This window comes from Peromyscus eremicus, chromosome 2, assembly GCF_949786415.1.
Source record: "Peromyscus eremicus chromosome 2, PerEre_H2_v1, whole genome shotgun sequence".
In the NCBI taxonomy this organism is placed as follows: Eukaryota; Metazoa; Chordata; class Mammalia; order Rodentia; family Cricetidae; genus Peromyscus; species Peromyscus eremicus.
Window position 1 is genome coordinate 86,204,278 of NC_081417.1, and position 144,179 is coordinate 86,348,456.

The 144,179-nt window shown below is 38.5% G+C and overlaps 1 long non-coding RNA gene across 2 annotated transcripts; it reads right to left on the reverse strand.

The window, feature by feature from the left end:
* Window positions 1–5,022: 5,022 nt before the first annotated feature.
* On the reverse strand, window positions 5,023–117,554 carry LOC131903721 (uncharacterized). 2 transcript variants are annotated; one of them, XR_009377572.1, is made up of 4 exons: window positions 117,098–117,551; window positions 111,076–111,142; window positions 20,098–20,196; window positions 5,023–5,206 (listed from the first exon to the last, which is right to left on the reverse strand). It is a non-coding gene; the product is annotated as an uncharacterized LOC131903721 (long non-coding RNA). The 2 variants fall into 2 exon arrangements; XR_009377573.1 differs by lacking the exon at window positions 5,023–5,206 and adding an exon at window positions 14,018–14,231 and having other exon boundaries at window positions 117,098–117,554.
* Window positions 117,555–144,179: the final 26,625 nt, after the last annotated feature.

Genomic DNA, 144,179 nt, shown 5'->3' on the forward strand with positions numbered 1-144,179 from the left:
TACTGATCCTACCTCAAGTAGAAGGTGAACTTTCTGTCTGACCATCTTCATGCTGAGACTTTCAGTTTCACTCCTGTCAGATTTGATCTGAATCTTCATTTCTTCCTTCCTAGGTCTTCAGCTTAGTCATCTTCATCTTAAAACTGAACCATCAGCTCTTCTGAGTAACCAGCTTGCCTGCTGTTGCTATTAACCCATGTCAGCTTCTGAAACCCCTTATAATGTATCTCTTTCTACGAATATAATTCTCGCTTTTATTTTCCTGGAGAAGCCTCCTAAACCACACCTCTAGTGAGTTGTGCTTGTCTGTGGCCTAACCTTGGTAGCATGAGGTTATGGGCAGGCCTGCAACCTCCTCCAGCTTTTATTCCTCTCATTGGGCAGTTCTTCCCATTCCTGGCACAGGTGCATGCTTGCCCAGTACAAAACAGGCCAGCTTCTATAGCCAGTCACCACCATCTCCAAGTTGGCAACAGTGAAAAATAGCAGTTTCCAGTTTAGCCTCTTGATTTGTAACTTATACTCAAAGCTTTTTGTCTAATTTGGCTTCCCTTATCTCATCTCCATCTTCCCTTTTGACTTCCCATCCCCAACTTCCATTAGCTGACACTGAAGCCAGAGCCTCACATGAACTGTTTAATCAGCTTCCAAAATTCCACAAGATCTAGTTCTTATAAGAAAAAGCCTGGTTCTACGATCAAGCCTTGAATGGATGTACCTTCCAATGTGTTCCCAACGACATAAACCGATACTTTGAATCCTGCATAGAAATGGGCTTGCATCTTTTGATTCCCTTACTTTTCTTGTATCATTTTACATAGCTCTTCCTCCTATACTAGTCTTCACTAAAAATGGGCTATAATTTTCTGTTTCTTTAATGTATATGCTCAATGGCACTCTTGCTTCCACATAAGTTTCTCTTTCTACCTGAAATATATATATTTTTGTAGATTTCTGTAGCTTTTATTTCTCAGAGTTGATATGACTTCCCAGAAAGCCTCTAAAGAATCTATATTATTAAGCAAGTATCTCTCATTTTACACCCAGAGCACCTAGTAGCATATGCCCTTATCACTGCTTATGTAAATATTCACTAATTTATTGTATCTGTCTTCCTAAGCAGGCAAGTCTAAATTTCCCTCTCAGTTTCCAGTGTCAAATGATCAGCTAGGAATGGACAATGGCCTTCCCAATATCCAGCTCCTTCTTTTGATGAATGAATAATATACATTGCTTGACTTTTTATAGTGAGTCCTATATGTATTTCCATCTTAGTCATAGGCATGCCATGGACTCACAGATTATATATTTATTTGTTGTTGTTTTGTCAATTTAACACAAGCTATAGTCATCTGGGCAGAAAGAACTTCAGTTGAGAAAATGCCTCCATCAAATTAGCCTGTAAACAAATCTGTGAGTGTTTTTTCTTTTTCTTTCTTTCTTTTTTTTTTTTTTTTTTTTTTTTTTGACAAATGACTGATGTGCAATGGCCCAGCCCACTGTTTATGGTGTTGCCCCTAGGCAGGTGGTCCTTGGTTGTATAAAAAGAACAAGCTAAGTGAGTCATGGAAAGTAAGCCTAGAAGCATGGTTCCAGACTCTGCTCCTGCTTGAGTTTCTGCCTTGAATGACGATAATGATGGATTATGATCATAAAGTCGTTTTCAGTTATAGTATCTGCCACAGCAACCGAAAACAAACTAAGAAAATGTGTACCCACTGATGATCCAATCGTACTCCAATGGATAATTCTAGACCCATGATCATGTGGACAGCCCTGACAAAAGTCAATCAGTCACAGAACAAGATGAAAAGACATGGACATGGGAAAGTGTTTTGTATGGAGGAGTGGGGGCTCATTGAAGTGAGACAGAGCTAAGAAAGAATGGAGATAAAAGTAATCAAAGTCTGAGAGTGTCAATGAATTCATTTCATTTAAAAATTAAATTATAGATTAAAATAAATTATGTAATAAAATTAAATAAACTTTTTTTTAAGATTCCCAAACTGATGATAATTTAGAAAGTTCTTCAAGCCTTAAAATGATAAAGAATGTATATAATTGGTCATAAAACACCATCACATAAAAGGAGAAAAAATAAGAAAGCATCTTTCTAAGACCTGGGACAGACAAAGCTGCCTGCTTTTATGACTTCTATTCAATGCCATGTAAGAAGTGCCAGCCAGAAGAATCAAATAAAAATAATATGAAATGAAATAGCATCAAAATTGGAAAAAGGAAATCAAATTGTGACTGTTTACAGGCTGCATGATGTTATGTAGAAAAACCCCCAAAGATTCTCCAAAAGAGAAATTTTAGAATTAATTTAATAAGATTGCAAGACATAAAATTAATGTGAAAAATCAGCACCATTGCCATACGCCAAGAGTGAGCTATCTGGAACAGAAATCATAAAAGGAATCCTATTTTAAAAAACTGATAAAACATACATATGAATAAACTTAACTAAGGAAAAGAAAAATCAATGTAATGAAAATTATAAACTATTTATAAAGGAAATAAAGATATTAAAAACTGTAGAAAGATATCTTGTGCTCATAGTACCTAAATTAATTTATGTATTCAGTTCAGTTTCTGTAAAAATAGCAATGACATTTCCACAGAACTAGAAAAAATAATCCTAAATTTTGTAAAGAATAATAATAATGAAAGTCCATTCACAGCCAAAACAGTCTTGAAAAATAAAGGAATAATGCAAGAAGGAATTACATACACTACACATTTAAATCATATTTGCCATTGCTATAACACTATACATGATTAAAAGAAACTTATCAGACAGAGGGTTTATTTTGGCACAAAGTCTCTGAGGTTTCAGTTTACCATGTTAGGGGGGATGAAGTAAACCATAGCAGGCAGTCCAGGAGTACAGAAGGGAATGCCTGCACTAGATGGTTTTCTTCTCTCTCCCAACTTATTTCCTCTGAGCTCCCAGCATTTAAAATGGTGACAACCATGCTCTGTTCAGGTCTGTCTCACTTAGTGAATCCTCTCTGGAAATCCCTTTATGAAACAGCCTTGCAGACACACCCAGAGGTATGCACTCATCTCCTAGTTGCTTCTCAATCTAACAGAGTTGCCAGTCAAGATTCACTATGATACTTCCAGACTTCAATACAATGTCATACTAATCAAAATAGATTGGTCTCATCATGTAAACAGACACAAAGAGCAATAGAAATAGAATAGAGCCACATATAAGCTTGGATATATGAATGCAAATAGTCTTCCAGAAAGGTTCTGCAAAGATGCACTGAAGAAATGGTATTTATTTTAATAAATGGTTCTGGGAAGATGGACTATCCACATGCACTGGAGAAATCAAAGTCACATTGAGATGTCATCTCATTTCAGTAAGAATTGTGATTCTCAAAAAGACAGGAAGGGCTGGCACAGATGTAGAGAAAGGGAAATCCCTACACACTGTTGGTGGGAATGTAAGTTAGCACAGCCAGTGTGAACAACAGTTTGGGGATTCCCCAAAAGTTTTAAATTAGAGGTGATATATGATCTACCAATCCAACGTCTGAGTATATATTGACGTAAACAAAATCAATATGTCAAAAAGTCATTTGTATTCTCAGGATCATTGTGTACTATTGATAATAGTCAAGAAATGGAAACAAGTCCATTACTTGTCATTTAGCGAAAAATAAAATGTTACATATACACAGTAGAATACTATTTAGTCATAATAATGAAATCCTGTCATTTGTGACAACACAGACAGTATTGGAAATCATTGTGCTAATTGAGACTATTCAGGTTAACCAGATAAGTTACACATGACCTCAGACTCTTGTGTCATAGACATGGAGGGTATCATGGTTACCCAAATCCAGAGAGAGCAGAGGAAAGGGGGCATATAGGGAAACACTGATCGGAGCACTAAGTTACAAATAGATAAGAGTAAAGTCTGGGGTGCTCTCCAGGAAAAGGATTAGTATAGACAGTAAATTTGTACAGTACAACTCTAAAGGAAAGGAAATACAATTTTGACTATTTCTGCCATGAAGAAAGGATGTATGTTTGAGAATAGATATGCTTAACCTGGTAACACAATGTCTCACATGTGAACACTCCACACTGATAATTTGTGAAGTTAATATTGGTTTGCTGTCTGTGGCCATCAGGACGAAGCTAGGGGCCTCATGTTTCAGAACATGGACTCTACTATAACTGAATTTTTAAAACTTTTATTTTGAAGAAACTGGTGCGAGATTACTATATCTGGCTTTGAACTTAATCTCTAAGCTAGGCAGGCCTTCAGTTTGTGACTCACCTGTCTGTCTCCATGGATGCTAGACCTAGCCTGACTTGTTTTATATGTATCAGTAAAAAACAAATTTATATATGAGACAATTTGAGGGAAGATGTTTATTTCCAATAGTAAAAAAAAATATTTGAAAAATAAACAAAAACAACAAAGTATATCATAGATCACTTCATACAATGAAATAAACAATGAAAAGAGGTCATAAACACTCAAAACAGTTGGGCATATATGACAGTTTAGGCAGACAAACATATTTAGAATTATGCCAGCAAACAAAATGTGGGGCTGAAGAAATGCCATGGTGGGTTAAAGAATTTGCTTCACAAACATGGACCAAAGTTTAAAACCTCAGAATCAATGAAACAGTTGAGCGTGGTCACATGTGCTTGTAACCTTGGCTCCAAGAATAGAGAAAAGAGGATCCCAGGAGCTTTCTGTCTTGGCAGCCTACCCAAAAATAAGAGCTTTAAATTCTGTGAGTCCATTGCAATGGCATAAGGCAGAGAGTGATACAAAAAGAAAACAACAACAAAAAAAACCTCTAGTCTCTCTTTCTCTACACACCATACACACACACACACACACACACACACACACACACACACACACACATGCACACATGCACACACATATGCGTATACACACATACTTTTAAAAATATTAAAATTTAAATTTAGAAAAGTAAAATGTGAAAGACACCCTACACCACCCAATATGAGTCACCGTGGATTTTGCACTGGCCTCAACATCTAATATCATGCACAGTTGTCTAGTTCACAGATGGATAGGAGCAGAAAGGACAGCTCTTCTGTTATTAATAATCTTTGGCATTTCCACATACATGTATAATGCTTATGAATGAAGTCTACATCATAATCATGCAATTGTTGTAGAGTCAGATTTGTTGACCTGTGCAAAAAAAAAATTGAAATTCTGTAAGTCTTTATAATGATACACCCAGTATTAAGTAGAATGTAAACATTAAATGCATCACATAGCAAATTCTAAGGAAAAAAAATATTATCCTGACATTTAAAATGTTAGGGGGAAACTGCAAAAAGACAAATCTAAAAATAAAATTTGACATATGCAAAAGCATATTAGGGAGAAGTTTCAGACAATTGTACAGAGGTCTGTGAGAGCTGGCCAAATTTATAATCACTAACTACATTTTTAAGTTTTGCTTTGTGATGAATAACTGATACATTTTTTGTCTTTTTATTTCATGACAAGGTGTTCCTCAGAACACACTAGTTTTCTTCCTGGCCTGTGTATAGACAGCAAACTCGGTAAAGTCAATCTTAGCGATACATCAAGAACATGGTGCACTTGTGTCCTCCCATTCTGACTCAAACACGATTCTTTCAGAAGCAGTTGGCAACTTTCCTGCCTTCTTCAAGGCAATGTCTTTTAGTTCATTAAAAAGCTTCTGGAATTTCATCAGCTGAAAATAATACTCTTGAAGAAAATTGACACATTTTTAGCTGAACTCTACATCATTGCTGTATGGTGTGCATCCCACCTCCATGGAATTTGCCTTTCTACACACATTTTATTGCATGGGAATTGCACCTCTCATGGTTTCACCATTCAGGATTTTAATATGTAAATTTTAAGGATATTTATCTTTTTGGATTTCAACATTTCTGACAATGCCATTCAGGACTGTGTCTTTAAAGATTATGATTGGCACCAGGCGGTGGCACACACCTTTAATCCCAGCACTGAGGAGGCAGAGCCAGGCAGATCTCTGTGAGTTTGAGGCCAGCCTGGTCTACAGAGTGAGATTCAGGACAGGCACCAAAACTACACAGAGAAACCCTGTCTTGAAAAACAAAAAAAAGAAAAAAATGATTATGATTGGCATTAAAATCACCTAACCTGGTCTTTCAGTGAGTCAAACTGGTGTGTGTGTATGTGTGTGTGTGTGTGTGTGTGTGTGTGTGTGTGTGTGTGTGTGTGACAGAGAGAGAGAGAGAGAGAGAGAGAGAGAGAGAGAGAGAGAGAGAGAGTTTGTGCGTGTATATATGTACACATACAATATATGCATATTTATTGCTGGGAAACTATTTTGACAATGTGCTCAATCTAAATTCACAATATTTTCACCAACTTTCCGAAGTGTTTCCTACCTCTGCAGCTTTGAATAGTAGGTTTATGCTGACTTTCACAGGAATTGTCCATTTTCCCAACAGTTCAAAATGTATTTTAGTGAGCAAAATGTATATTGTATGAGCGAGGCACCTCTACCAATCACGTTGGTAGTCCATGGTTATTTGTAACAGTTACACCTGTCCCAATTCACTCGTTAATTGTGGTTTTTAAGAGAATATCTGAATTTCACTGTTTTGAATTATTTTGAATTTAAGAATGCTACTGGGTGAGGGGGTAATAGATGATGGTTTTTGCACTTTTCCATTATTTAAAGAAGAAAAGGTAATATAACCTTTTAAACATGTTTTCCATTTCCTGTGTTCCTCTCACCTTGATTTCTCACACTTAAATTTCAAGGGATTTCTTTATTAAAAAAAAAAAAAAGGAAAGAAAGAAAAGAAAAGAAAAGCAATTGGTTTCTAGATGTTAACCATTAGGGAGCTTGAAAAACCTTCCAGATGGGAAATATATATTTGAAAAATCTCATCTCAGTAAAAAATAAATCCCCCCCAAATAGAGGCATGTAATGAAACACCTAATTCAGTCCAACTATAGTGGTCATACTGCTGCAATATTATAATACCAGATGACTCTTTTAGTACCAAGGACAGCAGCTGGCCTTCCATCAGGAATGTTTAAAAATGAATGCAATGCTCTTGCTTTCCAATAGACATTTGGCTAGTATTTGAGGTCATTGAATAGCACAGTTCTCATATTTCTGCTAGGCAATTAGTGATTTTTTTAAATAAGTTTCAACAAATGTGTTTTTTAATCAGGGTTATTCTCCAGAAATCTGTGGTGTTACATGGTATCATAGAAGTTGAAGAGGCTATCAAAAGTTATCCAGTTGCAACGTCAAAAATTAGTTTCTTCTTCAATTCTTATGAACTCTCTGAAACTTTGAAACTGTGGTTATGCCCTTGATCATGGAAATTTTTCCTTTATTCATCAGTAATATACCAATGCTAATCTACCATCCCTTCCCAATGCCTTCCTCATTACCTTTGCTTCCCCTTTATATGTTTTAGCTTCTAACTGCTATTTGTCTTCACCCAAATATATTATGCTGTGGGATGGTCTGTATGGCAAATGTGTTGCTGATTAGTCAATAAATAAAACACTGATTGGCCATTGGCTAGGCAGGAAGTGTAGGCGAGACAAGGAGGAGAATAAAGCTGGGAAGTGGAAGGCTGAATCAGAGAGACACTGGCAGCCGCCACGATGACAAACAGCATGTGAAGATGCCGGTAAGCCACAAGCCATGTGGCAAGGTATAGATTTATAGAAATGGATTAATTTAAGCTGTAAGAACAGTTAGCAAGAAGTCTGCCACCACGGCCATACAGTTTGTAACCAATATAAGTCTCTGTGTTTACTTGGTCGGGTTTGAGTGGCTGTGGGACTGGCAGGTGAGAGATTTGTCCTGATTGTGGGCCAGGCAGGAAAACTCTAGCTACAATATTATTTCCAGTGTTTTCCTCCTTTAATTCAGCACACTGTTCTTCATAATTGCCTTTCATTTCCATAGTTTCCGTTACCATTTTCTGCGATATTTATAAAAGCAAAACCAACCGAACAAAACAAAACAGAACAACAACAACCAAAAAAAAAAAAAACTCTCTCCTTTCCTGCCTTTGACCATTGTCTCATTCCCCTTAAATATCTGAGTACTTTTAACTGATGGGGCTGATATCAGAAACATTAGTTCTAAATCTTGTGCATCTTTAGAGTTTTTCACCTTTGTCTCTGTCTCTCTCTTCTCCCCCCTCTCAGTGTGTGTGTGTGTGTGTGTGTGTGTGTGTGTGTGTGTGTGCATGTGTGTTGTTCCTCAAAAAAAAAAAAAACACCACATATTGGTGGCTAAAAACTATCAGCTATTCTTTGCTTGTTTCTCTCATCACTAGAAAGATGTCAAGATCTCACCATGTAACTCTGTGACCAGTCCACTCATGCAAAGCTAAACAATTCATTATTTTGATGATCTTTTGTTGATTTCTAATGGTTGCATCTGTCTCCAAAGTGGAAACTATCTCTTATTTCACAAAGGAAGTTTCACAGGCCCATTTCCAAACTTTTACACTATTTCAAGGTTCAGTTCATTTTTCTTTTGGTCTATTTTCTGAAAATAAGCCAATTTAGTAGAAGGGATTTGGCCTAAGAAACCCTACCAATGTGAGTTTTAACACTGGTTTTATAACACTGTGTATATCTTCTGTTATCTTCAAAATTGTCCTATATTTAAAGGTGGTGAGTGAGAATAAAAGATTCATTTTAATAACAAAAAGTGGACAATTACAATTACCTAAACTGCACAGAGTAAAACTTCAAAAAAAATAGTTTTGTACTTTTCCCCATTCTAACATATATCTCTCCAGTTTTTTCATTCTAATCCATATTTAACAGTAATGCCTAATTGATCTTTCCGTAGTGTTCTTTAAAATGTTCTATTAAGGTCCCATTGACTACAGCATAAAGTTCAAATTCCTTAGCTGAACATTCAATCTTCTCATTTAAATTGCCTCAATCTATATTTTCAATCTAATTCCACATTCTATTTCATTGAAACTACAATGAACACTACCCTAATCTTTACATTTCCTTATAAAAGATCCTGCTAATGCTGTTTTAGTTTGTTTAATTTTGTAGGACCAAGGATGAACCTCCCATTTCCAAATTCATTCTTTTAAGTCCTACTTCCAACATATCTCCTTCACTATGATATACCCTGCATGTACATATATGCACCATATACATGTCTGGTTTCCCTGGAAGTCAGAAGAGGAGTGTTGGATCTCTGTAACTGGAGTCAAAGATGGTTGTGAGCCACCATATGGATGCTGGAAACTGAGTCTGGGTCCTCTGCAAAAAGAGCCAGTGCTCTTAACTACTGAGACATTTCTTTAGCCCAAATATTTCTTTTTATTTAAAATTTGCATAGTGATTCAAATACATGATTCAGATGACATTGATCATGTTTTACTTTGTTGACTGCATATTTATATTGTTTATTTGATATCTGCTACTGCATTTCACAGTTGCTAAAGGTAGGAAGTACATGGTAATTATCTGCATCACCCAAAGTTTCTAACAATATGCTTTTTGCATTGTAAATATTCAATAAATATTTGGTATAACATGATTATTCTGTTTATTATCTTCACACTTGTTCCTGAAATCTCATTAGTGAAAAACCTTTGCAATCAGAAAAGGATGCCAACAATAAAACATTTTGTGCTATGTGCCAGCTCTCTTCTAAGGACTTATAGCAGTTGTAAGGAAATCTAATAACTTGGGTGTAGACCTTTCGTCTGCAGCCAGCCTCATGTTAGGATGGTTTCAACTGTGACTGGTTATATTTTATACTTAGAACCTTCCCAAAAGCACTTTAGCTTTCTAGCTAATTAACTCATAGTTAAATAGATGTGTTTCTTATCTTTGTGGTCAAATATAAGCCCCCATGAACAATGCAGAAATATGATAAAAAAGAAGCACATTTGTTTTTTTTTATACATAGAATACAACCTATGTAACTGATGAATTAGTTAGGTTGCACAGGCAGTCTTATTATTACTTTTATTTTTCAAATGAACAACAGAATCAGGAAGCACAGTAAATGAAATACCAAGGTTAAAACTTTCATCCCAACCATCCTATTAACTTTTCCTCCTCCACAAATATCCACTTGTAATGTAAGTGACAAGAGTAATGGGGGTGGAAGGGTGAGGGAATCAAAATTGGAAAAGCAAATTTTTTTTGAGGCAGGGTTTCTCTGTGTAGCCTTGGCTGTCCTGGAACTCACTCTGTAGACCAGGCTGGTCTCAAACTCACAAAGATCTGCCTGCCGTGTGCTGAAATTAAAGGTGTGTACTACCACCACCTGGCAGGAAGAATAAATTTAATTTATAAAATACTGTTAAAAGGATCTCTCTTGAGGCAAACTTTAACTTAGATAGACAAACTAGATGATAGATACATTAATTAGTTTGATTTAGTCGTTAGACACCCTTTATATGAATTATCACATATTGTACCACACAACATGTGCAATTTTAATTTACCAGTTATAAACCATATTAATTTCATTTTTTAAATAAAGAGAAACCAGAACAAAGAATAATCCTCCACTAAATAATGCTCTGTCACAAATATTGAAGGCTCTTGAACTACTCTTTCTATACTGCGTGTAAATACAGCTTTTCTATGGGTTGATTAAGTTGGCATCCATCTGCAAATTTTAGACTCCTCATCTCTTGCATTTTATTCATGCCGATGTGTTCTCCTTTGCAATCAACACCAATTAAATGCTGATTCTTAAAAAGGGAAGCATAAACAGAGCTCTAATGCATAAATTGGTAATAGTCCATCCATTCTGTGTACATATGGCCTGTAGTGGAAAACTAGTTCTTGGAACATGGTAATTAAACAAATTTACTTGTCTAGAAAATATTTCAACTTGGGTTGACTTGAGTCACAATATTTGGAAAGCACTTTGAAAAAAAAGTGTTATATTCAAGTGAAACTCTACAGACCTGGCACCAAAACAACACAGGGGTGAATAATAATCAAAGGGTGTGTACATTGTACACCTAGTTCAAACTTCAAGGTACTGTAATACAAATTTGTTTCATTATAGTAATTACTCCAGTCCCTCTATTTAGGCTAAATGATGTGGTTAACTGTGGCAGAATCCTCTTCCTAAGCTCAGATTTTACACTCTCATCTTGGTGAAATCAACTATTTGCTTTGTAATTACGGAAACATTTGGAAATAAACATTAATTTTCTATTCATTATTGGTGGATTTGAGCACCCCAGAGAGGGAATATGTGTGAAACTGATGAACAACTTTGTGGCTGTTAGGAAGGTAAAAATATTTTGATAACATTTTTGCTTTGCAAATGAGAAATATAGGAAAGGAGAAAAATCTATTTTGTCAGGGAATACTGTCTTTAAAAGTTTTTGTAGATGCACCACCTCAAAAATCTATCATGTGTTCTGTAGTCTGGTCCTATGTGGCTTATTCCCAACCTACCAATAAATTAGTTCAATAGTCCAGATATTTGACAGGAATGTTCTTTTTAAATAATACAATTTTTCTTCCATAGCATAGATACAAGAATGATTAGGGAAAAGAGAAAATGAGAAGGATGGGTATATGAGAAGTCCTTCCAGACTCATTGCTAGCAAAATACCCAGAACCCCTTTGCTTCACCTCTTCTCCCCTCTTCCAGAAACTCAAGTTGTTTTTTCTTCTAATTTGACAAATCTGAACTCATTATTGACCAAGATTTTTCTAAACCAGTCAGTATATCAGGAACTGTACCATGCTTAGGAGTAGACACTCAACACACAAAATTCAGATTTACTTTCAATTTTCTTCAGACTGTGCCAGGTTTGTCCAAAATTAAAAGCAAACTAGCTACCATTGGGAAATAAAAGCTCCTGGTTACAGAAAATAGCAAAGCATGATGTGTGACTCTCAATTATTTTCAGAGACTGGACACACAATACATAAAGGAATATGAGGAAGAGAGACAGAGACAGACAGAGAGGGAGAGAGAGAGAATGAGAAAATCCAAGAGTAGTGAGAAGCATAGTAATTGGGCCTCAGTTCTGCCATGGTGCTGAATGTGAAGTTGTGACAGGTCCACAGATAAAGAAATAAAAATGAGCAGCATGGATTTGCATAGCCAAGTATTCTTGAGTGGGAGGCTCTGTTTCTCCACTTGTAAGTTCTGTGGCCATTAGCTGAGTCCTTAACCTCTTTGAGACTCAGTGTCTTCATCTACAATATGGAGATTTAAAGATGTCAACACTGGATGACCATCACAGCAACTCAATGCAAGCACACCTGTAATGACTAAACAACTAACTCTAGTAATTAGTTTTCTTCAAAGTACAATTTTTCTCATTCATATGCACAAAAAGCCAGCAATCTTTTACCTGTTGTAAACAATGATTATAAGGGTACCTAAAGTGAATGTACATAGATTATTTTTAGGGATTTTTTTTAAAAAGAAATAAGGGTGAATCTCTATTATCATGTCTGGGCTATTATGTGTCCTTTCTTTTGTCAGCTCCTATAGCATCAGTGCACCATCGAGGTGGTTGCCAAAACTGTTTGGCATTGAGTTAAATTCACACTTGTCCTCAGGGCATATCATGTAATCCATTTTCTCAAGATAAGTACAAGATATCAGCTTGGAGGGCAAGGGTCAGGGGAAAGAGAGCTTAGGGGAGCGAGAGGTCCCAGCTGGATCAGGAACAGAGTGGGAGAACAAGGAAAAAGATACCATGATAAATGAAGACACCATGGGAATAGGAAGAAGCAGAGTGCTAGAGAGGTCCCCAGAAATCCACAAAGATACCTCCACAATAGACTACTGGCAATGGTTGAGAGAAAGCCCAAGCTGAGCTACTCTGAAGATAGGATGGCTGAACACCCTAACTGTCATGATAGAACTCTCATCCAGTGACTGATGGAAGCAGATGCAGAGAGCCACAGGCAAGCCCCAGGTGCAGCTTCAGGAGTCTAATCAGCAAGAGAGAGGAGGGATTGTATGAGCAAGAGGTATTGAGACTGTGATAGGAAAAAGCACAGGGACAAATAGCCAAACTAGTGGAAACACATGAACTATGAACCAATAACTGAGGAGCCCCCATGGAACTGGATCAGACCCTCTGGATAAGTGAGACAGTTGATTAGCTTGAACTATTTAGGAGGCTTCCAGGCAGTGGGACTGGGACCTGTCCTTAGTGTGTGAGCAGGCTTTTTGGAACCTAGGGCCTATGCTGAGACATTTTGCTCAGCCTTGGTGTAGGAAGGAGGGGACTGGACCTGCCTCAACTGAATCTACCAGGCCGAGCTGAATCCCCAGGGGAGACCTTGCCTTGGAGGAGGTGGGAAAGGGGGGTGGGTTTAGGGGGAATGCTAGGGGATGGGAAGAGGGAGGACAGGGAAATCCATGGCTGATATGTAAAATTAAATTAATTATAAAATAAAATTTAAAAAATTCAACATTCAATGAAAAAAAGATATCAGCTTGTTGACTTGTAATTTTTTTTTATTTAATTTTTGCATAAAAGTGGAATGCAGTCTTTACAAGTAATAGAGGGTTTAGGTTATAGAATGACAAGTGAGCTAGCTTTTCCTGTGCTGGCCATATGCAATTACGTCCCATAAAACATCTCTGCTTAATATATACCTCTGGCTACAGACACGTCTAAGTTATGATTCAGTCTATTTGTAGATTGGTTGAAATACCCTTCTATACAATTAGGCAGCAGTGGGGTTCACCAGGTAAATTGATTTGAAAGCCTGACTATGTGCTGCAGCTATACCCCCAACAGTGTCAAAAATCCAATCATTAAAATTAATTCCTTTGGGCTTTGACAGATTTTCAGTCACAGAAGCAATAAAATTCAGGAGCTCAGAGTTCCTTAGAGATCATTTAGTTCAGCTTCTTTATTTTATAGCTGAGCAAACTGAGGCTCCAAAAGGAGGTAACCTCTTCCATCCAAGGTCAAATGCTAAATTAAGAACAGAGCCCAGCCTAAGCGTCCAGTCTCTTTGCATTCTGTCTGGAGAGCATCCTCCTGACCGAACAATTTTCCTTATGCTCATAAGTCCCCAGAGGAGAGGGAAGCCTATGTCTTCTTTTATTCCAGGGAAAGTCAGAACTTCAGCTTATTCGTCGACTATTTTTGGTGCTCTGACTCTCCTCAGGACCAAGCAGAGTTGCTGATGCTTTATGTTTCTCTACAGGAGAAAGCTTGACTTGCTGAAACAGAATTTTTAAAAAAATCACAAATGTAACAGCTTTTATAAAGGAGACTATCTGGCAGAAAATTCATTCCTCTGATGGGGAAACAGGATTAGACAGGAGATGAGGCAAAGGCATGAATCAGCATTGACTGTCTTTAAACTGAGAAGTGGAGGGTTTACACTCTGAAGAAAGAAGGGGCAGGCTACACTGCTGCCAAATGTAAAAATGCGTTTCCTGTGACTGCAGAAACCTAATCTTGTCTGCACATCTAAGATGAAATGGAGAAATATAGAAGTTGTCAGTCACTGAGTGTGGAGAAGGGGTTTTTATCACATGATGATAGCTTAGATTAGCTGAGCACCTACTTTGAGCTTGGAACTCTCTATGTAGGATCTTTGATTCTTGCAAAAACTCTATGAGATCTTACATGAAAACTCATTTTACAGAAGAGAAAAGTAAGCCTAAGAAACACAAATCACAAAGCTAAAGATGCTATGAGACGCTCTAAAATCATGGTCAGACTGGTTTCCAGGCCCCAGTCATTTGAACAGCTCCTAAATCAACAGGAATGTCTGGTGTTTTAACTCTAAATCTTATTTAAAACAAAACAAAACAAGCCTGTGATTGTTGGCTGTGCATCAGAGCTTCTGTGTCTCTGTTTCTTCATCTTTTTTATTGGTATTATAAAAATAAAACAAGACCATGAGTGTGAAATTATTTCTAGGCAGATGGATATAGCACAAATATGGTCTTTATTAACCATTACACTCATTTACAACATTTTTGGAAATATGTCTCTACAGAAAGATTTTTGACATATAGAAAATTGTTTGTGTGTTTGCATTTTGAAGATAAATCAGACAATCATTTAAAGGGTTTCTATGATGATCATTAAGTACCATGAGTAATGGCTTCTGTAGGAAGAGAAGAGGCATTTATGCACTTAATAAGTAAATTAAAAGCATTTAAGTCACTGAAGATTGTCTAATTTATAGCAAACTATAGATTTGTTAGTGGAAATTTTTGCTTCATTTGATTATACAGACTTATCAAAAAGATTAAAAAGAAATGGGTGTACCAGAGAAAGACCTGCATACCTGGGGTGGCGATAGCCTTGGCTCTGCTCTCAGTCAAGTGAGAGACTTAAAGCCAATTGTTTACCTCTCCAAACTTTGGTCATTTCATCTTTCATTGGGTAAAATCCTGACTCAGGTCTACCCAAGTCAAACATCAACAAAATGTACCTGTTTGTTCTGCTGTTTTCTATTTAGTCCAGAGGGCAGCAAGAGAGCAGTGCCATTCTTTTAACAAACATCTGTTTGTCATCTCTACAAGAAAAGGCACTGCACCAGGCTCTGAAGGGGTCCCAAAGATAAAGGAGACAACGTTTGGTTGTGCTGATTGCCGGTACAGAGGAAATGTAAAACCCCACAAGAGAGCCATTGACTTAGAGAAGTTTCCCGTCCATGGTCATTTTCAGTGAAAATATAAAAGAATCTCAATTCATCTTCTCCCTTATTATTTTCTTTATTTCCAAAGAATTGAAAGGCAGGAACCAGAAGCAATGTTTCCAAGGGCGAGTTGTTAGGCAAGGAAGAAAGAAACATCACTGGCCGGTTCTAATCTGCAGAGAGCATCTCTGTCTTCCCAGCAGGAAAATCTGGAAGCAGGCAAGCTAACAGAGCACAGCTGGACCCCTGCTTTAAAAGCATTGCTGAACTCTTCTGTCAAGATGGACAAGGACAAGCCTGGACTCAATATTTAAGACTTGGTCTTAAAACAAGTCTTGCTCCTCTTCTTTCCTATTTTTCCTCCTCTATTTATTGGTTCTTTTCTTGTTTTCTTTCATTTTCTGCTTTGCCTCCTTACTGTCTTCCTTACTGCTGATCTTTCCTACCTCTTCCTGATTCCTATTTTCCCATCTCTTCTTTTGCTGTCACAGCTGCTGCCTTCACCGTTTTCTCTCTCCTCGTTTCCATTTTTTTCACTTACCCTGAACGTTCATCTACCTCTGTCTTAGTTAGGGTTTTATGGTTGTGAAGAGACGCCAAGATTTTGGCAACTCTTACAAAGGAAAATGTTAATTGGGGCTGGCATACAGGTTCACAGTTTCAATCCATTATTGTCATGGTGGGTGGTATACAGGGAGACATGGTGCTGGAGAAGGAGCTGAGAGTTGTACATCTTGATCCACAGGAAGCAGGGAGAGACTGTCACACTGGGTGTGTCTTGAGCATATAGGAGACCTCAAAATACATCTCCACAGTGACACACTTCCTCCAACAAGGCCACATCTACTCCAACAAGCCCACATTGCCTAATAGTGCCACTCCCTATGGACCAAGCATTCAAACACATGAGCCCACGAGGGAGTGGGGGGCATTCCTATTCAAACCACCATATCATCCTTGTCTATTTCTCACATCTCAGCCCTTCATTCTGTACTATCTGCCTCTGTGGTGGTTTAAAGGAAAATGACCCCCATAGGGAGTTGCACTATTAGGAGATGTGGCATTGTTAAAGTAGATATGGCTTTGTTGGAAGAATTGTGTCACTGGAGAAGGGCTTTGGGTTTTCAGAAGCCCAAGCCAGGCCCAATGGCACTCTTTCTGCCTTCTGCCTGCAGATCCAGATGTAGAACTCTCAGATCCTTCTCCAGCACTATGTCTGCCTGAATGTCACCATGCTTCCTGCCACAATGATAACGGACTACCTCTGAACCTGTAAGCCGTTGAAATGTTTTCTTTTGTAAAAGTTACCTTTGTCATGATATGTCTTCACAGAAAGAGAACCCTAATTTAGACAGTCACTTAAATATGATTGCTGCCATACATTATATTGCTGCATGTGTCCAATCCATGCTTGATCGTAGATTCTTAGCATTGATAAAAATTAGTACATTAACGTGTAAATTTGTTAAAATTCCCTTTATTACTGATATGTTAACTAGCATACTTGAACACCCTGAGATATAGATTTGCTGTCTAAACCTCCACAAAGCCAACATAACTCTACTCTCTTTTCTTACAAAGAGCCCCTCCTACTCTTGGTGTGTGTATAATAGTTTATAAAGGCAAACACTGCTATAAAATTTGCCCTTGCTGTTCTCATAAAGCAGGGGTGTTTCAAAACCAGAAAGCTTTAACCTGATTCACAATTACTACTCTAATTGTGTCAAACAACAGGAAGATATATGTGCAAGTTTGTTATTTCCTTTGAGGAACGTGAAGTTTGAGGTATTTTCTCTCCAGAATTTGCCTGGAGAAAAAGAAAAGCAACATTCTGAAGATCATATGTTACACCTTCCTCTCATTGGTAGACTCTGAGTTAAATCTTGACACAATACAAAAGCTTCACAACATTGTGCAGTCTTCTCAATTATCTCATGAGAATTCAATAATGAAATAATAAAATCATGCTTGTTCCACTTTACAGGAGAGAAAACTGGGCTTTAAGGGGTTAGGAATGGGCAAAAGTTCAAATAAGAAATGGCAGAACAAAGAGATGAGCACTCACCTAGCAATTTTCTGATTGACCCCTGGCCTTCCATTAAAATGAAAAATAAAGTGTGTATGAAGTGGCTGAGCTCGCAGGATATTTCCCTAAAAGACTTGGTTTATAAATGGCCTTACATGATGCCTGAGGGTGGGAGGGGTATGGTGTGCTCTCTGGTATGAAAGTGGGTAAGGCATGGGATTTGGAACTGAACATCTGAATTCCAGTGCAGACTCAACCATCGTACCACCCTGGGACCCAGAGCAAGTCCATTCTCTGATCATCACTTGCTCAATAGGCATACCATGTCACTACACAGTATTTTGCTATGCTTTCTTACTTGAATTCCTCTGGGGTCATCTAGTTCCACAATCTTTCCAGTACTCACTCCTGCTAGTTTACAAAGACACTCCACTACAAATATATAGCAGGTATTCCCCTAGTGAGCTAGTGACAGAATCAAGATGGAAATTCAGGTCTCCTGACACATAGTTCACAGACCATCCTTCATTCTTCCCTGTGATAATCTAATGGGTAGCATTTGTGCAGTCCACCAGAGCTAATAATCATAGCCAACACTGAGGCTCACATGCTCTCAGCCATATTTCATATTCTGTAATTTCCCATAGTCACCTCTAAGCTTTTTTTCTATCTGCAAATGACCCTCACTAACCTTTATTGTACCTATATCTATTCTCAGTCAAGAGATACTTGTGAACTTCCCTATAAATCCCCATAACATTTTGTTTGTTTGGTTAAATAGTCTCTCTGTCACCCCTTAATAACTTGCACACAAGCATATTTTTGTCCTCCCTGCATTTGAAAAATAAGTGCTTCTGACCATTCTCTTTCTTTAGTATTTCAACTCCCTAAGGGAAGACACTGTGTTGCACATCTTTGTTTGTGTAGTTATAATAGTGTGGGATAAACAACATAAATGATGGAGGCTCATTATATATAAACAAATTGAATGCTTCTGTCTCTGATGTTGCTATTGTGTGAACTAGGCCAGTTTTCAAGTTGCCTCTTTTTCTTTTCTTTTTTTTTTTTGTCTATAAAGTAAAGATAATGAGGTTGATCATTTCTTGTTGTGGTGAAGGCCAAAGAAAATACGTACAGTAGTAAACATAGCTAACCAATAAGTTCTACCAATAAGCCAGATAATCTTTTTTTGTTTGTTTGTTTTTGTTTTTGTTTTTTGAGACAGGGTTTCTCTGTGTAGTTTTGGTGCCTGACATGGATCTCACTCTGTAGACCAGGCTGGTCTCGAACTCAAAGAGATCTGCCTGGCTCTGCCTCCAGATAATCTTTTATGTGTCTTCCAAGTATTTATTCACTTAATTATCTTAGGCACATTAAATTAAATGTTGTTATCACAATTGTGTAAGAAAGGACATTGAGGTCCAGAAAAATTAAGAGTTTAGGACATGATTATAAGAACAGTGAATGTTGTGATACACAAAGCCTCTATGATGCCCTTGCTTAAGACCAGTAACCCAAGTCTGTGCTCCTCTATATGTAGCACTTACCAAAGTGCTTGGCACATAAAAAGTACTAAATATAAGAATTGGTTTCATCCATTATGATCTTGATGAATAAAGTTAGACTTTGCTTTCTTCTTCCAGACTGAGAGAATACCTTAAAAACATGGTCACCTTCTGTGCAGCCCAGGTTCCCTGAATATAGTGCCTATGGAAACATCTACATGAATAAATCAGGGCAGCAAGGAAGGTAAGCAAGAGAAGAGGAAAAGAAAATCTAAGGTGCTTTAGCATTCATCAAAACTTCCCTCTAATATAGCTCAATACTCAGTCATTGGATTGTGAACCCACCAGAGGCCCTGGAAACAGAGCCTAGGCCCACAGAAGATGAGCCACAGCAGCAATAGAAAAGGAGAAGTCAAAGGTAGAACCATAGGCTCAGCATTCGGTAAACCAAGTCTAGTCAATAAGGTATTGCAATTGAATCTAATACCCTATGGATCCCATGTCTGAAGATCTATACCACTTGCTGACTGTTCTTCTTCAGTGTATCCTCAAAGTACTATTTCCAAGTACTCTTAGTCCCCCATTGTCAACATAGAATGAAGAGAACTTACTCCACAATAGCATGGAGCATTAGCTGCTAACACATGACTTGTAATTGCTATAGGTCCTTGCCTTTGTCCCCACAGAACCCACCAAAGGACTCAGACATACAAAACCTGAATGCTTGATGCATCTGAAGAATTCCTCCTTGGAAAGAGCAATATCCAACAAAATTGATCTGAAGATTCAAACCAATTTTTAAATGGCATCTTGTATTTCCGAAATACATTACAAAGCCAAGACAGGCTTTCAATTCCTCATCTTCCTATCTCTAATTCCAAAATGTTAGGAGTACATACCTGTGCTACTATACCCAGATCTCATGATTTCTTGTTTTCATTGTGGGTAGGAGTAAAGGAGATGCTGAGGAATTGAGCAACTGGAATCTAGGCCTGCAACTATAAAAAAAAAAAAAAAGCCTATCATTTATTGAATTATGTACACTAAGAACACTGCTAAGTATTTTACAATCCATTATCTAATTTTATAATCAAAATAATGCTGCAAAGAGATTACTTTCCCCATCCTGTAAATGAGAAAATTGAGGCTTAGAGGGGTAAAGGAATTTACTGTGTAGGTCAAATAGAGACGACCAATGAGTCCTGGTGTTAACTGTCCTACAAAGCTCCTCTGCCTCAAAGACTCTGAAAGTGTAGGTTTTCTGGATGGAGGGAGATAATTGCATGGCTCTTCTCTAGCCCGAGTGGTCCCTGGCCTTATTTAAGTCTAATGTCTGGGATCCAGAGAGCTGAAAGTCATACAGTAGACTAGAGCCACCTCTGATACCCAGTCCTTTTCTCCCCTCCATCCACCTATCCACCAACCCAGCCACTCACTCTCAGAATACTATTTTGATTTCTTGAGATTGAAGAGAAAGTAGAAAGAGATTGAAAACAAGCTACGGTCATTTCTAATTTATCACTTTTGTCTGAGAATTTTTACTTACGATTGAAATAGCATTTTCTTTCCTACAACTCAAATTACAAAGCAAAGCACAGGAATGGGAGAAAAAAAATCTATTAAAACAAGATCCTTGCTACTTTATGGTAATTAAAAGCAATAAATATTCTTGCCCACAGTGTTAAAAATCTTAAATAGCCCATGGGTCAATACTGTTTCTCTGGTTAGGATGGTAATAAATCTTTATTCCTTTTGAGTCAAAATAAGAAGGGGTTTTATTCATGAGTTCTATGACCTGATAGTGCAAAATTTTCCAAACAAGCATCATTGGAATGAAGTTTCACCACCAAGTATGTTATTATGCCTTCTTCTAACCCACTTCCTCTACCTAGAGAATGTATGTCCTTGTGTGGTCATTTTATAAGCACTCTAGTACTTTCCTCCTGCATCATGGTAGCAACATTCATCTTGCTCACATCACTATGACCTGATAACATTCACTATTCTGCTAGGAATTTAAAAAGTTTCATTTTGGGTTTTTCAAATTCATCTTTCTCAAATGCTATTGTGACATCAACTTTATTGTGGCCCATTAAGATATTTTGTTTGTTTGGTTGGTTGCTTACTTGCATGCTTTGATTCAGTTTGGTTTCATTTCTTTAATATTCTGGATAGCAACATTTAGTTTCTTTCATGTTCAACTTATATAATGAAAGTATTTCTTTTGACTATCAGTTTGTGAGGATTAGACTTTGATTAATTGACCTCATATTGCTTACATACTGGTGACTTGGAGCATATCCTGGTAGGTCTTTCCCTTTTCCATATAAGACCCATGGCTACATCCAAATGCACAAAGGTTGGCTGTGCCTTACATCTTAAATTTTCTATCACCTCTCAAGAACACCATGCTGAGATCAAGCCTTCATCAAATGACCCTTGGGAGACACTCAAGATTAAACCAGAGCCAGTTTTCCCAATTTAAGATCTTTGTTTTTAGTTGCAATGAGCACTTCTCACTTAGGCCCCTGTGGTAGTTTGAATACAATTGGTCCCATAATCTCATAGGGAGTGGCACTATTAGGAGTTGTGGCTTTGTTGGAATGGGTATGGCATTGTTGGAGGAGGTGTGTCACTGTGGGGGTGGGTTTTGAGGTTTCATGTATTCAGGATAACACCCAGTGTCTCAACTTCCTGTTTCTTGCAAGATGTAGGACTCTCAGCTCCTTCTCCTGCACCATGTCTGCCTGCATGCTGCCATGCTCTCTGCCATGATAATAATGGACTGAACCTCTGAAATTGTAAGTGAGCCACCACAACTAAATGTTTTCCTTTATAAGAGTTGCAGTGGTCATGGTGTTTCTTCACAGCAAAAGAAACCCTGACTAAGACAGCACCCCTGCAAATGGATACAGAGAGTCAGACTTTTATCTAAACGGAGGGTGGAAGAGTGATGTGCTGAGTCTCTCTGGGGTTCCCTCAAGGAAGCTATGTGACCTTGAGGAAATCATTTATTCTCTAGGCCTCAGTTTTATTAAGCACAGAAGAGTTGGATTTGAGGCATTATAAGGCTCTTCCATATGCATTACTTTATCATCCTATGAATTATGTGCTCTTTGTCCCAACTCCTGTTTAGGAGTCAGTCCTGGGAGGTGGGGTGAAAGCAAAGATGTAGTAAAAGTAGAAGCTTCCCTCAAGTTAAGTTACTCTGGTAAGTCCACCCTCCTCCTTTTGGCAAGGAGCACACTGTCTCATAGAACTGATTTTGTATATAGAGCTTATGTTAAGTTCAAGTTGCCTCAAAAATGCCATTTTGTTGGGGTGACTCAGGGGTGACTTTAACATTTAGCTGGCACAGCATAATGTGCATCAGGCTAGCTTAGAGATAAGTGCATGAATGTTCATAAGACATATACAAAATCAGCAGCATTCTAAAAGTTTCTGGCCCAATTTATGCCTAAGCAACAATGCCCATTTTATTTTCTATGGAGAAAAGAAAAACACCTCAGAGAATAGGTTTGCTGAATAAGATAGACCCTTTTCATGCCTATTTATTGCATCACAGGTTGGCTGTAGGATGCGTTATGCTAAAGAGGACTCAGGGTAAAGAGTAGGAAATGTCAAGAGTAAATGCATGTCTGTGAATAACACTATGGAAAAACTTGTTCACTAAAATGAAGACTATATAGCAAGCCTCCTTGTTTGTATGTAACTATTTTCCTAACCAACGATTCAGCACCACACTTGTAAATCTGAGCCACTTAGCATTATTTTCTTTGAAAAACTTAGGCTGGTTGAGAAGAGGGAGGGAGGATATTGCGTTTGGAATCTGGGGAACAATGAGGAGCCTTAACAATGGATAAAAGGCCAACCTGTAACTTAAAAGCAACTCAAATTCCCTGAGCTGGCTTCCAAAGAAGGGCTAAGCCTGGGCCTGATAACTCGGTGTCAGTAGCAAATAGCCACAGTAGATCATAGATCTTGTGGCCAAGAATGGGTCTCAATATGTATAAATAAACCCTGGCTAGAGATCTAACTCCAGAAGCAAAACAAGCATCCTGTTTATGCAAGGATAAAAGATGCTAGTGACAGATTAAAAAAAAAGTGAACACAATTACTACAGCCCTAGTTGACCTGTTTTGAGTTCTGTGATTTCATACAGAGAAGATCTCTCAATGCAACATCTGATGATCTGACTTAATTATGAAGACATTCTACCTTACTCTAAAATCCAAGAGTAGCATGCATGATATGTCTTTTAAAGGGTTTTTCATAGTTTCTATTGGGGTAGGAAGATTAAAAACCTGTATTAAAAGGGACAAGCAAGGTACATAAAGATTACTGATATACAATTATACAATCAATTAATATGGACATCATTGAGACACCTGACTCCAGCACTGGAGCAGTAGCACAGTGGGTACAATGTTTATTAAACAAGCATAAGCACTTGAGTTTGAATCTCCCTCACATACATAAAAGGAGGGTATGGTGGCACATATTTGTAGCCCCAATGCCAGGGGCTGAGACAGGTCAATTATGAGGCCTCACTGGCCAGCTAGTTGAGTTGAAATGGTATGTCCTAGATTCAGTGAAATAAATAATCTTGTCTCAAAAAATTAGAAGACAGGACTGAAGAAAACATTCTGATATCAACCTCTGACCTTCACACACGAAAGAGTGAGACCCATGGGTAAGAGCACTTGCATACACATGCACAGATGTGTATACAACCATCCTCCACACACACAAAAAGAAAACACCTGACCTAATCCTATAATCTGTTTATTCACTATTATTTTCTATGTCCTAAATTGTAAATGTGGTATATTTGGAGTGGCATTCTGCCTCTGGACTTGGAGAATGACAACAGAGATGCTAAGTTTGGAAAGTGAAGATGAGCAGGCACCAAGGAAAATGAGCCAGAATGATTCCAGATTCTGACACTAAGAGAAGCTAGGGTCTGTAGCTAGAGTTTTCCTGCCTGGCCCACAGTCAGGACAAATCTCTCTCACACGCCAGTCCCAAAGCTGCTCAGACCCAACCAAGTAAACACAGAGGCTTATATTGCTTACAAACTGTATGGCCGTACCAGGCTTCTTGCTAACTGTTCTTGTATCTTAAATTAATCCATTTCTATAAATCTATACCTTGTCACATGGCTCGTGGCTTACCGGCATCTTCACATGCTGTTTGTGACAGTGGCGGCTGGCAGTGTCTCTGACTCAGCCTTCCACTTCCCAGAATTCTTCTCCTCTTCGTCCTGCCTATACTTCCTCCTGCCTGACTACTGGCCAATCAGTGTTTTATTTACTAACCAATCAGAGCAACACATTTGCCATAGAGAACATCCCACAGCAAGGGTCCTTGCTCTTTTTCGGTGCAAGCCATAAATTCCTAGCTCCTGTAGGATAGAACAAAATTCCTTTGATCTTTCTTTTATTCTGTAAATTCTATCTGCATTTTGGCTTTAGTAAATGTCTTGCTCAGGAGTCAAGGTGTAACAGATGCAGTTGGTGATCTACTCTTCTTCTGGCTGTATCATGTCAGTGCACACTGTGTAGCTGTAAATGCTGACACCATTGTCTGATTGTGGAGGGTTTTCTCTGGGCACAGATGATCACCACACTGAAACATTTATATTGATGTTGCTCATTGTCTTTGTATGGGGCAGGGCATAAATTCCCTGTACTTTGGATGAAACCCAGTGTGGTAGTCATCTGTACCCAGAGAAAAGTCTCAGCAGGTGCTTTTTCTCACCCACCCCACACTGCCCTCCTGTTATTTCCTGAACTTGATTCCTTGCCTCCAGTCTGCATGATGGTTAGTGTTGTCGGTTTGATAGAATCTAGAATCATCTGGAAGATGTGCCTCCAGGTATGTCTATAAGTGGATCATATTGATCACATCAATTTATATGGGAAGACCTGCCCATTGTGAGGATGCCATTACCTGGATAGAATCCTATACTTTAAAATGGAAAAAGGGAGCTGAGTCACAGAATGTATTCATTGTTCTCTCTTTCCTATTCCTAGATGTAATATGACTAGCTAATTCAAGCTCTTGCTGCCTTTGCATTCATGACATGATGAACTACATCTTGAACAGTGACCTAGAATAAATGTTTTCTTCATTAAGTCACTTTTATCAGGATATGTTTATCACAGCAATAGTAAAAGAAACCAAAACAATCTCTTTCTGGAAAAAGCTAAATTCAGGGCACCTAGAAAGTCTGTGTGTCCTTGACTATACGGGAGACAAAGTTAACATTCCAGGTGACACTGAATTCTCAAGGATGCACCATTGATGTACTTCCAAACTGGGCAGATAATTAGAGCCAACAGAAAATTTTTAATTAAATACATATATTCTTAGCCTGCACATCAGGTAAATATTTCAATAAAATATGTCTTGGGCCTGAAAATAACATTTGAAGAGTTATCCAGGTGGTTCTAATGCTCAACTCTCTTGTGCAATATTTTAGATAAAAACCAACCAACAAACAAAAAAACCTTGCAGTGGATGGTTCCACAAGTCAAGAAATACAATCTTTAGAAAAGGTAAAAAATAAGGAAATGGATGCCCTACTGCTCCTAACAAATAATGCAGCCTTATTGATATTTCCACTGTATGTCAATGCGATCCCTTTTGGACTCCTACTCTTCAGAATTATAGCATAAACTTGGATTGTTTTTATTCACTAAATGCAAAGTAATTGGTTAGCAGAAGCATGGAGCTAATACAGAAGGGAAGTGGTCACACCTTTATATACACATGAATCACCAGGTGACCTTCTAGAAATGTGGCAACTGTCTCTCAAAAATAAAAATTGCAATTTAAAAATTAGGAATAAAGGTCAAATCCCTTAAAAATCACCAATCAAAAAACACAGATGAGATGAAACAGATAATTTTAAAACTCCTGTAACAATTAAATAAATCTAATTTATACTTAAAAGTATCGATAAAGAAATATCCACTCCTAGAGAGTTTCCTCTAGGACTCTTTTGAACCTTAAATGCAAGCTGAGTACTTACTTTATTCAACTCTTTACAGAAAATAGAAGGGAGAGATACCTCACAAGTATAAAGTTACTCTAATAATAAAAAAACTCAAACAAAGAACAAATAAAAAATAAAACTTTTCTTAAACTTAAATTTTTAAATCCACAGAAAAATGCTAGCAAGATAAATTTAGAAATATACTAAATGAGCTAGGTTTTGTGGCACACACCTGCCCTTAGGAGGCAGAGGCAGGTGGATTTCTGTGAGTCTGAGGCCAGCTAGATAGACATAGTGAGTTCCACGACAACTAGGATTGTATAGAGAGACCCTGCCTCAAAAAATAAATATATATGTACATCCGGAATGCAAAATGAGTCTCAAAGCATAACCAAGTGGGATTTGTTACAGATAAGTAGTGTTGGCTCAACATTTAAAAAAAAATTAAACCATATAATTCATCATGTCAATTGGGTTAAAGAAGAAATGTCATATGATCACAAGAATTTCTGCCTAAAAAGAATTCAATAACATAAAAAATACATCATTCATTCCAGAAAAAAAAAGACACTCAGAAAATTATCCTAATTTTATGAGTAATGTCTGCAAACCCCTGAAGATAACACCATAATCACTGGTAAAATGTTAGATATTTTCTAGCTATGATTAGTACAAGGAATGTCCATTGTCATCACCTCAATACAAAATAATACTAAAGTTCTAACCATCACAACAAGGCAAGAAAAGAATGAAAAGCATACAATTTGAAAAGGACTAAATAAAAGCCTTGCTTTGTGCAAATTACGCAGTTTCCTCCATAAAAAAATAAATTTGCAATAACCAGAACTAGTAACATCAACATAAAAAACCCTTCATATTTCTGTATGTTAAACAGTGAATGTGGAGGTACAAATTAAAAGTGCAATCCTATTTCCAGAGAAGATGAAATAACCAGTTATAAATCTAATAAAAAAGTGTGTACATTATTTGTTTCTTAAAAATCACAAAATGCTGCTGCATGAAATCAAAGGCTTCGCTGGTGAACATCATTACTCAGCTGAGGCAGGAGACTGCAAGGTAGAGGCCAACCTAAATAACATTAATAATATGCTTGTATTGTTTACCTTTCTATTTCTGTGATAAAACACCAAGGCAACTTATAGAAGAAAAGACTTATTTGAGCTCATGGTTTCAGAATGCTATGAGTTCACCATGGAGACACAACAGTAAGCAGCAAGCATGTCAGCAGAGGCAGGAAGCTGCGAGTTGAACTACATCAAGCCTGAATCCAAGAATATAGACTAGAAATATCGCAAGTCTTTAAACTCCCAATGTCTACCCCTAGTGTTATACTTCCTTCAGCAAGGCCAAACCTCCTAAGCCTACTCAAACAAGGCCACCAAGTGAGAACCAAGAATTCAAATTCTCAAGACTATGATAGGCAGTTATCATTCACATCACCATAATATCCTGTCAAGTAAGAATGAGACGTGGGGAAAGAAATCAAAGGCCTAAAAGACAAATTAAACATACAATATTCCTTGATGACAAAACTCAGCATAATAAAAATGTCAATTTCCCTAAATTGATGTGTAAGCTCCAGGTGATTGCTACAGAGGTCATTACAAAGAGTTCTGCAGGTATAAGCAAGTTTATCCTAAAATTTGTGTGGAAATTTCCATCATCTATAGTTACTAAAATACTCTTGACAAAGAATAAACAAGAAACACTACTTTATCCAGTATTAAGGATTACTAAGTCATGATCACTGAGACAGAGAGTTTAATATAGAACAGAGAACTTGCAAACAAACCCCCAATTAATTTTTGACCAGTACAAGAAACAATATAATGGAAGGTAGAAGTGTGTGTCAACAAGTAATGTTAAAAATTAATATTAGAGCAATATGATATCCACAGGAAAAAAATAAGCCCCAGCTTAAAATTCACGTATTACATAAAAATTAAGTCAAGTAGATCATATAATTAAATAAAACATAAAAATACAAAGCTGACATCAATAATGAGAAAATCATTGGAGTTTAAGACTTCACAAGTCAATTTTATATTAGACCAAAAAAAAGGGGAAATAGATATATCAGATCAAATCAAAATTGAAGCCTTTATGGTGAAAGATACCACAAAATTAAAGAAACGTTGAACTAGGTAGACTAGGAAAAATTATTTATAAGTTATGTCTCTAGTAAATGCCTAGAACATATAAGGAACTCTGAAAATATAAGAAAACAAAATATGCATGTAGCAATGGGCAAAGATCATGAAGATGTGACTGGAGGGGACACATGCTCAGTAAGTATGTGAAAAGACATGGCATAATTATTAAGGGGTTGTAAATTAATCTCACAATGAGCTATCCCTACATATTTACTAGAATTACACAATAAAATAAAGCAGTGTGGTATAGTAGCACATGCCTTTCATACCAGCTCATGAGAGGCAGACACAAGACAATGCAGCATTAAGAACACCCTGGACTATATAATGAGCTCAAGGTTAGTCTTCCTTCTACTGTGAGACTTTGTATAGAAACAAATACAAACAAATACAACCTAGTGTCAGCACCAAGTGCTATAAAGATACAGAAAATCTATAACACTAGTCCCTTGCAAGCCACAATAAAAATTGTATAGCTAAAGTAAAAATGAGTATTTTAACTTACTTTAAAGGTGTGTGTGTGTGTGTGTGTGTGTGTGTGTGTGTGTGTGTGCAAGCGTGTTAGTCCAGGTGCCCACAGTGACCAGAAGAGTTCATCAGATAAGCTATAGTTACAAGTGATGGTGAACCATCTTACATGGGTACTGAGAACTGAACCCTGGTATTGTGCAAGAACAGTTCATGTGCTCTTAAATTCTGTAATTTATAAAATTAATCATGCACTTATTAGACAATCTAAAAATTGAATGTTTATCCCATAAAAACTAAAATATATTTACATAAAACCCTGTATATGAATGTTATAACAATTTTAATCACATTAGTATAAACCCTGGAACAATCCAAATGTCCTTTATTTACTGAGTAGTTGAACTGTGCAATAGTCATACCACAGAATACTATTCAGTAATGAAAAAGAATAAAACAGTGACTCACATAGCCATTTAAATGTATCTCAATAGAATTAAGATTTTTTTTTATACAAATGCTTTCAAAAGTATATACTGTATAATTCCCCTGATATGTCACAAATGTGGGGAAAAATCCATTACAGGCATAGAGAAGAGGATAGTGATCATCACAGTTTAGGGAGGAAGGGTAAAATGGAGAGTAGATGGAAAGAGAAATGGAGGGACTGTAAATGGAAAGGGTGGAGGGAGGATGTCATAGAAGATTTATCTGTGAGCCATGACAGGTTCCACTGAGGATGGCAGATTTGGCCTTTGGAGAAAAAAAATTCTGAGAGTCATGTGGTACCATGAGCCATACAAGTGAAGGAAGATCTGACCAGTTCTGTAACCGTGAGGTCTGGAGCAGGTGTTTTAGATGGAAAGAGAACTCCAGTTCCATCTCCCATGATACAGATAAATAACAGCACTGTTTCCCAAACAGCAGTAATCCCTCCACTATCATCAAGATATTTGTCCTGTCTCTACTCCACTTACACTATTATATATTCAGTCTTTGTTTAAATTGACTCAGGTCTAACATAACAAATATTTGCATAAAATAAGAATTCTGTCTGCATTCTCTCTAAGTCCATCTGGTGCCCTGTCAGCAGTACACATCATACACTTGGTGAAAAAGAAAGGAAAAGGGCATCCTGAACAGAGAGTGAGGTCTGAGCAAAGCATAAAAAGCCTGATGCCTTCAGGGTTAGGAGTGGACATATCTGAGCATTCCGGAGAAAGGAGGGGCAGAAGACGCCAGGAGTAAGGAGGTGGAGAAGAAAGGGTAGGGGCCAGTTGTGAAGGAGCAAATTCAGATCATGAAAGACCATCCACTCTTTGTGCTGTCTTTCTGCCAGGCAGGGCTGAGCAAGGGTTTTGCAGACAGCCTGTTCTTATTGTATCCCTCAGCTGCGAGGGTGTGAGCAGCCATGTGTGGCTGTGTTAACACTACATGACTAAAACCAATCCCCCAGTCCCTTTCCGCTGCACACCATGCAGCCTCGATGCTTCCAAGTGCTGATTTGCATCTAGGCAGGTTGTGTAAACAATGCTATTCAGGGAATATAAATAACCACAGCCTGGATTGTGGTTCAATAGTCTGGTCTGGGGAAATCAGAATTTCCACTTATCTCCCTATGGCAAGGTGGAGCCAGCCTCTTAACAGCTCACAGGGCTTTAGGTTCTTAGAGGCTCCCTCCCAAGATGCTGTGCAGATTCACAGTACTGGATGGCTTTCTCCTGCCCAGCTTCTCCTCCTCTTGCAGCCACAGATGCTAACTTACTGAGTTATCAGACAGAATCCAGTTCTGCTTTTAGTCCACCTGGGAGTGTAGGACAGGTAGAACAAAAGAGCTCCCGTGAGAAAGATTTCACATCCACACAGGGACCTTCTCAAGGTCAGAAACTCTAGCTGATTCCTTCCTGAGGCCCCAAATGGACTGATTTAGTCTCCAGTGCATTTGGAAGAGAATATTGGTATTGCTCAGTTGGAGATAATTCCAGATTCCTGCAGTGTGACCTTGGGTAAAGGACTTAAACTTTTGGAGCAGTTATTTAATTTTAGTCTAATAAAAGTGGAGCTAATAATTATGCCAGATTGTTAGCATTACCACGAGAAGAAAATTTAATGACATATGCCAAGGGCCTAGCTGGTTTCTTGGGTAATCTGAGTGGTAAATGCTGACTAAAGTATGGCTATTGTTAGAATTGTTCTGGTAATAGTGGTGGTATAATGTACCATATAGTTAGTGAGCTGAGGTGACTCCCTATGTATCCTAATTACGTTTCTGTTTCTGTGACAAATACTCTGACAAAGAAGAAACTAATGGAAGGAAAATTGTATTTGGCTTATAACTGCAGGTTACACTCCATCATTTCCATATTTGTGTGCATGTCTGTGTGTATGTATGTCATGTGAGTACATGTATCCTGGGATGCCAGGAAAGGGAGATGGATCCTCTTGAATTGGAGATGAGTGGACCCACATGGGTGTTGCGAACCAAACTCAAATGCTATGGAAGAACAACAACAAAAAAAAACCTCTTAACCATAAGCCATATCCCCAGTCCTCTATTATTTCAGAAAAATCAAGGCAGGGACTCAAGTATCTAGTCAGAGGACATCCACAGTCAAGAGCAAAATGAAATAAAACACATGCTTGCTTCTTCATTCCAATTGTTACACAGTTCATAGCCCAGCCTATATAATGGTGCCACCCATATTCAAGGTCAGTCTTCTCCTCAATCAAAGCAATCAAGACAATGGTTCACAAATACACACACAAGCTAACCTGATCTGGACAGTTCCTCACTCAAGATCACTTGCTGGTCAAGAACTTATGGCAAGTTGACATTTAAAAATAACCACCATACTATTCCTCTATAGATCTATAAGTCAGTTTAAGAAGAGATGAAGCAGGGAGGTCACCAGAGAGTTGAAAGGTTTCAACATAGGACTAGATACCCGGAGCCTGGATTAAGAAGGCAAAGACTGAACCCTAATATAATCATGTGAAATCCTTATGATTTCTGACAAGTTCTGTAAAGTGTAGACTGTTAACCTATGAAGTGGGAATGTCATGATTTACTTCCCAAAGTTTATCAGAGACATGTTAGGTATACTTTTGGGGGTGGGATTTATTTCTTCTAAGACTTAATGAGAGTAGGCTTTGGGAGCATCTCAAGGATTTGAATTTGGCTTTCCCAGGAGAACTTGTAGACATTCAGTATTGTCATTGGAGGTTTTAGAGTACCCTCCTAGAAAAACTCTGGGTCTAGTCTCAATCAACCTCACTCTTCTCTCTCACCGCACATAGATCACATGAGCCCACTTCCTGATCTCTGAACACATTCTACCTCTGGTCCTACTCCATACGCTTCTTCCCTGTCTGGATGCTTTTTCCTAGATCACAGCAGGGTCAACTTCTTTGTACCATGCAGAACTTGCCCAAGTTATTTCTTCAAACATCCTTTGCTGACTCCAAATCAATGACCCCTCCACTTCCTGCTCACTGTGTACTTTCATGTTCTGCTTAACATTTGGTGCCTGAATCTAGAAGGTCTGTTTATTTTTTGATTGTTCCCAATGAAAGTAATGATTCACAAAAGCAGAAACTTGGTCTGATTGTTCATTGCTGTATCTTAGGGCCTGGAATGTAGCAGGTAACTGCAAGCTAAATGTTTAGGATGTGAGTTGTGCAGGAGAAGGTACAGAAGGAAAGCCATCAGCCTTTCTGTGGAGACACTTGCAGTCTAGAGAAAAACCTAAGATTTACTATAGTATCTTAGCCACTATGCCATGCAAGGAAAGAGATAAATGTGCATTTATCAAGATATGTTGTCAAGTAGAACTACTGCAGAAATGCAGTTTTACTGGATGTGGAGGAGAGGTTGAACAGGAAGTTAGAATAAGGCCTTTCTGTTATCAGTGGTGCTGCTCACAGGACATTGTTTAGCAGGGAATAGAGAGAGGATGAGAGAGGAAGTGAATGAGGAAAAAAACTTTGAGAATCACATATACAACTATGTCTCAAGTCACTTCTACTTTAATGCCCTAACTCCTTAAGCATATTTACCATGGCAGCTGCCGTGCTATGAACATTTATACTCATTATCTCATTTAATCCCCATCAACATCCTTAGATACAAATATTATTTTTATTGTTGTTATTATTATGTCCAGTTAAATAAATGAATAAACAAGTCCCTAACTTGTAAAAGTCTTTATAATTCCTTGAGTCTGATCTAATCCTTGTAGCTAGAGTTTTCCTGCCTGGCCCACAGTCAGGGCAAATCTCTCTCACCTGCCAGTCCCACAGCTGCTCAGACCTGACCAAGTAAACACAGAGACTTATATTGGTTACAAACTGTATGGCCATGGCAGGCTTCTTGCTAACTGTTCTTACTGCTTAAATTGATCCATTTCCATTAATCTACACCTTGCCACATGGCTCGTGGCTTACCGGCATCTTCACATGCTGTTTGTCATCTTGGTGGCTGGCAGTGTCTCTCTGACTCAGCCTTCCACTTCCCAGCTTTATTTTCCTCCTCGTCTCGCCTACACTTCCTGCCTAGCCAATGGCCAATCAGTGTTTTATTTATTGACTAATTAGCAACACATTTGCCATACAGAACATCCCACAGCACTTCCCCCCTTTTTTTTTTCAAAAAGGAAGGTTTTAACCTTAACAAAGTAAAATTACATGTAATTTGGGAATTTGGGCGTAGCTTCTCTTACTACTTCCTGCTGGAGGGGGGCGCTGTATCTTATGGGGACACAAAGAAAATTTTAGGATTATGGAATAGTCCATGAGGCTGTATTGTCTGAGCCAGTTGCCTTCAAACGGTTCTGGATGTTGGATCATCATGGCCATCGGAGACCTTTCAGGGGTTCTTGGCTGGTCAAACCTGATGTATCTTAATCTGGAACAAATCCATAGCCTCTTGCTTTCTGTGGAAACAAAAGCAGAGACTCTTTTCCAAAGCAACATATCCTTATATTCAAATTTTGAAGTCAAGGTATCTTTAAAACATACATATTGGTTTAACTCAGCTTCCTTTACAATCAAATATCTCTCTGCAGTTAAGAATCCCAAAGACAACACAATCCAGATTCTCTGTGTAATATTCATCTTTATGTGGCTTATTTTATATATTAATTTTACTGTCTCTTTAAAGACTTTATTTTTTAAAACTATGTATTTGTTTATATAACTGTATATATCACCTTTTTTGTCTCTTTTAAGCCTATGTATCTTTTACATACATTGCAAACTATTACATCTGAATCTGTCTTATTGTGATCACCTTTTTTGTCTCTTTCAAGCCTACGTATATTTTACGCACATTGTAAACTATTATGTCTGAATCTGTCTTATTGTGAATCTATTGCTTTAAACTGCAGCAGCTGTGGCTGCTGGCTCTGCCCACCTCAGTTTCCCAACATGGCTACATTTACCGCCAGCTCTGGGAGCTATCGTGGGTCTATGCTTTTATCCAAGCAGCGTGTAGCCCAGAAACCTCTTTTTTTTTTTTTTTTGTTTTGTACTAGCAAAGTCTAAATCCACCATGCATTAAGATGTGCCACTTGCAGAGGCCTCATTCCCGCCACAGGGCATATGCTAGGAACCCACCAGTAGCTTAAACCGGCAGCTGCCACTCATTTGAGAGAGACAATTAGGAACTATTTTTAGCTCTGTTTTAGAATCTTTTTTCTCAGTTTTTAGGTGGAAACTCTTGCCACCACATTGGATGCCATTTGTAGCTAGAGTTTTCCTGCCTGGCCCACAGTCAGGGCAAATCTCTCTCACCTGCCAGTCCCACAACTGTTCAGACCTGACCAAGTAAACACAGAGACTTATATTGGTTACAAACTGTATGGCCGTGGCAGGCTTCTTGCTAACTGTTCTTACTGCTTAAATTGATCCATTTCCATTAATCTACACCTTGCCACGTGGCTCGTGGCTTACCGGCATCTTCACATGCTGTTTGTCATCTTGGTGGCTGGCAGTGTCTCTCTGACTCAGCCTTCCACTTCCCAGCTTTATTCTCCTCCTCGTCTCACCTACACTTCCTGCCTAGCCAATGGCCAATCAGTGTTTTATTTATTGACTAATTAGCAACACATTTGCCATACAGAACATCCCACAGCAAATCCTCCTGAGCTCTGTTTAAATAACTTGGTAGTTCTGTATACCTTCTCAAGTATGTGTCCCAAATTTAAATACATATTTTCACACACACACACACACACACACACACACACACACACACACACATACACACACGCCCCAAAATAAATACATCAAAATGTATTTTAATAGAAATTAGTGGGAGGAGGACTTAGCATTATTACTGCAAGAATTCATATTCAAAGGCCAATTAAAATAACTCCTTCACTGAATTTCTTACTATGCTGAAAGCTTGTCCATTTGACAAAATTAGCCTTTGTTTCAGCCATGTTATGTAGATTCTACAATATATTATATTTCTTTTTTCCCCTCAGCAATCAGAGGACTCAGAATAGAATCAAATGCATGATGCTACTAATACCTATTAATTTATTCTTGTCAAGTAGCAACAAGACCAACTATATAAAGGTACAGATGCAGAAATACCATAGACAATTTGTGTGCTGGCTGAGTGGTTCAACTCAGAGGAACAAGTAACATATTTTCTTCACTTTAATTTTTTAATTCATCTTACTTTAATTTAATTTGTTGTTACTTGACATTATTTTTACATAAAGCTGTTTGGAAAGGTTGGTAGAATACAAGCCTTAAGTCAATAAAGCCACAATGTTATATAAGGAAGACATAAGGGATACAATCAGTGTGCCCTAACCTGTCTAAGTGTGACAGTAGCACAATATTACATCAAATGCATCAAATTTCCTTTTTAACATCAAGCATTTTTTTCATCAGAAAATCACATGAACTCACACTTCTTCAGAGATTAAGCCAATTTATGTTTCTCAGTAGAGTGTTAATAAATGGTGTCCAATCATTACAATTGTATTCACTGGTTTGGGGAAATAACTCAATTGGTAAACTGATTTCTGTAAAACCATGGAAACATGAGTTCAGTTCCCAGAACCACATCAAAAACAGTGACCACAATGAAAATAATCCAGGTGTGGTAGCACACACTTGTAATTATAGCACTGGGTATAGCAGAGGTAGGTCCATCTCTGGGGCTAGCTTGGCAACCAGCCTGGCTTACTTGGAGAGTCTGGGCCAATAAGAAACCATCTTTCAACAGACAAGGTAGCTGACTGTAGTTGGAAGTTTTCCTGTGTCCGCAGCCTCTCAGACCCAAATAAACACACAGAGGCTTATATTAATTATAACTGCTTGGGCCATTAGCTCAGGCTTAATACTGACTAGCACTTACACTTAAATTAGTCCATAATTCTTATCTGTGTTTAGCCACATGGCTTGGTACCTTTTCTCAGTTCTGCCTTGTCATCTTGCTTCCTCTGTGTCTGACTGGTGGCTCCTGATTCAGCCTACCTCTTCTCAGAATTCTAGTTGTCTACTTATCCCACCTATACTTCCTGCCTGGCTACTGGCCAATCAGTATTTTACTTATCAACCAATCAGAGCAACACACATTCACAGCATACAGAATGACATTCCACAGCACTTCCCCTTTTCTGTCTAATCAAAAAAAAAAAGGTTTTAACTTTAACACATGTATATGTATATGTATAATTTTACATATAATAGAACATTTATAAAGCAAGAATTACAGTTACAATATCCAGTCTATTTGTATTTGGCAAAACTAAAGAAAACATTCTATCTATTTTATACTTATATTTGAGTCTAAAGTTTTGTATCTAATTTATCTTTTATCATAACCAAGGAAAATTATAACCATTTAATCTTCAACTATATTAAAGAACCCAGAAGGATATATAATAATACCTAAGTAAACAGGAAGAGCATTGTAAGCAACTTCTAAAAATCTAGAATGACAGACACAGTTGGCTACCTGGACAGTTACCCAAAGTTCTTCTACAATGTTGGGGCATCCATTCTTCAGCCTACAGGCCTAGAGTCTCTCAGTCACTTTTCTCTGTGTCCTGTAGAATGTCTGGCAGTTTCTTCTGCAAAGCAGGAACCTGAAGGAACATCTTGCCTTGCAAAGTTCAGTGGTCACCTTCCTATGGATCCTGCAGGTCCAGTCAATATAACATTTTGTCAAGTAGTCCAGGCAAGAACAGTTTCTTGTCCAAATGGCTATTTTTGCCAAGAAGAAGATAAACTCCATATGGAGTGTCTTCAACATCCATCTTTCTCTTTGAAGTAAATCAGTGCTGCCAGGAGCAGATGTGTCTCACTGTCCAGAAAGTCCAAGTTTTTCAAACATTATAAATGCCATATTCTGTAGGTCTTTGAAGTGTTTGAAGATTACATACCTAACTGAAATATATCTATGTATACCTAGAAAACTTAACATGACTATAAGTTTGATTATCATAGATGACTAATTATTAATCTGTATTACTCAACTATACACTACAATTTCAAATGAGTTGCACAAACAAAATACTTTAAACAAGAGTAGAAATATACATACAGTATAACAAAATTAACTTTACATTTGTATCAATAAAGTAAAATCCATAGCATTGTAAAGTATTTCAAACAAGTTGTTGCTCTTTAAAAGTAGATTCAATAATCTACCCTTTCATCCTATCATATCTATACTATCCCCTTTTATTCTTTAGAAAAAGATTGCCTTTATAATCAACCCTCTTTAAATAAAAATAACCATTTATAAACGATATTTTGGGAATTTGGGCATAGCTTCTCATACTACTTCCTTCTAGTTGTGGGCACTGGTAATCTTATGAGGATCATAAGAAAATTAACAATTATGGTCAAGTCCTGATTGGAGTAGTCTGTGATGCTGCGTTGTCTGAGCCAGTTTCCTTGAAGCTCATTTTGGATGTTGGATTATCTGGAAAACTCTCAGGGGGTCTTCCTTGATCAAACCATATTAGCCTAGAAGCAATCCATAGGTTCTCATCTTCTGCGGAAACAAAAGCAGAACCTCTTTTCCAAAGCAACATATCCTTATACACAGATTTTGAAATCAAGATATCATATATATATATATATATATATATATATATATAGAGAGAGAGAGAGAGAGAGAGAGAGAGAGAGAGAGAGAGAGAGAGAGAGAGAGAGAGAGAGAGAGAGAGAGAGAGAGAGAGAGAGATTTAACTCAGCAGCTTTTACAATCAAATGTTTCTCAGCAGTTAAAAATCCCAAAGACTCTCTGTGTGATATCCATTATAATTTGGCTTATTTTCATATTACCTTTACTCTCCTTTCCATCTTCACCACCATGATATGCCTTAAGCTCCACAAACCATGGCTGCAGCATTCTGTCTCTGCAGAGCACAGCTCCCATCCTCCAAGTGCTCCTTTCTATCCCTGTGATTTCTCATGTGCCATTTCTTTGCTTTAACAGCCCCATTGGTTCTGTTTTGCCAAGATCAAAGACAATAGCTTTTAAGTTAGCATTCAAAACCCTATACATTGGGAAAGTCTCTAGGGTGTTTATATATGTCATCTTGCCTCATATCTGGCACATTATTGAGTCCAAAACCTATGGTTAGACAAATTAAATCCTAGCAAAGAAGGCACTACTATTATTATGTTGAATCAACATGGTAGCTAACCAATTCCTAATGGTATAATGATAGCCATAGATTAAGGCATAGTTCAACCCTTATGGAAGAAACTTCTGTTTAAAGTAGATGATGATCATCACAGAGACCTACAACTTCTCAAGCTTCAGAGAATTAAAAACATGTAGAATTCTCAGCCCCATATGGAACCTATATACCACACACTTCAAAGACTCTGAGATTCTTGCAGAAGAGGGAATAGAAGAAAAAAGGGAGAGTACAAAGTAGTGAATAACAAGGAAACCATCAATTCTGGACACAGCAGGGCAGTGCACATATGAATCCACATTAAGTGTGGAAGCATGCACAGACCTCCTAAAGCCCAAGCCAGACCAAATCCCAGTTTGGAAAGTGGAGTCAAGCATGAAATTCCATCTCTAGCTAAGGAATTAATTACAGATTCTAGTTGCTGGGATCAAGTGTTTGTTTTCTCTAAAAGTGTAGTCCCTGATACGTCAACCATGCATCAAAGACAAGTCAGACATCCAAGAATATTTGAACATCATAAATTAGCTTTGAATTGGAAAAAAGGTTACACTTGGTATGGTGGGAAGGGAAGGATATGGATGTGGGATGAGTTGGAGCAGGAATATGATTATGAATAAAATACATTACATGAAGTGTTCAAAGAAATAAAATAAATAAATAAAAACAAAAACCTTACATTCTAAGTCCTACCAAGTACAACCTGTACGGCCTACCTCATCCTGGGATTTGCTAGGGGACCAGTTTGTCAGGCTGCAGTCACAGAATCTTCAGGAACCCTTTTAGGATGGCTACAGATTGCACACCCAGACACGGGATTAGGGAATGGACCAAAATACAGAATGGAGCAGTTTCACTCTCCCTTGTAGAAGTTGACTTGCTCAATCTCATCTTAGCCACTGAAATCTCCCCTCAACGAAGTAGAAATAACATAGGACCTACCTCACAGGTTATCACTGTGAGTAACAATTTATAAAATACATAAGCATACTCAGTTCAGTGCCCAGCATGTGGTTAGTGCCCAGTTCATATCTACTATGATATTCTTCTTTGTAAGCACTTGACCCAGATTTTCTTGGATTGTCTAACCCTGGTAAACTGTGCTGGACTCTGTGTAAATCTAGAAAGCTTCTAGGCTTCTTTGAGTCCTAGATGTTAATTCAAGGCAAGCTCAAGTGCAGCCTGAGTCCCATAATCCAGATTCATGCCATAATTCTCCCATTAAGGACCTAACATTCTGATATACTGGGAAACATGAGAGTGAAACCTGAGGAAGGGAAGAACTGCTCTAAAACACAGAGCCACTTTGATGATATTTTATTTGTGCTGAAATGTGATTTTATTTGTATGTTAATAAATAAAAGTGCCTGGAGGTCAGAGCTAATAGCAAGCCATAGTGGAAGTCTGGCAGTGGTAGCACACACCCTTAATCCTGATCACATGACAGGCAGAACTCTGTGTGTTCAAGAATACAGCCAGCATGGAGACATATGCCTTTAATCTCAATACCAACCATAGAGACCTGGAGGTCTATATAGACAGGCAGTGATGAGGAGGTCATGAAGTTGGGTTTACAACCAATGAGAAGGTAGAACAGAAAGTCAATAAAAAGACAGACACACAGGAAGTAGGTCGCTTTCTCAGGGGAAGGATGGCAGCAGCAAAGAGTGATAAGAAGGAGGCAGTTTTAGTCTCAGCTCTTAGCTACTGCTCTGACCTCTTGGGCTTTTAACTCTGCATTTGACTCTGTGTTTCTTATTTAATATGACCATTACATCTACAAGCCACCACCCAGCATGAAGGTGGGTCACTAATTACAAGATTAAATATGATGTTAAGAGTGTAGGTTCATTTGCTGCCTCTGTCTGCCTCAATGATTGTGTCAGCCTTTTATATGCTGCTATGCTGTGCCTTCATCCTTAAACGTATTTGAGCACCATCTTTTATCAGGTAGAGTCAGAGATAGATTCCATTATAATTCAGGATGTGCTAATGACTCACACACACTTTATTCTATACTAGTAACCTTTATGTTGGATTCCCAAGTCACTTTAGACACCTTGCTTAACTTCATTCATCAATTTTAAAAATGAAGATTTAAGCATAGGCACTGAAAGAGACTTGGGACTCAACTTCAGCAGAAAAGAAAACAGACCAGTTAGTAACCTCATGTGAGTTCTAAAATATTGTTAAAAGAGGCAGGGAAAAGGCAAACCAAATAAAACCCAACAGGAAAAATCATGGTATATGTAATGGATAAGAACATCAAAGTGCCATATGAAAAATAAAAAATGTAATGGGTATCATGTAAATATCAGAGGCATCAGAAAGTCTTTAAACTGAGAACTACAAGGTAGAATAAGCCATATGCAAAGAGAGAAGTAAAAATTCCTTTTTTTAAATTAATTAAATTATTTATTTATTTGTTTGTTTGTTTGTTTTTGTTTTTTTTCGAGACAGAGTTTCTCTGTGTAGCTTTGCGCCTTTCCTGGAACTCACTTGGTAGCCCAGGCAGGCCTCGAACTCAAAGAGATCCGCCTGGCTCTGCCTCCCAAGTGCTGGGATTAAAGGCGTGTGCCACCACCGCCCAGCAAATTACTTATTTTATATTCTGACTAGTTTCCCCTCCCTTGTAGCTAGAAGTTTTCCTGTGTCCCACAGCCACTCTGTCCCAAATAAACACAAAGAGGAATATATTAATTACAAATGGTTTGGTCTATGACTCAGATTTATTGCTAACTAGCTCTTTGATCTTAAATTAACCCATTCCTATTAATCTATGTATCATCACGTGTCTCATGGCTTTACCTGTGTTCCATTACATCTTGCTCCCCCTGTGGCCCAAAGCTTCTGAGTGATTATTTTTAAAAGCAGCTACAGGACTTTGGGACCAGGGTGGGACAGAGGAAAGTTTCTGGCTACAATGGCTTTCCAATATGGGGCCAGAATTTCAGCATAAAACCTGACAAAAGCTTAAAAAGGGAGTCTAGACCCACAAAAATATGACTCAAGTGCAGCTTCTTGGTAGTCACATTTTTCCAGATTTGCTAATGGCTAACAGATGCATGGCTCCTTTAAGAAACAGCTTCTTGGTTTGTGCTGATGGCACAGATGGCTCTTTCGAGAGGTCCTGCTACTGAGCATTTGAATGGGGAGCTGCTTTGGTCCTAGTCACAGTGCAGTTTGAAGCAATGGTTAGAAAATAATTACAGATACATAATAAAATAGAACCAGATTGGAAAAAAAAAAACCTCTAAACAGGTTACTATGTGTTTAAAAATATAGGTAAGCTTGAGAGAGAAAAGAAAAAGGGTAGAGAAAGTCCTTAAAAAAAAAAAAAGAAATAGAGTTACAACAACAACAACAAAAAGCTACGTAAAGATACAAAATACACAGAGAGTCTAAATACAGTATACTATTATTGTGTTGTCTTTGGGATTTTTAACTGCCAAGAGATATTTGATTGTACAGGCTACTAAGTTAAACTGACAAATATATCTTAAAGGTATCTTGACTTCAAAATTTGGATCTAAGGATATGCTGCTTTTGAAAAGAAGTTCTGCTTTTGTTTCCACAGAAGATGAGAACCTATGGATTGCTTCCAGGTTAATATAGTTTGATCAACCAAGACACCTTGAAAGGTCTCCAATGACACCCATGGCCCAGATGATCCAAAATCCAGAACAGTTTCAAGGCAACTGGCTGAGACAATGCAGCTTCACAGACTACTACAGCCAAGACTTAACCATAATTCTAAATTTTCTCAGGATCCCCATAAGATTTCCAGTACCTCCAATCACCAGGAAGTAGTATGAAAAACTATGCCCAAATTCCCAAAATATTATTTATGAATGTTTGTTTTTATTTAAAAGGGGGTATAATATAGAAATTATGAAAAAATGTAGATTATTAAATCTATTTTAATGAAAAAAACAACTGTTAATCTCAAAATACTTTACATTGATATGGAATTTCATTTATTGATACAAATTTAAGGTCAGTTTTGTTATACTGTATGTATATGTTTAGTCTTGTTTAAGGTATTATGTTTATGCAACTCATTTAAAATTATAATATATCATTAAGGAATACAAAGTAATTATTAGTCATCTATGATAATTAAACTTACACTCATACCATTTTTGTTTTCTAGATTTGCAAAGATGTATTTCAATTAGGTAAGTAATCTTCAAACACTTCAAAGACCTGCAGAATATGGCATTTAAAATGTTTGAAAAATTTAGACTTTTCTGGACAGTGAGATATGTCTGCTCCTGGCAGCACCAATTAATTAAAAGAAGATGATAGGCATTGAAGAAACTTCATGTGAAGTTTGTTTTCTTTATGGCAAAAAGTAGGCATATGGGCAAAGAAAGTGTCCTTGCCTTGACTGTTGACAGTATGCTGTACAAATTGGACAAGCAGGACACACACACAAAAAAATGACTGCAGAACTTTGCCAAGACAAGATGGGATAGTACTTCAAAAATACTGTTTCACAGGAAAGTCTGTCAGATATGCTAAGGCTGTAGGCCAAAGATGGATGCCCCAACATTGCAGAGAAACTTTCAGTGACTATCCAGGTAGTATGATGTCCCTGTCATTAGGTAACATTTCACCCTTTTGGGGTCTTCAATGGAGTTGAAGACTAAATATTTATAATTATGGTTTTCCTTAGTTATAATAGAAAATAAATTAGATATAAAACTCACCAAGATAAAATAGATAATTAAGTATTTTCTCTAATTATGTCAAATGCAAATGAGTTGGATATTGTTACTATAATTATTAATTAATAACTGGTTTTGTTGTATAGAGTTTTACTATAGTATGGTGAAAACCTTTTCTAGTTAGACAAAAAGGGAAATGCTGTGGGATAATGCTCTTATACACTATAAAGATTTGTCACTCAAATTGTTTTAATAAAACACTGATTGGTCAGCAGCCAGGCAGGAAGTATAGATGGGGTGACAAGACTAGGCGAATTCTGGGAAGAGGAAGGGTGGAGTCAGAAGTTGCCAGCCAGATGCAGAGGAAGCAAGATGAGGATACCACACTGAGAAAAGGTACCAAGCCATGTGGCTAAACATAGATAAAAATTATGGGTTAATTTAAGTGTAAGATCTAATTAGTGTAAGCTCTAAGCCTGAGCTACTGGCTAAGCATTTATAAAAAAAATATTAAGCATCCAAGCCAATTATATGGGAAGTGGAAGCTGGGTATTTGGGGAAAGGCAGGTGGACAGAAATTTCACCTACACTCCCTTCTCTCCTCTCATTCTCTCTCCCACCTCCCATCTACCCCCCCCACATCAATCCACTCCTCCTCCATTTCTGTTAGAAAGGGGCAGGCCTCCCTTTGATATAAAGAAAACATATCCATTTGTGGTAGGACTAAGTAGCTCCCCTCCTTGTATTAAGACTGGGCAAGGTGAACCAGTATGAGGAATAGTTCCTAAAAGCCCACAAAAGTGTTAGAGATAGCCCCTGCTCCCACTGTTAGAGGAGTCCTGTAATTAGATCAAGCTATACAATGTCACATAGGCTGTCTCATGCAGGCTCTCTGGTTGTTGGTTGAGACTCTGGGAGCTTCTATGAGTCCAGGTTAGTTGATTCTGTTGGTTATCTTGTGATGTCTTTGACCCCTCTGACTCCTTCTTCCCTCTCTTCAGCAGGATTCCCCAAGCTCACCTTAATGTTTGGCTTTGGGTCTCTGCATCGGTTTCCATTAGTTACTGAATGAAGCACCTGAGACCCAAGCCACAAAGAGTGAACCCACCCCTGACACTGCCTGGAGTACTAGGTCTCAGAGATTGGATGGCCCAGAGACCCAGGATAGAACCAAGCATGACTGGAGGGAAAAAATGTCTAATGATATTCTGCTATACTCATAGATTGGTGCCTACCCCAGTTGTCATCAGAGAAGTAAGAATTCTAAGAAGAGGGAGTAATACATGCAAAGGCCCTGGGGTGGAAATCAGAGATGACCATTGCAGCTAGAAATTGGTAAGTAGAGGTTAGAAGGGCAGAAGATGAGAACCAAAGGGAAGGCAGGAACAGATCTGTCTACCTTTAAACCACAATTTCAATGTCACTCCCATGAGGCATTCCTAGGTCAACACTTCAAAAGAATTTATTGTCCCACTTTTATAGTTCATATCTCTGTTTTATTTGTTTAATAGAGTGCATGGCCACTGTTGCATATTCCTCTCTCCCTATTACTAGAGAACATGCAACTTTTTAACCTTTACTATGAATTCCAAAAACCCTGTAGACACCTCACTTAGCTTCATCCATTCACTTTATAAATGGTGACTTCACTCTCCAACACAAGGATGTTGAGGCTTCCAGGTTACGGGACATGATAAGGATGTTATCTTTAATGATTCTGGTTTAGACATCCAAGAAACGATAGAAAATTAACCCCATCTCTTCTTCCTCCATTCCCTCTCCACATGCTAAGGAGCTAAAAGGCTGGCAAGGCAGTGTCAATTGTGTTTATTTTTTGAGATAAAAGGCCACAGAGCAAACTACTTAGAACACAGAGAGGAATTTTGAAAAATAGAAACATTTTTTTCTCACAAAAAAAGTGAAACAGATCTTTGACATTCTCATTGGGTGCAACATGACCCATGTTTCCTTATCAGTGTCTATCACTATTTCTTCTATTTCCTTTCCAGCTGTGTTAGATAATTAATTTCTTATTACTGTTTCTTAATCTGAACAACTACTAATAGATACCGCATCACAAATAACTTGATTCAAAGATAGTCATTTTATGAGAGGGAATTACTGAGGGCTTCAAAGTCTAATAAATAATTAATGACCACAGGGCATTTTGAAGCTTGCAATTTAAACACAAAATATAATACAAGAGATATACAAATCACCATGGACTATCAAGTCTGGATGTTTTACTACAAAGTAATTTTAAGAAATACTGAAGTCACTTTCCTCAGTCACTTGCCCTGGATAGTGGTTAGCTCATGTGTGCTTAACATACAGCAATATTAAAAGTCCCTCCAGCTAGCCACAAGCTTTCCCAAAATACAACTAATGATTATATGCCAGTCTACAGGGAAGATAAAACTTAATTCTGAAAGGTCAAATGTCAGAATATAAGATGAGGCAATATTCCCTCCTCCATTTTATTTATGATATTTTAGTATCACATTTTATAGAAGTGGGTACTCCATATTAACAAGTGATCTATAGGTAAAACTGGGAAAGTTCTGAGTCAAATGAAAAACATGACTACTTTCTTTCATCTTTTAGGAATATTTCATATTTAATTATATACCACTAATAACATAGATTTGGACACATTGTATAATGTTGCCCAAATATATTTGAACCACAGATTATTTTCTCATGTATATCTGTCACAATTGCTTATAATAATGACTAGGAAATTCATAAAGTTTTGTTCTTAAAATAACCACAAAAATTGAAAACATCACAGGCTCTAGAATGATGAGGCTTGGGTGAAATACCATCTGAATCATTAAAAATGATGTCCTTAATCATGTACCTTAACCTTGAAGCCTCAAAATCCTTGTGTTTCAAAGAGAGTGAAATCATCAGTTGCTATTTTACTGGCTTACTGGGATGATTAAATATGTTAATAGATACTGAGGCCTTTTAAGAAGTGTGAGCACCATATAATTTTTGTTTTTATTGTTAATAAAGTTCTCTATAAAGACCAAGCATGCAGGGAAGGACACAAGCAAGCCTGTCTGAGCAGTAAGAGTTAAGGCAGAAAGCAAATGATGGACAAGCAAGAGTTAGGACAATCAGCACTGAACATATGCAGTACAAATTTTCATACCACAGATATTGTCACTGGAGCCACTGTGGGGCCATTACTCTGAAGACCAGTGGGAATCACCAGCTGAGTTCTTTCCAAAAAACATTAACTACTTGTTTAACAATTTTGGTTTTAATAGGAACTGAAGTTTTTCCCAACAAGGAACTTTCACAGCTTATGTAGAATGTCAAGTCTATCTATAATAACACAAGGCCTGCCCTGTCTGGTTGAATCTGTTTTTGTTTTCCAGACCAAGTGTTTGAATCTCCAGTCAAATTTACCGGTGTATATGCTTTCCTTGAAGTCCCTGATGTGTGTGCAGCCCATATCCTATGAATAACACAATTACCAGTACACTATATTTAGCATGTTAAGATCTTCCAAGCATATAAAGGAGAGCTGGGATGTAGCCCAGCAGCAAAACATTTCTGTTGCATATGTGAGCCTCTCTGGGTTCAGTCTTCAACTCTGACAGAAAAGCAGGGAGAGGAAGAGAGGAGAAGAAGAGAAAGAAATAATGAAGGAAGGAAGATATAAAGTGAGGATGGAGAGAGGAATAATGGAAAGAAGGGGAAATAAAAAGCAGGAAGGAAGAAAGGAAGGAAGGAAGGAAGAATGTTCTCTTTCACTTTGGTACATACACAGAAATAAGACTTCTAGGTCACAAGGAAATCTCTTTCTTAACTTTTAAAGAACTTCCCATATATGTTCAGCCTTATGGAAAGCATTTTTGGGTGGATACAACAGTTCCAGTTCCTTCACACAGTGTAGTTATTCCCCATTTCTCCACATCCCCACAAACACCTATCTTCTACCTTGGGTCTTTTTTATCATCTCCATTCTAACCGGTATGAGGTAATGTCTAATTGTGGTTTTAATTTGCATTTCTTTGATAATTAGTTACTTTGAGCATTTTTCATTATGCACTTGGCATTTGCATGGCTTTTTTGAGAAATGTTTAATTGAGTCCTTTGCCCATTTTTAAAATGAGATTATTTTCTAGCTATTGAGTTTCTTTAGTTCTTTACATATTTTGGATGTTCATTTCTTGTCAGACATAGAGTTTAAAATATCTTTATCATTTTGTAACTTTGTCTGCTCACTTCTGACCATTTCTTTTTCTGTGAATGTGGATGCATTTTAATGTCATCCCATTTGTCTATGTTTGCCTTGTTGCCTGTGCTTTTGGGGGCATGTCTAAAAAAAATCATCACCCAAACCAATATCATGGAGACTTTCTCTTATGTTTGATTCTAAAACTTTCATAATTTTAGGTCTTGCATTTGTCTTCAGTCCATTTCAATTTATTTTTATGTGGTATGAGACATGGGTGTAATTTCATCATTAAGCATATCGATAACCAGTTATCATTGCACTGTTTATTGAAGATACCGTCCTTTCCTAATGTATGTTACTGATAGCTTTGTTAAAAATCCATTAACTGTGAATGTGGGGATTTATTTCTAGCTAATCTGTCATCTTTGACTTGCAAGGTTTTGTTGTTGTTGCTTCTGCTGTTGTTGTTTGAAGATCAATACATGCTGCTATGATTACTATAGCTTTGTAGCATATTTTGAAGGCAGGTTTAGGATTCAGTACATCTTTGTTCTCTTCGTCTAAGACTTCTTTGATTATTGATGGTCTACTAATTTTTATGTTTTGTTTGATCACTTTGCACTTATTTGCCCTTTATGAAAATGATCTAAATAAGAGACTTATTATATTTTGCTAAAATGTAATTCATGAAATCATTTTTAACAAATTCTATGTGAACACTCCACACCCATGAAATGAGAAGTGTCTGAACCAACATTAGAATTTAAAATGCCTGGATCCCAATCCAAAATTCTTTGTTTTCTGTCATGGAAAGCAAAAGCTACTGTTAAGAAAAGAGATAAGAAGTCTATTTGGGAAAAGAAAGAGGGACAGCCAGAGGGAAGAGTGGGGACAGGCGATCAATATGGGGGCATGGCCAAATTAAGTTATATGCATATATAAAATTTTCTTCCTTGAACACCTTCTTTGAAATAAAGACTTGGATTCAAATCCAAATCATACATTCATTGTGCAACCTTATGCAATTTATTCATCACCCTTATCCTCAATTTTATAATCTCTGTCATAAATATAATAATGCCTCATAATTCGTCCAGAACGGTGAGAGATGTTTTTTTCCAAAAAGAGAGGACAGAATAAGTGTACTGACTACTTTACTAATACAATTGTTATTTTAAGGCAAAGGGGCACTTTTCAAAGACTTCATCAAATGTGTTCATTGTACATGATATCATGTAAAGTACAAACATTTTCATACAATTCTATTTTAAAATTTTCTCTATTTTAATTTCTGCTAGGGTAATATTGACAGGTTTAATATCAATCAGTTTTAAGTATTTGGTGATATCACTGAACTAAAACTGAAAACTCATTGATTTGGTGAGTTGTGTACCTATTTGCTACATTGTATGCTATGTCATCTCAACTCTTCCAAAAACTAAACACAACCTGGAAACAATAAAGCAGGAGCAATAAGAAAGGGGGACAGAGGGTTCCCTCCAAAGAACAATTGTCCTCTAACTTCTGTTGTTCTAAAAGCAACAGATTTTTATACCACTGTATAAGGTAAGTATTGTGTGAGCATCTATCACAGTGCCAGGACTATAATATGTTCCCCAAGTTCACCTCTCTCTCCATCGTCTTAACTTTTCCAAATCATTCCATTGACACTTCAGTGGGGGATAACATTTCTTTTTTCTCAATTAAGAAATGTTTTATTCATTTTACATACTAATCACAGGAGGGAAGAGGGGGATAACATTTCTTAACAACAATTATTCACAACTCCAAACCATACCCTGTTTTCCCTTATGAGAGCAGATAAATGATTCTCTCTGTGTAGTAATTGTTACAATGCAAACTGCAATCTTCATATATTAGACACTTCCCCTTATTGTTCTGCTGACAACATGGGAACGTTTTCCAGAAGACTGACTAATGCAACTCCATGCTATATGGAAACACTTCTGCAGTTTTCTCATTTCCCTTATGAGGCTCTTACTCCGCTTTGGCTTCCCACCCCCTTTAAAAAGAAACTCCAAGGGGCCTGCTCTTAATGGAATCCCTGCAGAGGAGCTGTTGTGTGAGAGGTTCATCCAAGCACTTCACAAATAACACAAAATTGAGTGAACAGCACAGCTTTTCCAGGTCGTTAAACATTGCTTAACTATTTTTCAAATGTTTTGGCATCAATAAAAATTCTCAAATGTTTTGGGGGCCAAGCACTGGTTCCATTAATATTTTACACCCTGAATGTTTTAAAGGATCATTTATTCTGAAGTCATCTGTCGACTTTTCTCTAAGAGCTTTTGAATATCCCACCAGCTGCCCCAGATGTCTGTGCAAATTTCTGACTAACTCTTTCCATTCCCACCTATCTCATGACTTCAGTCACTGTGCATGATCTCAGGAGCTGGGGTTCCAGATATAGGAATAGAAAGTGACCACTCCAGCAGAAGTAGGCCTTGGCCAGTCTTTAGAAAACAAAACAGAACTTCTCTAACATTATAAGAGCACATGTCTGATTGGTTGACTTGAAGCCCTTTGGGTTCACAAAGGTGGGTCACATGGTAGACATATATATACATTTAGGGTTTTGACAGTCCAGAACGGTGAGAGATGTTTTTTTCCAAAAAGAGAGGACAGAATAAGTGTACTGACTACTTTACTAATACAATTGTTATTTTAAGGCAAAGGGGCACTTTTCAAAGACTTCATCAAATGTGTTCATTGTACATGATATCATGTAAAGTACAAACATTTTCATACAATTCTATTTTAAAATTTTCTCTATTTTAATTTCTGCTAGGGTAATATTGACAGGTTTAATATCAATCAGTTTTAAGTATTTGGTGATATCACTGAACTAAAACTGAAAACTCATTGATTTGGTGAGTTGTGTACCTATTTGCTACATTGTATGCTATGTCATCTCAACTCTTCCAAAAACTAAACACAACCTGGAAACAATAAAGCAGGAGCAATAAGAAAGGGGGACAGAGGGTTCCCTCCAAAGAACAATTGTCCTCTAACTTCTGTTGTTCTAAAAGCAACAGATTTTTATACCACTGTATTTACCTTGTTTAGATAATAAAATAAAGTATAATAAGATAAAATAGAAGCTGACACATACGTCTGAGACTGGTGTAGCTGGATCTTGAGGTAGATTGATTCCCATTTTCCTGAGGAATCACCACACTGATTTCCACAGCGGCTGTACAAATTTCCGCTCCCACCAACAATGGATGAGTGAGTGTTCCCCTTACTACACATTCTTGCCAACATGAACTGTCACTTGTTTTATTGATCTTAACCATTCTGACAGGTGTAAGATAAAATCTTAAAGTAGTTGTTTTGATTTGCATTTTAATGATGGTTAAGGATGAAGAACATTTCAAGTATTTCTCAGCCATTTGAATTTCCTCCATGGGGAAATCTCTGGGCCTACAACCCATTTTTAATTGGGTTGTTTTGTTGATGTCTAATTTTTTGAGGTTTTTATATATATATATATATATATATTAGATATTAGCCCTCTGTTGTGTAACTGGTAAAAAAAAAAAAAAAGAAACAAAAAACAAAGAAACAAAGAAACAAAAAAAAAAACACCAACTCTTCCCATTCTATAGGCTGTGGCTTTGGACGAATGACTGTGCCCTTTGTCATGCAGAAGATTTTCAGTTTTATGTGGTCCTATTTATTAATTGTTTATCTTAGTGCCTGTGCTAACAAGGTTCTGTTCAGAAAGTCTTTTTTCTGTGCCACTGAGTTCAAGGCTATTTCCCACCTTCTTTTCTGTCAGCTTCAGTGTATCTGGCTTTATGTTGAGGTCTTTGATCCATTCGGACTTAAGTTTTCTGCATGATAATTAAGTATAGATCTATTTTGATTCTTCTACTTGCAGCCATCCAGTTTGACCAGAATCACTTCTTGTAGATGCTGTGTCTTTTTTTCCAGCTGTAGCTCTGACTTTTCTATCAAAAGTCAGGTGTCCTCTCTGCAGCCTTGAGGCAGGGGGAGGGTCTTGGACTTGCCTTTACTGGATGTGCCTCCCCATGGGAGGCCTTGCCTTCTTGTGAGGAGGACTGAGGGGTGAGTTGGGAGTGGGAGATGGGAGACTGGGGAGGGTCCAAGAGGAAGGGAGAGGGAGATCTTTTATTGGTGTATACAATGAATGGAAAATTTTTCTTAATTAAAAAAAATATATAAAAAGAAAAAAAAATCAAGTGTCCATGCTTGGATTTATATCTAAGTCTTCAGTTCAAGCCCATTGATCAACATGTCTGGTTTTATGTCAATAACATGCTTGTTTATATTACTATAACTCTGTAGTACAACTTGAAATCTATGGTGGTGATACCTCCAGGAGTTCTTTTATTATTCAGGACTCTTTTAGCTAGCTTGGGTTTTTTGTTTGTTTGTTTGTTTCCATATGAAGCTGAAAATTGTCCTTTCAGGATGTGTGAAGAATTGTGTTGGAATTTTTATGGTAAGTGCATTGAATCTGTAGATTACTTTTGGCAGCATGGCCATTTTTGCTACATTAATTCTACAAAATCCATGAGCATGGGAGATCTTACCATCTTCTGATATCTTCAATTTTTTCTTCAATGTCTTAAAGTTTTATTATATAAGTCTTCCACTTGCTCAGTTAGAGTTGCCCTAAGATATTTTATATTATTTGAGGCAATTGTGAAAGGTATTCTTTCCTTGATTTCTTTCTCAGTCAGTTTGTCATTTGTATACAGGAGGGCTACTGATCTGGGGGAGTTAATCTTGCATTCTTGCACTCAGCTACTTTTCTGAAAGTGTTTATCTGTTGTAGGCGTTTCATGTTAGAATTTTTTTTTTTTTCGAGACAGGGTTTCTCTGTGTAGTTTTAGTGCCTGTTCTGGAGCTTGCTCTGTAGATCAGCCTGGCCTTAAACTCACAGAGATCCTCCTAGATCTGCCTCCCAAGTGCTGGGATTAAAGGCGTGTGCTACCACTGCCTAGCCTCATGTTGGAATTTTCAAGGTCACTTATGCATACTATTGCAGCATCTGTAAATACAAATGCTATAATGTCTACCTTTCCAATTTATATTCCCTTGATATCCTCCAGTTGTCTTATTTGCTCTAGCTAAGACTTCAAATGCTACACTACATATGTACACAGAGAGTGGACCGAGTTCTATCTTGTTCCTGATTTTAGTGGAATTGCTTTGAGTTTCTCTCCAATTAAATTGATGCTGACTATGTGCTTGTTGTCAACTGCCCTTGTCATGTTTACTTTTGTCCATTGTATCCCTAATCTCCTCAGGACTTTTGTGACGAGAGGGTGTTGCTTTTTGAGCAAAGGTCTTTTCTGCAACTAATGAGATGATCATGTGGGTTTTGTCTTTCACATTATTTATATGGTGGATTGCTTTTATCAATTTGTGTGTGTTGAACAATTCCTGCATCTCTGGGATAAAGCCTGCTTGATCATGGTTGATAAACTTTTTGATGTATTTTTAGATTCAGTTAGCAAGTATTTTATTGAGAATTTTTTGCATCTTTGTTCATAACGAAAATTGGTCTGTAAATGTTTCTTTGTTGGGTCTTTATGTGGTTTAGGTATCAGAGTAACTGTGGACTCATAAACTAAATTTGACTGTATACCTTCTGTTGGTATTTTGCAGAATAATTTGAGGAGTATTGGAGTTTAATTTCCTTTGAATATCAGGTAGAATTATGCCCTGATAGAATTATGCCCACATAATATATGCGTATGAGACTTTTAATTACTGTTTCTGTTTCAATAGGGGTTATAGGTCTGATTGTATTGATTTGCTGATTATGATTTAACTGGTAAATGGTATCTATCAAGAAAATTATCCTTTTTTTTTTAGATTTTCTAACTTGATGGAGTAAAGTTTCTTAAAATTTGTCCTTATGATTCTCTGGATTTCCTTGATATCTATCTGTTGTTAAGTCCCCCTTAAATTTCTAATTTTGTTAATTTGAATATTCTGTCTCCATCTTTTAGTTAATTTGAATAAGGGTTTGCCAATCTTATTGTTTTTCTCAAAGAAGTAACTCCCAACTCTTTTTGTTTCATTGATTCTTTGTATTGTTTTGTTGTTGTTGTTGTTGTTTCTATTTTATTGATCTAAGTGTGAGTCTGATGATATCTTGCCATCTAATCCTTTTATGTGTGATTTATTCTGTTCATTCTAGAGTTTTCAGGCATGCTACTAAGTTATTAGTATTAGATGTCTCCTTTTTTTTTTTTAATTTAGGCACTTAGTGCTATGAACTTGGCTCTTAAAATAGCTTTCATTGTTACCTGGAGTTTGGGTATGTTATGTATTCATTTTCATTTAGTTCTAAAAATTTTTTTATTTCTTTCTTAATTTCTGTCTTGATATATTTTTCATTCAGTAGGGAGTTGTTCAGTTGCTATAAGTTTGTAAGCTTTCTGTTCTTTCTGTTGTTGATGATATCCAGCTTTAGTCTGTGGTAGTCAGATAGGATACAGGGTGTTATTTCAATTTTCTTTATCTGTTGAGACTCGTTTTGTGTCTGAGTATATGGTCAGTTTTGGAGAAAGTTACATGAGGTGCTGAGAAAACAATATATTCTTTTATTCTTGGATGAAATGTTCTGTAAAAAACTTTTAGGTTCATTTGATTTATAACATCTAGTAGCTCTAGCATTTATGTTTGGTTTTTGCTGGATGACCTGTTTTGGGCAAGACTAGAGTGTTGAAGTCTTCTACTATTGGTGTGTGGGTGTCAATATGTGATTAAAGCTGTAGTAGTGTATTTTTGATGTTTTGTTTGTTTGTTTGTTGTTGTTTTGTTTTTATGATCTTTAGTGTTCTGTGTTTGGTCCATAGATGTTAAGAATGTCCTCTTGGTGAATTTTTCTTTTGAATAGTATATAGTGTCCATCCCTATCTCTTCTGATTAGTTTTGGTTTGAAGTCTATTTTGTTAGATATTAAAATTACTACACAAGTTTTCTTCTTGGGTCCATTTGCTTGGAATACCTTTTCTCATCTTTTAACTATGAGGTGGTATCCATCTCTGATGTTCAGGTGTGTTTCTTAGATGCAGCAGATCATGCTTTCACATTCACTCCGTTAATCTTTGTATTTTTATTAAGGACTAGCAACCATTGGTGTTGAGAGGTCCAAATGAGAAATGTTTACTGATTTCTGGGTTTTTTTGTTGTGGTGTGTGTGTGTGGGGGGGGGGAATGTGCTTTTTATCACCCTTTTGATTATTTTAACTATTGGTTGTTCAAAAGGGTTGTGCTTAAATTCAATACATTGATGAATTTCTCAGTTTATCCTTCTGCTACTTATAGCTAGTTTCATTCCACTGTAGTCAAAAGAGATAGAGATACTTGGTAGAACTAGGATCTTAGATTTATTGAAGTTTGCTTTGATAAGGTATATTCTATTCTAAAGGACGTGTGCATTTGAAAGTATATATGTTCCATTGCTATTGGGTGAAATATTTTAGGTGTGAAGTCTGTGGTGATGCTCAAAGCTATGGTTTCTTTTTTGTTTTGTCCTCTGTGTGTCCTATTAATGACCAAAAATAAAGCATTGATATATCATCCTATTATAAATGGCCTTCAATTCCCCTCTTCACTTTCACCAATGGTTGCCTTATATTTTTATGTTCTCTGATGTTGGTTATATTTATGTGTCATTTGTCTGTTGTTCTGATGAATGATAACTTATATTATTATATAACAGCCTTGACTCTTGTGGATTTAAATTCTTGTGAGATTAAGAAAAACTATCCTTTAACAACTCAAAGCTTCATGTAATCCCCATGCCAACTTCAAAAGGCATATATATATAACACAAACAAAAGGATGAAAATGGAATAGGCAAAAATACATCAAGGCTTAGCCAATGAAATACAAAAAGAAAATACAAAGAGAAAATGAGAAATAAAACTTTAAAAGATGAGATAATCAATGATGTGCCAATAGTAAGTGCTTCCCATTTATGTTTATTTTAAGTGCAAATTAAGATCTCCAATTAATAAATATAAAGCAGCTAGATGGGGAAATATGTGAGTGTACATTGTCCACAAATTATGTACTGAAACTTAAAATACAGGTTTCACAGGAAAGTGTAAGAAAAGTTCCACCAGGCAAAAGAGCAGGAGTGGCTGTATCTACATCAAACAAAACAGACTTTAAATCAAAACTGTCATAGCCTTCTGCTGATGTCTTCCTTGCCAGGCTCTTTGTATGACATGATACATAGGCTAGCTTGGTTCCTTAAGTGGACAGATACCTGGGAAAAATTTTATGTGATTTACTCAGCTCAACATGGCTGTGACAGGACTCTTTCTGCTCAACCAGGCATGTATCCCAAAGCAGACCTGTTTGGCACAAACACAGGAAAAACAGGCTACCAGAAGATCAAGGATAAACTAGGATGTTAGGATGCAAGGAGACTCAAAGATACCAGGATGTGGAGCCTAAGTACCACATGTGGACTTTGACTAATGAACAAGGTCATGGATGGGCTGATGTAATATTCTGTTTGTATTCTTTCACAATAAAATAAAGGCTGAGGTTGAAAGATTTTTGTCTTAGGCCACATCGAAATGTCTAAAGACTCATAATATCAAACTAGCAGCATCAAAGTGTTCAATTTCTGTTTTTCAGCATTCCTTTCTTCTTGTATGTGGGATTTTATAATCCTCAACAGCTCTAACTCCTCCATCAGTCCCCTTTTCATACTCCCACAATTTGCCAGAACCATCCCACACTCTGGCACTTAGGAACATAGCCTGGACTTTCTGTACAGCTGACATCTTTAGCTCTTTCTAGAATATTCTGTAAATATCTCCCCCTTGCCTCTATCCTCCTCATTACAAGTGTTTGTTTGTTATCTGCTTCCAGGTATCCTTAAGAATTCAGAGAGACAGTATATCCACTGAATTTTGGTATGAGATTAATCAGTGCAGTCTAAGCACATAGCAGGAAGCTACCTGGAAATAAGGTAAAATGAAATTTGAATGAATCACAAGATTCCCCTCTGGGTAAAGAAATCTCTGCTATTGGAATACCTGCCTGGATGTCTCTTAAGTGCAATAGTCATTTTTGCACAAGAAGTCATAGAAACTCTTAACATGTATTCCATCAGGAGAACACAAGCTGTGTGTGAGTGTATGAAGAGAGTTTATTTCCACAACAAGCAGAGCATCAGAATATCTTCAGCACCATTGCATCAGCTGCTTCAGCTGCAATGTAAAGGAAGAGCAAGCAGAGATATGAGTAAAAAAGAAACAGAATCAGAGCTCAAGAGAATGAAAGCCCTTGGGATAAACAAGATGGTAGAAGGGAGGACAAGGCTATAGGGCTCCCTATACTTTCACATCTGAAAATGCCCAGGAGGTTACTAAGGAGAGGAAAGAAAAAAGAAGAAGGGGAGGGAAAGGAGGAAAGGGGAGGAGCTGGGGGAGAGAGGCGGCAGCTTGCACTCATAAATCTATATCTTGGAGAACATGTGTTCATAATTGATGTGTGTAAATTTGTTAAAAGGCCAATGGAACATTTTCTTCCTTTGGAGTGATGGTCCAAAGAGGAAGACAAGAAGTGATGCTGGCACAGCCTGGCATCATGCATGCAGGGAGGAAGGCAAGGAGACACAGAGCTGATGAAGTGGGCTTCTGCTCAGACTGCCCTTAGACAAACTTGAGTACAATTTGCAGCTGTGGTAGTTAAAAGGCAATACTAATCTTTCACTGCCTTAGCATGTCTCACTCTGCAAAAGATGAAATGACTTCTTCATAGGACCAGGATGAAATGATATTTTGCAGAACGTGAAAAGTCAGAAAATAAACTCTCAATAAAAATAAAGCAAATCTTAGGAAAACTTGGTGAATATATCAGATCCTTCTGCTGAGATGCACAGGGAAATAGTTAACAATTCCCATTTTTATAGCTGTCTGGGTTGTAAAAGCTCCTCACTAGCTACTGTTCACAGCATCCTTGTGATAGTAGACCACATGGCTCATTTTATTGGTGTGATTGTGAGCAAAAGTTGAAGAGCTAGACTTTTATTTGAGCAAAGGCCTGCACCTAAGACCTGTTTTCTATGGGACTATAAGCATATCCTTATTTGCTTTAGTGAGGGCATTAGCAGAACTAATACCTGTATGCTAAGAATAGAGTATAGAACACAATAATCACTCAATAATATGAACTATCAGTATCTTTCTCATTTTATGGAACAACACAACATGGAGTCCCAGAAATACAAAAGCCTTGTGCAACCAAGGCTTCTATTAAAAAAAAAAAAAAAAGACATCTAGGCTACAATATGACACTAGATTCCAAACCCAAAGGCCAGTATTTCACAAGAGTTTCTCTGGGCTGCCTACTGATTTGCTTGTCTATGGGATGTGATTCACCCTCAGGACCCCTACCTGCATCAAGGTCAATAAGTAAGTATGAGGTAGATAAGTAGAAAAAAATCCTCTGAGTTATTGCAAAAGTATATTATTCGAGGAACCACAGGCATGAAGAACAGATGGTGAATGAGACATTCACATTCACTCTTTTCTCTGTTAGAACAACTTTCTTCAATTTCTCATCATTGGCTTTTAGATGCTGAGACAGGATGTCTAGCAAAGCAGCAACAATGGAGGTTATACGTATGTGCCTGTATATGTGTGCTCATACATACAGACAGCCTTTCTCTCTCTCTCTCTCTCTCTCTCTCTCTCTCTCTCTCTCTCACACACACACACACACACACACACACACACACACACACAGAGGCAGAGAGACTGTGAGACAGAGAATTCATCACTGGAAAGCCCCCCAAAACAGCAGGGCAGGTTGACAGACTCACAACCTAAAAAGAATAGATGTCATTTTTTAATAAGAATTTTTCCTTGGAAAATCTTTTAGTGTTAAAACCTTCTATTGATTGAAGACAATTTGTCGACACTATTCAAGGGTAGCTGTTTTTAACTTAAAGTCCATTGGTTGTAGATTTTAACCACATCTACAAAATATCTTTGTAGTAGCAACTATGTTAGTGTTCGATTAAATACCCGGGTACTACATACTCCAGATAAGCTATGTAGTACAACCCATATATAAGCCATCACAAATGTCAGCTCGAATGCATACTCCTCAAAGTGCTGATGCCTCAAGGCTTGCTATTGTACTTTGCTGGTATCCTGTGGCTTGTCTTCAACCACATAGAAATCCATCATAATAAAATAGTTTGAACAATTGTTTGCTTAATATGTGAACATTATGCTGTCCATGGTTATTTCTGTCTTCAGGATCCATGAATCTTTGAACAGTGTTTGGTTCTTAACTCTAATTCTCATTCCATGAAATATGTGGAAATTTTCCTGGATGTTCTCTAGAAGAGGTGAAAGCAACTTAGGATAGAGCGCATAGGTATTTCTCATTCTAAATCCTCCTATCTTTACAAAAAAAAGGGGGGGAATTTTGTTGTTTTTGTTTGTTTGTTTGTTTTTAAAATGCTTATCACTTTGAAAATTTTTGGTAAACTACAGAGAGGAAGATCTTGTTTCATTCTTAGAAAAAAAAAGTGGGGGCATGGACATTTATTTTCTATTCCACATGCACGGCAAGCCTGGCCTTTGAGGAATTATCAGAGCATGGTAGAGGAAAAGTGTCAAAGTCTGGAAAGAAATGTTCAGATCAGTTTTCAGCCTCATTCTTTTCCTCTGCACTTGGATGGCTCCTCTTCAGGTATTTATTGCCTGATTGTTCCCTTTGTGCCTGGGACATTTTTAGATTCCCCATTCAGAACAAGTTATCAATGTCAACAGCGGAGGAGAAGTCAGGCTTTACTGCAAAGCGAGTGGCTTTTACCTTGGCTTCCAGTGGGCAATGGCAGAGCTGTGCTGGGTCCTTAGCGTTCATCTGATGCATTTCCATGATACTGGAACAGAATTCACCTAGCCAGGTGCAAGTTGCCCAATAGGAGCAAGGGGGAGTTAGGGAGTCAAAATCTAGTAAGCTTGAAACAACATATATTGAAGTTTTAATCAACTTTGTTAACTTGCCAGTAGATTTGGGGGATGATAGGGGTGGAGGACTGTCAATATTTGAAAAAACAAATCCTTAGTAGGTGGGAAGATGGGAATTCAGACTTGAATATCAACTGGCACCAAAATGTCTGAGGAAGAAATCAATTGTACTTTATAAAAGACATGTTAATTTGGGGTTTCCTTGACAATCTACATGTTAGAAAATGAACAAAAGAAAGCAGAGAAATGAGCTGTGTGTGTGTGTGTGTGTGTGAGAGAGAGAGAGAGAGAGAGAGAGAGAGAGAGAGAGAGAGAGAGAGAGAAAGAGAGAGAGAGAAAGAGCTGAGAGTAAGCATTGGCTTTCATCATAACCACACTTTCTTCATGTTTAATTATTGCAAAATTATCTAGACTAAGAACTCGTTGTGATTACTATAAAAATCACCAAAGAACAGGCTGAATTTATGTCAGAATCATATGACACCAAAAGAAGTCAGTTTTCCATAATACAGGAGGAGCTCTGAGGCCTGTGTACTACAGGTGTAGTTGCCCCAGTCATATGCATGACTTTGACAGAATACAGATAGAGATATGACTGCGCCATTAGCTGGAGGCACATCGAGGTGGTAATCTAGGCTCGCTGGCTACCAATCTGTCATAAAGATAATTGAGAGTAGGGTATATGGGTGGCACAATGGCTACTGTGCTTGCTCTGTAAATATAAACGTCCAAGTTTTAGCCCCAGCACCAATGTAAAAAGCTGGACACAGGGATACGCACTTGTAAATCCAGCCCTGGGGAAAGAAGATAGGAAGATCCCTGGGGCTAGTTGCCAGTTTGTCTATCCTAATTGAGGAGGTCCAGGCCAATGAGAAACTTGTCTCAAAGGAGGTGAGAGGGTTATCCTTCAGCCTCCATATGCATATACATGCACAAAGACACACACACTTTTTTTTAGATTTATTTATTTTGTGTATAAATGTTTGCTTGCACATATGTCTGCGCACCACTTACATGTCTGGTGTGCACAGAGGTAAGAAGGGCATTGGGTCCCCTAGAACTGGTACCATACCGATGTTAGGAACTGAACCCTAGTCCTTTGCAAGAGCAACAGTCTCCTTCAACACTGAGCCATCTCTCCAGTCTCCACGTGTAATTGTTTAAAATTATCTTGGTAGTTTTCACCTAATTTATTTTTTCATCTCCAGTTCCTATTTGAGAACAGTGCACAATAGAAACATTGTCTAGCACCACATGGCTAGTACATACAGGATGCAAATGCATGTTTTGTGTGCTGACATGTACAAAACTTAATCATTAGTGTCATGCCTCTGTCTGCCTACATGTTTATTGCCCCAAATTGATCATTCTGTTTTATGCTCTTTTCTAACATTAAACTCTACCCTTGGTTTTCCTTTTCCCCTGACTTAGCAGCTATCTCCCTTACAAACAGGCATCAGTTATCTCTTCCTGCTGCTGGTTGCTCCACAGACTATTACACTTTCATATCGCACATCTCCTACACTCACTTGTAATATGCATCCAGTTTATGAGCAGCTAGACCAATGATTTGTATTTTAAAAAATATTTGCATTAAGTATTTTAAAATGCCAACCAAAGGAAAATAAATTAGCAACTAAAAACACCTTGGGTGACAGGTCAATAGTTCTGAAAGATACAAGACAGAGCTATTTGAAGATTTTATTCAAAACTCATCCAACCATTCACTCACTGATTTATTCATTCAGCAAACCTTTATTGAGCTTCTGTTACAATGGGAGGATGTGGATGAGATGCAAGAATGATAAGGACAACCAGTTTTGTCTGAAGACGGTTTACAAACATGTATAAAATGGAATAAATATTATCCAGGGCACTATAAGGAAACTGAATACATCAAAAGTGAATTCCCAGTCAACAAAGCATTCAAGGAGACAGAATGACCCTCTTGTAAAGGACAGTACGGATATAACTCAAACTCAGAAGTCTGTCTAGAACAGATTAACTTTAGGTCCTCCAGAAGTGTTGAACATTTATACAAATAAATGCTATAACAGAGTATAACAAATGCCCAAGGACATAGATCATGGAAGGAACAATTCCAATCTGTGGAAACAGGGAAGGTTCACAGGGTGTGCAGGCACTAAACAAAGGGTTGGATCATTTGAAAACAATATTCAGAGTTTACAGGGCCCAAGATATTTAACCTTTCTGAAAGCCAGTCTCCTAATCTCCAAGACAAGGTTAATTATGCTTGCCCTGCCCAATCTCCCTGATGCTCTGAAGATCAAAAGAGATGTTTAAAGTACTTTGTAAACTAAAAAAAAATTATGCAAATACAATGTTAGTTAGAAAATCTATTGTTATTCTCCTTGGCTGCATCCCAGAACTTGAAGATAAGATCCTACTGCTGAAGACATCATATGCTTTGGTCACCAAACTGGGAGAATCAAGCTGATACTGATCTGGAAGCCTTCTTCCTTTGAGCTAACTCTCATAATATCAGAAGATGCTTTGCAAGCAGCTAAAGGAGAAAAGAACCCATGGCTGGAGATGAAATAGATCATAGAGGAGAACCTACTACTGTCATTTTTCTAAATTAATACAGCCTCTGGCTGTATTCTAAATACTTAACCTTCTCCCCATAGATAACTGTAGCTCTCAGTTCTCATCGAAGAAGCTTCTTTTTCCGTGAAAATGAGACACAATTTGTCAAAAGCGAAGACTGAATGACTCTGGTATACCCAGTCCCCATGTTACATACACTACATAAACCCCACAAGGACCATTAAAGAAGAGACAAAGACATTTTAAGAGTCAGATGACTTGGACAACAGATTCAAGATTCTATCATATACGCACAATAGTGAGGCTCCACCTTGAGAATATAAACAATATATTTACCTAAGCAAGACCTGTATAAGACCATACTAGTCACCATGTCAATGTGGGTAAGGGAAATTCAACAATTCTTCATCCCAAGATAATGAACTACAGTCAGTTAATGGTTAGTGAGGAAGGCAGAATCAGTTTTCTACAGAGACAAAACCCTGATACATTTATACATTCTAATGGTCAACTCTGAACACATATAGATCATGAAATCTAGAGGGGATAAAGATTGTTGACACAGGAGGAAATGGAGGGTGAAAGAGAAGGTTGGAAATAATGTAATTATAGTGTACACATGTATAAAATTCTTAGAAATAATCAGAATATCTGTGCAAAGGGACCAAACTTAATGGTTAAGTTTCAGACAGACTTGAAGGGGCAGGATGCATCATTGAGTTGAGAAAGCCCCTTCAAATGGCAAACTGCATTACAAAATGATGGTTATAAAACACCTGTTTTGAGTTCACTGAAATTTTGGTCTAGGGAGTCTAGGAATGGTATAACTTCCCTGGCTTTGGGCAAAACCATTGTATTTCCTGCTTCAGTATCCTGCCATAAAGCAATGACAAAAAATTAGTCAATGGAAAGATTCTTCCATCCCTTTGAATTTCTGTATTATCCAAGATAAACTTTCTGGGGGAGGGGGAAGGGTGTGACAAATAAATGTATTTTGGCATAAACAAAGATGTCATAAGGATAAGTAAACCCAGTATCTCAAGTATCAAGGACACCCACCTGCCATTTCTAAGTTCAGTTCAGACAGACTTCATAGTGCACTTATGTTGGGCCAGACCCAGTGGTAGGCAGCGTGTGGATACACGCAGATCAATATGACACTGTTCTGCCCTCAAGGAACCCACATATTTATGAACATTTTGAAAGTGATAAATAGAATAGACTAAATTAAATGGATCATGAATCAAGATAATGGCATCATCCTGCAGCAGATGCGATCCGATGGTTGACCTCTGTTAACACATCCTGCTGTTCTGTGCTTATATTTTCTCATCACTGAAAGAAACTCCATGAAATATCATCTTAAAACTTCTTGGAAATGTTTGTCTTCTAACAGACTCACATTGAAAATCTTAGCAAAAAATAAATTTTAAAACAGTATTCAACCTTGTAGATAATTTATGCACTAATTATACAACACTTTTATTCATCTTACACAGTAAAAAAACTAAATACTTGAATTAATTAAACTTTTTCATCTCAAATCAAGTAATTCTTTCTTCTTTCTCAACCTTGTTTTGGTTCAGGATAATTGTTTTTCTGGGACTATAGAATGAAGAGATCGAGTGATTTGTAATTAATGAGCTTCTGGTGTGTTTTTAATTTTATTTACAAATAAATAAAAACATACCATGGTTATTGTAGTACTCAAGTGTGTTCCATATAAGATGCCTAGCAAACGTTTTTTCTCTTATTTTCTCCCAATTTCTCTCTCTCCCCTCCTTCCTCCTCTTCCTCCTGGGTATTCTCTCCCTTTCTGTACACACACACACACACAAACACACACACACACACACACACACACGTGCACACGTGTGCATGCACGCACGCACACACAAGACTGAAAGGCTCTATCTAGAGGAAAGATATTTGTACTAAACTGATAATTAAATCTTAGGCCAGTTCAGACTGGGATTTTTGTGATCTTGGAATAGGGAGGTTAACTGTCATCAGAAATCTGCCTGCAGACTTTCTGTTCACTTTCCATCCATTATCCACAATGCCCATTTCCAAATTTTAATAGACTCTACTATAACTATGTTCATCATGGGAAGTTTACAGTATGCTAGCTTTCATGTCTGTATCATGACTGGCACCAGCCAATTAAAGATCATGTTTTCCCTTCCTGTGATTAGTTAGTTAACCAGTTGGCATGTGGTTCAGCATTGGTCATTGACATTAGAAAAGGAGGGTTTGCTCTGGGGCTTCTAGACAAGGACATATTTCTCTAAGTTGGATTTAATTGAATGTGGTACCTTTATGTATTTTGATATCTGATATCTGGAAGTAGAAGCTGAAATATCCATAGGGTATTTTATGAATATCCTGAGCATAAGACCAATAGTTTCAGAGAAAAGTAGGCTAGGAGCTCCTGTAAAACAAACTTGTAGTCACTTGAACACTGGACTTCTCAAGAGGTAAATGGTATATTTGTTCTCAAGCCACATTTTTTTCTATTCATTGCAGCTAAAACTTTTGTGACCAATATACCCATCATAAGCAGCACGGCACTATAACTTTGAATTTTGACCATCTAACTATAGGAGCAGAAGCAGAAGCATTGCACTAGTTCCACAGCAAAGCCCACACATGGAAATTGTGAGATGTTGGTGTCCTACTTGAGGTAGTGTTAACAAGAACCATTGCATAAATTAACATTTTAAAAGGACTGTGCCCCAAAAAGTGATTACTTCTGCATTTTATATCAAAAGGGTATACCATGAATTCATGTCCCATTGTTTTCCTGACCCCAAAGCCACACTGCTTCTGAGTGCTTGTCAAGCGCAATGTAAACAGCTCAGTACTCAAGAGTCAGGAGGATAAAGTTTAAATCCCAGCTCTGCTACTTGATAGCTATATAGTTATGTGACTTTATACATTTTGTTTTACCCTCTAAGCTTTTTTTTCAAATGCCTGGTACAAATGATAATAATCTTTTCCCACCCCATCTTTTGGGGAGAAAATAAGGTCAAATTAGAAAATATTTAAAAGCACAAATTGTTATTGTTATTTGTATAAAATATTGCTATACTAAAAGCATTCAGGTTAAAATTGTGAAATCCTACCACTCTGGTGGGATAGACTACAAACAGCAACCATAGAGTGAAAACTATGATAATGATAGTCACTAGGTCATGTTCACTTACACACACCAGTATCCTTTATGGCTACAAAATCCACTCACTCTTCTGTCCCAGAGAGTCATTATGCATTAATAGAATCAGTCTGTAGGTTGAAATCTCTTAATAATAGCTAGGCTAAACTCGTATTTTCTTCACTCTTATCCATCCTCTTTTCTTAATTTTTATGTTGTAACATTGCCAACAAGAATAAAAACCTACATTTATTAGACTCTCTTGCAGCTAGACTCAATGAACTATATCATCCAATTCTGGTCAATATGTTGCAAGAGACTGCTATGTGGAATCTCAAGAAAGGCTTCAGGGAACAACTGACTCACCCTTCATGGTACTTTTTCATCCCTTCTGCCTTTCACCCCTTTCACCAATTATATTATAAAGGTAACAGGTGAATAACGAGATACTATATTTAACCATAAAGTGGCCTGGGGTTGAACTTATACAATAGGACAATATACACTAGTATTCATATCAAAACGTTCAACACAAGAGACTGTTGTTCTGCAAGAATCCAAAAATATTTGAGCTAAGTTCTGTATTATTTCTCATACCACATGACATGTAGATTTAGCAATCTCAGACTCTAATAATAAAATATAAATAGAAAAAGAGAAAAATAGATAACTAATCCATTTGCTTATTTACATGTATATAGATATATTTAAGTGTGTAATTATAGATGTATATAACACAAGTGTAAATATAAAACCATGTCACAGTTTCCTCACTGCATAGCTTGTCATGTCAGTCACTTTGTATTGATTATCTACAGCTCTCAAAAAAAAAAAAAGTATTTTCTTGATGACCTCATTTTGCCATGGTGACACAGAGACTTAGTGAATTAAAGTAAATCACTCACTGTGGAATACATAACAATGGGTAGATCAAGGATTCCAAGAAGTCTGTCTTGAGCCAACAGCTATGGCCTTTCCATGACATGGTGGAAACCAAATTAGTTGCAATCATAGTAGGCTAGCTAACAAAACATCTCAGTAAACTCTGGAAAAATACATTACACATTGAGATGCTGGGTGCAACTGGATGATGGAGAGTTACTTTGTGTACTTGATGATTATCCAAACAAGAAATTTGAGGAACAAGAAATGCATGAGTCATGACTCTTAGAACTGATGGTTCAGAATCTCCAATGTCTGTTGTTTCAGTAGTAATGTTTTAAACAGATTGAGGATAACAACAAAACTAAGTCCCACAGTGTTGGTCAACTTCAGTCCCTGTAACTTTATCATAATTGTATGCTTTAGTCTCTATTCTTCAAGATCATATCCTGATAGTAATACCTACCAACTTCTCCTTTCATCAAATTGACTTTATAAAATGTTAAGTGATTGTTTTTGCTTATTACTTTTCTTTGAATTTCTTATCTACATTCTAAAATAACTTCATAAAAACTATGAGGGAATTATGATTAATTCTTAGGACTGGTCACTCTGATCTTTGGAGCAATGTTAAACCATAACAAAAGCTAACATTCATTCTGACTAACTCTGGTCTTGGCGTTTTGCAAGGGTTGTCTAATTTATTCTTCAATAAAGACCACTTAATAAAGGATAACATCATTGCTGATTGGAAATGAGGGAAAACAAGTAATAGAAGGAGAAGGAGAAAATGATAGATTGGGTATGTATACAGAAACAGTGATGCTTGGGAGAAATCTTGAAAACAGAGAAAGTATGATTGAAAGACAGTTGATGGCTGTACAAGCTACCCTCAAATTTTTGGCTTAATACAATTATATAAATGTATTGCCTTCTTCTCTCATTGTTCACTGATGCTCTTCTATCTCCAAACATCAACTCCTTCTTATCTACAAAAGCCATTTTTATGCTTATGAACTATACTTTCTTATTAACTTTTTAATTTTTGTGTGCATACATGTTTATGTGTGTGTGCAAATGTGTTTGTATGCATACCCAAGGCACACAAGCAGAGGTCAGAGAACTTTTTCAGGAGTTAATTCTCACCTTCCACCTTCTTTGAGGCAGGGTCTATGTTGTTGTTTCTGCTACTGCTCTGTGTACTTCAGGCTAGCTTGCCAGAAGCTTCTGGGTGATTCTCTTGTCTCTTCCTCCCATCTCACTATAGTATGATTGACATTACAAATGCATTGGCTATTTATGTGAGTTACAGGGGTCACTCTCAGGTGATCAAGGTTACAAAACAAGTATTTTGATCCTCTGAGTCATTTCCCCAATCTCCTTATGATATTTTTCCAGATAATATTCCAAATTCCTCTAACAAAGCCTTACATCACTTTGTCTCTTTAACCTTCTGTTCATACTCATTTTAATTCATTTTTAAGCCTACATAGTTCAGAAATTCTTCTCTGAAAGCAATACATCAGTGGAAGGTAACACACTGAAACGAAAGCTATTGCACAATTTTTCTGAGTCATCAAAAATACATAAAATCCAAATAGCTCACAACTACTTTCTACAGTATTTTTATTATTTTGTTTATCCTACAGTCCAAAGGTGTGAGTTACTAGACTTATAAAATTTAATGAACCATTTGAAACAGAGCAGTTGCTTCAAAATATTGCTAATTCTCTATTTTAATCAGACAGACCCCAGTATCCCATTTATAGATAGATGCAGAGTTGTGGGTATAAATGATCTCTTTTCTTTCTATGAGACCTCAACTCATTTTTAAATACTGTTTTGTGTAGTGACCGATAAATTAATTGAACAACTGGTTAGAGTCCTTGACAGATTAGCCTAAAGAAAAGCATGAATGACTTAAATGCTACTTTCAGAAACCCCATTGTTAAAATCCTGCCTCTTCTCTTGTTTCTCCAACATCAATGAATAGTATCTTTCGATTTTTATCTGGTTGTCAAGCCAGAAAACAGAGTAGTATTTAATTCATCAGTCTTGCACATCTCTCATATTTAATTAATCATCAAGTTAACACAGCTTCCAATTTGATTCAACTTCCTTTTAAAAACCTCACAAAGCTAAACAATGTTCTTATTCTCACTATTATTACCCTAGTCAAGTATTGAATCACTTCTTCAAAGATTCAAGAAAGATCTTATTTGGGCTCCTTGAATTTTGCTTTTCATAACCTACTCTCTACTCTGCAGCCATACATAGATCTAGCCAATTTATATTAAAAGTCTCATTCTCATAATAGACCTGTTAAAAATGCTCCAGGGCCCCACCATTGGAACCTCTTGCACACCAAGGAGAAGCATGCAATTCTGTTTCCTGCTGTGTGCTTATAGTTCTTCCATGTCCTTCCTACAAAACTCTCCTTGAGCTATACAGAACTGACCTAAGCCCACAGGAATGAGAGGCACAAAATGCCAGGTGTCAAGAGGGAGGACCACTGATAAGAAAATAAAAAAGATAAAAAGCTGGCATCGGGAGAGGTCTTCATGAGCTGATGATTCATGACAGCAAGTTTATTAAGAAGTACAACATCTTACATACTGTTTACTAGGGAAAGATGAGACAGAGTTAGCATAAAGCTATGACACAATGGGACAAAGTTAGCAAAGGCTAATCAAGCAATTTTATACAAAGGGATTAGAGGCTATCTCAAGTGTGTGACAGACTGAGCACCAAGTAGCCTTGAGACTGTTAACTACAGCTCTTCAAGGGGAAAAGTCAGGTTCCCAGGAACTGAGATGCTGACTCCTTTAAGGCCCTGGCCCCAGTCTCAAACTCTACCTTGTTAAGTCTGCCTCTGGGAAAGAACACAGAACTAGTGTTCCCCTTTTTCTTTTCATCAGGACCTCTAAGAAACCTTTGAATAAGCCTGGCTCCCAACACAGAATACCTTTTATTTCCCCAAATGCAGCTTTTATCTCTCATGTTCAGTTTTTTTTTTTTTCACCTAGTTTCTTATGCCTTAACTTACTTTTTTTTTCTTACTAACTCCTATTTATTCTTCAGCTCTCTGTTTAATTCTCCTTCTCTGATTTCAAGACTCCAGCATTTCTAGCCTGTATTCTAACATTTTTCTTTTTAGTTCAGCAACTGTCAGATCACTTAAACTTTGTATTACTTCCTGACATGATGTTATTTCACCAAAGATATTTGGGAGATGGCCTTAATTATTTAAAAACAGAAACAAACTCTGTGGAATGAAGGAGACATAGCCAATAAGAAGACCTTGCCTGTCCTTAGAATCTATGTGTTGTATTAATGGATGAGTTCTTCAAGGTAAAGAATGGCCAAAGGTAAAGTTAGAAACAAAACAAAAATAGAAGAAAACTGTGGAATCTAGTGGCAGATGACTGAGCTACAAGCAGGCAGTTTGGGCTTAGAGTCTCTAGCAAAAAGTTGTTACAGTTCTAAGCCACTGTAGCCAGGAAGGTAGATACATAGCATTGTAATTCTTTTTCAATTTTTCACTCATTTCTTCATTTATTTATTTGTTCCTCATTCAGTTTAAAAAAGAAAACACTAAAATTCAGAAATTCAAAAAGAATCACCCTATAGACATGCATACAAAACCACTTCCTATCTCAGTCTGGGAGAGTCAGAAATGCCTGCTTTAGATGAAGGATCTTGCATCCAATACTCAAGGCCATCCATAGCCCAAGCCTATCCTGTTTTCAGGATGGGCTTCTTTAATGCACCACATTCTTGGAGGATGCCTAGATCTTCTGGATAGTGGGTTCTGTAGAGATAAATGTACCTTTGTGGAATGGATTGGTCTGTTGATTCCCCAACATCTGTAGGATAAATGTTACCAGATAAAGGAACCAATATCAGATTCTAAAATATCAGGTTCAACTACCAGCTCATGAGTCACTTTGAGTGGGTTACTTAAATTCTCTAGACTTCAAATTTTATCATTTAAAAAGCAATATAGTCACATATAAGCAATAAATTTTAGAGATAGAAGAGTATATTCAGATCATTTTATCCAACACTTGCTAGATTATGTTCTATGAAACACCTAAAGTCTCTCTATGGGTACTTCCCCAAAACAGATTCATAAAGCAACGTATTTTTCTTAGGAATAACTTAAAGTGTAATAGCCTTTTTTTTTTTTTACTTCAGTTCTTTTCAGAGTCCTTGATATGCTGAGGTGTGTGTGTATTCTTAAAAGCCAGCATGTTCCACGTCTTTAACTAGAGATACATAGTCATGGTTAGAACTTCTGTCAAGAAGTGTATTGTGGGACTAGGGATGGGTAAAACACATCAGAGCTGGTCAAATAGATTCCTCTGAGGACCAGAGTAAAAGATTTACTCAATCTCACTGGGTTCTGCAACACTAAGTCAGAACAAGTCTTCTAACATTCTTGGTCTACTGTCAGTACATTCTTCATTTATTTATGAAGAACTCTCCTTCTCAAGGCCATTTACTATTAGAAAGTCTCTTGAGATGTGAGAGTGACGTCTCAAGTATAAGGTATCCATAGTGAATCTTTAAAGAGTTCCTAATAAACATTTTCTAAAATGGAACATTGACAAAACCTGAAATATAGTCAGTACTTAGTGCCTGGTAGTCATGGGCATCTGCCTAATTAGTTGGCATGTACATAACTGAGGGTGGTTTATCTTTTTTTACTATTATCAAGAAATTACTTATTAATTTTACATACCAATCACAGATTTCCCTCTTCCCTCCTCTTGCCCCTCTAGTTTCTTCCCCCAACCCATCCCCCATTCCCTCCTACAAGAAGGTAAGGCCTCCCATGAGGAGTCAGCAGATACCGGTACATTCAGTTGAGGCAGGTCCAAGCCCCTCACTTTGCCTCAAGGCAGTGCGAGGTGTCCCACCATAGGTAGTAGGCTCCAAAAAGCCAGCTCATATACCAGGGATGGATCCTGATCCTTCTGCCAGGGGGCCCCTTAAGCAGATCAAGCTGTATAACTGTCTCATTTATGCAGAGGGTCTAGCCCAGTTCCGTGGAGGCTCCACAGGTGTTGGTCTAAATTTTATGAGTACTAGTTTGGTTTGGTTGTCTCTGTAGGTTTCCCCATCATGATCTTGATGCCCCTTGCTCATAGAATCCCCCTTTTCTCTCTTCCACTGGACTCCTGGAGCTTAGCCCGGTGTTTGGCTGTCGATCTCTGCATCTGCTTCCATCAGTTAATGGAAAAAAGGCTCTATGATGACAGTTAGGATATTTACCAATCTCATTACTGGGGTAAGCCATTTCAGGCACCTTCTCCACTATTGCTAGTAGTCTAAGCTGGAGTTTATCTTTACCAATAGAAACTGTGTAAGCACAAATGGACATATTTCAGGAGACAGACCTGCTTTTAGTCTGTTTTATAATCCCAGTTGACTTAACTTGGGCTCCAGACTATTTGTTGGATTTTTTTTTCACTTGTCATTTGCTAGTCAATGCTTACACTTGACTCCCTCTACTCCTGCCAAAACAAAACAAACAAAACAAAACCTGAATAATAATCCAAAACACTTGATAAACAACCTACATTAGTGCTAAATCCTTGCTGTGAACTACTAGTTGATAATGGAAGTAAAAGTGAGGTGCAGCCCCTGGTAGACCAAGTATCTCACTCTAAACCAACACATCTGAAAGCCTGGGGAAAAAAGAAGGCCCACAAATTAAAAAGCAACATTTGAAAACTAATCAGATGTTCTGTCAATTTACTGACTACTCCTGTGGTGCTATCCAACTTTATTAGAGTTTTATTCTGTGTTCTATTTTAAAATGATGTTTACATTAATTTGCAGTGCCAGCATAAAACTCTATTAAAAAAGTAAGAACTTTTATCATTTTATTATTTTTCCTGGTTACTGTCTCTGGGTTTTCAACACACTAATAGGGATGTTTTTGTTTCATTTCATGCCTAGGACAAAAAACTGTAAAGCCTCTTCAAGGCTAGTTCCTGCTGGGTTATTAAACACAGTAGGGACCCTGACGTGAAGGTATGTGCTGTAATTGGCTGTGAGGGCCAGGAAGTTGAACTTTCTCATTCTTCTTCAATCTCTTTATCTTGGGTGTCTTACAAGTATAAAATCATTCTTTAGTTAGGCTCTGACTTCAAAAGGGTAATAAGAACTCAACTAGAAATGCTAGGTCATCCCTGCCTCCCAACTTTGATGACCTAATGTTCCATCTTCCCAGAACTGCAGCTCTCTTCATCTCTTACCTGGAAGTGTCTCTGTCTCTCAGAACCATCTGACCATCCAGAGATGGGTCCCGGTCAATGTGAAGTAGATAACAAGTGATTCATTAGACTTTCTTCATTTTACATGTAAAGGAAACCAAGGCAAGGTGAGAGGATGGGGTGCAGGGTGGGATTTGGAGGAGGAGGAGAGACTGAGACTCAAGATCACAGACTAGGAATATTGCTGAATCAGAGCTGAATTTCAAGTCTTCCAGCTCTGAACATAATGTTGATTTTTTCCCACTATGTAAATTAGGTAATACTTCTTACCAGTTCTACCTACTGACTCATGCTTACAGTGATCAACTCTTTGAACTCTTTCTGGTACTCTTAGAATTTTTTAAAATTTCTAATTAACACAAACAATGGATTACATATGGCCTTCATGCTTACTTCTCTGTGTGAGTTTCAAGGCAGCTGCATGATTTATATGTTCACCATGTTTTAGAATGATCCTCATTCTGTAAATAAATTAGCCAGTTCTTTATATCAGTCTCCTAACCCCAGCTATCCCTTAGAAGTCCATCCTATTGAGTCAGCCTTGTCCTTCATCCCGAATAGCTATATGCTAAAAGGTGACAATTTAAGACAGTATCTCCCATAAACCCTTAAGCCTATATAAACATTCTTCATCAGATGGTATAATTATCTATTTATCCCCTTAATATATCTTGTTCATCCACTGTATGGATAATAGTATACAATACACAATGGATACCAAAATGAACAACACAGGTACTAGCCTTGGGTAGCCGATGACCTCATGAGAAAACCCAGTCTTTCAGCATGTAATGAGAACCACATGATAAATGACACTAGATGAATGGCAGAAACAGGATAGCCCAAGCCTACTAAAGAAAACAGAAACATACTTCCTATGGAAGGTGACACATTTCGTGGAGATTAAGACAGAGAAAAACCTCACGAAAAAACCCAGCTTGGCAATCTGCTTACAAAATGATTGGAAAATCTGACCCCATCTTGCAAATGAAGCGCTTAGAAATCAAGAAGTCCATGAAACTTGGACAAGGCCACCTCACTGGTGGTGAACTTTCTTCTGAAGTTACCAGGTGATCTTACTTCTCAATTGAAAAGCAGCACCCTCCAAGTGTGCCAAAAAGTTAAAAAAAAAAATCAGTCAAATATCCTCTAGGACCTAAAATTTATTGAGATCATAAGTAACCCTTGCTCAGTAAAAGAACCTACCTCCCAACTCAGCTGCATTCCCATCAGCAAGCAGAAATTGTTGCAATCCAATGCATTTATATGTTTTGGTTTTCTTAATTTATTTCAGGCACCTCATTTTCCTGGAACAAGTGCTGTTATTTATGACATAGTGGCAAACACTTTACATTTATAGAGGTTATGAATTTTAGTAATGGTTTTGGTGGCAATTTAATCTGTCCTAACTATGAGGCATTTTACAATGACAATTAAATTATTATTAAAAAATAAACCTCAAATGACATCCTTATCACTTATCAACATATCAAAAGTTTCACTGAGTTGCATTCTGGGTGGATCATAAATATCCCGATGTAGTCTTAGCGAGCTCATGCAATAAACTTGAGTGAACTTAATTAACTTCTACATTATATTTAAAAGAAAACTCCTCACACATTTTGATGTCGGGGAATGAAACATTATTTGAAAAGTGGGTTTATTACATTCCATGGTGCACACTGATATTTAATATTTAAAGACTCTTAAATTTGATGTACTGTGCTGATAGCTAAAGGGTTTAGTCATGCAGTGTGGGAGGGTAGAATGGTGAAATTCTCTCTCCAGCTCTTTGAGGAGGTTTTGATTTTACTGGTCATGCCCCCCATACTCTGATCTATTAAAATCTATGCTCGTGGAAGTGTCAAGGATGTTAATGTATACTTTATCAAATTAATTTTAATGTAGGCTTGCTGAATGGCTAATTCCCAAGCTGTATTCTAAATTGTTACAAAACAACTCTACTCCAAATTAGCCAGAGTACTGCATCTATATCAGCAGATAGCATGTCAGCAAAGTATCATTTGATACAAATTAAAAATGAGGGTCGCTTTTTTTTCTTCATAGAGAATCTAATAAAGAAAAGGGGAAAGTCAGTATTAATCCACTTCATGGTCCAAATTTATGGGGCACTGGCTAAAATAAAATTACTTTTTCTAGATCTGCATTTTGGTAATCAGCTCAGACAGTAATATGAGTTTCAATTTCAAAACTAAGATTTGATATCTGATTTAAATATTGTTTATCTTTTAATCCCAAACGCTGCAGACTTGTGTCAATTGGCAAATAATGATAGCAGATTATCTCTTTACAGATAAAGGTAAAGGCAAGTAAAGATAGAAGCACTTAAAAAAATAATAATGGAAAGTACCCATCCAGTAGTAAATGGTAGAGTTTGCCTTACTCAGTCAATTTAGCTAATCTACCATACCTGCCCCCGCCTCACTCACCTTTCCCCACACACGGTAGACAGCTGGATCTTCTACTCTTTCAGTGGACAGTGGACACATTTGAGAAAAGCATTACTTATTTTGCTGGATGGCTTCCTCAAAGTTTCCTTCAATAACTCTGAAAATGTCCTTTATCCAGTTTCTTGAGTAAATTATTTCTGTTTGTGTGTGCTTACATTTCAGCATATTTTGTATGCATAAACTAATGCAGATATTTTTATATTGATAATTTTATAACAATGCCTAAGTTACAAAGTTTTGTTTCAAGCACTAATTCTTTTGCTTGCAAATATCTTCTTTCAGCAATAACCCAACAAATACGAATCATACTTTCCTACTTTGTTAAACAAGAGCATTGAACTGGATGATGTATAGAGTTTCTAGTTCAAGTTTTAATGGGGGGTGGCTAGAGGTTTCTAAGTCCCACCCTTATTTGCTTGCAAAAATAATGTCAGCCGGGCGGTGGTGGCGCACGCCTTTAATCCCAGCACTCGGGAGGCAGAGCCAGGCGGATCTCTGTGAGTTCAAGGCCAGCCTGGGCTACCAAGTGAGTTCCAGGAAAGGCGCAAAGCTACACAGAGAAACCCTGTCTCGAAAAACCAAAAAAAAAAAATAAAAAAAAAAAAAAAAAAAAAAAAATAATGTCAAAACTATCACATAACAGATACTGTTAGCCTAATTCTGGTGATGAGAAAAATAGTCAAAACTGCTTTTTTTTTTTATCAACATTGTATACCAGGATTCCCATCCTTAGTATTGAGTACTGTTATAAAAGAGGTGGTAGTTGGTCTTTAACCCTTTCTTACCTTTTTTGTTTTGGTTGGGAGGGGTTTTTTGTTGTTTGTTTGTTTGTTTGTTTGTTTTCTGAGACTGGGTTTCTCTGTGTAACAACAGCCCTGGCTGTCCTGGAACTCAAACTGTAGACCAAGTTGGCCTTAAACTCACAAAGATCTGCTTGCCTCTGCCTCCTGAGTGCTGGGATTAAGAGCATGTGCCCAGCATATCTTAGCAATTTTTAATGTCTGTAGCTCTTTATCTAGGTGTGGAACCTTGTAAAATTCAATAGTGAGTGGTCAGTCCTAGAAATATATATGCAGGCAACACTGAACACACTCAGCAGGTTATATTTACATATTTACATTCCAGTATGATACATTTCCCAACAAGTGTTTCCTGTCTCTTTTACAAAATTAAAAGGCCGCTCTGGCTCTGTTTGGCCAGTAAGGGATGGTTCTAAACAGAGAATGGAAGGACTCCTGGCAGATGTGAGCTCCCATGAGACTCAAAAGACAAGCTTCTGGTTCTCTCTCTCTTTCCCCTGCATGTGTTTCCATTTCTAGATCTGAAACACACTTTTCAGGACCACGATATGTTCTTGTAGTTTTAAGAACCAGATACATTCCCTTAATTATACCAATTCTTAGAAATTCTATTCTGAGGCCCATAACTGCCCGATTCTGCATGAAGAATCACATTTACATTTAAATGCAACCAGACTCTGAAAAGAAAAAAAGACTAGATAAAGGAAATCTAAAGTTTTTAACCAGAAAGTGCTTAGGATGGAAATTCAGCTTCTGGCTAATTTATCTCTAACCAGGAATCCCATGACAAACAACTAGAGAGCATGTCCATTAGTCCCATTATGAATATAGTCATCACTCTGAACACCTTCGAGAGGTACTGAGACTTGAAATGTGAAAGAGAGAGAGAGAGAGAGAGAGAGAGAGAGAGAGAGAGAGAGAGAACAAAGAAATGAGCATAATGTTCTGTGCTGCTTTGCCCCTCCTTACAGGCATCTGATGACTTAAAGGGTGTCTGTGTGCTGAAAGTCTACTCATAAAGTGGTGGCTTAGAGAACAGGACTGAAGAGAGGAATCTTATAGGAATGAAGTAATTAAAGTTAGAGGTCAAATTCAGCAAGAAGGAGGGCATTTCTCTTGGGGTTGTTGAAAGACTTCATTCTAAAAATACGGATGAGCAAAAATATAAGAAGTATTCAAAAGTACTAACAACCAGTTTCAAATTAGCTCAGTATTATTTGATTTTTAATACCCACTCCTAATCCATTAAAGGAAGATGCTTTTTTCTACAGGGTTAGTATATACAATAAATGGATAGTTTCAGCAAAGAAATGAACACCAGAAAAGGTAATAAAATAGAACTCCTGTAATGTAAATATGTCATTATTAAAACTAGAATACATTAGATGTGATGATATTAGAGAGAGCACAGGAAAAATTTTAAAATTGGGAAGGTGGGATAGAAGAAAACAGCTAACCTAAACCACAAAGAGATAAAATACTACAAGACATGAAAAAAGTAAGACTCAATGAGAAATTGTGAAAGGCATTTAAAAAAGAAACTTTATATATACTTCTGGAAAGAAAGAAAAGAATAGAAAATATCCAGAAATAATATTTGAAGAAATAATTCTAAAGAACTTTATGATGAATGATATCAAGTCACAAAGTTGAGAATCACTGCAAAGGCCATCAGCATAGACACAAGAAAACCATTCTTACATAAGAAACGCAAGGGAGTCTTGAAGTGTTCTTCATTTACTTTTAAAAGGCCTCTATCATCTTCTTAAAATCATTTTCTTCTGCTTCTTCTACATTGGGAAATGTAGAAGTCATTTTCTTCTGCTTCTTCTTCACCTTGGGAAAGGAAAACAGGAAATCCTCATGAGTAAACTGGGGATGAGGGAGGGCAATAGAGGGGAGGGGAGGGAGGATGAGAACATGAGGGAATAGGATTGTTGAGCTGGTGGAAGGATGGAGTGGAAGAGCAATGAAAGAGATATCTTTATAGAGGGAGATAATATAAGGTAAGGGAGAAACCTGGAGCAAGGGAAATTTCCACGATCCCACAAGGACAACCCCAGACTACACTATTAGCAGTAGTTGGTAAGGGTGCCTGAACTGGCCTTCCCTGGTAATCAGATTGGTGAATACCCTAACTGTCATCATAGAGCCTTCATCCAGTAACTGATGGAAGCAGATGCAGAGATCCATAACCATGCACCAGGCTGAGCTCCAGGAGTCCAGTCAAAGAGGTGGAAGAGGGATTGTGTGAACAAGGGAGGTCAAGATCATGATGAGAAAATCTACAGAGACAACTGAACCAAGCTCAAAGGAACTCAAGAACTTTAGACCAACAGCTGTGGAATATGCATGGGACCAGACTAGACCCTCTGCATACGGGAGACAGTTGTGTACCTGGGTCTGTTTGAGGGCCCTCTGGTAGTGATCAGGATCTATTCCTGGTGCATGAGCTGGCTTTCTGAATCACATTACCTATGGTCGGATAACTTGTTCACCCTTGATGCATCAGGGAGGGGCTTGGTCCTGCCTCAACTGAATGTACCAGGCTTAGCTCTCCTCACATGGGAGAACTTACCCTGTTGAAGGAGGGGATGAGGGATAGGGAGGGACTTAAGGGGGAGAGAACGGAGGAATGAGAGGGGATCTGTGGCTGGTATGTAAAATGAATTTTAAAAAAGAAGAAAGAAACACAAGGAAAAACAAGAAAACGAAAGTAACTGGAGAGGAAAATGAGTTTTATCTTCAAAGGCAAGATAGTAGGCATTATAGATCACATTTACCAGACATCACCAAGGCTAAAAGAAAATTAGGTAATACTTTCACAGTCTGAAAGGAAATAACTGTCAACAGATTGTGTATCTGCTGGAAAATGAAAGCAAAATAAAGACAATTCCAGATAAACAAAACTAAGAAAATTCATGAACAATAGATCTTCATGACAGAAAACACCAATGCCTATCAAGTCAAATACATGTAAACAGAGAGATAGTAAACTGATATATTGATTGTATGAAATATGAGTAGCAGTTATATGAATGTCTCATCAGATTCAATATTTATAAAATTAGAAGACACACAAAAATAATATAAAGGAATGAACACATTAAACAAAACTAAAGTGGTCAAAGACTCTTGTGTTCTCTAGCATTGAGAAAATACCTATCCGTATTCATCTTTAAGACAAAAATAATACTTGTTCTAATATATTAACACAAAAATGTATGATAGAAATAATATAGAACTATCAGGAAAGCAAAATAACATAATGATGGGGAGACTTTGCTCTTTCATCAAGAAATAGTACCCACTTCAGAATTTTGCTTAACTTTCTCCCAGCTTCAGAATGCAGATGATTTGAAATGAGTCACACTTGATGTCCTAGCTTATTTGGCCCTGTGATAACCCAATAGCAATTTGCAGAATATTCATAATAAGAGAATATAGCAGAGTTGGAAATAAAGAGCTGGATATTGGAACTCACTTGAGACATTAGCCCCATGAATTATTTCAGATATTTTTTTGAGCCATGCGCCCTGTGCCTATACATTGATCTTGGGAAACACTTAACTGACATTCTTCAAGAGGTTTTAGAAGTATTAAAGGGGACAAGAGAGGTGGAACTCTCTTTGTAAGGTACTGTATAAATTGATATATCCCAATGAATCTATCTTCCCTTCTAATAGACTATATTTACATATGTTACAGAAAATAAATTCAGTGGCATGTTTTTTGTATTGATTAAGGTAGGTTAGGAAAAAAATAAGTGATCAACCCTCCAATCAAGTGGTCTTCCATTTCAAATGCTTGTATCTTTTTCTGCCATAATTTATAGAGGTAGGCTGAAGAGGTGTCATAGTGGGGAGATTTATACCTGACTCTTGAACAGTCTCCCTTCCCCAGGAATGGCCCCCTCTTCAATACAATAACTTCACGATCCAGGAAGAGGAAGCTGAATATTACCAACCATAACTTATTAGTAAAATCCTTATCCCAAGTCCCTAAGTTAACTCTAAATGATACAAATATATTCTCCTTTCATGTCTAAGAAGGATTGAGTGAGCATCAAGCCTGTCCTTGCCAAACCACTGAAGACCCAGTTGTATACACTGTGGTGATATTAGCAGAAGTAGTGACCCTCCTGTTATGCCTTTGTCTATAAAAAGGAGGTATTCTTTTTTTACTAATTACTTAGAAATTATTATACACAATTTAACAACATAGCATTCCAATAAATCACTAACCAATAATCTTTTCTCAATGAATACTGTTTTGACAAAACATGTTACTATGAATTGCTTACAAATACGAGATGCCAATAAACAAATGAGATAGAAGTAAAGTCCTCACTATTCCAGACATTTTCTAATAAGATGGAGCCAGTACATTTGGATACTTAGAATGAGAAAACTCTCTTGTGACTCATAATGTCAAAACCGATAGATAGCTATGTTCACATGTGTCCCAAAGCTCTCCTGAATCCATCTTTATAATGGAGACACAATCCAATAAAGTCAGAATTTCAAATATTTTTACAAAAACAAAAACATCCAAATGTTGATCTTGCAATCCAGTCAGAGTTGCAAAGATAGCTGCTTCTGAAGCTTAAGAAAAGTTACAGGTCTCACCTGACAACAGGAGACCAGATTGAATAGAAGGTCTCAAAGCAGGTTGTGAAAAGGAGTCTACCTTAAAAAATAATAATGGTGTTTCAGTGCTCTATGAATTTGGGACACTGTCATTTCTTCACTTCTTTTGATGCACTTTCTGTGAATCTTTAATTTCCAATGAGAATCATGGCTGTTGGAAATATAAGAGTGTGCATATACTTATATATGCTTTCATGTGCTGTTTGGAGAGCAAAGAAGACAGAGATTTATTCTAGGAATTGGCTCACATGACCATAGAGGCTGAAAATCTCCCAATATGCTGTCTGTAGTCTGAAGAACTAGGAGATGTAGTAGTATAGTTCAAGTGTAGAGTCGTCAGAACAAGGGATGCCAGTGTCCAGGAACTCAAAGTCGAGAGCAACAGAAGATAGATGGCTCTGCTCGTGTGTGTGTGTGTGTGTGTGTGTGTGTGTGTGTGTGTGTGTGTGTACAGAAAATTCTTCCCTACTCTGCATTTTCATTCAAGCAATGATTTCAATAGGTTAGGTGATGTCTATCTATTCTAGTGGAAGTAATCTACTTTACCTAGTCTGCCAACTCAAATGCAGATCTCCTTTGGAAAAAAAAAAAAGAAAAGAAAAGAAAAGCTCCAGAAACACAGCCACTAGTAATATCTTGTCAGGAATTTGAACACTGCTTGACCCTGTCAAGTTGATACATAAAATTTACCATCACAACAGCCTTTCCAAATTTTATTTCACCAAGTACACTTTTGTCGTATAGGAGACAATGGTTTCTGATGACCTTGTGTCTAACAGTGAGAAAAATATCATGTTTGCCTGAATATCCACATGCCAGAGTTTCACTTGCACATGTATACAAAGTCAGAGGGCAAGGGAGAAGCATCAGTGGAATAGAAGTCTCTGAAGTCTCATAAAAGCCTATATCTCCACAGATTTATAAATCAAAGCTCCTTGGTGATAGAAAGGTCCATCCACTCCATACCTATATTTCTACCACCATATCTCCCATAGGTTCCATATGTCATCATTGTGCCCACACACTAACATCCCCTAATTTTAAGGTTCTTTCTGCATACAATATGTATGCGGAGGAGACTGCCACCACTGCAAACAAGGAAAACCCTATGCTATTGTTATGTTCATATCTCCAAAATTCTTAAAACTACTAAGTACCCTTTATCAGCCCCCCAAAAATTAGTTTCTTTCTTAAGGGCATTAAATACTTTAACCCCATTGTAATGTAAGCTAGTTTTACTCATTGTGCTTTTCTTCTTTCATCTTGCTTTCCCTAGTAACTTCAATAACCACTTGCCAAAATTCTGTCCCGGTGTTTTATAGAGAACTTTTCTCATACCCTCACTGAATAATGGACATTCAACTCACACCTTTTTTCTCCCAATGCTCATTGCATGGGTTGCTTCCATAGCCTGTATACAATGTCTGTAATTAATACAAGTTTACTACAATATTTTATTAAAATCATAACAGCATTGGCCACGCTGTTGCAGTGTGTGGTTTCTCTGTATAGTATTGGTTGATATGAACAACAGTCAAAATAAGATTAGTGCTACTCTTATCTTTGTATTAAAACCTAAGAAAACTTAGGATCACAAAACCTGAATAACTTCAATAGGACCCCAGGGATAATATAGATTGGATGTATGATTTAAAGGAGGGTCTGCAAGACTCCAGAGTTCCTGCCAAAAATGAAAGGAAGGCTGGGTTTGATCATACCCACCAAGCTCTTTATTAGAGGACAGACAAGTTAGAGCCATAGAAGCTCAACCTCCTTTTCTGGAAATCTGGATAACCCATTGCCTTGTTCCTCACTGGGATGTTGTGATCACAAAATGAAATAATGAATCTGAAAGGGTTTTGCAAATGCTAAAGTACTATGCAAATGAAAGTTAATTAATTAATGAACTCATTAACATGTTCTCCTGCTGTGTTGTAGTTGGGGCCAAATTATAAATAATCCTCATCTTGCTGGGAATTTAACCAAGAAATTTAGGATTGTAGGAGGAATGAAGAAAGTTGTAGATCTGAAGACTAAATTTCTGCAGTTTATCCTGGAATCCTTTCTTTAACCAAGCATACACTAATTGTTTTTCCAACAAAATGTGAAGAGATAGAAGGTTTCACAGGACTGAGAACTGTCTCTGCTCATTAATAATGATGGTCTAGCATGTCATCACGGTGCCCTAAATTCTTTCAGCTTGGGGAGTGAGGGAGACCCTATCATTAATGTCTAGGTCTTCATTACTTATTTATGTCTAGCAAACATTTTTACTATGTGTCAGCACTATTCTAAGTGCTTTACAAATATTAGCTTGTTTAATTCTCATAAAGACTCTATGAGTAGTTACTGCTCTTACCCCATTATACAGATACAGAGGCTAAGCTGTATAGAGGTTAAGTAAATGGCCCAAGGTCATGCAGCCAAACTTGTGGAACTGGGATTTATATCAAAACTGTCTTGTTATGAGTGTGGTGTGCTGTGTGCTGTGTGCTGTGTGTGTGTGTGTGTGTGTGTGTATGTGTGTGTGTGTGTGTGTGTGTGTGTGTGTGTGTGTGTGTGTTTGCAAGCACATGGGTGAATTGTGTGTGTGTGTGCAAGCACATGGGTGAATTGTGTGTGTGTGTGTGTGTGTATGTGTGCACATGCATGTGTGTATGCATGTTTTGGTGGCCAAAATTTCAGCCTTGGGTGTCTATCTTCCTCAGTCTTTCTCTTCCTTGTTTCTTAATTCACTTATTTTTAAAGATTTATTTATTTTTATATTTTATTTGTTTCTGTGGGAGACTGAGTATTGTATGTGCCCAGGCCTCCTATATCTTCCTCCAAAATACTGGAATTCTATCATTTTTATTAATTAATTTTTTACATTTATTTTATATCATGACAGCAGTTTCCCCTCTCTCCTCTCCTACCGTTCCCTCCCACTGGCTTCCTTCCTTATTCCCCCGACCCCGATCCATCCACTCCTTCTCTGTTTCTGTTCAGAAAGGGGCAGGCTGCCCATAAGTGTCAACAAAGCAGACTCTGGACTGGCAAAGCCTGCATGGGACTGACCTAGGCCCTCTACACATATGTGTGACAGTTGTGTAGCTTGGTCTATTTGTGAGACTCCTAGCAATGGGATCAGTGCCTGTTCCTAATGCTTGAGCTGGCTTTTTGGAACCTATTGCTCAAACTGGGTTGCCTTGTTCATCATTAATACAAAGAGAGGGGCTTAGTCCTACTTTAACATTATGATTCCAAGCAACCAATGTTTTTATGTGGATTCTGGGGATGGAACTTAGGTACTTAGATTTTCAGAGCAAGTACTGTGTTGACTAAGCCATAGCCCATAGCATCTGTCTGGAATTTAAGTCTGTGCTCTGGTAGCCTCATCCCATGCTACCTTTCTTCTTCGCATGGCCACATGATCTAGCAATTCATCCATGAAAGTCACCAGCTGAGTCTTTCAACCAGAGGAAGATGTTGTACAGACAGTGGTTACCCTTATTGATTGAGCACTAGTCATGTGAAAGTTACTACACAAAAAAGCAGTGTTTATAGTGTCATTGAGTCTGTAACAATGTGTTTGGCATAGAGAACTTGGTCTTAGAGGCTGGGTTCTATTGGTGGCATTCTGCCCTCTCCATGAAGGCGGAAGTTCCTGAGTTCAGGCAGCTGCAATGCCTAGGAGGAAAAGACGGGAATAAAAGAGTAATGTGAAACCTTGCTGCATCCTCCAAATGACCCTGAGGAGCAGAGATAATAGCCTAATGTCCATCATTTCAACAGATGCTCCTTTATCAGCAAGTTCTAGACTCAGACATGAAAAATGCTGCTTACTAACCAAGCTAGATTTTAACATTCCAGGAAAGAAAAGCTCATAAGGGTCCTCTGTTTAGCAACAGCTAGTACTTGGAGTAACTGGAATCAAAACTGAGTTGTGATGCAGTTGTGTCTCTTACTACATCTAGAATACAGTGGGTTAAAATAAGGACCAGTACAAAAAAGTTTAACTCTTACTATACTGCTGGAGGGTTTTGCATTTATTTGGTGCTTTCATTTAATTTTTTTTTAATCTGATTGTAAGAGAAGAAAAGAACTCACTTTCCATTCACCACATTTTGAGGGCATGTTTGCCCAAGAATTCTACAAAAACACACACACAAAAAAGCCAAGATCTAAACCTAGATTTTGCTGATTCTAAAGGCATTGCTTAATCTACCATACTGAACATGATTCCCTATGTCATGTATCTGTGCACATGAGTGCATATTTGTAATTAATAGAATATAAGTTAACAGAAAAATTTTCATTCATTATGTCACCAGCCTAGTAAATCAGCCAGTTTTTTTTTTCCATAATCCTTCTTAACCTTATGTATGTGTAGCTGTGGTCCTTATGTAGTTACAGTTTCACTAAATTTGTATGTCAAATCCAAGACCAAAATTTAATAAGTGCATAAATTATAATTCTATCACAATGTGCTTAAACATGCTCTTTATATTCACAGAAAAATGTATGTCTAATCCAATTCTCTTGTCCATAGCGGGGAAAAGAATTTCTTCAAACAAATAACTGAGATCTTTTTCTGATAAGTCTCCAAGTATCAATCAAAGTGGTGGGTTTTCCAAGTTAGATTATTGCAACTTGGACTGAGTAAAAGTAGAATTGACAGGAGAATTAAATGTTTCACATAAGCCCAATTGCTCCTCTCCCTTCTAGCTGCAGAAACGCAGAGAGGTACGGGTGCAGGTCAGCCTGCGATTAGATCAGTCAAACATGTCGAAATAAAAAAAAGTTTAGAACATTTAACAGGATCAAAAATTGACAATTACGAAGCTTTTGAGACCTTTGGTAAATATTAAAAATGTATTCCCACTCTACTCTTGAATGTGTATCAAGCGTGGAAGAAAACCAGGCAGAATAGAACTTGAAAGACAAGGGACTTTATCTTTGTAGCAGTACAGACTGACAGATAAAAAAGAGATACATATTGTACATAGTTGAGGGGAGCTCAATGAAGTAGAGAGAAGATGAATGAGATAACCAACTTCTGTTATTCATATACAGGCAACCGAGACCCATTTGCCAATAGAAACTGGCCATTAGTCTTTATGTCTGCATGATTTTTTCCAATAAGCTACTATACCCTCACACTGTAGAATAGAGCACAGTAGATGTCTACTACTGATAACACTGATGCCTGTCAACCTCTAAGTACTTGAAGGTTAGATAAATTAGGTAAAGTTGCATTAAACATGTAAAAGTTCATTTCCAATTTAAGCACGCTGGACACTCTGGAAGACCATTTCCAGAAAGTGGATGTCTTCCTTTCCATGGTACAATTAGTTGGCTTGGCCACTCCCTATCAGGTACAAACTATCCACCCCACAGGATCGTTAACTGGTTAAAGTAAGTCCTGATTCTTTGTAGATGTTTTTATTGCTGTTGTTTGGGTTTTTTGTTTTCTTGTTTGTTTTTTATTTTGTCATCAGTAAACAAGCTGCTTTGTATTGAAATACTGGTTTCCCCTCTTGATCCTGAGCAACTTATTTAAATTGCCAAGAGCCTGTCTAAACATTACCTCTTTTGTAAGATTGCTGAAAGCATTCTGGAGGTAGAAGATGTAAAGTATTTTGTTAGTAGTCCTAACAGACAAAAAATACCTAAGTAAAGAGAACTGTTACCACTCAATGTTACTGGGATCGTGAGCATGTAAGTGGAGGCTCTTGTGCCTTCCTGTCTTCAGAAACATCAAAATCTGCTTGGACAAACAAGACAGAACTGAAGAATTACAGCTGCCATAAAACAAAAGACTGAACTTTGGATGGGGCAAATGGTTACAGGGGAGTGACTAGGAGATGTTTTATAAAATTAGTGTGCTTAGTTGAGCTCTGATACAAGACTCTTCTCTTCCTTGCATCTTTTCTTGTTTTCTGCAGAACAGTGGCTGCAAGAGACTAGGAGGAGTAGATGGGAAATTATCATTTAATGGGAATTATCATTGATCATTTTCAGCTTGAGAAGATGAAAAAAAATCCTCAAAGATGGATAGTGGTGTTAGCACAATGATATAAAAATATCCTTAATTTTATTAAACTAGACACTCAAAAATGGTTAAAGTGGTAAATTTTATGTTATGTATTTTAGATTACAATTTATAAAGAATTTCATGGCTGTGTTTCTTATCCAAGGGGCACATTATCTCCCATCTCTCAGCTCTGTATTAGTTTACAGCAGACTGCATCTTCTGGCACGTGCTGGCCCCTTCTCAGCCTTGGTGTTCCATCTCCCCTTCCTTCTAGTGCTTCTCTTCTGCTCCAGCCAAGCCTCCATATGGTATTTCCATCACTCAGTCCAACACCTCCCTTCTCAGTCTTTCCCTTTCTTCCTAGTTCACCTAAAAATAAATTGTCTGTTTTTGGAATCTCAAACAGAACACGAAGTGCTCTCGCTCTCTCTCTCTCTCTCTCTCTCTCTCTCTCTCTCTCTCTCTCTCTCTCTCTCTCTCTTGCTCTCTCTCTCTCTCCTCACCTCTCTGCCTTTAAGTACACAATTATGCAGGGAATACCTTCAGATTCACTAGCTTCAGAACTTTTAAACATTAAACTCTGAATCAGATAATGACTTTCATCTCAAGCACACTGCACCTAAGTAAAAGCTTAACTTATAAAAAATATGTTACTAGGGGTACGAACATTTCAAGGTAATAACATAACTGAATACAAAACCATCTCAAATAAAACACATCCACAAATTAAATAAGAATGTTTTCAATGCAGCTTGTTGAGCTTATTAGTTTCTGCTGCCTACCTTTTCATGTATAGCTTCAAAAGAGACTTCAAGTGGCTCTCCTATGCACGCATCCCCCTCCCCATCTACCTATTAATAAGACTTCACCATGTAAGACAAGCTAGACAATTAAGATACCCTAGTTGGCTGTGGTTAAGACTTAATTGGATGGCTGTGTTCAATTCTGAGCATCATGTTTCCAGAAAGAAAAGGGGGGGGTGATAAATTGGATGTAGTTCAAAGGAAATAAAGACAAAGGATGAATGTGGCTTGGAAAGTAAGACAACTTGGGAATACTAAGGTAATTCTGTGCGTTTTCAGCTCAGAGCACAGAGAGTGTGGCGAAAAGAGTAAGCTCCCGATTCTTTGGTCTGACTCTAGCTGTAAGGACACCTTATAGGGAGAAAGTCTCAGGGAAAGCCTTCGTCAGATTTTTTTTCTGAAGGTCAGAGTACAAATGCTCAGGCACATGTAACAGACCTGTTGAAGTCTCCCTAGAGAAGAAGACGAGATGGCTAACTCTGAGTATGGTGATGCTAACAAGCTTTTTCTAAAATGTTCAATTGTTGGGTTTGATCCCCATCAAGAATAACTTAAGAATGGCAAAATCAATTTTCTCATTAGTCCAGTTATGGATTAAACAGCTTGCCCAGGGCTCCTGTCAACCCTTTTAGCTCTTGACTCTCTGCACTGTTTATCATATCTGTCATGTCACTCAAAAATTCATGATTCCCTGTGGCCCCCAAGGTAAACTTCCAAAACTTGAGATCCACTATTATCTACATTCTCACTTAAACATGTCTCTGCAACCTATCTACCTCTTTTTCTCTCTCTCTGATCAACTGCTGGGTGGTGTGCTTCGATTCACATTTTTTCCCAATCAGGCAATATCTCAGATCAAGCCCCATTAAGACCTTAACACCATTAATTACTCTGTATGTGACCATCTGTTGATTGTCTGAACCATACCCCATCACATATAAAATGAGGACAGCCAACAGTTCCCAGGAGTGCATAAGATCTTGAGTGCAAAGTAGTTAGTAATATGCCTGATATGACATGACTCTCCCCTTTCTTCTTTTCTTTCATGATACTACATTTCTTTTACGGTATCTTTCTTTCTTTTTTCTTTTTTCAATAGCTCACCAAATTCTATCTGCCCACTGAGGATACACTCGTTTCCAACCTTATTCACAAAGTTTTCCCTGAGTACACTAGTCAGCAATGATTTGATTTTCACATCCGAGTGTGTAAAGCCGTTTCAGGGCTGGCTCATTGGTCACCTGCCCATGTTCCCCCCTGCAGCACCTGCTCCCTTCTCTTTAACTCATCCCTTGGGTCCAACTCTGTGCACAGGGAAAAGAGGATAATATAGAATCCCAACCCTCAAGAGGAAGGAAGTAGAGGATGTGTTTATATCCATTTACACCTACCAGCTACATTTACAGAGTGTGTGCCAGCTTCTCTGCCAGCTACTTCCATGTATCATATACCTTTTAATCTGAAAGCTAAAAGCAGTGGTTCTGAACCATGACTGTGCTGTTAGGATAGCTGAGAGAGAATGTTAAATATATGGTTGTTACAGGTCTTATCCCTGAACAATTTAAATAGAATTTCTTGTAGTGAGGCTGCTGTATTTTATATATACTCACCAGGTTGTGCCCCTGAGCACCTAGGAGCAAGAACCTTTGCAACTCACTGATGGAACACACCACACCACCCCTGCCACACACACACACGCTTATAAATACATATTAAATAATTTGTCCTAATCCTACTATGCAGTCTGATAGCTTTCATCTACCTTCACACTCCATTGTTTATCTTTTGTTCATTCACCCATTTCACAGTGTGTTATTCAAAGGAAAATACTTTTAGGTACCAAGAAGGATATAAAGAAGGATCAAATATAGACCTTGCCCCCTAAAGCAGATTAGTAGGTGAGAAAAAAATTATGTAATAATCTATGCCACATTAAGAAACGGCAAGTGTCACCCCAAATACACAAGCTATCACAATGTGTCTTCTAGCTGGGGCCTTCAAATAAACATCATAGAAAATATCAGGGTCAGGAGCATTTGGACTGTGGTACATGAAGAGTTGAAGCTTTAGGGAGAAAGGACTAACTAGGCTAAGACTTGGGGTGGGAAGCCCTGGGTAATCTCAAAAAAATGTTTGTGGTGGGTATCACAGGCTCATTACTGCATCCAAAAGCTCTGAGAAAGATAATGAAAATATCTTTTATTTGTGGCTGTCAAGTTCCCCTAAAAATTCTGAGCTAATACCTAGGCTATTTTCTCAAATCTGATTCAGAACTTGAGCATGTTCTGTCATCACTCTCCTCCTATGCCAATGTCTCTGCGGGCCTTGGAAGGACCAGACAGAGCTCTAAGGGAACCTTTTACCTCCCAGTTGTACATCCCATAGCCTTATTTCCTGACCAACAGTCATTTCCTGGCTGTTACACTCAGCAGATAGGAAAATGCAGTTCTCCACTGAGATGCTGGCATTCTCTAAAGACTCTCAGCAGGAAGCTTGTAAGAATGGGTTTCATTTGAGTGGGTGAGACAGTTGATTGGCCTGATCTGTTTGGGAGGCATCCAGGCAGTGGGACCGGGTCCTGTGCTCATTGCATGAGTCGGCTGTTTGAAACCTGGGGCCTATGCAGGGTCCCTTGGCTCAGCCTGGGAGGAGGGGACTGGACCTACCTGGACTGAGTCCACCAGGTTGATCTCAGTCTGTGGGGAAGGCTTTGCCCTGGAGGAGATTGGAATGGGGGGCGGGCTGGGGGGAAGGTGAGGGGGGCGGGAGGGGGGAGAACAAGGGAATCTGTGGCTGATATGTAGAACTTAATTGTATTGCAAAATAAAAAAAATAAAAAAATAAAAAAATAATAAAAAAAAGAATGGGTTTCAGGGAGCCTGATAGAGGCAAGGAAGGAGGGTTGTATCTGATGCAAGCTGGCCACTGGTACTCTTGAGTGCTAATGCTTTTAAGGTAGCTGAGTGTAAGTAGTGCCAAAAGTTTGGGTTTTTCTCACGAACACTGTTTTTAATAATGATTTGTTTGATATCCCTGGGGGAGCTGATCTTTTCTGAAGGGAAATGGACTAGGAGTGAATATAGGGGAGAGGGGAGGTGGGAGGGGGTGAAGATTGGGAGAGTGGAGGGAGGGGAAACTGTGGTTGTGATACATTGAAAACAAAACAAAACAAAAAATTCAAATTGGATCTGACATTAAAAAATAAATAGTGACACCTGTAAAGTCATGTTAACCTTTTAGTAACTCTGTTTCCCAACATTAAAGGGAAAGACATGGGTGATTTAAATAGAAATTCATAATTTGTATTGTAAAAAATCACTTAGTGAAGACTAAAAATAGACATCTTATTTAAGTCTCTCAACAGATGAAAGAAAAAATAGTAGAACCATGTATTTTACAAATTAAGAAACTGAGGTTGAGTGGCAAGAGTTGTAACTGTGACCCTTAAGAAAACTGGTTCGAAAACTGTAGGTTGTACTCACAACTTGGAGCATTGTAATGAACATTTTTTTATGGGAAGGGATGAAAAGAAATTAATTGGAGTATTGTAGCTAGAGGTTTTTCCAGTCCTGCCTGGCTCACGGTCAGGAAAAATCTCTCTCACCGGCCAGTCCTGCAGCTGCTCAGACCCAACCAAGTAAACACACAAAGACTTATATTATTTATAAACTGTATGGCTGTGGCAGGCTTTTTGCTAACTATTCTTATATCTTAAATTAACCCATTTCTATTAGTCTATACTTTGGCATGTGGCTCGTGGCTCAGTGGTATCTTAACATTTCCTCATGGTGGTGGCTGGCAGCTCTCTCCCTCTCACCCTTCCACTTGCCCGAATTCTCCTCTCTCCTTGTCCCACCTATACTTCCTGCCTGGCTACTGGCCAATCAGTGTTTTATTTATTAACCAATCAGAGTAACATATTTAACATACAGAACATCCCACAGCAGAGTATGTTAAAAAGGATAAAGAAAAGAGATCACACAGAGTTCAGAACAAATATTACTGGAAGCTGGGGAGAGGGTTCAGTCAATAAAGTCCTAGCCAACTAGTCATGAGGGCCTGAACTTGGATCCTCAGCACTCATGTCAAAACTGGGTGTATCAGTACAAACCTGCAATCCAAGTCCTGAGATACAGAAACAGGACACTCCCTGGAACTTGCTCACCAGCCAGCCTAGCCAAATTAATGAGCTCTAGGTTCAAGAAGTCCTGTCTCAAGAAATAAAGCAGAGAAGTAAGTGAGATTAAGGAAGATATTCTACATAGGCCTTTGGCCTGTACACACACACACACACACACACACACACACACACACACTCACATATGCACACAGAAAGAGGGAGAGAAACAGAGAGAGACAGAGACAGAGAAAGACTGAGACAAGAGAGAACTTTTGCTGTAGGTGAATATATAAGTGTGATTTAAATATAATAATATCCAGTTATATGTATATATGCACATATACTGTGTGTGACCTAGGTTATAATATGAATGTATGCGTTTCTGAAAGTTGCCCACAGAATACTTGAAAACTTTGACCTTAGTCCTGCCGCAGATGACTTCCACAGCAATAACTTCTTTGATCTCCTAGACCTAAAGGTTTGTGCATATTTAGTTTCAGAGGATGTGCACAGCAGTGGATATTCTTTTACTCATCATATCCACTGAGGCAATCCTGGAAGATCACATCAATTACAGGACCTTCTGGACTTCTGTCCCTCCTCATTCAGTGAGAGCAACATGACTTGGTTCTGGGGCTCATAAAGCCCTGTGTCTGGTAGTGGAGTGGCAGTGCAGGGTGGCACTGCTGGAATCTTGTAGGAAGGGATGGGCCCCCTGGGAATCCCAATCCAGCTGGAGAACAGAATTACCATCTGGTAAATCACAAGACAGTCTTGTTCTTGCCAGACGCACACTACCAGCATGGAAGTTACAGACAGTCTTCAACACATAAACAGGTTAGGGTGCCAAGAGTGCCTGTGTAGCTCAGCTGTTTGGAGTTTGGAACATATCACCCCACAGAAACAAGGCTATAAATGGAGGTTAAGTTCCTATGTTTTAAAACTCAGAGGGTATGTGACACGCTGTATATTTTAGGTGGTGAACTGAATGAGAACTGAATAAGAGCACATTTGTGAGCACTGGGAACTCAAGCGTGCAGTCTTTATGTTGCTGAGCCCAAGTTCCTCACTTTCAAAGGAGGTCATGTTAGAGTTGAATCTGTAGTGTTCCCCAAAGGCTCATGTAAGTAAAGACTTGATCACTAGCCTGTCACGCCATTGTGGGGTTGCCAAATATTTAGTAGAAGAGGATGCTCCTTTGTAAGGATCAAGAGGTCACTGGGATTTATCTTCATTCCCGGTCTTGGTCTCCACTTTTCCCATCATTGTAGTCTGTCTCACTGCAAGCCCAATGGAGCTGGATGGCTGTGCACTGAACCCCAAGAGCCAAAATTAGCCTCTCCTCAACCCCTTAAATGTGTTTCTTCCATGTGTTCTTTAACAGTGGAAATAATTCTAACACAGTGAAGGTTACCTTTTATAACAATACTGGGGTCACTGTGGGATGTATCTGGCACCAAGTCACTGTGACTGTCATCTTCATGACATTGTAATAGAGAAACCACCCATAGTCTTGAGTACAGCAGTTAAACACCCTTTGTTTGAGTTTGTATCTGTGTAAATCTATAAAATAGTATTTGCATAACAGGGCTAGGATACATATACATGAGTTCACAAACACAAAGTACTTAATACAAAGCATGGCACAGAACAGGTATTGGCAAGTTAGGGGAAGGAGGTCGTCTTTGCCTTCCAGAATGTGTCCATATTTAAATAGGTTTTTATAAGTGTAACTAAGTTACAACTTACTAATACTTGTATGCACCAGAGAATTTGAATCAACAAGTATTACATTTTGAATTTCTATGTATTCTCAACATTAAGATATTGAAACATATTGGTGAAATTATTAAGGCCACTCCATATAGTTAAAAGGGAGGTTTATTTTGTGGGATAACTTACAAGTGAAGGGATTGGTTACAGGGTCTGAGAAAGGTGTAGCGCAGTCTGGCAGTGTTCTCTGGAGAACTCTGCTCGGTCTACCTCCAGCATCCAGGGTCCAGGAACCAAGAGAGCCGTCCCATCCGGATCTCAGGTCTTTAGGGTCCTGTCTTGGCCCCACCTTGTAGGCATGACAGTCACCGAAGCCTCAATGGGGGTTGGAACTTCCAGATCAAAGCTGGAATGGCTACCCACTACAGAAATATATCCAGTATCTAAATATGTGGCATTTCAAAAGCAGTAAAGTCATGAGTGCATAACTGTCAATAATGGCTTTAGTCCCTTCAAAAGAGATGCCAAATAGCTATTTAGTCCCTTTCATTACGTAAGAACATAGTGACCAGAAAACCAGCCTTTACTAGATACTGACATTTCTTGTGCCTTGACCTTGGATCTTTTAGACTTTAAAACAGTGAGATTTAAACTTTGTATAAGCTAACTTGCTGCTTACACTTTCCTATAGAGGCTCAACTAGACTAATACAACTGTTATTCAATGTCATGCTCAATCCCTTGCTTGGCACCATATGAAATAAATGAAAAATATGTGCTAAGATCTCTCAGACTCAAATGTGGGCTGGCAAAGTTGCCAACGATACCTACCAAATGGGACTGAAGAACACTCTAAAGATGATAAAGAAACCAGAAAACCAGAAATATGGGGGTCTGTTTCAGGATGGTAGTATAGACCACAGATTCCTCTAAACTGAATCCCTACCAGAGAGATGGGAATTCCTGTGAAACCTGGCAAAACATTTGACCTTCATTAATCCCATCATTTGACCAATCATTAAAAACTGTCTTATTAGAAAATCTTAGCCCTGATGATCTTCGGAGCAAAATCTCCATCAGCTAGCAGCTGAACAACTGCCACAGTGACAAGTTTGTGTTAAGATCCTAAGTTTCACACTATCTTTACAATACTCAAGATATTCTCTCTGGGAAAGGGAAAAAGAATTATAATTACATTTGTGAAAAAAGATTTGAGAATGAAAAAAATCTTGCCATATGGTATGTGGAAATTGTTTTGGAATTGAATAAATAACAGGGTGGTATCCCCCACACCTATTTTGTTTATATATCTTCACTATACAGGCTACTGGTGAACATGAATTGGTTTTTCTTTTAGAATAGAAATGCACCGGGTAATTTAATTTTATGACCATTAATAATATGGGTCTCTCTCTTTGCAAGCAGAGACATTTACGAAGATATAATCAGATTTTGTGATTTGGGTGTAAACCAATCATCCGCAAGAGCCTGGAAGATATTTCTATCTGGCTTTCCTGCCGCTGTGAGATTGTGTGAAATATAAAAGGGCATCATGCAAAAGGTTCAGGGCCCCAGAGGGAAGTAGGGAGACTGTCACTGGTTGCAGCAAATATTCCATTCTCCTGTAAGTGATTTTAAATGGCCTAGAGACAAGGCACAAGCATTACTAGGGAGTAACCACAAAATGAGTTCTAGACTCTCTCTAAACGGGATCATTTGGAACATCCTCATTATCTCTGGGTTGTACATAATTGCTGTGATCAGATTAAAGAATGAAGCAGAGGTCATAGAAGTGAGTTGCAGTGATTATGATTATTTGCACAGCAATACCGGAGCAGAATGATAGCAGCTCACCTGCCCAGCCCTACCCTTGTTGTCACCACCTCACTCATCTGCAATAAACACATTCCAGGTAGAGAACGCAACTTTGGAGCAAGACTGATATGAAAACAATTGTTGATAGGCAAGCAAACGCTATCCCAGAAAAACTGGACAGGAAGTGTTAGAATCACACAGTCAAACGTTCAAGTATTTTTAAAACGTATGTTATTAATACTTGTTATTTATTAAGTGCTTGTTAGACCTTGTGTTTTACGTTGCATAGCCTTATTTCATACTTAGACTAAGCCACTGAAAGACACATGGTTGCTTAGTTGAGCTCGAAAATGAAGAAAGCAAGTTTCAGAAAAATTAAGGGAGATAGCCATGCTTGCAGAGGCAGTAAATCATGGCACTGAGTTTTAAGCCACATCTATTTAACCAGAGAGCTTATCTTTTTAGTATCCCAATGCATCACTACATATGAGTGACTGATATTAGAAATAGAACTTGAAATCCACATTTGCAGATAATGGTTGAAAAGACTCAGGAGGCAAAGAATTTCTCAACATTATTAAGAATTCCTGTTTGGTGGGATTGGGAGCCACCATAACTAGATTAATTCATTTAATAAGAATGTACAGTGCAACTTCCATATATTATACATCCTCCTAGATTCAGGAATACTGAGGTGGACTTGATGCACTTATTTCCTTGGCATGTGACTGACATGCAAGTGACAGATAAACTATGTGATCATTGGTGCATAGTTAGAGTCCAGTATGCACCATCTACAACGAATATCAATGGGAAAGACAGTCAACTTTGTTCTAGATACTGCTGGAAGTATTGGGATAAAAGAGTAAATGAAACAGCAGAAATATTTACCCTATACGTTTTACTGAAAATGGAGTAGAAGAGGAAGATAGAAAGTTTTTAGCTGGCTTTAAATAGAATGGTCAAAGAAAACCTAAAATGTCATTTGGATTTTTAAACAAAAATGTTAAAATAGTAGGACTTTGAAGATGGAGATGATGTTTTAGCAGGTCTCAAAAGAAGAAAATCAGCATAATGGTTAGACATCAAACAATACTTAATGTCTATAAAGAAAGAAGCAAGAAAGTAAGATAACTTTTGAATCCTTGAGTTTTGTGGGCAGAGAGATCATGTTGAAAGGAAGACATCTAGATTGTCTATCACTCTCTCTTTCTTAGCCTGGGCATCTGTGATCGACATTATTTGTTCATGTTGACCTGAGCACAGACACCCTCTTTAGTCTAGTCTCTAGTGTCTAACCCTAGACTATCCACAGGAATCATTTCTATGATCAGGAAGATGATCCATCAGCATCTGATAGGAAACAGAGAGGACCCCTCTCCTTATCAACACCAGAGCCCTACTATTAAGCACAAGATGCATTCTGGGGAAAAGACCAAGCTTTCCAGAAAGATTACTGCAAAGTCAAGAAAACAGCATGAGGATTTGTCACCCTGCGGATGGCAAGAGATCTTATCTCTTTTCTGCATATGTCCTCTGCCTCACACTGTCTGGTAACTTATCTTGCTCCATCCATTTCTATTTATCCTATCTAGTATCCCCTCATATTTAGTCCATTTTCCTTAATCACATTTCATCTGTTATTTCCATAGCGAAGACCTGCACACGTGGAGTTCCCTTTCCCAAACACACTATAAACCTTAGTCTTGAAAAAGAAAATCAAGTTTCCACCTTTATTTTGGTGCTTGAAATTGAAATGATGGTGGTCTTGCACATACAAAGACAGAACACTATCACTGAGCTATGTTCCAGGACAATTTTCCCCCTTTTAAATAACCCCTCATCACTTTCTCTAAGAAGCTTCCCTTGGTGAACAGCTTTCCCAGACAGAATCATGTACTCTGTCCTAGTGTTATTTCTATTAGTTTGAGGGTGACCACAGCAACCTGGGGAAAGAAGCCTTTGTTTGGCTTATACTTTCAAGTCACAGTCCATTATTGATGGAACACTGGGCAGGAACTCAAGGTAGGAACCTGAGGCATTACCTGAAGCAGAGGCCATGGAGGAAATGTTGATTATTGGTTTGCTCAGCCTGTTTTCTTATACAGCTGAGGACCATCTGCCTAGGGGTAGCACCACCCACAATAGGCTGAGCCCTTCCATATCAGCATCAATCACTAATTAAGAAAATGCCCACAGCCTTGCCTGTGAGCCAATCTAATAGAGACATTTTCTCAATTGAAGTTCCCCTTTCCCAGATGATTCTAGCTATTGCCAAGTTGACAAAAAACAAACCAAAATGAACCAGCTTACATCCTTACATTCTGTGATTTATTAGTCCTTGTAAACATGGACAAAATGATGAAAATTACTTGTTTATGGGTCTCAGAACCACCCCATCCCATACTAGATACTCAATGCATTAAAAAGGTCATTTTTGTTTCACTTACTGATCCCCAATATCACTTCTGAATCATTAACAGCCCCTTACAGACCTAACTAGATTGAAAATAGAGACTGGCTTTTGCTATCATTTCCCAAAGGTGCAGTATACTCCACATCCCCGCATGAGTTAACTCTGGGTTGTGTCCTTGAGTACTTGGTCTGAGACTCCTGGCCCTATATCTAAGTTGCACTGCTGAATTCCATCTGCTGGCTAAAGTCTAACTTGCAGAATAATATGGAGATTGGGTTAGGAAAATGGCTCAGTAGGTAAAGAACCTGTGGAAACATAAGAATATGAATTTGGAACCCCAGTACCCACACAAAAGCCTATTGCAGCAGCACACCTCTGTAACCCAGCACTGGGAGGTGCAGAGAGGGAAAGATCTTACTGCCTAGGCAGTCTACCAAACTGATGAGTTGTAGGTTCACTCCGAGATTCTGTCTCAAAAACTAAGATAGAGCATTGTAAAGGAAGACAATCAACATAGACCTGTGGGCTCCACGTGCACACACGTGCAAATACTCATGACATCTACACAAGTGTATTGTCCAAAAACACACACCCTTTCACACACAAATACACATAAGACATAGAAGTAAAGAGAAGCCACTGTTGAACCCAGAACTGCCAGGTGGCAGATGGCTTCTGGAGAGCTCTTGGGAGACTCTTGTTGATTATTGGTTTGCTCAGCCTGTTTTCTAATGCAGTTGAGGATCATGAGCCCTTGTCCCTGGGCCCTTGAGGCCCCAGAAGTATTTCACTGAATCTTTACATGCTTAAAAGAATCATTTGAATATATTGTCAGTATTTTTAAGTCAGATTTGCATGTAACTCCAGATTTGTAATTCCTCTTAAAAAGTCATAAGATCAGGCAACATTTGTCCTGCATTCCAAGGCATATGTTTCCAGTCCACTACTGCAGTCATTCATGTTTACAACCCTGCATAGATAAGTATATTGTATATTACTCTTTGCTTACTATTTATGCATTAAAGGGTCCTTGGTTTCCCCAGATATTGCCCCTGAACAATTGGTTTTGTTTTTAGTACTTTGTTTACTTCTGAGAAGAAGGAAAAGCTTCCAAAAATGTTTTTAGTTTCTTTCGGCCTTCCATCTAGAAACTTCAGACACTGTAGGTTAATTGCTCTCACATTTGAGAAACAAAGTTCTTTATTTCTTTCCTTGCAAGAAGCTAATCCAGATCAAAGCATATGAATACATTTGTTATAAGAAGCCTTGGCCAGATCTCGAGGTTCTTGTTCCTCTTTCTCTATTACCTGCTAGGGATGGTTGGGAAAGTCTACTTAGCCATTATGCCTCACTTAGAGAAGTATGGTCATGATAAGGGGTCTCTACTTTACCCTGTGTATGATAAAATGCTGTGGAAAATTTTAATCACAAGGATCGTTAGTGGGTTTTTATTTTACATTAAACTTCTGTTTACTGGATGTAGAATAGATTTTATACATGGGAGAATGGCAGAGTAGAAGAGAGACAGACTAATTTGGAGGTAAATGAAGTCATCCAAATAAACAGAGAGCTGTATTAGTTATCAATTTCTGCTATAACAAATTAATAGAAATAGTGGATGAAAATAAGACAAATTTATTTTAAAAGTTTGAAGATCAGAAGTCTGGTATGAATCTCATTGAGCTAAAAGTCAAGGTATGAGCCAGAATGGATTCTCCTGAGATAATTACTTCCCTGCCCAACCTTTAAAAGGCCCCTCAAGGCTGGGCAGTAGTGGCACACGCTTTCAATCCCAGCACTTGGGAGGCAGAGCCAGGTGGATCTCTGTGAGTTCGAGGCCAGCCTGGACTATCAAGTGAGTTCCAGGAAAGGTGCAAAGCTACACAGAGAAACCTTGTCTCGAAAAACCAAAAAAAAAAAAAAAAAAAAAAAAAAAAAAAAAAAAAAAAGGCCCCTCAAGCTCCTACCATCATACTTCTCTATAATTCCAACCTACCTTTATCCTTTTTATGAGGTCTTTTTTAATCACAGAGATCTCAGATGGAGAACTATGGATAAATTCCTATCTCAAATCTTTTTTTTTTAATTTTTATTTTATAATTAACTTAATTTCACATATCAGCCACAGATTCCCCTGTACTCCCTTCTCCCACCTCCCAGCTCTTCCCACCCCAACTTATCCCCCATTCCCACCTCCTACAAGGCAAGGTCTTCCCTGGAGAGTTAGCCCAGCCTGGTAGACTCAGCTGAGGCAGGTCCAGTCTCTTCATCCCTACACCAAGGCTGAGCAAAGTGTCTCAGCATAGGTCCCATGCTCCAAAAAGCCTGCCCGTGCACAAAGGACAGGTCCCGGCTCCACTGCCTGGGGGCCTCCCAAACAGTTCAAGGTAATCAACTGTCTCACTTATCCAGTTCCATGGGGGCTCCTCAGCCATCAGTTCACAGTTCATGTGTTTCCACTTGTTTGGCTATTTGTCCCTGTGCTTTTTCCAATCATGGTCTCAATATCTCTCGCTCATACAGTCCCTCCTCTCTCTTTCCAATTGGACTCCCAGAGCTCCACCTGGGGCTTGGCCATGAATCTCTGCATCTGCTTCCATCAGACACTGGATGAGAGTTCTATCATGACAGCCACGGTGTTTGGCCATCCAATCACCAAAGCAAGTCAGCTCAGGCACTCTCTCAACCATTGCCAATAGTCTACAGTGGAAGTATCTTTGTGGATTTCTAGGAACCTCTCTAGCACTCTGCTTCTTCCTATTCACCTGGGATCTACATTTATCATGGCATCTCCCTCCCTATTCTCCCACTCTGCTCCTGATCCAGCTGAGACCTCCCTCTCCCCTAAGCTCTCTTCCCCCTCCACCTTGCCCTCCATTACCCCCCAACCCCCAGTTTGCTCATGTAGATCTTATCCATTTCTCTGTCATTGGGCAATTTCTGTGTCTTTCTTAGGGTCCTCTTTACTAGGTAACCTCCCTGGAATTGTGAGTTGTAGTCAGGTTATCCTTTGCTTTACATCTAGTATCCACTTATGAGTGAGTACATACAATGTTTGTCTTTCTGAGTCTGGGTCACCTCACTCAGGATGATTTTTTTCTAGTTCCATCCATTTGTCTGCAAATCTCATGGTGTTATTGTTTTTCTCTGCTGAATATTACTCCATTGTGTATATGTACCACATTTTATTTATCCATTCTTCAGTTGAAGGCCATCTGGATTGTTAAAACGACAGCCTACAGAATGGGAAAAGAACTTCACCAACCCCACATCTGACAGAGAGCTGATATCCAGAACATATAAAGAACTCAAGAAATTAGACATCAAAATACCCAACAGTCCAATTACAAAATGGGCTATAGAGCTAAACAGAGAATTCTCAACAGAAGAAACTCAAATGGCTGAAAGACATTTAAGGAATTGCTCAACATCCTTCGTCATCAGGAAAATGCAAATCAAAAGGACTTTGAGATACCATCTTACACCCATCAGAATGGCTAAGATCAAAAACACTGAAGACACCTTATGTTGGAGAGGATGTGGAGCAAGGGAAACACTCTTCCATTGTTGGTGGGAATGCAAGCTTGTACAGCCGCTTTGGAAATCAATATGGCTCTTTCTTAGAAAATTGGGAATCAACCTCCCTCAAGACCCAGTGATACCATTCTTGGGCATATACCCAAAGAATGCTCAATCATATCACAAGGACATATATTCAACTATGTTCATAGCAGCATTATTTGTAATAGCCAGAACCTGGAAACAACCTAGATGCCCTATCTCAAATCTTTATTCTTGTCTGGGGAGAGCATAAGCTCTAGAAAGGAACTTTATAATACCTTTTTTCTACATGCTCCTGTTGTCAAACTGTATTTTAAATACTCATGTTTATATCGATAAACTAGCGCTGAGTTGGCCTTCCTCATTGAAGCTTCTTATTGCAGTCAGTAATCAATGCAGAAACTTATAACTTGTGAAAGTGTCAAGTGGCAGTAGACAATTGGTTCTGAGTGAGACATTTATATCACCACATCCAAGGCTCAGGGTCCACTGAGGAAAAGGAGGCAGAAAGAATGTGAGAGGAAGAAGATGAAAAGTATACAGCAAAAAGAGGTCTTCTGGATATGACATGGTCATTGCATTAGTAAACTAACTGAAGCTCTGGTTATCTGCACACAACTTGCTCAAGATAGGACCTTCCTCATAGGTCAACACTTCATCATGGATGGAGAGGGACTTCTGAGCCCCTTCTGTGGGCCTACTGATTATTAGTGGTTGCTGGGGGAGAGGATGTCACTTTCTTCAGTGTTAAGTCACCTATGCTGCAGTGAATAACCTCCTGCCTTTCAACATGCAAGCAACTCTAATTCAATTCAATCAGTCACACATAAAATGTACACGTAACAATAGGACAGACAATTGTTGAGAGAAAGGTGGTTTCACTGGGAGAGACTGGTAGTGGTAGAAAGTAATGGGGACAAAAACAACTAAAATTCATTAAATACGTATGTAAAACTGGGAAAGAATAAAAAGTAAGTGGAATTTAAAAAAAAAAAAGACATCCCAATCAAACTTGTATAGAAATTATTGCCAGGCAGGGCAACATATTCTTAAATTCTGATAAATAGTTTTGCATGGCAGTTATTTGTCCCACAAAAAAAAATAAAGTTGCAAAAGACAGATTTTACTATCATTTTAGAAGTATTATTTCAATACACTATAGATGTTAAATATATTTTCCAGAGTGTGTCTTCCAAACATTTCAAGCATCTTGTACATTATAACTTCCAAATGGCAAACAACCCTCTTTCTAAAAGTTAAAGAAAGCAACTGGACAAACAAGAGAAAAATGAAATTATATGTTTGTACGCACGTATACACATATACATACAATCAATGAATGAATGCATGCTTATAACTTTGATTCATGTGAATATGTAATGGATATATATTTGCATGCATTCATTTTTGAATGCTTACATTTTGTTATGGTTGCTACACTGGTTATCTGACTTTTCTTGAGCAAGTAATTCATCTTTCCTGAACCTCTGTCTTCTGGACTTTCAAGTAGGACCAAAAATGTTAGCTTTGTTTTGCAAATAGCTTCTTGGTTGGGGTGGGACAAAAAGCTATTTGTGACTGACATGTGCTGAGAAAGAGAAAATTAGTTCCACTTTCCAGCACAGGCCCCATGCCCTGGAGTAGTTGGCCAACACAAAGCAGACTCCATCATCTTTTAAACAATTTTCTTGTTTTTGTTTTAGTATTTTTTTTGTCTGATTAGTTCATTTGGATATTGTGGAGTGGGGGGGTTAAGGATATTGTGGGGAGCATGAAGTTGGGTGGGGAGAATCTGGGAAGGGCTTTAGGAAAGGAAAGAATAAAATAAAAATACTAAAAGAAATATTTTTAAATAAAAAATTTCTAATGACACAAATAAATTAAATATTAGCTTTCTTATTCATGGATTTTTCTATAATTTGGGTAGACCATATACACGGAACTTGAAATAAACCCAAGGCATGGGAGGAAGTGAAAATTAGTGAAGCAGTGTCTATGAACTTGAAATTTACATTTGTTTTCTGCTCCATCTGAGTTCCTTGTCCTGCTTCCTTCCAGCAGAAGGATTCAGTTCTTACAGGTTTGATACTGTTGTCAGCTGGAAAGGTGGCAGGAAAGGTGAAGAGAGTATACATCCCTGGGAGGCTAAGGGGATGACTTTCTGTCCTAAAGACAACGATCAAAAGCCAGGAGAACTCCCAGGTAGGCTGTGCTGCAGCCCAGGCTACTCTATGTACCACTTAGCCAAAACATTTTCTCTCTCATCAGTGCACACTGAACACCTCTTCTCTGTGAGAGGCAGTGTACTAAGTGACTCATGAGCATTAATATTCTAGATGGTTTCACACCTACTACAAGGGGTCACCTCACTGATTCTGAGAAGACACTGAATCTTAGAGAAGTTGAGCTTATTGCCAAAAAATAATATCAACAGTAGCGTGAAACAATAGATCTGCCTGATTCTAGAACTCTCACTTGTACTCATCCTGCCATGCACTTCACCAGCCAGCTGTGAAATAGCTGTGGGTGTGTAGTACACACATTTTGACCTTTTCATCAAAGATCTCATGTTTCCCAGGTTGGTCTTGAATCTGAACACCCCGATCCCCTTGACTCTACCTTCCAAGTGCTGAAATTACAGGGGATTGACACAACACCAGGCTATACATTTATTTTTAACTATATAAAAACATGATGAAATATTTTCGTATTTAAGTCTTACGGGAATAATAATTTTTAGCAAATAATAGTACACCCTTGACTGTGTACAACACTCTCATCTTTTCTATTAAAGTTGATCTCACTTTGAACATTTTACCTCCATTTCACACATATAGAAATTGACAGTCAGAACCACAGAAAACTTACACCAGACTACACAACTCCTGATGGTACTCTGGATTTTAAAAGGAGGATTCCAAAATCAAAGGTCTTTTTGCTTTATTTCATTTTCCCTAAGGATCCAACCCAGTGCCTTTCGATTGCTTAGGGAAATACTCTATCATTGAGCTATGATCTCAACTGTAGATGGGTTTTTCTTTGGGCCATCAGCTCACAAAAAATGACACAAAGGCTTATTACCAATTGTGAAAGCTTGACCTTAGCTTAGGCTTGTCCCATTAGCTCCTATTACTTAAATTAACCCATTTTTTTTTAATCTATGTTCTTTTACATGGCTTGGTCACTTATACTGTCCTGCCTATCCTTCTTCCTCAGTGTCTGGTTGGTGGTTCCCTTTTTTTTTTCTTCCCAGAGCTCTTTCTGTCCAGAAGTCCTGCCTATAACGCCTGTCTAGCTATTGACCATTTAGCTTTTTAATTAAACTAATCACAGTGACATATCTTTACACAGTATAATCAAATATCACACAACATTCCCCCTTTTGTCTAAATAAAAAAGAAAGGTTTTAACTCTGACACAATATAACTATATACAATAAGTGCAATTATCAGGGCTGGAGAGATGGCTCAGAGGTTAAGAGTACTGACTGTTCTTCCAGAGACCACATGGTAGTTGTAAGCCACCATGTGGTTCTTCCAGCAACCACATGGTGGCTTACAACCATCTATAATGAGATCTGGTACCCTATGTCATGCATGCATGCAGGCAGAACACTATTTACATAATAGATAAACAAATGTTTTTTATAAAGAACAATTATCAGGTAACAATTACATTTACAATGTTCGGTTCATTCGCATTTGCCAAATTTAGAGAAAATACTCCATTATCTATCCTATCTCAGTCCAAAGTTTTATACCTAAACCATTTTTTGTTATAACTTGTATTACCATCCTAAAAATATCTTTTCAGACCTTAAAACATCTTTTTAGATAAACAACATAAGCTTTTATATTTTTCAACCTATAAACTTTACATCTCTTACATAAGTTTCTTTTCTGAATTTGGTCACAAGGAAAACCATAAAATTATAATTATCTAGTCTTTAATTACCATCAGAGACTAAAGAAAAATAAAATATTACCTGAGTAAACAGAAAGTGCAGAGGAAGCAACTTTCAAAACTATAGAAATGACAGAGATTATCTGGCTGCCTGGACAGTCATAGAAGGTGCCTCTGCAATGTTGGGGCATCCATCTCTTGACTACAGGCATAGAATATCTGATAGACTTTTCTATCATGCAGAAATTTTGAAGGACTGCCCTATCTTGTATTGGCAAAGTTCAGCAGTAGTTCTTTTTGTGTGTCCTGCTTGCCAGTTTGGACAGTATGCTGTCAGCAGTTAAGGCAAGGGCAGTTTCTTGACCAAATGGCTAGCTTTGACACAATGAAAACAAATTCCACAACAAGGTTCTTCATCCTTTTATGAAGTAGATTGGTGCGGCCAGAAGCAGATGTGTCTCACTGTCATGAAAAGCCTTATATTATTAAAATATTTTATATGTCATATTCTGTAGGTCATTGAAATATTTAAAGATCGCCTATCTATCTAAAATTATCTCTGTATGACCTTGAAATATACCTAACATGGCTATAAGTTTGATTGTTATAGATGATTAATTATTAACTTGTATTTTTTTATTATTCTAAATAGCTTTTAGAATTTTCTAAATTCTAAATAATAGCTATTATTCTAAATAGATAAAAGCTTTACGTTGCATTTTTAAATGAGATATAGGTACAATACCTTAAACAAGAATAGAAACATATATACAGTATAACAAAAATAACCTTAAATTTGTATCCATATGCAAAAATTCATACCATTGTAAAATATTTTAGACTAGTAGTTGCTTTTTAAGGTTGAAAGTAGATTAAATAATCTACCCTTTCTTCCTATCATTTCTATATCATATCCTCCCTTTTCCCTCCAGAAAGAGATCCCTGAATCTAAACTCCTTTTTCAGTTTTTTTTTTTTACTATGACCAATAACAACTTGTAACCAATGCCCCTAAATAATGAAAAACATTGAATTACCAAAAGCCACCCACCCCACCTCTTGGGAATCTGTGTATCATGTTCTCTACTGTTTCCTGTTGTCTGTGGACAACAACATCTTTAGGACCCTGAGAAAAATGGGATAATGGTTAAGTCCTGGGAGAGCTAGCTGTATCATCTGTTGTTCAATCTCTGTGCAATGGGAAAGTGCAAGGCTTATCTGTAGTTCTGGCTAAACAGTCTGTGAGGCTGGACCACCTCAGTCATCAGCTTTAAAGCTGTTCTAGATGTAGAACTCTGAGGAAACTGCAACAAAGACATTCTGAGAGGCTGGATCACCTGGGCCACTTGTTTTCATTGATATGATGTGCCCTTCCTCTGAAAACATACAAACTTTCAAAGGTAACATACATATCTGCATTAACACAAGTATGGACTCTGTGTTGTACACAAGCCAGCCAAAGATGATCTTTTGTTTTCTATTTGAGCAGATAAAATATATGTCACCTGTCTTGTGTTTTTTTTTGTTTTTTTGTTTGTTTGTTTGTTTTTGGTTTATTTCTTTATCTCTTTAGCCAAGATGTTCATGGGGTCTCCCTGATCAAACCTGATCTTCTTTAACCTTGAATGAATCCACGGCCTTTTGTTTTCTGTGTAAACAAAAGTATAACCTCTTCCCCAAAGCAATACATTTTTTACTTCCATTTTAAAGTTAAAGCATTCTTAAATGATCTAGGATAGTTTAATTCAGCAGTCTCTTCCACAATTCAGTGTCTCTCAGCAGCTGTTGTTCTCTGTTTATTTGCTTTCAAAAATTTCAAAATCAACAAGACACTATATAGAATCCAGACTTTCTGTGTATTTTCCATCTTAATGTGCCTTATCTTTTTAATATTATTTTATTTTCTCTTTAAAACTTTCTTATTATTTATAAACCATTTTTTCTATGACTGTCTACACCCATTTTCTTTTCTTTTTTAAGCCTACACACATTGTTAAACATATTGTACCTTTTTAGAGGTTTTATGTGTCTGGACCTAGCTTTTTTAAGAATCTATAGCATCCTCTGATCATGTGAGACAAATCTGTCAGCTGCTGGGGTGGCAATTCTTCTGCAACACTCAACCACTTTAGTTTTGTAAGAGACAATTAAGAAGAAAACTCATACCCAGATAAGAAATGGCTTGACCTGGTTAAGTTAACACAATGATCCAATATAGTGGCAGTGGTATTCTGTTTTTTTATATGATGAAACACCCAAGGCTGGGTACTTTCTAGAACAAAGTCTCTGTTTTGTCTTTAACTCAGCTTCAGATGTTAAACTGCATGGTGTCATCATCTAATTGATTCCAGTGAGACCTCATGGAAGAAAACATCACAGCAGCAGGACTGTGTACAAGTGAGACATTGAAATCACACAGTGAGACAGGAAACTTGAGAATGACCAACTAGGGAACAGAGCACTTTATTTATAGCAACCTTTGTTCTAGACCTATTATGGTCCCAAGAAGTGCACCAATTTCTTCTGGGAACAGTATCCCCCATGATCTCATGAGAACTATATCAGTTTCTAGGGACAGCATCCTCCATAGTCCTATGAAAACTGAATCAACTGTTTCTGGGGACAACATTCTCAACAATCCCTTAGCAAGCTCTATCTCCTATAGATCTTAATCACTTCCTCACATTGCCACTTAGGACGCCAAGCTTCAAACACATGACTCATTCAAACAATAAGAGTGGCTAGCAGGGTGGACTGATGCTCAAGCCTCAACTCCTCATTTACTTGATACATGCCCTTAGGAGGGTTTTCCTAAACCCCTTTATTAAAGGATTTAATTTCCTTATTGGTCAAGGGGAGATAATAGTAGTATATACATATTTAGGAGATATAAATGAAGACTTAGAATGATTGTACACAGTAAATGGGGCTCTTAGTGATACAGGAGTCCAGGATTCTAGTCTCCAAGCCTGATGTGTGTTCCAGTAAGACTCCAGATCTCTACAATTTGGGACATTATTTGCATACATAATGACCTTGCATACATAATGACCTGCTATAACAGGCTGAGCTTTCTTCAAGGCGACACAAATTGATTTCTTTCCAAAGCAGATTGACTACAGCAGCTACAGTCTCTCAGAGTTGCACTCATCTTTCTCAATCTCTTCTTATTTGAACAGGCAGGGCAAGGGTCACCATTTATAAACCCACGTCTAACAGTATCACAGTTGTTGAAGGCAGGGAAGTTTTCTGTAGTTACAAATTTTATAAGGTTGAAGGAAATTGATTGGTTGCCTTGGGTGTGCCCATGCTACAGAGAACTGTGAATGTCTTTTTTTTTTTTAGATAAAGTTTTCAGGGAAGAAAAAGCCTCATCTCTGAATGTTTTATTATTCATGTTAAGCTCTCTAAACTGCTCAGCAGTTCTTGTTTCATTCAAGAAACCTTAAATTTGAGACATAAACTTCCTGACACTTTGGGTCCTTTTAAAGGTGATATATGTTCTGACAGTGGAGAAATAAGGCCAGCCAAGTGTTCTAACCACAGGGTGGTAAAAGTCATGGTCAGGTTAGAAGAATCAATTAGAGTGAAAACCAAGGCTGTGTAAATTTCAAGACTCACATGGCAAAATATGAAGACAGGGCTGAATTTAAGAGTTTGTCTGGTGTGATTGTATTTTATCTCCTGATTGGCAAGGCAGCTCTAAGTGAGGTATTAAACTGAATTTAACAGGGGGGAAAGGCAGTTTTGTTCCTGTTTAAAACAATACAAAGTGGAGGAAAATAGATCCAGGGAAGAGAAACAACAAATTTGAAGATTTATATGTGTTTGAAGAAAGACAGATAGCCCAGAGGGAAATGTATTTGAAGTCAGAATTGTGGAAGTGGAGAAAACGACTGGGTTTGCATCAGCTGAGAAGATTGTATTTATAATCAGGGTGAGATGGGGGAGTGACTACCTAGCCAGGTCACAGCCTAGCCTGGTCCAGTCTCTGTGATGATGACCTTCTATGCTGTGGGTTACACCACTGACAGGGCTACATTTATAAGCAAACAACAGCTTTGGGATCCCAAAACAGAAATCCAAAAAGGGACCTTGGTTCTGAGCATGTCTGCCACTGCCCTGTCATAGAATCACAGAGCATGCTGGGTAAGGGAGCCGGCTCTGGAATCCCTTAAATTCCCGTACTAGCTCAAAACGTCTTGGGGTAGGGGTTAAATAAAGCCTGTTGAGACTCAGTTTTGTTATCCTCAAAATGGGCAGTGCAAATTAGGCCTAATTTAAAGAGTGATCATTGAGATGAAATTACATCAGCCAGCTAAGTTAACTGGCAAGCTTCCTGGCTCATTTCTGGAATCTTAAAAAATGTTGATAATCATATTTGTTAATATTAGTCACTACAGCAAAGAATTGGATGTATTGAAGACAAGTAACAATATTAAGATGTTTTCTGCTCCTGGCTTACTCCTTCCTACTATCTATGGCTATAATTTCTTTCATGCAAACATAATCACCAGATCTAATCTTATATCCATCTTAAGCCAGCTGTGAGCCATCAGTAATGGCCAGATAAAACCAAGAAATGTTAGGGCTACAGAAAGACTTCAGACTTTAAAAACTGATGATCTGTACCCCATTCTACTAACTGAGCTTAGAATCCAGAAAGGGACAGGAAGACGTCAGTACACTTCTTTGAGCCTCAGTTCTTTCATCTATACTGTTAACCTTGCATGCCTAGATGGAAGATTCACTAACTCTATGTATATAAAGGCAAAGCTCAATTTCAATGTGATAATAAATTGTAGTGGTTAGCTGTTCCAGCTTTGACCTGGAAGTACTACACCCAGTGAGCTTTTCATTAACTATCACGCCTACCTATGGCCTGCCCCTGAGGTGGGGCCAAGACACGAGCCCTTAATACCCGAGATGTGCAGGCTCTCCTGGTTCCTAGTAATTCTGGATGTTGGATGGTAGACCAAGCAGAGTTCTATGGAGAACACAGCTGGACTACACTTGACCTTTCCTAGACCCTGTAACCTATCCTTTTACTTGTTGTAAGTAAAACCCCCAAATAAACCTCCCTTTTAACTACGTGGAGTTGCCTTAATACTTCCACCAATAATAAATTTCATTGTCTATTTGACAGGCTTTAGATCACCATGGAAACATCCCCCTGTGTGTGTCTATGAGATTTCCAGAGAGGGTTAACTGAGGAAGGAAGACCTACCCTGAATGTGGATGGTAAGATCCCAAGGGTTGGTGTTCAAAACTGGGTAAAAAGAAGAAGATGTACTGAGTGCCAGCACTTATCTCTCTGTGTTTCCTGACTGCAGATGCAGTTTAACCAGCTGCCTCACTCTCCTGGTGCCTTGACTTCCCTAACAAGATGGACTATATCCATAAAATGTGAGCCACAATGAAACCATGCTTTCTTATATTGCTTTTGATGGGGATTTTGTCACTTCAAGATGAAATGAAGAAATCTAAGCTAGAATTACTTCAGTGGTTCAGAACAGTGGAAGACCTAAGCCAGAGGAACATGAAGCACATGCCCCAGTGTTTATATGTGTGTGTGTGTGTGTGTGTGTGTGTGTGTGTGTGTGTGTGTGTGTGTGGTGGTGTGGGATCAACATATCTAAAGTACATTTTATCTCACTGAAAGGAGACAAAGCTTCAGAATCCTTCTAGAAATAGTGCTTAAAACAAATACCACTGTATGCTAAAACCACCCACTCCCATCAAATGGCGGACCTCATTTAAAAATACCAAAAATGAACACAGAGAGGATAAAAATACCAAATTCTCAAGTCAGACTTGGAGTCTAGTCTCATCTACAGCAATTATAAACTGGAAAATTCACTGAATGTCCTTATCTGTAAAATGGAATGTAAATGTCCACTCTACAAGTAGGCGATGATAATTGAACCAGGAGCATCTGCCAATGGTCAGACACATAACTATTATTTATTATCATTAACAACTGTGTTCCCTTATGTAACATAAAGCTAGCCTTTCTGCTTCTTCCTTATTATTCTTTTGAAAAACTGAAAATTCAATTCCTGTGTATTGGGCTATTTTATATCTTTAACATTAAATAAATGTCTCTAAATACACTGCCATTTTGAGGTATGTGTGGGCATGGGTGGCTAGGGGAGGGTTCAGGCATGCCATAGTGCATGTGGTGGTCAGAGGAAAAGTCATATGCTGGTTCCTGCCTTCCACCTTGTTTGAGAAAAGGTCTCTGTGGTTCTCTATAGTCCATGGATTTTCCTGTATCTGTCTTCCATTTTACTCTAGACATCCTGGAATTACAGATATACTATAGTGCTCAGCGTTACATGTGTTATGGAAATTCAAACTCAAGTCCTCACAGTGACACATCAAGAATGTTACCCACTGAGGTTTCTCCCCTGCCCAATATTTTGAAATAAATATACAGAAATCACCCAGAATCAACAAGAAAAATCATGGGATGTGAACACAGCTCATTACTACCTAGTGCTCGTTATTACTGTGATATCTGAGGTAGATTTACCTTCCTCTGTTTCTCCAGGATTTCATCTGCATTGTGATAGGTACTGTGTTGTTTTCAAGAGCATCCTCTAGGAGGTAGACAGTTAAAGGTTATTTATGTTATTTATGAGGATGAGGCCATCTTCTTTGCTCTGTGTTTTAGCTAGGTCACAAAGCCCTACTTTTCATTCACCCATGGTTCCCCTTTATCTCAATCTGATATGTTCCTTAAAATTCTAAGACCTAAAGACAATCTATATGCCACGTTCCTTTTCTTGAAGAGCCCTGATTCCCTTTCACCTCTATAACACAGGCTCTGAAAAGTCCTGCATTTTTAATTGTGTGTGTTTTATATTGTATTGTTTCAGTGTATCTGATCACAGAAATCTTCTCAGATCAATACTTTCTTAATGCCTGCATTGCAACTATATAGAAATGCATACATGTTGACTTCATCTTAATGTGATCAACAGTGATCACAAACTGAAGTCGCAAAGCACAGAGTTCAGCAGACACTGTATGGTTTCCCATTGTAGGTATAATTATGTGTTTCCAAATGCAGACTGAAGTCCTAGCTCCTAGTACTACTGAATGTGGCCTTCTCTGAAAACAGGGATTTTGTAGATGGAGACAGGTTGAGGTCATAATAGATTTTGATGAACCATAACCCCAATAAGGGGTGTACTCATAACAATAGAGGGATTTGGAGACACAGAGTAGACATGGAACACAGCTATGAGAAGACAGGGACAGAAGATGGAGTCACATTGCCATTCATCAAGGAGTATCGTAGACTGACAATAGTTATCAGAAGCTAGAAGAACCAAGGAAGGGTCCTTCCCTTCACCTAGGACTTCAGAGGGAGCATGACCCTGCCACTACTTTGACTATGGACTGCCGGCTTATAGAGCAATGAGGAAACAGATCCTTTTGTTTTGATACACCCAGGATGTGGGACTCTGAAAAAGAAGCCCTGGGAAATGAGGACATTTGGCTCCTGGATTTTTCTCCTATAGAGCCAACTGCTTCTTGCTCAGTCTCCTCTTCTAGATCCTTCTGTTCTCCTTTAGCAATGAATGATAGGTGCCTTATGTAGAAGACCTTAATTCTGGTAGCATAGTTGCTCCAAAGAGATCAGAGTAAGGATTTTGGCTTCAGTGCCATCCCTGTGGTACTGTGTATCTGAGATGCACACTTGCCGTGTGCTTAGTTTCCAAACTGAGGCCTGACACTAACTTCCTAAACAGTAACAACTCTGCTTCTGACGCAGCATTCTCCATTTGCCCCAGTTAGTCTGGAGTCCTTTCCTTTCCTGCAACAGCATACAGCATCATGTCACATCCAGAGTTGGATCACATTCACCAAACCCCTGCCTCTACCTCCTACACATAGATGCACTACAGTCCTCTCCATGCTGGCCTCTCTGCTTCTGTTTTCACCTTTACTATGTTTCCACCACACAGGTGCTTGTGTGTGCTCCATTAAAGCATAAATCCTTCCATTCTTTAACCAGCTATACTAGCCTTTGTGGGGCAGATGAGCAAGCACCCAATGATAAGGAGTTTGGTTTTGCTGTAGCTTCACCAGAAAGCAGCCTGTCCCTGACACCACATTTGCATCCCCTTGCTTTAATCAAGTGTCGGGGGATAGTCCCCACTAACACGTGCACAATAGAGTTGGAGACAAAGACGCTGATCAGTTTGCCCATTGCTTGGTTTTTGCTGTTAGCTCAGAGCTTCATACATAGTAAGTATTTAAAGTATTTTGGTGATTTCAAGAGAAAACAGCATGTGTGGAGATGGGGACAAAGGAAACAGAACTTTGCTTCTCCCCGTTTGAACTATTGACACTAGATAACTCGGTTCTATCTCATGTTTTACTCACAAAAATGGCACTTTGCTAGACCACAGTGCTCTCTCAGTTTATAGTAAAAGCCAAAGTTCCTGAAGCCACTCTCTGTGAGTCAGCTAGATCTTGTCTTCATTTTTTGTTGTTGTTGTTGATTTGTTTGTTTTTTTTTTCCACCTAGAGACTGGGATAAAAGGTTATAAATCTGAAGGGAAATAGGTGTGACTGTCAGTTACTTTGAGAAATAAATAATTATTATTTATTACTGTTATTTTTCATGGTTCTACATAGCGGGTTTTCAGATGATGTTCTTACAAACTCCTGGAAATAATGACCATTAGCCTTAAGCAAGAGCTTAAAAGCTGTGTGCTAGGGACTGATCAGACATTCTTTTATTTATACATAGGAGGAAAGTAGTAAGATGATCTCCATTCTACACATGAAGAAATGGGAGTTTAGGAGACTTTGTTAAGGGCCTGGAGCTGAGGAAGAGATAAGCAAAAATTCCAGCTCAGGAAGTTTGATTTCACAGCCCACTTTCAGGACCAAAATCTTATTTTGTGCAACAAGGTTACTCTGTCAGGGCAAGGTTCCAGGTTCAGTGTTTGATGTTATGGTTTTTGTTACATGCAAATAATGAACCTCAGGCCACATGAAGGTAAAGGGGTCACCCAAGTTCTCACATTAAAGTTAGCCATTGCCTGGACCTCACAATCAATAGTAAAAGGTGGCCGGTAGAAGTAGCATTCATTTGATAGAGACAGGACACAATGAAGACATTCAGGTAACAGATAGGGACCAGGACTGTATGTATATGATACCTAATGCCCAGAGAGAGAAATTAACCTGAATGAGGTCACACAGTAAGCCAGCACTTAAATCTTGCTCCTGGGGCCAACATACATTAATTTTCCTCTGTAACTAAGACATCTTTATTATGATACAAGCCACCAGGCCACACTCACAGACTATCTAAAATTCTCTGTGACAGGGAAGATTGTGGTGTGTGTGTTCTTGTGTATTCATAAATGCAGTGCACAGAAAAGGAGGATTTGTTTTGTATCTTGATTTTTTTTTGTGTTATTATTTGGTGGCTATTTTGGAAACATCTTTTGGAGATTAAGTCCAATTAGGAAACAGATGGCACTGAAATATTGTCAAACATATCAGATCAGCAGCAAATCACTGGCTTAATTATGTAAATAATTAAAATGTATATTTACACCTGATCGTGCAAACAAGGGTGAAACGTCTGATTTCAGGGTTGGTTATAAGTACTGGCAAAGTGTCAAGTTGTAAAAGTAGGTCATACCCAAGTCACTGCTTTAGTGCCTCATTCACATACTGTCTTGGAAAACATTCAGGAGGCATAATTAAGAACCAATGGCAGGTCTGGGGAGAAGATTCAGGCCATAAAGAGCTTGCCTTGCCAGCATTTGGACCTCAGTTTGATCCCCAGTACCCAAATTGAAATAAAAGCAATTGAGGGGTGGTTGTACTTACTGTAATCCCAGTGATGGGGAGGTGGAAACAGACAGATGCCTGGGGCTCACTAGACAGCTGATCTAGCTTGTTCACTAAGCTCCAGGCCAATGAGAGACTTTGACTCAACGAACAAGGTAGGGGCTATAGAGATGGGTCAGTGGATAAAAGCATTTGCTGAATAAGCCTGTTGATATGAGTTCAATAACACAGTGTGGTGGTATGCAATTGTAATCCCAGCACTCCTTTAGTAAGATGGGAGGCAGAGATGAGAGAACTGGCAGGAAGCAGGCTAGCCTGGAGAACATAACTACAAAAACATCAAGAGAAACCCTGTCTCAGAAACAAGACCATACGAGAGAAGGAACCTTCAAACATTGTCATCAGACCTCCATATATGTGCAATGATGTAACACGAATTGCTAAATGGTCTTATTAATTAAAAAAAAAAAGAGCCAGATTTTGGGGTGAAAGCTGAAAGATCAGAGAGTGAGCCAGCCATGTCTTACCTCTAGGAACTTCTCAGCCCAGGAGAGAGCCACTTTCTGTATACTCACGCCTATATACCTTTCTGTGCCCTGCCACCTTACTTCCTCCCTCCACCCAGCTACATCACTTTCTCTTCCCAAACTGACTCTATCACTTCCTGTCTGTCTGTATAGACCTCCAGACCTCTATGGTTAACTAGTGCTGGGAATAAAGGAGTGTGACACCACAAGTGGCTCTGTTCCCAGTGTGGCCTTGAACTCACAGAGATCTGGATGAATCTCTCTCTCCTGACTAATAGGATTAAAGGCATGTATTACCATTGCCTGACCTCTATGTTTAACATAGTGGCTGGCTATTTCCTTTGATCCCCAGGCAAGCTTTACTTGTTAGAGCACAAATAAAGTATCACCACATAATGGTACATGTGTGACTCTATACACAAAGGCACATAGCTCCTGAGGATCTTCACCAAGTTACCCTCTGACCTCCCCATGAATGCACAAACAGAGATAGATGGGGATAGATGATAGATAGATAGATAGATAGATAGATAGATAGATAGATAGATAGAGCTAATAAATGATAGAAAAAAGGCAGATAGATAATTTTTAAAACCAATATCAAACAGAAGTTCTCTGAGCATGCTAGGGTTATAAGTTTGGGCTTAGTTAAAAGGCCTCCCTAGTGGGGTAAATGCAACCTTCAGGTCTTTGGATTTATTCCTGTGTTTCCTCTTCCAGGAACATTTGCAAGCCCCCTGTTGCTCCAGACTCACATTCTTTGTGAAAAATCCACTATACATTATGACTACCTTGATAGACTTACTTTCATACATACCTCATTATACTCCACCCTCCAAAAAAGAATAAGCAGTATTTAGGGCTGTGGCTATATCTCAGAGATACCTAATCCTGCACAAGGCCTTCAGTTTGATCTCAACACCATTAAAAAATAAATAAAAGGACTTATATAAGACATTGTGATTTGAAAAGACATCTGTGTTCTTGTCTTGGCTTACTCACCTGACACGGTTTTTACAGCTATGAAACACAGATCAAGGAAACATAAAGCTCCTATGAGTTCAGTTGTGTGTCAGGCACTAAAATATACATTTGTTATTGCTTATAGTGTCTCTATCTGTATGTCCCCATCTCAGAGAGAAGAAAATAGGAAGCTATAGTAACAAACTTCTTAGGGCTAGCCAAGAATACACTGTCCATGTTCATGATGTAACAGTTAAAGCAACCGTCACTTAATAGTGAAATAAGCCTCTCTCTCTCTCTCTCTCTCTCTCTCTCTCTCTCTCTCTCTCTCTCTCTCTCTCTCTCTCTCTCTCTTAATACACCTAGGCAGTCTGGAGCCTTGCTATGAGTTCATGAACATCAAGGGTCTAGCTCTTTCTATTTGTTCTTCAAATATCTTCCACCTTCTGGTCCCAATTCACTGCTTCAGTCTTTATTCTGGATAACTTTGTGCTCAAGTGTAGAAACTGTCTTCCAAGATGGCTTCCAATAATTCTAACTGCTGGTTACATGAGCCCTTGTATTGTCCTTTCTTTTAAATTGGGGTTTCCCTGAGACCAACAAAATATAAAAGAAGTGAAAATAAGTAGTTTCTAGGATGAGTCATAGGAAATATTATAACAGCTTTGGTCTTTTGGGTTACTCATTTTGGAAAAATTTTATACAACATCCACATTTATTGGACACAACAGAAATCCAGCTTCATTCACCTTGTATGTGAGCCTGCTGGGAATTGATAGGACTACAGAATCAACCTTCAAATGACTGCAACTCCAATGGACATGGTCCCTGAGCCAAAAACACCAACACAGTCTGCTCCAAATCTCCTGATGCAGACACATGAAAAATAACTACTGCAGAAATAAGTAGTCTAAGGCAGGTAGTGTTGAGAAACCACTACATAATCTGTCACTAACACACCAGCTAACACTCAAATTCAACCATGAGAGAAGATGGAGAAAACAGGTAGTAGGAGCCGTTTCTACCTTATATAGATTACACAAAGACAGAAACACAAGGGGTGGGAATTACTGGAGCCTTCTTTCTGTCTTCCTTTCCTCCTTTTACATTGTAACTGCTATTTCCCTGTGAATTTGGGTTAATTAGCCCATTCAATTATTCATTAATCTAGCCACTTATTTACTAAGGACTTTTCACAGTTCATGTGATACTCAGAGCCCTCAGTAGTTACTGATTACCTACTTCAATTTTCTGTACTTCTCCATGGAACACTCAAGAATCTCTTTCTTCATCAGTCCTCTGATTCAGCATCATTTTCCACCATTTCACTGTGTTCCATTTTGTCTGATGACCACTGTCCTTTTCTCCACAGCTTTCCTTCCATCTAGGATTCTTCTTACTTCACACATCTGGTGGTACTTAGAAATTGAAGTCAGAGACAAGCCTCGGCATCCAACAAAATGTTGGCATTTATCATCTTAGGTGAGTTATTCAATTCTTTAAAATCTTTTTCACCAATGAGATAAGGACAAGGAACCTCACAGGACAGCTGAATAAATTGAACTATGTAATATAAGAACACAGTGTCAGGAAGAAAGTGTTCAATAACTGGCAGCCACTGCAATTGACATCAGTTCCTCCTTTGAATCTGCTGGGATGGGAGGCTGACCACACAATTGTACATTACACCATAGTTAGGCGTTCTTGCTTTTGTTTGTGTTTTAAGATAGCCTCATGTATTTCAGGCTGCTTTTGAAGTCTCTGTGTAACCGGGGATAACCTGAGCTTCTGATCCTCTTGCCTCCACAATCCAAGTGCTAAGGGTAAAGGAATGCAACACACCTGGTTTATGAGGTACAGGGGATCAACTCAGGGTGTTCTGCATGACAGACAAACACTACTAACTGAGCCACATCCTCAGCCCCTACGCATTCTTATGTATCTGATGGTCACTGTCTGCTTAGCACATCACTGTCTACAGATGAAAAAAGAGACCCAGAGGGTGAAGGTGGAACTCAAACTAGAACTTAGTTTCCAACTTCAATTTGAACATTAACTCCAAGGTAGACTAAATCAAGGTATTTTAAACATTTTGTACTCATTACTCCTTTTGGTTAAAAAATTTTTAAATATTTCATTTACGACTTTATTATTATTATTATTACTATTACTATTATTAGTGTGTGTGTTTGTGTGTGTGTGTGTGTGTGTGTGTGTGTGTGTGTGTGTTCCATGGCGTGCATATGGAAGTCAGAGGAAAACTTTCAGAAGTCAAGTCTCTCCTTCCACTTGGTTGAAGTAGGGACCCTCTTGTTGTTAAAGCCCCTCTCTGGAAAGCTGGCCCTTGAGTTTCTGGGCTACTCTCCTGTTGTCTGCCTCCCATATCATAAGAGTAGTGCAAGAGTTATACATGGCATCCAATCTACACAGCCTTTCTACACGGGTTTCTGGGCTCGAACTCAGGTCATGAGATGTGCCCAGCCAGCACTTTCTTCTGCTGATCCTTCCCGCTGGCCTCCAGACAGCAAATTGTTTTCACTTGTCTTTCAATATGTGCACATATAACATTGATGTACAACTTAAACGTTTACTAATTTAAAAGAAATTATAAAGAAAATTACTTTAAAACAATTCTTTATTGAACATATAAATTTTACCATTTATTTTTTAAAAAGCAAATTTGCCTATTAACAAAATATATGTATATTATTTTCATAGAAAGAATGCAACTATGGCTAAATATTTGATACTTTAGGATGTGGAGTATCTTAAACTCATTTTTTCAGTTGGTCAATATTTTGATTTTACTGTTGTCAATCCTGAGGATGTTATTTTGCATAAATACATAAAACAAAATGACTGAGTTAGGTTTTAGAAACTGTTAGAAATTCTGTCATAACACCAGGAATGTTTTCATCTAATAACTTTCATGACATCTAGATCAGTAACTTAAACAGAAGTTTTTAAAATCAAACATTCTAACACAATACAATCCCCAAGTATACTAATTTCCCACTTGTAATGATATACTGTGGACCCCAATATATTGTGTACCCCAATAAACTTATCTGGTGATCAGAAGACAGAGCCAGTCACTAGATTAGACACAGAGGCCAGACAGTGGCAACACACATCTTTAATCCTATCACTCAGGAGGCAGTGGATCTCTGTGAGTTCAAGGCCACACTGGAAACAGAGCCAGGCAGTGGTGGCACACATTTTTAATCCCAGTACTGGGAAGCACACATGCCTTTAATCCTAGGAAGTGATATTTGGGCAGAAAAAGGTATATAAGGCATGAGGAGACAAGAACTAAGCAGCAGTTCAACTGAGACCCTCAGGGGTGAGAACTCAGAGGCTTTCAGTCTAAGAAAACAGGATCGACTGAGGAGTTGGTGAAGTGAGGTTGGCTGCAGCTTGTTCTGTTCTCTGATCTTTCAGCTTTCACCCCAATATCTGGCTCTGGGTTTTTTTTATTAATAATTCATGTTACACCCACTTCCATGTTGAGGAATGATGATGGAAAAATAGTTTTATAAGAACAAACTATTTTGTAGATACACTAGAAACATTGCAATGTGCAATGTATGATATACATTAGTTTTGAGTCTGGTCCCAGGTGGTTTACTTTAGCTAGTGTTTCCTAAAACTGCATAACATGGTGGCGTGTGCAATACAAATGCATGTTCTAAATCAAGACCAACATGAATTCACATATTATGATGGGATTTGATCAGTACCAGAAACACTTTGGGATAATTATGCATCTTATTTTCAATTAATTTTTTATAACTGTATATTCAGAAGCAATTTACTATTCTTAAATTTTGGGGATCCCCATACATTCAGTTACATGAACCTATATACTACAGAGAGAAAGAGAGAGGGGGGAAGGAGGAGGAAGGAGGGAGAAAGGAGGAAGAGGAGGAAAAGAGGAAAAGAAGGAGCTGAGACCTAAAAGAGTGGTTCTTTGGGCTGCAATCTCTTTCTTTCTGGATCCTTTCCCTCTGAAGCATTTTCTCTGACCCTCCAAGGAAATTAAGCGGTCATAGGAATCTAAAGTTCTTGGGAAACTCATGGAGCTGACAAACAGCCACTGTACATGACTCCCTCTGAGTTTGGTAGAGAGAGTAGAGTTTTCATAACTACTGCCAAGCCTGATAACCCATCTCATGGGCAGGGCCAAAATGAGAGCAAATGAAATCCTACCCTTTCCTCTCCTCTTTCTTATTTAAGCGGATGGTCAATATTCAACCAACCAGGCAATAGTTTGAGAATGTGCAAATTTCAAAGTGCCACAGAGGACACTAAAAGTTTATAACTAAGACAACTTTAAGACCAATGAGAGCTTTCTAATCATCAGAGAAATTTCAAACAGAATGGGCTGCAAGAGGAAAATGGGGCCATCTTTGGAGCAAGTATTTCTCTTATGGAATGTATGCATAGACACCCAAAGCCTATCTTTACTGTTGAGTTGCCAGCTGAGAATTTTTGTTTTCTCTAACATAATCTAACCCACTATCTACCTGGAATTAATTTTCATGCTTAGCATGAGGTAAGGTCAAAGTTTTAAGATGTCTATACACAGTGACCTGATTACAAGGGGGAAAAAAATCAACATATCCATCTCCTGTTGAGACTATTGGAAGCACACATATTCAGGTCCCGACTCAGACCCTTCAGATAGGGAATCTCCAGCCTTGGTACCTTGTAATCTGTACATTTCCCCATCATGGACAGATAACCAAGTTTAAGAATCATTAGCCCAAAGGGCAAAAATTCAGTCCTCACAATGAGACTGACCAGATCTGAGATCTTTAAAGAGAAGTCTTTCCTGAGGCTGCTTTGGGACTGCTATACAATGGTAGTAAGAGCGGGAGAAAATGGAGTGGTAATTGGAGGAAACAGTATATAGATCTCACCACCCCCGCCCCCCCCCCCCCAGTTCTAACCAAAGCACCCTATTGTGTCCTATTTGCCCACTCTATTTCCATGGAAGAAGGCTAGCCTAACTTTAAAAAGGTTTAAGAGCAGCTTAACTTGATGACCTTTACATGATTTAATCAATAAATAGTTACTAAGGTGTCTGTTATGTGCCAGCCTACGTACAAAATCAAAGGTGAGTCAGACATGAACCTCTTACCTGAGACTCCACATCTGGGAGGGAAAAGGAGTCATCAGAGTCACTGAATAGCAGCATCAAAATAAGTATAAGAGCAGGGTCTATCATATTAGGATAAATGTATAGGAATCCTCTAGTTGTAATGGGAAAGGGACTCTCAGAGCTAGCCTTACCTTATCTCTAGGCTTCAGAGGCTCCTTAGCACCAAAAACAAGGGGCTGTGAATAAAAGACCTAGAGAAATGATCTTCAGATTTGAAAAAAATACATTTTAATCACTGGAGAGAATTTCTAATCCTCGGGGCCCATGTCTAGGCATATATTTGGCTGTCACCGCTTGGGAACTAGTGATGACACCAATATGAAGAGCAGGGAGAGGCGCTGCTAAGCATCCTTTGCAGCACCTCTCCCTGCTCTTCACAAAAGCTACCAAGTAGAACTCAGGAAAAATCCTACTCTGAAGCTACAGAAAGATAAGCCAATCATTCGCCAGGGATTTCAAGATTGCTGATATGTGGACTCTTGTGAGACACAGCCAAAGAATGAATTGGGGGTGGGGAGTTGAAAGCTTTCAAAGCCAAGGTTGCTTTATCCCCTTGGTGGTGTGTCAAAGCAAACTGGGACAGGACTTTGGAGATCACATCCTGAAGCTAAAACGGTAACCTAAGCCCTAAATGGGCGATGATGATACATCTAGAGTCGGTAGTAAGAGTCTCATTTCCTTGCATCACAAGGTTTGACAAGTTCTAGGTCCTGAGCCTTGCCACTGTGTGGGCCACATGACATTTTTATCTCCCCTTCTCAGTCAACCCCCAACCACCACAGCACCTCCTTCTATGTTCTCTTAAGTCTCTGGTGGTTCTTCATCTCCACTCCTCCTTAGTAGCCAGGCACATAAACCATTATCCTTAAGATTCTGCCCCCACCTCAGAGACCTGTCAGACTGAGCCAAAAGATAATCTGTCCACCAGACAGCCTTAATACTGTAAGGAGAAAGCTGGTCATGACTCTTCGGGTTGATCTTCAGTTCAGATCACAGCTACCACTATGAGCAGAGTGACCTTGACAAACTCATTTCTGCTTCTGAGCTTCAGCATCCTCATCTGGAAAGAGAAGTTTAGAGAGTCCCTTTCTCAAAGGGCTTTGGAGATAACAAGGCATATGAAATTCCCAATACAGGACAGGAAAGCAATGAGAAGGCAGTGACTATGACATGAAATTGAATCCCTTCCCAAGTTTTATCACGAGTTCCACAGCTGGAGATCACTCAAGTAACATCTCCCCTCAACTCCCCCAGAAAAATCCAACTTTGCTTCCTCTGTACAGAAGTTCATCTGCAAATTGGCTCCATGGGGGAAAAAAGTCCTTTTTGACCTCTGCCTAATGAACCCATTGCTATCTTGGAAATAAGCAATCATTGGGACTCTTAAGATATAAAAAGTTCCTGTGATTTTTTTTTTATGTGAGCCTATCCCCAGGTAAAGTAGAAGGTATCCTTGCTCAGTGACATTGCACATTCCATGCCTTCCCACCCCTTGGACATGGTGACTCCAGAGCAGGTTAGGGTGATTTGTCGAGCTGGAGCCATGCCAGATCCATCCTTTAACTCATCTACTTTCCCACAAATGAATCCTGAAGCCAAGCTTGATCTCCACACAGTCTGTCAGACTCCCCCATCTCTTCAGGGGATGATTGGCACAAGTCTTTACCCCTGGTTAACCATCCGCTTCACAGCTCTTCTCTCCTGCCAATCCCTAATTTATCCTACCAAGTTTTAAAATGTGTCACCAACAGTCACCGCATTAATAGTTTCTATACTTAAAACACTTGCATCTGGCCCCACATGGAACTTTTCAGAGAAAAACTATCCATCCTATTATTCCTGAATTCCAAATTTATTCAGTGCTTTAAAAATCAATTTATTAAGCCTTAACCATAAAAGTGCCAGGTCCCATGCTAGGCATTAAGGATACAGGAATGAACAAGCAGGCAGGCCTCTGCCTTCAGGGTACTTGTTTCTGCTGTGATGAGGAGGGAAGAGTTCAAAACAGAACCTACAGGAGACTTGGAGCCTGGAGACAGAAAGGGCTTCACAAACAAATTAGACTCTTAAATTGATGCCCTCAGGATGAGTGGGGATTAAGCAGGTGTGTTAGCTGGCTTTGCATTGCTGTGACTTTGTACCTCACAGAACAGCTTAAAAGGAAGAAAGATTTATCTAAGCTAATGGTTCAGAGATTCCAGTTCATCGTGGCCTACCTGCCCCTTTGCCTCTAGATAAAACAAGCCATCATAGTATAGGGAACATGAAGCTGAGGGTATTCAGCTCACAGAAGACAAGGAGACTGAGTGGGGGAGAGGGAGAGAGAGAGAGAGAGAGAGAGAGAGAGAGAGAGAGAGAGAGAGAGAGAGAGAGATTGGAGCCAGGTAAAACTAGGTGGAACCAAAGCAACACCCCCAGGGACATGCCTCCTCCAGCTAGGACTTACCTTCTGAAATTTCCAGAACCTCCCCCAATAGTGTCACCTGCTGAGAACCAAGTGTTCAACACATGAGCCTGTGCATGGACACTTATGTTTGAAAACACACCAGTTAGAGGAAGAGGGTAAAGCCAAGGGAATAGAATATGTAGTCCTCTAGGACTAAGAATGGCCATCTTGAGTGGATAGAGTGAGAAATCCAGGTTTGCTGAAATGGTGAGAGATGACAATGCTAAAAGACAAGGGTGGAGAAAGACTCGAGGGCAGATCATGAGGCTTTTCCTAAACCCAACGAGAATACATATATAATGTACATAATTCAATAGGTATTTTGGTGCTTTCTATGTACCCAATCTTCCCTTAGGATCATGGGTAAGGAAAGAGAGATGTCAACACACCATAAAGCAGGACCACTGATCTCTCTGCTAGAAGAATAAGGCTGTTCTTAAGGTGAAGATTCAAATACTGGTCAATCCCAGGACCCTGCAGAGCAGAGGATACATATCTGACCTTGTCAAGAGACCTAGCTTCTCCTGTAATGCTCAGCAGAGTGATGAGCACCACCCAGTAACAGTGGGTGAATGGTAGCAAATGTTATGGTCCCATGGCAGAAGCTCCAGCACATACAAAGAAAGATAACATGCCAGGGAGACTGAGGAAGATGAACATTGAAAGATTTGATGGACAGGGAAGAAGAAGAACATGTTTCAGACAGAAGAATATACTTGTAAAAAAGGTGCAGAGAGGAGAAGAGTCTAGGATAAATCTAGGACACAGTGTCCAGAGATCAATGGAAAATTTATGCTCAGGAGGAGTGGCCGTTAGTTGTGTTCACAGGTAGCTTCTGAATATGGGGATTCCTGAAAGTATAATAACTTGGGGGGCAGCCTACAATACAAAGGGAGTTATAGATTAGGAGACAGGAGGATCCATGAGCAACAGTATGTTTAGCAAAGAGTAGGCTAAAGTTGGGAAGGTAGCAAGAAAGAAGAAAAAGATAAGCACCAATGTCCAGTGTCATCTAGAAAGAATACTCAGAGGATCAAGAGCAGCTCAAAGGGTCAGAGTGCACTTAGGCATGAGAAAAGGAAATTCAGACAGCAAATTGGCTAAAGATAAAATTCAAGTTGTGTGTGTGTGTGTGTGTGTGTGTGTGTGTGTGTGCATGGGTGTACCAGGGTGGATATGCACATTTGCTGTTTCTCAAGAACTATCCAGCTTGTTTTTGAGAGTCTCTCATTGGGACCTGGGGCTCACAGTTTAGGCTAAAATGACTGTCTAACAAGCCCTAAGGATCGGCCTCTTTCCCTGGTGCTGGGATTACAAATGTACCACCACATCTAACTTTTTAAAATGGGGGTCTAGGCTTGAATTTAGGTTCTCAATCTTATGCAGACTGAGCCATCCCCCCCCCCCAGGATCCAAAATTTATGCACGTCATGGTCCCAATCAATCCTCAAACCTTTGGAATGGATCATTTCTAATTTGGCTGTCCAAATTCCAGGACACTGAATGGGCTATGTTAAAAGTGTCTAGGCTGTGGATCCACAAACTATGGCCTGCAGGGCCCAAATGAAGCCAACTAATAAGAGTTTTAGTTGTTGAATGATTGGAAAAATCAAGAGAATAATATTTTGTGACACATGAAATTTAAATTTCAGAGTCCATAACTATAGTTTCTCTGGAACACAGCCATGCTGTGATTAGAAATTGCCTAGTGCTGCTTTTCAGCTCTGAGAGGAAATCTGAATAGCTTTCATGAGACTGTGTGGGCCACTAAACCATGCAGAGGAAACTGTAGATATGCTTCTTGTGGGAGAGTATCTGGTCTTGAGCCCTGTCTCTTGAGTACAAGGTGTGCCTCTTCAATTATTCTCCCTTCTGCCATGCAGTCAAATATAGAACACATTCTCCAAGTTCAAGTTTGATATCAGTGTAACAGAAATCTAAAGGTTTGCTTATGTATTGCTGGATCCTTGTAGTGTGCTTTGGGAGGAGCTTCGGTTTCTATGTTTCCCTTTACTGAATATAAGAAAATCTCCCCGACTAATATGACAGAGGTTTTGATGGAAGGAGTGGCAGGGGCCCTGTGCTCTATCAACCAGTGGGAAGGTGACTTGGGGAAGGTGCATCCCTGCAGAGTGGGGGGACTTGTAGATGAGGCATGGGAATGGGTGCTGAACTCCATCCTAGGACACTGTCTGGAGAGAGAGCTAACCTGCTGAGAGAGATGAGGAACTACTGTGGTCAGCCTGGCCTGGGAGGCCTGGTGCCAATTCAATTTTCACAGCAACCCACCTCCATCTGGAATGAAAACTCTTTTCTTAATGCTCTTATTAAAGCCTAATCTTAATCGTATTCATCATTATTAAGTCTTGAAATTGTCTGGAATTTTTAAATAGGGCCATGCTGATAGTCAGAGGGACAGATTTAAAGAGACAGCTAGAATTCTCTTCATGGAGCCCAGCAAATAATCACTAGAGATTCAGCCCTTGATAGAAACCAGGGTTTCTGAACTGAGTGATTTGCAACAGAGTCACAGGGGAGGGGGCTGCCAATTACATTTGGCCTGGATAATATTAGTCTTTCTTTCAAAGTCTCCTGAAAAACTTATCAGGGAAGGGAAGAGACATAAATGGAAGATGAATTAAGGCTTTAAATGTACCCAAGGACTTGGAGGGATATTGAAGGCAAATAACTATGGGCCTCGCTCCTTTCAACTCCAAAACAATGTCTATTAAATAACTCCAATGCCTCAGTCCCTGTCGCCAAGAATTTCATTTCTAGCTGTCCCCGGAAGGTCACATGGCTTGGCCAGCTCTTATCTCCTGATACAGGACAGACCACCTCCGTGGCTTTTTGAACTATATGCTGAGGAAGAAACAATGGTCTTTTTTTCTTTCTTTTTTCTTTGCTAAAATAAAAATTTAATTCAAGATGATGGGCTTCCCTTTTCATTCGCTCATTCATCTGACAGGCAATGGGTGAGAGTGACTTCATCCATGATTTATTTATTTATTTTTGCCCCAACTATGTATTATACACATCATATACATTCTGGCAAGAGGGCTATGGGGTAGATCCTACAGTCTCTGCTTCATAGATGAGGAACTCATGTCAAGGGAAAATATACTAACCTCAGTTACCCCACCAGATTTGAACTCTGGGCACATGCCCATTTTCCTTGCCTTTGTGTTCCACTGGCTTATCAGACTCCTACTGTCCCTCAGAAAGAGGATAATATAGAAGAAAGTCACACTGCAAGCAAGAGATAATTGAGGACAAAAAAAAATTTTTTTATAATATCCATATTATCAGGTTTGAATCCTGAATACTAAAATAATCTATTTAACCTTTACTCTGGATAATGCATACATTAGATGGGGTAACCTATATACCATCATAAAAATGTAGGGATTTGAAACCCGCTGACATAAAATCAAATAGCCCAGCCATAAAAGGCATCGCTTTTATGTGATTATCTTGCCAATATCTTCGTGTTGCTAAACTAAATCAAACTACAATTTTCCCCACATGCCCTGAATTTAATGGGAGCCATTAATGGGTCTGATTCCTTATAGATCTCTCTGTAATAGGAACATGGCCTCTTATGCCCTGGCCGATTAAAATGAAGCCACTATGCTGTCCTCTGTTATGTTGCTTTGAGTATGTTGAAGAGTGGCCCTGCTTGAAATACCAAAGTTGTTGACTTGCAAACTGGCATTCAAACCTTCCTAAAATACCTACTATCAATATACCTTTCTGGAACTTTCTTCTACTGTTTCTATGTATCATCTCTTCCCCAAATTCAATAATATTAGAAGGAAAGGGGATTGTTTCTTTTTGGGTTTTGCTGGGGGTTTGTTTGTTTGTTTTGGGAGTATCTATTCCAGGAAAAGTAAATACAGTTGGAATAATATCTGCACTGTGGTTGACATTTTAGTTTACAAAGCTGGAGGATTCTGAGGTTAACTGGTGTCCACCATACTCTGAGCTGTTGAATATAATCCTATACTCCACAATTCTTGCTGCATGTTTAACCCCTTCATCTTACAGATGTAGGAGCTGAGACTCAAAGAAGACCTAGACCTTTCTAAGGTCACAGAATGTATGAGCAACATCCCTGAAGGGTGAAATCTGGCCAAAGAGGGAATAGCATTTTACCAGAAATAAGTAACCAATGATTTTCAAAAGACGGAAGGCAGCTCCTACCACATCAGTTAAAATCCATGTTCCCACAAGTCACCAAAAACCTGCAGTCAAAATCCTTAGTCAATCTTAGGAAGTTATTACTTCTTCCCTCTCCTTCCCCAACATTTTCCTTATTGCTGCACCAGACAAGAACATTCTCCTACTGAACCCAAATCTTCCTCCAAGCAAAATTAGTGAACTTTCTGTTCTTTGGATAGTGTAAGTCTTTCTCAGAAAGGACCCCATATTTGCTTCTGGCTATCAGAGGCTGGTAGCCCTTGATCATTGGCTCTATTCCCTTGAAGAAATTGCAGTGATGGGAGACAGTGCAGAGAACTATCACAGCAATTGCTAAACCTTTCACTACCACCTGTCTTCCTTCTTGTGTCTTCAAATCCTCTCTAAATCCCCATTCCCTCTATAACACCCCCCAACACACACACACACACACACACACACACACACACACACACACACACACACACACAGTTCTTGGCGTGGCCCTAAGTACCTGCTTCAGTCTGCTCAGTCAGCCAAATTTCCTAGCCTCATGTTCTCTCCATCTCTCTCAATCATCCAACAGCCTTGACTGAGAGAGACGAATCACACCACAGAGGAATTGTCTCTTACCCTCTACTCACCTGTTCCTACTGGTTATTACCAATGGGTTTCTTTCCTATTTTTCTCAGGAAATAGTTCAGAAAGGCTGGTTGTGTGACCAGTGATACCTACTTTGTTATGACAGTGTGTGAGATTGCTCTTGCAGTCACCCTTATCAGTTACTTGTGAATACACACCCACCTCTCTGACTTGAGCTGTACTCACAGTTACCCATGTACCTTGTCTACCTACTGACCCTGTTTAATCTTCAATACCTGAACTTCTGATCTCCATCTTTGAGAAGCTGTCTCCAAACATCCAGACAATGAATCCCAGAGAAATCTACATGAATCACTATTCCCCCAAGATGTCAGGAAAGATAAGGGGCACAGAGTCCTGGGACAGATACTGGGCTACAAATCATCCCTCTGCTCTCGTGAACCTATGAGATCTTCAGAAAGCTACATATTCTCTCTGCACTTAGATTTGTTCATCTGAAAACTGGAAATGAACTTGCACCAACCTCACAGTATTCTTGTGAAGACAAGAAGAATTAATGCACCCAAAAGCTTTATAATGTACTACATGACACAGATTGAGTGCTCAGAGAGTGTTTGGAATTACCTAGCTCTTGCAAGTTTCTAAGTTAATAACAGTATATCTACTTGGCTTCTATACTGAACTGGAAATTGATTGAGATCTGAGATTTGATCTTAGTCATCTTTAAATTCCTTGCCCACCTAATGCAGCACTGGTTACCCAGGTGATAATGAATATTTAATGAATGACTAAATAAATGAATAAATCTGTTTGAAACCTTCCCGAAGTCAGAAGCAAAAGTCATTTCCCATCATTCTCTGCCGCTGGTGGCATATCCCAGTTCAGAGGGACTCGAGTAAAATGTTTCTTGGCTGTCACTCCAAGTCAGAAAACAGTATATCTCCATGACATCCAACCTGATGTTTACCTTCCACTACTTTAATAACCTCTCACTAACTCAAAAGATTAAAATTCCATCTTCTCTTGATGTTATCTTTGAGTGGCAAACAGCATTAGGTCTTTTTTTTACTTCCGACCTTCCCCTTGAGTTCCTAATGAAACAAACCAGCATGACTGTTTATGTACCTATTTGTCTGCAGTAATGGTGTCAGCAGAGACAAGCTCACCTCTCCAAAGAGAGTTTGCCTGGGAACTGGTGCAGAACAATGCAGGCAAGGTGCTCATTGTTACACAGGAAAGGTGCTCACTGTTTGGAAGTGCACTCACAGCCATTGGCACATTACATTGATGACTCTGTGCCACTATCATCTTCAAACAGACATGTGCTTTCTTTTAATGCATATGAAGCTGACCAGTGACAGTTCCAGTCACATATTCAGATCATTGAGCAAGTCAGTGCTGAATCCACTGTGTATCCAGAATATCTGAATTGTGCATCTTTGGGGACAGTACATCAGTTTCTACAGAACGACTACTTGCTTCGGAAATGTGATTCTTTATATTATCAACTTGACAAGATTTATAATCACCTTAGAAACAAGTCTCTAGGTATGTCTGTGAGAGAGTTTCTGGATTAGGCTTACTGTTGTGAGAAGATTCACTTTAAATGTAGGTGGCATGGGTTGGGGTCTCAGAATATACGAAAAGGAAAAGCAAGCTGAGCACTCCTCTCTCTGTCTCTGTCTCTCTCTGTCTCTGTCACTCTGTCTCTGTCTCTCTGTCTCTGTCTCTCTGTCTCTCTCTCTCCTATCCCACTTTCTGACTGATGAAACAATGTTGCCAACTGCCTCCCAGCCCTGCAGCCCTGCCCTCCTCACCATGATGGACTGACTGACTCATGGAACTATTAGCCAAAATAAAACATTCCTCCACTAAGGAGCTTTATGTCAAAGTAATTTTGTTATGGCAATTTAAAAAGTAGCTGATATAGGACCCAGACTTCCAGACATGGTAGGTCTCCAAGGAGCGTTGATAAGATGAATGACATATACGATCCTTCTTTCAAGTTGTTTGGAGTGAAGTAAGGGAATCAGGCTTTCAAGAAGGCAAGTTATCAATCTGTGTGTCCTTGTGGCAAGAGTACATTTAGGTTGGCAGAGACTGTAAAGGCATGCCAAATGTCTGTGCGCCAGGGAAGGGTTCTGGAAAGTAGTAGCTTCTGATTTAGGTTTAAAATAATGCACAAAAATATATTAAGGAGATAAGAGCAAAAGATTTAGAGATAGGCATAGTTAAATCTGAGAGGGAAAAAAGGAGAATCGACAGACATCATATATGAGAAAACATGCCCTTTTAGGGTGCAGTAAGCCACTAATGCATGATTAGAACATTATCTTTGAAAGTCTATGCAGCAGGGAGGCAGGTGTCAGGTAATGAGGGACCTGAACATTGTGGCCAGGAGCTAAGATTTCACAATGGCTAATGGGAAGTCATGAGGAGGAGGGAATTAGAGAGCTAGATAATCACACTTGGATGGGATGATGAGGATCCTTTGTATTTCTGTGTGCATTTTCAGATGCTGTCTGATTGCTCCATTTTGCTCTGCCTCAGCTGCGGACTAGAGTGGACAGAGTCCACTTAGCTACACACCTCAAAATGAAGTCAACTCCAGTTAGTATGTAGCCATAGGAGAATTGTACGTCTGGTGTGGAAGACTGACATGAATTCTCATGGCAGACCGGCAAATACATTAACCAGCATCTCTCCATACACAGCAGTGGGCTGCAGCAGCTCAGGTTAATTCTCCTGAGACTTGGCAGGACCTGACCTACGCCTGCCAGCACTTGCACCAAATCCAATGTGCCCAGAACTTCCTTCTTGCACTGTGGGTGGGAGAAAGTAAGTCCGGGGTGTGACTCAGGGATAGAGTGACAGCCTAGAATTCTCTGGGGGCACGGTTAAGGGGTGAGCCCTGGGAGACACCTACACCAGTGTGGAGTGATAAAGCCACCTCCTTCAGTTTCCCTTTCATCCCCCTCCCTCACTGATTTTCATGACAAGACTGTTTTTCTCTCTTTCCCTAAATAAGTCTCAAAGAAGTATTAGACCAGGTCTGTCATACTGACTGATATGGTCTGGGTTATTTGGCACATGTCAATTGCTTATTAGTATTTGATTAAATAATGGTCCCTTAGAACCTGTGAATAAGTTACCCTACATAGTACAGAAAGGCTACTCAGGTATAGTTAAGTCTTGGGATGGGGCAATTACTCCAGATTATAAAATAAGTCATAAGAGAGAGAGGCAGAAGGGTCAGAGAGTTAAGGATAGGGAAGCAGGTAGGCTTTGACAGTGGAGGATATGTCCATATATCAAAGGTTGCAGGTAGCCTGTAGACACTCAGGAACCACAGCTGGGGAGATGGTCATGTTGGAAATTGCCTTGCAAGCATGAAGGCCTGAGTTTTATCTCCAGAAGCCATGGATTTCCTTCTTTTATTTATTTATTTTTCTTTCTGAAGCCAGGTATGGTGGCATACACTTGTAATTCTAGAAATACTGGAAAGACAGAGACAAATGGATCCCTGTAATTCCCAAAGCAGACAGCCTACACTACTGGGTAATCTCCAGGCCAGGGATTAAAACAAACAAACAAAAACCTGATGACTGTCTTAACAAAAACAAAAGGGGTGTGGGGTATAGATGAATGGAACCAAACGAACCACAGCCAAGGTTGTGCTCTGACCTCCCCCGACATACATGCACCTGCACACATTTGTGCACACACACTTTAAAAGAAAAAGAATTATCCATCCCCCGAGCTTTCATAATAAGCTTGGTTCTATCAATACCTTGATTTTAGTCATTATACTTCTATCTAAATTAGATGATGAGAGAAATTATATGACGTACATGTCTAAACCAGGTCCCAGGGTTAATGCATTGTGGTTAGTAGCAAAATAAAAAATCAATTTTTATGGCCTAGAGTATCATGTGATTTATTCAACATGCCAAGTTGGAAGTAACTATAAGTATACACACATAGGCAAGAGGACACACAACCATCACCCAGAACTACTGGGACAGCATCATTAGTAGCAAGTGAACATCTTTCATTCTCATGATTCTCCAGGGAAGCGAAACATTATCTGGTAGTCCCAGAAGTCAGACTCAAAGAAGTGAGACCACAGGCATTGGTATTGAAGTCCACTGACTCCAGAAGTCCAGCATGCCTGCTGAGGTGACCGTGAGTTGGAAAAGTGACCAACTCCACATGGATGGCTGAAGGGAGTCCCAGCCTTGATACTGACCTAAATTCATTGATGAGGCATTAATGTACATCTGGGTCCCAAGGAACTTTGCATGCTCTTTTGCTGAGCAGCAAGGCTTTGAGGGACCAGTCTTAAACTAGTTCATATTTACCCTGCAACCAAGCTGTACTGGGGCGACAGGCGCAACATACAGACTGTCACTCAAGGCCCGTTCAGAGACAACATATGTTAACATCTCCCAGGGTGCTTACAAAGTAGGCAGATTCCAGAGTATATCCCACTGCTCCTAAACCAGAACCCCTGGAAGTGATGCCTACAAAATACTTCAATTCTTATTCACTAAACTTTCCAAATGACTATCAGGTTCAAATTATAACTATACAGATGGAAAAACAGAAGGAAAAAAAAACCTCAAAAATGGAAATTCCTCAAGGTTACATACAAAGCAGGTGGCAGAAGAGTTGATCCCTGACTACAGGAATCTAACAATATAATTTCAGATGACCAGCCCTATCCACAAGGAAGGAACAATACTGGCAAATTCACAGAGCAGTCAACAGCCTCCTTGAAAACACTGCATCCATCATTACAATCATGAAAGCAACCTTAAAAGATAAGGCTCCTTATTTTGCCCATGATTTTTTTCTGACAATGAAATGGAGATTCTGTGTGATGAGGTAATGATGGGCGGTTTGACTCCAGGTCCAATTGTCTTTTATTTATAAGGGGAGACATTCAGCAGAATGCAAATTCTCATAGTGAAAGAGGCAGTAAGTGGCATCCAGAGGCTCTGTCTTGAAAGCACTGAGGTGACCAGAGCTTTTCCAGAGGAGAGGTAACTTTAAGACTGCAGTTTAGCCAAGGAGAAATTTTGAACTAAACCTTGAAAGAAGGTTTAAGTTGGCTAAATGGAGTCATAGACTCCAGGATCTTTGCCATAATGATTTCTTAAAAGAGTGACACTGGGTCATTGAAAACATGGTTGTGATGTTTCTGGTGAGAAATTAATGGTGTAATCCTGCCGGGGATGAACATTGGTGATTCTGACTTATGTGTACAGCACAGAGTTTCCTTAATCAGCTTTTCCTCTTAGTGCCGCTCAGGGTGAAGGCTGAGGGCTGAAAATAGTCCACTCCAAAATCTTTTGATTGCAAAGTGTTTTAAGAGGAAAGACGTGGGTGACAGACTAATAAAAACCAGGGATGGCTTGCACTTGTGTTTTCCCACAGAGACTTTCCTACCCCATACTTAACCACAACCAATGCCATAGATCCAGAGAGCTCCAATACTCTTCATTCAACTCACCTCAGTACATCTTTTGACCTACTGGGTGCTGCTGCCATGGAAGTCAGGTACAAATGTCTGCTTAATTCTCATTTAAAATGGTTGAATAAATTTAGACAGGTAAAATAATGAATATAAGCTATAGATTAAAAGTAAAGAATCATGTGCCAGTGGTTCAGCAGCTAAGAGCTCAGAGTACTGTTCCAGAATTTGATTCCCAGCATCCATCTCAAGAGACTTACAAACTCGTGAAACTCCAGCTCCAGGGAATCTAGTACCCTCTTCTGCCTTCTGTAGGCATGGTACTCACAAGAACACATATACACATGATTAGAAATGAAAATATTTTTAAAGTAATGGATCAGTTAACATTTGTTGAGTATCTACTAAGTGTGTTTTCATAGGTTCCAGTAATTTTACCCTCATGAAAAGCCTATGTATTAAGTGGATGTCTTTAATTCCTAATTTATGCCTGTGTCTCTTATCTAAGCAGCCAGATAACTTATATATAAGTGACCACTGTATTTGATCCAGATGCATTGGGTGAAAGTGATTTTTATTCCTGATGCCTTACTAGGATTACTGATTTTGGAAGAGTATGTAGGAAAATCCATTGGCAATACATTAGTTCAACTTGCAATAATAAGATAGAATATGTCGAACAGTGTAACAATAGTCCCTATGAAGAATTTAGAATGTCCAAAAGGGAAGGAAGAGAAATGTTCATGTGCAGATCAATGGACCTTGCACATGCTGTTTTCTAAGAACACACCCATCCTCTCAACTATCCCTTCTATAATCTTGTTATACATGTTGGCTATATGCTTTCTCCATTGTTGAGCCCTGTGCACTTATTTCATAGCACTTGTACTTTAACAACTAAATTGCCTGCATATTATCTTTTGGTGTCATTATAGTAAAATGCTCTGAAGACTTGATTTTTCTTTCAATTCTAATGAGTTTGTAAGCTCAGGAGTGGCACCAGTCGATACTTGAAGGACATTTATAACTAATCTTCAGGATAGCACAGAGGGTCAGCATTACCAACCCTCTTTGAAAGTGAGTAACCAGAATCTCCAAGATAAAAGTATGATGTCAAATGGGAATCAGTCACAGTTGTATTGAATCCAAATCCACCTTACACCTCTCTAATCAAACTTCACTAACCTTAATGTATGGATCCTATAAGCTCAGAATGACTAACAGGAATTGGAGGAAAGGAATGAACAAAGGGAGAAATTCAGACTTCTTCTTAAGTCTTGATTCAGCAGTTTCCCATATATATATATATATATATATATATATATATATATATATATATATATGAGCCACACCTCATAAAACAGATTAATGAATAATAACAACAGCAGTTGCAACTAACATTTATTACATGTGTGATGTTTCACTTGAGAAAATTTTATACACAAAGATTCTGGAGAAGGAGAAACACTATTTTATCTGGAATAAATCTTTGAATGCAGGACATGCCCCAGGGGAGAGAAAGAGGGAGAGGGAAAAGGAGAGGGAAGAAGGAAGGGAGGAGGGAGGGAGGCAGAGAGAGAGAGAGAGAGAGAGAGAGAGAGAGAGAGAGAGAGAGAGAGAGAGAGAGAGAGAGAGACGGGGGATCAAGGTGAGAAGAAGGAGGAACCAGAGGATGGACTGGGTCCATGTTCTGTAACCTGATGCTTGATGCTCCCCTTGCTTTCCATGTCATGCTGAAATCTGCCATTCACAACATGTTTAGTGTTTGTGTGTCAAATCATGAGAAGAAATGTTATTATTTCTACTTGGAAGATGGTGAAACTGAGCCATTGAGTCATTATCTAAGTCAACTGTATCCACTGTGTAGAAAAGGAGGTCAAGATCTGCTCTTAGATCAAAGCATTATTGCCACTTTTCCAAAGAGTTATTTTGGAGCACAATTTTTGTGTTGATATTGTTCTTCACTTCCTCTTTTCCATCATATCTAATCATATATTTCCCTTCTCCTTTCTTCACTGTGACATGTGACTTTATTTTTTATTTTTCTTTATATTTTTTCATCTTTTTCAGCTTTCATTAAATCTTGCTGTCCATGACAAGTATTTATCCTTGGTTTGTTTCATAATCAACATGTTCTTGAAGACTAGATCGGTGTCTGATTCAGCTCTATAGGCTAAAGAAGCCTAGGCAAAACCAAATAAACCTAAACTGAGGCATTCGTTTATCTGCAGTTATGGAAGAAAAGCCTTTTCTAAAAGAAAAGAAACAAAGGAGTGAGCAATTGTTTTTAAGGAGACAGGAGTTAGGGGAGACCTCATTGATACCGTTAAGTGTTGGCCTATGTTCTTTTGGTTCATAGCTGTCCCCAGTAGAAGAACTAATATAATGGAGATAACACACACATTCTTTGGGCTTCCAAAAATTAAGACAAGGGGTAATATTTTTTTAATAAAGAAGCAACAAACACAAATATTAGTTAGGAATTTGCCAACAAGAAATTCAAACTACGAAATTAAATGGATGGGAAAAATTAAATGGTGCAGGAATTTCTACCCATAGATTGCAGAGCGATAAACCAGCTTCTCTCACTTTCGTTCCTCCGCAAACAATTCTGCGTGTAAATGTATTTTTGGCACAAATGGCTGTGTCCTAAGATTCTTGATTATAATTATAATAATGGGTTTCTGAAAGCCTGCAAGTGGCTCTGGGAATGATAATAAGGGCTGAGAAAAGACATGTTGTTTACGTGGTGAGTGTTTGTGGAATATTCAATGAGAGTAGGAAGAAAAGCTCATGTTATACTTTCCATAAACTTCAAAATATACAATTACACCCAAGCAGGCCATCCCCCAACCCTCTCCTTCAGCACCCATGATGGGATCCATTGTCCTTCATATAAGGGGTTTTGGATGGTGGGGAAACAGAAGTTCCCTCCTGCTTTGCTGGGAAGACTTATTCATATCCTGTAACAATACAAGCTCTCTCTTCAGAGATGGAACTGAGTGAGAAATTTGCAGGAGGCCAGCCAGACCATGTCTTCGTGACTTCTCTCACCTCTCGTTAGTTTCTGGCAAGTTCTTCCCAGCATCAAGCCACTTTCTTTCTGCCACTGCGTAGAATTACTGTTCAATTTCTCTTCCACTACCCCACACCCCTATAGCTGATCCTTTATATGGCAACCAGATGTCTCCCCTCTTCCGTCACAACCTCCCTGAGAACATGGAACTTGGTGATCCAGGTGGTCATTGTTTTGTTCTGATTTTGAGATAAGACACATAGAACATAAAATTCAGTATTTCAACCATTTGGGATTCAGCACACTCATCATGTTGTACAACCATCACCATTACCTACTTATAGCAAATTCTTGACACCTCACAGGAAACTTGAACCTAGAAAACAGTCACTCCCCCATTCCATCTCACTTCAGCCCCAGTGCTCACTGTTTGGATTATTTTTTAAACTGTAGCAGTGTTTCTTCCTGTCTTACAAATAATAGGTCATGATTAATGTTTATGGAATTCGATAATTTCCCACTTAATTAATTAATATGGAGATATTAAACTCTAGAATGATTATTATAAAAATTATTTTTACAGACTAAAAATGAGCATCACAATAATAATGACTGTCATTTTTTGAGCATTTAATTGTGCCTATTTCACGCTGCTGACAAATGTGTCACCCCACTTAATTCTCCAGAAACACTCAGGGGGATGTGTTATTATTCTCCATTGACAAGTGGAAGTGTTGAGGCACATATCTCCTAAAGTGTAATTCCAAATTTGGCTAGTTCCCAACTCAATATAAAAATTAGAAGCTATAGCAAGTAAGATATGGTTTATTAATAAAATTATCTTGCAGACTTTAGGCTGTCTTCTTAACTATTGTGTGTTTCACAGATTCAGTGTGAGTCCCTGTTGAAAGCTTCATAGATGCCAGTCATGTGGTCATTTGCCTAGAAACATAACTAGACAGTAATCCCCTCTCTTAGGAAAAGTCTCTACTGACTTTGAAAAAGCACATCTATTGATCCTCACAAGTGCCTGTGCCATCATGAGTATTCTCTTACCCAGTCCTGTATGGTGACTGATATCTTTCTTCAGGGAGAGCTGAGCTACTTAAGAAGTGGGTATAAGACACAGATACATGAGGACTAAAATGTCAATCTCATCACTGGAAATGCTGAAAAGGACAGTATGACTCAAACTCAGATGGAGAGCCAATGTGGACCTTCCATTATTTCCTTCTCCATCCACACCTAAATATAGTAAGTGGAAAGTACTTGGCCAGGAAGAGTTGACATTAACTAAATTCTGCAGGGATGCCACTATCTTGACTCATACTCAAAAAACAATCTAATTGAGGCTACTTAAGAGTCATGGACAACAAAGATGAGACTTTGCATCTCGTACTTTGAGCTTTACAATGATATAGGTAGACAAGTTCCTCTGCACCGAATCTGCTAAAAAGAAACACAAGGTCCACAGAAGTGGGATGTATTGGTCAAGGTGACTCAGCTGCAAAAGCTCTGGAATCTACAGAGCCCCCTCATTGCATAGCACTGGTGTTCCCCTTAAAGCTATGGATAGTCCAAAGCCACTAAAAATACTATTTTCTACCCAGATGTCACTGTTTAGAAAAAAGGACTCCTCTGTGCCTCTTCATGAATGTCATTCTAATTGTTGGAGGCCCAGCAAAGTAAATCCTCCAAGGCAGGGTCTTGTACCTGGGGATACCTTGGGAAAGTGTCCTCATTCTCAAAAGACTGCCTCATCCATGAGTCCTTTGTCATCCAAATCCTGCTCCCTGGAGTTGCTGTGCTTTTCTTTGGCATCTTATTCTGTCCTTCACACTATTTGTGCCTACTAATAGCACAAAGTTGCAGAAAAGAATTAGCAACCTTTACATTCTGAAATAAGCTCTGACTCAATACCACTCTATGATTAAATCAAGCCATATTTTCTCATATTTGCTTTATTCTAAACAATGTGGAGAAATAAATGCATATTAGTAAATTACAAGACCACTAACTTGAGTACTAAATAGATGCACGCACCATGCTAAGCATTTCCAATTCAATAATATCTCATTTAATTTTCTTTCCATCATCACAGTCACCCCAAAATAATGGTGGCCTTCCTGATGGCAAGGTCAGAGACTGGCTCTGCATAGAACCTAGAACCTAGAGTTCATTCCATAACATCTACCATTCAGTAAGGAGTCATTATATTTCAGAAACTTGTCAAATTCACTGGCAGTCTCACTAGCCTGGAGGTAAGTATTGCTTTTTGGTTTGCCAAAATAGAAACTAAGTCGAGAGGTACTTAAAAATCTGCTCATGATTCCCCAATTAGTAAATAAAACTTTCAAATGCAAACCCTGTTCTCCATATTAGTGAATGAAATAAAGAGTATAGGGTCTAGTTTGCAACCTCAGAGTAAATGAGGTTAACATGTCAGGAAAGAATAAATGTTTCTATGGCAATAAGAAGAAAGCAGAGCTTCCTGGGGTCACAGGAAGGCAAAGTTGTCTGGAATGGGTATAAAATATTTTAAGAAGTGGAGAATTGACTGGTCTGCAAGGCCTGCTAGGATTCAAATGGTGAACTGGTCAAGAGAGGGCCTACATGTGCAAAGATTCAGAGGCTGACATGTCAGGGCATCAGGAGATGTGATGGACAATGTCTAAACAGAATACAAGGTTGTAGGAGAAGGGGTTAGTATTTCAGGAGCCCTGAGCCCCAGTGGACATGGAGACAACACCAGATTCCTCAGCAATGGAGATTCACAACTGTGTATGTGTTTAAAATGATGAATCTGTATTCAGAATACAGATGAATTCTGGGAAGCTCCAGTATTTGCAATGGATTTTACAAACACTTGGCATTTAATAAATGTATAATTTAATTATAAAACAATAGGCAAATAAATGAAATAAAGAAAGAAGATAATAGAAGTTGAGGTACCTCTAACCACTAGGAAGTGTGATATCTGATCTGATGGACATTAAGAAAGATCTGACCAGACTTGGACCTGACTTCTATGATTTGCAAATGGTCTAAGTGCATGCCCAAAGGTTCATATGCTGGAAGTTTGCTCCACAGTGTAGTGATTTGGGTAGGTGGTGAAACTCACGGGATGTGTGACCTATCAGGAAGTCATTGGGATCACTGCCCACAGAAAGGTTTAGTGTTATTCTCATGGCAACCTAGTTAGTTCCCAAGAAAGCAAGCAGTTACAGAAAGATCTAGCTTAGCTTCCTAACTCAATATGTAGACTACTTCTCTCCTCATGCCATTCTCTTCTATCATGGTAACACCTAAAGTGTTGTGGCCTGATGGCCTTGACAGGATGCTAGTCTCATAATGTTTGAAGCCTCCTATCACTAGGATCTTGAGCCAAATAAACCTCTTTTCTTTATAAACCAGCATGAGCATAATGTTCTATAAAAACAGAAAATGGACCAGCACCAAGGGTTATGCAGACCTCACTGACAAGTCAGCCTTTGTTTCTATTTTGCCTTCTTACTTTCATCCACAGCCCTGGGACTCTGAACAAGTCTCTGATTTACATGGAAAATGATGAAAAGCAGATCAAAAGGCAAGCAGAGTGTCTCTCCTAAAGCAAGGCACTGAGGAACTAGCAGGCTGCACACACAGTGGTAGATGTTGGTGTCTCTGTCATGCAAGAGATAGAAATCACACAGGACATCTATGTGTGTGTTTTAGACTGATTTTATAGAACAATGACTCCTCCAATAGAGACTAAAATAATAAGTGAGAGGTACAAAGCTCAGAGATGTGAGCAGCAGCCATTGATGAACTGTTTGTTGATTCATTTGCTTTGAGAATCTCACTTAACTGTGGCCTTTCATAGCAGAACTGAAGCTGCTTCTCCTCTGCATTTGGATTTTTCTGGTGTGAAATTTTGACACGAACTTTCAAGTAGTTACAAACTGAGGTAAACTTTCTTAGTGATTACAGATTTGTTTTTACCCTTTGGGTCTCCAATTAACAGATTAAACAAAATAAAATGTAAAATGACAAGGCATATGCAAAAATGCTAAATTGCTAATCTCTTCAGACTAATTAGGCCTAGTCTTAAAATGAAGACTCATCTATTCTTTTTAGCTCCCTGACTCTAGACTGAATTTCTAAAAGCCCAAGAGCCCAATCTGCTGATCAAGTTCCTACTGCTACCTGTCTATAATCATGTACCCAACATCCTTATTTGCATTTATCCATCCATACCCAACCCTACCACCCTCCCTTACATCCCTACATACATACATGTGCCCATTCTTCCATTCTTACATCTTTCCTCCCATTCATCCATTCATACTTCCATTTATTGATACATACATGCATACAACTTTCTGTCCTTGCATCTTACCTCCCACCTTGCCCATTCATAAAGTGTCTTCCAGGTACCTTCTTTTGCTAGGGCTAGTGATTCTGCAGTTAGCAGCACAGAGCACTGACCGACCTTAGACTTCCCTCATTCACCTTCACTACTTCTTGTGTTCTTCTTCAAATGACTTTCATCTCCATAGCTTGACTAACATTGTCCAAAACTAGAATAGTGTATTGGTAAGAACATGGGCAACTTAGTAAGAATAAATTTTAAAAGTTGTTTGCCAATCTAGTTCTTTTTCTCCTTCATATTGAATAGAAATAAAAATAGTAAATATCTCAGAGTCACTTGGAGGAAAGAATTAAGTGCCTGATGCAATAATTGGTTATTATCTGCATCAGCAGTAGCATCTGTAAATAGACTTCTGGTAGCTTCCTCTCATTAAAATCTCATCTCAGCAAAATTTCAACTGCTGCCCATTTCTCTTAGTACAGGTAGAGTATCTCCTAGCCAAAATACTTGGGATTAGAAGTGTTTTGGATTCCATTGAGGTTTATTTTTTTTCCTTCAGTTTTGTAATATTTGCATATACCTAATGAGATACCTTGAGGATAGGACCCAAGTTTAGACATGAAATTCATTTATGTTCTACATAAACTTTATACACATAGCCTGAAGGTAATTTTATGCAGTATTTTCAGTGCACCTGCATTTTGACTGCAACCCATCACATGAGACCAGGTGTGGAATTTTCTTTCCATTCCTGGTGTCATGTCAGGGCATAAAAATTTACAGATTTTTGAGTATTTGGGGTTCATATCTTTGGGCTAAGGATGTTCAGTCTTGTTTAAGTAATATGAAGCCTTAACATCCTGTGAGGACTTATAGAATGTGATTCCACTGGTCTCTCCAGTGTGAGTTCATTATTGTTGTCCTAATATTCAGTTGATTTTCCACCTATCTGGGTACCAGAAAGCTATCAGCACTCACTCTGTACTATAATTCTATCCTTCACAGTAACTTACAAAGTTCTGGATGAAGGCTGCCCCATCAGTTTGCATCCCACATGGGAACAATCTCAAACAGCATTGTGCTAAGTAGGTGTGGTCATATAATGTGAATAATAAATAAATCTGGAGAACTGGTATCTATTAAGTGTTTTGGCCCTTAAACAATTTATGTACTCAAATTTAAACTCCATGATGGTATTAGAAGTTGGGGGAATGAGGCTGTGAGTGTAGCATCTTCAGGAAAGGGAGCAGAGGACACCAGAGTAAGATCTTCCTCTTAGCCGTGAGAAGAGAGAAGAAGATTTATCTAGAAATGTGAAAGTAGATTTTCACTAATACCAGTTATAAGGCATCTTGAAGACGTGGACTTCATAATGAGCACAATTACGAGCAAGGAGTGTTGTCTGAGCGAGTCTATGATATTGCTGCAAGAGTCTTAACCAGATAAGACACTCACGTTTCTCTTCCAGTGCTGGAGGGCTCTTGTTATACAGCAGAAAAGCTAGTGTGCTCTGAGAGGCCACAGACCAACCCCTCTCTGACAAGAGAGGCAGAGTCTATCCTAGTCTATCCTCTGTCTTATGCCTGCCAGTCTCTTTCCTCTCCATTTACATAATTCCTTCAGATCTCAAAACTCAAGCATTTCTTCTTCAGGGAAATGTTTTTTAACTATGTTATTCTCTCCATCAGAGGCTCTCATCCTATCAAGTATCTCTCCTTCACAGCTCTTCTCAAAGTGGCAATTTTACATTTATTTATTTGATGATTTTATTAATTTCTATCTCTCTCATCAGATTGTAAACTCCACGGGAGCACAGTACAGATTTTTCATGGATCATCTCATCGTTACCACATACCATGGTCAAGCTCAGTGCAGGCATTAGAGAAATGCGTGTTGTGTAAAGGAATGAAATGGAAGGAAGGGAGGGATAGAATGGCTAAAGGGGTCATGGACAGCCAATACACGGGGTGAATGATCTCTGTCTAAGTGTACCTCTGTTGCTACAATTAATTTGGCTATAATATGAATTGTTAATACAGAATAAAGCAGGATATTTTGTTTTCTTTATGTCATTTGCCACTGAAATATACTTAAAGTCCGTACAGTGGCCAGATCCTCTGACTATACCTAAGTGACAAGTACTTGCTGGTACCTCAGCTTAGTCCCTCTCACCTTGTGTACTGGGAGTGAACCCCAGCAGTCACAACTCCCTCTCCAGAGGTCACCAAGAACTTAGAAGCCTCTGCTTCCTTAATCTTGAAACAAGGACCCATCCCATGCAGACACCACATTGCGTTGGTGGCCCTGCCTCCCCTTCCCTGGTAATATGCTTGCCTTCCCCTCTCCATGAATCAGATTTACAGAACACAATGCCTTCTGGAAAGCCCTGGGACACCTCTGGGGCCCAGCAGTTCGATGAGGCTCATTATGGAAATCAGCTAAATGCTGAAGAGCTAGATAAGTGGGGACTGTTTCCCAGCCCTTCCACGGAGACTCACAAACTGTGGTAATGGTAGCTCATTTGCGGCCTCCCTGGTCACTCAATCCTCTTTATCTACTGCTGTGACTAATCTGCAGGGAGACAGGTTCACGTCTGCATGAAAGGAACTGGGGTGGTTGGTAAAGGAGGATAGGAATAGGAACAGCAAAGGGGTGCAGAGTCCTGGGATCTAGAGCCAGCTAGTCCCAGTTCACCCCAAGAACATGCTTCTTTTTTGTCTTCCAGGATAGTAGATTTTTGGAACAGACAAAAAGACCAAAAAAAAAAAATTTCTTTTATAATGACATTCAACTTTTCAGCCAATCAGGAGGAAAACATTTATCGTTTATGTAGTATTTTTGTTCAAGCCTCCCAATATTTTGACCAAATAGGTGCATTGCTACTACCCTCATTTGCTAGATGAGGAAACAGCCTCAGGGAATACAATGACCTGCTCAGGTTATTATTAGTAAATCTTTCTCTGTCCCACACAATGCATTTTCTGCTTCACCAACACTACATTAGTGCAAGTTATTAGAATAGCACTAAGGAACTTCAACTTATCCTTAAGCTTCATGAACTTGCATGTGCCCATAGGGGAACCCTGCCA